Source organism: Theropithecus gelada, chromosome 4 (genome assembly GCF_003255815.1).
Source record: "Theropithecus gelada isolate Dixy chromosome 4, Tgel_1.0, whole genome shotgun sequence".
Lineage (NCBI taxonomy): Eukaryota > Metazoa > Chordata > Mammalia > Primates > Cercopithecidae > Theropithecus > Theropithecus gelada.
In genome coordinates this window covers 69268946-69413124 of record NC_037671.1, presented here as the reverse complement: position 1 = coordinate 69413124, position 144179 = coordinate 69268946, and the positions used below count along the sequence as shown (strand labels likewise).

The 144179-nt window shown below is 38.7% G+C and overlaps 2 protein-coding genes across 3 annotated transcripts in view; one reads left to right on the top strand and one right to left on the bottom strand.

Annotated features, from left to right (window-relative positions):
- Nucleotides 1-47881: 47881 nt before the first annotated feature.
- On the top strand, nt 47882-135673 carry COL9A1 (collagen type IX alpha 1 chain). 2 transcript variants are annotated; one of them, XM_025382405.1, is made up of 38 exons: nt 47882-48053; nt 48918-48991; nt 50506-50583; nt 50720-50852; nt 56370-56766; nt 67044-67127; nt 67946-67966; nt 69416-69490; nt 69821-69856; nt 69987-70049; nt 76495-76548; nt 77501-77536; nt 79443-79466; nt 79838-79891; nt 81178-81231; nt 81891-81923; nt 82696-82752; nt 84755-84808; nt 88269-88322; nt 90827-90880; nt 94704-94757; nt 96133-96186; nt 96319-96372; nt 96506-96559; nt 96993-97046; nt 98090-98134; nt 99190-99243; nt 99332-99385; nt 108961-109014; nt 109639-109710; nt 110221-110256; nt 110943-110987; nt 112371-112403; nt 116626-116772; nt 116973-117027; nt 118841-119029; nt 125613-125690; nt 134601-135673. In XM_025382405.1, the coding sequence occupies exons 1-38, from the start codon at nt 48040-48042 to the stop codon at nt 134783-134785; spliced, it is 2766 nt and encodes a 921-aa protein (XP_025238190.1). In that variant the 5' UTR covers nt 47882-48039; the 3' UTR covers nt 134786-135673. The 2 variants fall into 2 exon arrangements, with proteins under 2 accessions (XP_025238190.1, XP_025238191.1); XM_025382406.1 differs by lacking the exons at nt 47882-48053; nt 48918-48991; nt 50506-50583; ... (2 more) ...; nt 67044-67127; nt 67946-67966 and adding an exon at nt 67658-67883.
- Nucleotides 135674-143283: 7610 nt separating this feature from the next.
- The window catches only part of COL19A1 (collagen type XIX alpha 1 chain), a 330775-nt gene continuing 329879 nt past the window's right edge, over nt 143284-144179 (bottom strand). The window contains exon 51 of the mRNA XM_025382187.1: nt 143284-144179. This exon is cut by the window's right edge and continues 730 nt beyond it. The gene's annotated coding sequence lies outside the window, so the exon portion shown is untranslated.

Below are 144179 nucleotides of genomic sequence, written 5' to 3'. Positions count from 1 at the left end.
GTCTCAAACTCCTGATCCCAGGTGATCTGCCTGCCTTGGCCTCCCAAAGTGCTGGTATTGCAAGCATGAGCCACCATGCCTGGCCTTATATCCCTATTTTGATGTCCGTAACTGTAATCACATTGGCAAAGTCCCTTCCCTTTTACAATCTAAAGTAACTGTTTTTCTGGGAAAAACAGTTAGGACATGGAAGTCTTTGGAGAGGGTGGTGGTGATGGTAATTATTCTGCTTACCACAGTCCACCTTATGCCCTTAAAGATTCATGTCTATTTCATATACAAAATACATTTATTTCATCCCAAGATTGCCAAAGGTCTCGTCCCATTACAGCATCAATTTAAGTTCAAAATCTCGTCTAAATTCTATGGACTCTAAAGTCCCAAATCTAATCACCCAAATAATCTAAATTATATGTAGGTGAGACTCTGGGTATTATGTTCCCTGAAGCACAGTTCCTCTCAATCTTTGGACCTGTGAAACTAAAAAAAAAAAAAAAAAAAAAAAAAAATCTGCTCCAAACATACAACAGTGGGATAAGCATAGGATAACACTTATAGATCTTCATGTTCAAGAAGGAAGAAAGATGGGAGAATAAAAGGAATCACTGGTTCTAAGCAATTTAAAAACCCAGCCAGGCAAACTCCATTGGATTTCAAGGCCTGGAGAAAAAAATTCTCTGTGGTTCTTGGTTCTTCCCTCTGAGTCACACTTTTTTATTTAGGAAAGGCAACACATGTTTGCAACAGAGTAGTTTTGTCAGCCTGTGTCTTAGTCCATTCAGATGCTATAACAAAAAGACCACATTCTGGGTGACTTATAAACAGTAGAAATTTATTTCTGACAGTTCTGAAGGCTGGGAAGTCCAAGATCAAGACACAGATAGGTTTAGTGTCTGCTGAGGGGCTATTGCTTATAGATGGCATCTTTTTGCTGTATCCTCACATGGTGGAAGGGCAAGGCAGGCTCTGTGGTCTCTTATAAGGGCACTAATCCCATTCACTAAGGCTCTGCCTTCATGACCCAATTCCCTCCCCAAAGGTCACACCTCCTAACACTATTGGCTTGGGGATTAGATTTTAACATAAATTTTGAAGGGATACAAATGTTCAGACAATAGCAGTCTGTTTTCTGCAGGTAGAATTGGTATGGACTCATAGTTTTTAGAAACTTTTGTACTCTCTACCTCTTTCAGTCCTAGCTGGCAGAATTTCTGTTGCCCTAATATTCTTAGGAATTTTCTGAGTCTCCCATGTACGTCATGGGATTCACCTTGTACGCAGATCTTTCCTAGATAATCCCATCTTTCTTTATGGCTTCTGTTGAGATGACCAAGGAGATTGATGTGTCACACTTTTGATCTCTTCAAGTAGTCTTTTGTGTAACTAAATATTACAACCTTTTGAGTTTTCTGAGGTGTTACCAAAAGCTTTTACAGACACACCCTGGGCTCTTTTTCTATAACATGACTTCCTGAGAGTGAATCTCTTAATGTTAGTCTGTTTCCATTTAAATAGGTGCAGAATTTATAAAATCATCAAGTCTTGGTTTCTTTTTAATAGGTCCACCCTCAATTTCTCTCTCTCATCTTTCATTTTACTGTAAGCAACAAGAATAACCAGGTCACACCTTCAACATGTTGCTTGCAAATTGCCTCAGCTAAATGACCAGATTTGTCACTTACAAATTCTGTGTTCGGTATAACGGCGGAACACAATATATATAAGCTTTCTGCTTCTATATAACAAGGATTCTCCTTCCTGCAGTCTCCGATACTGGGTTTCTCTTTTTCTTCTCAGAGATCACCAGAGCATCCTTCAAGTCCACATTTCTACTAATAACCTATTCACAGTAATCTAGGCTTTTTTCTATCATGCTCCTGAACATTTTTTTAATATCACCACCCACCGCTTGATTATGAAGCTATTTCCACATGGTTAGGTATTTGTTATAGCAGTAACTCATTCCTGGTAACAGAATCAGTATTCATGGTTTTTTTTCTTTTGTTTTTTCTTTTCTTTTCTTTTCTTTTTTTTTTTTGACAGTCTCGTTCTGTTACCCAGGCTGGAGTGCAGTGGCACAATCTCATCTCATTGCAACCTCTGCCTCCCAGGTTCAAGTGATTCTCCTGCCTCAGCCTCCCAAGTGGCTGGGACTACAGGCGCCAGCCATTACATCCAGCTGATTTTTGTATTTTTAGTAAAGATGGGGTTTTGCCATGTTGGCCAGGCTGGTCTCAAACTCCTGACCTCAGGTGATCTGCCCGTCTCAGCCTCCCAAAGTGCTGGGTTTACAGGTGTGAGTCACCACGCCCAGCCAGTATTTGTTTTTTTATTGCTACTGTAAACAAATTATCACAAACAACACAGATTTATTATGTCACAGTTATGTAGGTAAGAAGTCTGGTAGGCTCAGCTGGTTTATCTTCCCTGGGTGCCACAGGCTGAAATCAATGTTTTGGGTGACCCAGATCTTATCTGGAGGCTCTGGGGGTGGGGGTGGTGGAAGGATTTAGTTCCAGGCTCATTCAAGTTATCGGTAGAATTCAGTCCTGTGTGATTGCATGACAGAAGTTTCTGTTTCCTTACTGTTTGTTGGCCAGAGGTTGTTCTCAGCTTTTAGAGGCTGTCTGCATTCTTTGGCTCTTGTCTCCCACTGTCTGCAAAGCCAGCAACGGTGGGTCAAGCCCTTCTCGGGTTTTGAATCTCTCTGACTCCCCCTTCTGAGGCATCTCTCCTCTGCCTCTTTTGTCTTCTGATGCATCTTTCTGACTGACTACAGCTGGAGAAATTTCTGCTTTTCTGTGCTCATGTGAGCGGGCTGAGCCCACCTTGATGATTCAGGATAACCTCCCTTATTTTAAGATCCAGGCCAGCCAGGCGTGGTGGCTCGCGCCTGCAATCCCAGCACTTTGGGAGGCCAAGACGGGCGGATCATGAGGTCAGGAGATCAAGACCATCCTGGTTAACACGGTGAAACCCCGTCTCTACTAAAAATACAAAAAAATAGCCGGGCGTGGTGGCGGGCGCCTGTAGTCCCAGCTACTTGGGAGGCTGAGGCAGGAGAATGGCGTGAACCCGGGAGGCAGCACTTGCAGTGAGCCGAGATCGTGCCACTGCACTCCAGCCTGGGTGACAGAGCAAGACTCCATCTCAAAGAAAAAAAAAAGAAAAGAAAGATCCATAGCCTTTATCACATTTTCAAAGTCTCTTTTGCCATGAAATAAAACATCCACAGGTTCTGGAGATTAGAGTGTGAAAATGTTTGAGGGATCATTATTCTGTCCACCACAGAATCCCACAAATCTCCCAAGACATGACTGAGAACAGGGAAGGAGGTAGGAACTGAAATAAAAATAGTCCCTAGGAGCCAAAGGAAATTGGGAAGGATTCAGTAGAATTTATGGTCCTCAGTTTCAGAGTAATTCCATAGGCTAGAGGCTGAGAGGACTGAGCAACCTCTCAGCAGCCTAACAAGTCCAGAAAGGCCTTTCTGGTTTGAATAATGAACACAAGGAAGGTAAGTCCAGGCAGCAAAGAAGCTCAAGTGAAAATGAAAAGGCTCTATCTTCAGTCATTATAAACGCATCTGATCAGGAGTTTGACAGAGGAGGGAGATAGGGCAGCCTGCCCTCTAACCCGGCAGCTTGATAGAAGTAGCAGATACCAACATGTAAATCATATTAAGATAGGCTGTGATATCTAAATAGAAGACTTCTGAATCCTGGAAGAGTGTACAGGAATCTATTTAAGGACGCTGCCATTTCCATCTGCTATAATTTAAATTAGTTTGAAGTGTGATATTTAAACTTTTACTAGAAAATTATTCAAAGAACCTCATTCATTTCAGTTTGCTTTTCTGTGGTGTTGGCTCACAAGTACAGAAATGTGATGAGATACCATATTTAGTTTAGCATTTAAGTCAAGGTTACAAGGCTCTTTTAAGTATATATACTGATGTTAGTGTGTTCATCATCATTTTCCTTCCCTGATGGCTTGTTTTCTAAATGGGACTCATTTCAAATCCCTTCCACAGGCAGAAATAAAAGTAATTTAGAATTTAAAACAAGCCAGTATCTAGTAGTTCACACATGTTTAAGCAGGAAGCTAAATCTTAAATTAACAAAATTTATTCCAGTTATCAAGAAATTGGCCCTAGGCCATAGTAATAACTGAAAGGTTTCTTTTGTTTTGTTTTTCATTTTGTTTTTGGTGGTGAAATAAAGATTGTGGTCAGGTAATTTCCTGGTTAATTTCTTACCGCTGTCCCCCTTGTGAAGCTGTGTGTGTGTGTGTGTGTGTGTGTGTGAGAGAGAGAGAGAGAGAGAGAGAGTTTTGGCCTCCCTCTTGGCCAGCCTTCCTTCCTTCCTCCCTTCGTTCTTTCCTTTCTTCCCTCCCTCTTCCTATTTATTTATTTATTTATTTTTGCTCTGTTGTCCAGGCTGGACTGCAGTGGGGCCATCATGACTCACTGTAGCCTTGGCCTTCTCTAGGCTCAGGTGATCCTCTTGCCTCAGCCCCCTGAATAGCTGGGACTACAGGTGTGTGCCACTATGCCTGGCTAATTTTTAAAAAATTTTTGAGGAAACAAGATCTCAGGATGGTCTCAAACTCCTGGGCTCAAGCAAGTCTCCAGCCTCAGCCTCCCCAAGTGCTGGGATTACAGGTGTGAGCCACTGCACCTGGCCAATTTTTCTTATTTATGTTTTTCCTAAAGAGTAGTCCTTAATATTTTTATGTGCTGGTACTTACTTCTTGGTAACAACTGCATCCCAGAACGCCATTTAGTCTTACATGGGACTGACTTTTCTTTATTATGACATGATTACCTGGGACAGTGTAGAAGGAATCAGGGAAGTGGGGAGTGTGTCTATTGGCTTCCCTAAACACATACTGTTTACTTTTCTTATTCCCAAGGGCTGACATACCTACATTTCCTATCATATGCTGAAATGTCTTCCTGGAGTTCACATTATTGCACTACATTTCATCAGGAAAACATTAGTATAGAATCTTTACAGCAGTGCTGTTCCATAAAACTTTCTGTGGCAATAGAAGTGCACTGTAATCTGCCACAAACAACTTGGGCCCAGATTCCATGTTGAAGGCACAGGATTCAGAGATTTAAGACTCTTGGGCACTGGTTAGTGTGCTGTTGGGAAGTCATAAGTGTCATCTGGGGCCACTTGTCATTTGCTTCTCACCCTGTGGCAGGGCCTCTTTTGTCAGTGTCCCCTAGTCACCTCAAGCCTACAGGCCTACCTTGCCTGGTGGCTGGAGCTGCAGATGACTTGAAAGCACAGGAAGGTAATGATAAAATTTTTAAGTTGTTTGTGGAATGTGGTGAGAGGTGACTTTTCCTTATATAGGTACCCCACCACCGAAACTTCAGTCAGTTCTATTAATCGTGAGTGTTCTCTGGGAGTGGACTTTTATTTGGCAGGAAATTGAAAGTTGATAAAAGACTTGGATTTTTTGTTAAAATTGATACCTAGTGAATTAAAGACACACTTGTAGATGTGGAAATCATCAGAGTCCTAGGATGGGTTTTGGACTTGCACAGATTAGGGCAATTTTAGCTAGAACTCAAGGAATAGGGAGACTTCAGTTACCAGCTGGGTTATACATGTTAGCATACTAAGTGTTTAAATGTCACTATCGAAACCTTTACCATCAGACACTGGCGTTAGCTGAAAGTTCAGATGAACAGAATAATTATCCCTTGCAGAAGGACACAGCACAAATGTAATCTGTGCCCTTCTGAGAGACAGCTCCAGAATTTAAAACAAGCCAGTATCTAGTAATCCAATTTGTGAAGATTTGGGAAAACCAGATAGTGATCATCTTCCTGCTGTCTCTAAGTATAATTCCAACCCTCATACCATTTCTCTCCTTTCTTTGACTGCCTTACTCTTACTCCAGTCTGTACTTGAAAATGACGCAAAGCCAAATTACATTTTCTGCCAGAGGTGAACTATTAATTAGAACTAACTGCTCATTAAAGGGAGCCTGCTGATGGAGCAGCCATGGTGGAGTAACTATACTTCGCTATGTCTTTGATATCACATTGGCAATTTAGTACAAAATATTCCAGAAAATTTACACTTCAAACCCTGAAGGTTTTTCTTTTCATGGTCTGCGATCAGGCTTCTGGGAGCAAGGACCTGCTACTTGCTTTTTTTTAGGCAACTACACCAGTGAAAGCAGCTTTAAATATAAAGTGGGTTCTGAGTTTTGAATTTCTCATTGAAATAAAAACGTTTTGCTTCTTCCTCTGACCTACTTAGACTTTACCAAGCAGACGTTGCTGGAAAAACAAGAACTTTCCTTGTCTGCTGTTAAGATGCCAGAAAAATGATGAAAAGAGCACACTAAGTCCATTTATAAAATAAAATCGTTTCAAACCACCACCAACAGCAGTCTAATTCAGACTTTCCAGACTTCATAAATTTCTGTAAATTTGCAGAAACATTTTTACAACATGTTAAAAAATTCTCCAAACTCTTAGATTCTGCATGTTTTTCATTTGGAACCACATTTAAGATATAAATAGAAAAGGAGTTAATATGTATGTAGGAGTTACTAGTTTATTTGAATTTCACATAAAGAAATCATTTGAAATGTGTAAAACTGTGGCTATAAATATGTTGTTTTTAGAGCTGGGTATATCATTGATGGACTCAGCATATCTTGAAATAATTGGAAACAGGATTTCTTTCAGTGATATATTTGTTCTAACTTACTTTCCTGTGCTACCAGGTACCGAAAATAAGAAGAGAGTAAAACCATAATAAGAAAGACAAGGTAAATACATATTCACATAGATTTTTTTTTTGTTAAGGCTTCAGCTGAGAAAAAGAAAAGTTGGCAGACTGTGTTAAGATGAATCTCACGTGTTCTATAAATCTTGGTGGAATCACTCTATGTTTAAAATTTAAAATTTTGCTGTTGAACAAATTTGATTTGACTCAAAATTATTTGCTCACCTTATAAATCGTCGTAACTTCACTATGTTTTCCCAGTATTTCCTGCAAGTTACAAAAATTTATTTGTTGCAACATTGTTTTGATAATTTAATAATAGCATTTAACATGTATTGAGTGCTTCCATATGATGGGCATATACTAAGCAATTTTACACATTAGTTCATTTAATTCTTATAAAAATCCCATACAGTAGTATTATTAGTGGGTGAAATTGATTTTGTGAGATTAGGTAACTTCAGCACGTGGCTGGTAAATTGTGTAACTGGTATATAATAATAATTGCTAAGATTTACTTAACATATAATTTAACACACTGAATCTTGACATCAACCCAACAACAGGAGAAGAATAACAAAATAGTGAAATGTGAAACCAGAGTTTGAACCTCAGCAGTTTGACCCCCAACTCCACGAGTATTCGGCTATTAAGTTGCATTGTTCAAAATGGTAGCTACTAGCCACATGCTACAATTTAAATTTAATAAACATTTTAAATAAATTTAGCTTTTTAGTCACTAGCTACATTCAAGTGCTCAATACCTATATGTAGCTAGTAAGCTCCATATTGAACAGCACAGATTACAGTGCACTTCTATCATCACAGAAAGTTGTATTGAACAGTACTGCTCTCAAGATTCTATATTAATGTTTTCCTGGTGAAATAATGTGAACTCCAGGAAAAAATTTGGGAATGTATTTCCCAAAATAAAAAAGTTTTATTATGTTTATCATAAATTCCAAGAAAGAAACATTTCTGATCCCATTCCTTAGTCTGGGGGATTCTCCTTAGTTTATTTATTTATTATTATTATTATTATTTTAAGACAGAGTTTCGCTCTTGTCACCCAGGCTGGAGTGCAATGGTGTGATCTCGGCTCATCACAACCTCCGCCTCCTGGGTTCAAGAGATTCTCATGCCTCAGACTCCCAAGTAGCTGGGACTGTAGGTGTGCGCCACCATGCCCAGCTAATTTTTGTATTTTTAGTAGAGATGGGGTTTCATCATCTTGGCCAGGCTGGTCACGAACTCCTGACCTTGTGATCCACCTGCCTCGGCCTCCCAAAGTGTTGGGATTACAGGTGTGAGCCACTGTGCCCGGCCTATTATTATTATTGTTATTATTACTGTTGAGACAGCCTCACTCTGTTGCCCAGGTTGGAGTGCAGTGATGCGTTCTCAGTTTACTGCAACCTCTGCCTCCTGGGTCAAGTAATTCTTCTGCCTCAGCCTCTCGAGTATCTGGGACTAGAGGCACACGCCACCATGCCTAGCAAATTTTTGTATTTTTAGTAGAGACGGGGTTTCACTATATTGGCCAGGCTGGTCTTGAACTCCTGACCTCCTGATCTGCCCGCCTTGGCCTCCCAAAGTCCTGGGATTACAGTTGTGAGCCACTGCGCCTGGCCTCTCTTTAGTTTATTATTTATGTATTTACTTTTTTTTTTTTTTTTGAAAAGGAGTCTCACTTTGTTGCCCAAGCTGTAGTGCAGTGACGTGATCTCAGCTCACTGCAACCTCCACCTCTTGGGTTCAAACCATTCTCTGGCCTCAGCCTCCTGAGAAGCTGGAATTACAGGCACCCACCACCACGCCCTGCTAATTTTTTGTATTTTAATAGAAACAGGGTTTCACTATGTTGTTCAGGCTGGTCTCAAACTCCTGACCTCCAGTGATCCACCCACCTAGGCCTCTGGAAGCACTGGGATTACAGGCATAATCTGGGCTACCGCACCCGGCGGGAATCTCCTTATTTTAGACCTGTGACTTCCTTTGCAAGAGCTACATAACTCCTAATAACTTTCCATTCGGAACTACTAAGTGGTTAAAATATTTTCAAGGAGACAAGAGATATAAGAGAGTATTAAAAATCTCTAAAAATTAGAATTTTTTTCGGATACATATATTTACAAGCTTCTCTTCTAAGGAGTATAACACTGTTGAAATGAACCAGTTCCCCCACCTTGCATTGTCACTATTGTGTAGTCATTTGAAAGATAATCTTCTGCACTTCCTGGGAGGACGCTCCAAGCCGGCAAGGCAGGCCGCCATCATGGCTGTATCACAGCCCTGGCTTCTCTTGCCTTCAGGCTCTGGAAAGTGCCTGGTAATTAGGGACTAACATGGACTCCAACACAGTGCAGCCGCCACATGGAAAAGTGGCCGGACTGTTTTCCACATGGGTCCCCAATACCGCTTCTCATCACTGGGCGGGGCCTCCTGACCGGGGACTCCAGCCACCCCCTACCAGGGCTCTAGGACTGGTTCCAGCTCTGTACTTCCCTGGGACAGAGCTCGCAGACAGAGAGGATGGCTGCCATTTTTGCTGTCCCACAGCCCTTGCTGCTTTTGCCTTCAGGTGCTGAAGGATGCATGGTGATGAGGAATGGGCTTGGATCCCCAGCATAGCACAACTGCTTCACAGAAAAGTGTCTGTGTGTCCGGAGTTGGTCCCTCCCAGTGGGTTTGGTTGTGGACTTGCTAACTTCAAGAATGGATCCCCTGACCTTCGCAGTGAGTATTATAGCTCTTAAAGATGGCATGGACCCAAAGAGTGAGCAGCAGCAAGATCTATGGTGAAGAGTGAAAGAACAAAGCTTCCACAGCATGGAAGGGGACTTAACCGGGTTGAGCTGCTGGCCGGGGTGGCCAGCTTGTATTCCCTTATTTGTTCCCACCCATGCCCTGCTGATTGGTCCATTTTACCAAGTGCTGATTGGTCTATTTTACAAACCTCTAGCTAGCTACAGAGCTCTGATTGGTGCATTTTACAATCCTACCTGCAGAGTGCTGTTTGGTGCATTTTACAATCCTCTTGTAAGACAGAAAATTTCTTCAAGTCCCCACTTGACCCAGGAAGTCCAGCTGGCTTCATCTCTCATCTGGACTGTTCTTCACTGGGTCCCTGTCCCTGCTTCTCCTCACTGGGCAGGGCCTCCTGACCTGGGACTCCCGCATAACTACTCTGCAGTGCCTGGGCACTTCAGTCAGAGGCAGCTCTGCATTTCTCTAAGGAGGAAATCCCAGAGTCAACCCACAACCCCTCCACCATTGCACCTGTAGTGGTACTGCCCTAACCACCCTTGGGCTAAGGAAGGAACAAAGGGCTTATTTCCTGTGTTGGCACCTCCCGCACCCTGCAGCCCCCGTACAGAGTACAGTCTGTCGTCTCTGTGAACCCCCACCCTCAACTCTTCACCAGGTAGGGCCCCTGGGTCAGGATCAGTCGCCCCAGCCACAGCTGAGGATGCCCACTGGGAGTGGCTCTGAGTTTCCCAGAGGAGGAGCTCCCAGAGGGAACCAACAGCCCCTCTGCCACAGCAACGGTTCTGCCTCTGCTGCCCTGCATCTGGGGAAGAAACAAAGAGTCTGAGGGCTTCACCTGTGCTTTCAGTGCACCACAGTCACCATCAGAGGAAGAGCCCGGTCTCTCCTCCCTGTGAGCCCTTCATCCCCTCCTCTTCACCAAGTGGAGCCCCCAATTCAGGCCAGCAGTGCAGCCAACCCAACCCCTGGCTGAACACTCTCATTGGCAGTGGTTCTGTTTCTCTGAGGTAGCTTTGCCACTGCCACTGCTGTGGTACTTCCCTTGCTGCCCTCAGACTAAGAAAGGAGCAGAGACCCTGAGTGCTTCAATCACACCTTCAGTAAGCTGAAGTTGCCCTAAGGAGAAGAGGCCAGTCTGTCTCCCTCCAGGACCCACCTGCTCTCCCTGCTCATCACTAGCAGGGCCTCCCCTTGCCCTTGGGTCCAAAGTGCAGTGGACCCATCCTGGGCTGATCACACTGATTGATCGTGGCTCCACCTCAGAAAGAAGTGTGAGCCTCTTGTCAAAAAACAAGTGAAAGACCCTCTGCCACAGCCACTGCTAAGGTCCCTTCATCTGCTGCCTCCAAACTTGAGAGGGAACAGAAAGTTTGAACTCACCCCAGAATTGTAATGTGCAGCCCAGGAGTGCCAAGCCGAGATATGCAGCCAGCACTCAAGTGGGAGAGGAGGCCACCTATTCACAGCGCTGAGAGGGAGCCCAGCTGCAATCCTGAGGAAATACAGAGGAGCTATGTGGCAAAGCAAGAGCCTACCTACCAGCCATTACACTTAAGTGCCACCTACTGGATCACAGCCCAAAACTTCAACACCAATAACACTTAGCTAACATATCCCCTTGTAAAACCAGTGACAAGAATTCAGCTACAAATAAAGATGCTGCACAGAGACTTGGGCCTCTGAAAACATCCAGAAAAGAAGTCTGTTGGCTGTACTCAAGATACATTGCAGTTAAAGGAACACCAGTGCACACAGTTGAGAAAGAACCAGAGTAAGAACTCTGGCAACTCAAAAAGCCAGAGTATCTTCTTTCCTCCAAATGAATGCACTAGTTCTCCAGCAAGCATTCTTAACTGGGCTGAAATGGCTGAAATGATGGAAATAGAATTTAGAATATGAATTGGAGCAAAGATCATTGAGATTCAGGAAAAAGTAAAAACCCAATCTAAGAAATGTAAGGATTACAATAAAATGATACAGGAACTGTATCATTTCACTTGATAGGTGAAATGGCCATTATAAAAAATAACCAAGTTGATCAGATAGAGCTGAAAAACACACGACAAGAATTGCATAATGCAATCACAATTATTAACAGAAGACTAGACCAAGCTGAGAGAAGAATCTCAGTGCTCAAAGACCAGCTCTCTGAAACAACTCAGTCAGACAAAAACAGAGAAAAAAGAATAAAAAAGAATGAACAAAACCTTTGAGTAATATGAGATTATGTAAAGAGACCAAACCTGTGACTCATTGGCATCCCTGAAAGAGATGGGGAGAAAGCACACAACTTGGAGAACATATTTCAGGATATCGTCTAGCTAGGATATCCCAACCTTGTTAGAGAGGCCAACATTCAAATGCAGGAAACACAGAAAACTCCTGTGAGCTACTACATGAGAAGACTATCCCCAAGACACAGATTCTCCAAGGTTGAAATGATAGAAAAAACGTTAAAGGCAATTAGAGAGAAGGAGCAGGTCATCTACCAAAAGGATCCTGTTAGACTAACAGCAGACCTTTCAGCAGAAACCCTACAAGCCAGAAGAGATTGGGGGCCTATATTCAGCATTCTTAAATAAAAGAATTTCCAATCAAGAATTTGATATCCAACCAAACTAAGCTTCATAAGTGAAGGAGAAGTAAGATTATTCTCAGACAAGCAAATGTTGAGGGAATTTGTTGCCACCAGGCCTACTTTATGAGAGGTCCTAAAAGGAGTAATAAATACGGAAAGAAAAGACCGCTACCAGCCACTACAAAAATACACTTAAGTACACAGACCAGTGACATTATAAAGCAACCACACAAGCAAGACTGTGTAATAACTAGCTCACAGCAAAATGACAGGATCAAATTCACATATATCAATAGTGACCTTGAATGTAAATGGGCAAAATGCCTCATTTAAAGGGCACAGAGTGGCAAGCTGGATAAAGAAGCAAGGCCAAATGATATACTGTCTTCAAGAGATCCATTTCACATGCAGACACCTATAGGCTCAAAATAAAAGGATGGAGAAAAATCTTCTAAGCAAATGGAAAACAGAAAAAAGCAGGAGTTGCTATCCTAATTTCAGACAAAACAGACTTTAAACCAACAAAGATAAAAAAAGAAAAGAAGGACATTACATAATGGTAAAAGGTGCAAGAAGACCTAGCTATCCTAAATATATATGCACCCAACACAGGAGCATCCAGATTCATAAAGCAAGTTGTTAGAGACCTATGAAGAGACTTAGATTCACAGACTATCATAGTGGTAGACTCCAATACCCCTCTTACAGTATTAGACAGATCATAAAGGCAGAAAATTAACAAAGATATTCAGGATGTGAACTTGGAACTTGACCAAATAGACCTAATAGACATGTACAGAACTCTCCACCCAAAAGCAACAGACTATACATTCTCACCTGCACATGACACATTCCTAAAATAGACTACTCAATTGGAAAAAAACTATCCTCAGCAAATTAAAAAAAAAAAAACCAAAATCATACCAGCCACACTCTCAGACCATAGTGCAATAAAAATAGAAATCAATACTAAGAAAATCACTCAAAACTGTACAATTACATGGAAATTGAACAACCTGCTCCTCAATGACTTTTGGATAAACAGTGAAATTAGGTCAGACATCAATAAATTTTTTAAATAAATGAGAACAGAGATACAACATACCAGAATCTCTTGGACACAGCTAAGGCAGTGTTAAGAGGGAAGTTTATAACACTAAACACCCACATCAAAAAGTTAGAAAGATCTAAAATTAACAACCTAACATCACAACTAGCGGAACTACAGAAATAAGAGCAAACTAACTCCAAAGCTAGCAAAAGACAAGAAATAACCAAAATCAGAGCTGAATTGAAGGAAATGTGAAAAGCCATACAAAAGAACAATGAATCCAGGAGTTAGTTCTTTGAAAAAATTAATAAGAAAAATAGACTGATATCTAGAATAATAATGAAAAAAAGAGAGATGATCCCAATAAAATTAGAAATGACAAAGGGGATGCTACCACTTATCCCACAGAAATACAAAAACCTTCAGAGACCACTATAAACACCTCTATGCACACAAACTGGAAAATCTAAAAGAATGGACAAATTCCTGGACATAGATAACCTCTGAAGACTGAACCAGGAAGAAATTGAATCCCTGAGCAGACCAGTAATGAGTTCCAAAACTGAAGCAGTAATAAAAAGCCTACCAACAAAAAATGTCCAGGACCAGAAGGATTCACAGCCAAATTCTACCAGATGCATAAAGAAGAGCTGGTACCATTCCTACTGAAACTATTCCAAAAAAGTGAGGATGAAGGACTCCTCCCCAACTCATTCTATGAGATCAGCATCATCCTGATACTAAAACCTGGCAGAGACACAACAAAAAAAGAAAACTTCATGCCAATATTCTTGATGAACATAGATGCAAAAATCCTCAATAAAACACTAGAAAACTGAATCCAGCATCATATCAAAAACCGAATCCACCATTATCAAGTAGGCTTTATCTCTGGGACGCAAGGGTGATTAACATATGCAAATCAGTAAATGTGACTAATCACATAAACAGAACAAAAACCAAAAACCATAGTTATCTCAATATATGCAGAAAAGACTTTTGATAAAATCCAACAGCGCTTCATGTTAAAAACTCTCAATAAACTAGGTGTTGAAGGAACATACTTGAAAATGCTAAGAGCCGTCTATAGCAAACCCCCAACCAACATCATACTGAATGGGCAAAAGCTGGAAGCATTCCTTTTGAAAACTGGAACAAGACAAGGATGTTCTCTCTCACCACTCTTACTCAACATAGTTCTGGAAGTTCTGGCCAGAGCAATTAGTCAGGAAAAAGATATAAAAGGTATCCAAATAGGAATAGAGGAAGTCAAGCTATCTCTGTTTACAGACAATATGATTTTATATCTCGAAAAGCCTCTAGTCTCTACCCAAAAGCTCCTTGGTCTTCAAAACAACCTCAGCACAGTTTCAGGATATAAAATCAATGTACAAAAGTCAGTAGCATTCCCATACACCAATAACATCCAAACCAAGAGCCAAATCAGGAAAGCAATCCCCTTTATAATTGCCACAAAAAGAATAAAATACCTAGTAATACAGCTAACCAGGGAGGTGAAAGATCTTCAAGGGGAGAATTACAAACACTGCTCAAAGAAATAAGAAATGACACAAATGAATGAAAAAACACTCCATGCTCATGGATAGTGATATGGTTTGGCTGTGTCCCCACCCAAAATCTCATCTTGAATAGTAATCCGAAATGTAATCCCTATGTGTCGGGGGAGGGACCCTTATGGGAGGTGATTAGATCATGGATGTGGTTCCCTGATGCTGTTCTCATGATAGTGAGTGAGTTCTCACGAGATCTGATCGTTTTATAAGGGACTTTTCCCCACTTCACTCTGCACTTCTCTCTCCTGCTGCCATGTGAAGAAGGAAGTGTTTGCTTCTCCTTCTGCCATGATTGTAAGTTTCTTGAGGCCTCCCCAGCCACGCAGAATTGTGAGTTAATTAAACCTCTTTCCTTAATAAATTACCCAGTCATAGGGAGTTCTTTATAGCAGCATGAAAATGGACTAATACAGTAAATTGGTAGCTCAGAGAGTGGGGTGCTGCTGTAAAGATAACCCAAAATGTGGAAGCAATTTTGGAACTGGATAACAGGCAGAGATTGGAAAAGTTAGAAGGGCTCAAAAGAAGATAGAAAGATGTAGGAAAGTTTGGATCTTCCTAAAGACTTATTGAATGGTTTTGGCCAAAATGCTGATAGTGATATGGACAATAAAGTTCAGGCTGAGGTGGTCTCAGATGGAGATGAGGAACTTCTTGGGAACTCGAGTAAATGTCACTCTTGATATGCTTTAGCAAAGAGACTGGTGGCATTTTGCCCTTGCCCTAGGGATCTGTGGAACTTTGAACTTGAGGGAAATGATTTAGGGTATGTAGCAGAAGAAACTTCTAAGCAGCAAAGCATTAAAGAGGTGACAGAGCATAAAAGTTTGGAAAATTTGTAGCCTGAGGCTTCAGTAGAAAAGAAAAACCCATTTTTGAGGGGAGAAATTAAATCTGACTGCAGAAATTTGCGTCAGTAACGAGGAGCCAAATATTGATCACCCAAGACAATGGGGAAAATGTCTCCAGGGCATGTCACAGACCTGTACAGCAGCTGGAGGCCTAGAAAGGAAAAATGATTTCATGGGCCAGGTTGAGGGCCCCATTGCTGTGTGCAGCTTTGGGACTTGGTGCCCTGAGTTCCAGCTGCTCCAGCCATGCATAAAAAGGCCAAGGTACAACTCAGGCCATTGCTTCAAAGAGTGCAAACCCAGGCCTTGGTAGCTTCCAAGTGGTGTTGAGCCTGTTGGCACACAGAAGTCAAGAAGTGAGGTTTTGGAATCTTCACCTAGATTTCAGAGGATGTATGGAAACACCTGGGTGTCTAGGCAGAAGTTTGCTGTAGAGGCAGAGTCCTCATGGAGAACCTCTGCTTGGGCAGTGCAGAAAGGAAATGTGGGATCTGAGACCCTACACAGAGTCCCCACTGGGGCACTGCCTAATGTAGCTGTGAGAAGAGGGCCACTGTCTTCCAGATCCCAGGAAGGTAGATCCAACAACTTGCACCATGTGCCTGGAAAAGCTGCAGGCACTCAACACCAGCTCATGAAAGCAGCCAGGAGGCAGGCTGTACTCTGCAAAGCCACAGGGGTGGAGCTACCCAAGGCATGGGAGCCCATCTCTTGCATCAGTGACCTGAATGTGAAGCATGGAGTCAAAGGAGATCATTTTGGAACTTTAAGGTTTAGTGGCTGCCTTATTGGATTTTGGACTTGCATGGGGCCTGTAGCTCCTTATTTTGTCTAATTTCTCCCATTTGGAATGGGTGTATTTAACCAATGCCTGTACCCCCACTGTATCTAGGAAGTAACTAACTTTTGATTTTATATGCCCATAGGTGGAAGGGACTTGACTTGTCTCAGATGAGACTTTGGACTTGGACTTTTGGGCTAATGCTGGAATGAGTTAAGACTTTGGGGAACTATTGGAAAGGCATGATTAGTTTTTGAAATGTGAGGACATGAGATTTGGGAAGGGCCAGGCACAAAATGATATGGTTTGTCTGTGACCCCACTCAAAATCTCATTTTGAACTGCAATCTAAATTGTAATCCCCACATGTTAGGGGAGGGATCTTGTGGGAGGTGACTAGATCATGGGGGAGTGATTCCCCCATGCTGTTCTCATGATAGTGAGTGAGTTCTCGTGAGATCTGACAGTTTTATAATAGGCTTTTTCCCCCTTCACTCTGCACTTCTCTTTCCTGCCACTATGTGAAAAACATGTTTGCTTTCCCTTCCACCATGATTTTAAGTTTCCTAAGGCCTCCCCAGCCATGTGGAACTGTGAGTCAATTAAACCTCTTTCCTTTATAAATTACCCAGTCTCCAGCAGTTCTTTATAGCAGTGTGAGAATAAGCTAATACAGATAGAAAGACTCAATATTGTTAAAATGGCCACACTGCCCAAAGAATTTACAGATTCAATGCTTTCCCTATCAAACTATCAATGACATTCTTCACAGAATTAGAAAAAACTATTTTAAAATTCATATTGAAACAAAAAAGAGCCAAAATAGCCAAGGCAATTCTCTTTTTCTTTTCTTTTCTTTTCTTTTTTTTTTTTGAGACAGAGTCTTACTTTGTCACCCAGGCTGGAGTGCAGTGGTGTGGTCTTGCCTTACTGCAACCTGTGCCTCCCAGGTTAAAATGATACTCCTGCGTCAACCTCCTTAGTAGCTAGGACTACAGGTGTGAGCCACCATGCCTGGCTAATTTTTGTATTTTTAGTAGAGATGGGGTTTCACCATGTTGGTCAGGTTGGTCTTGAACTCCTGACCTCGTGATCCACCTGCATTGGCCTCCCAAAGTGCTGGGATTACAGGCATGAGCCACCACACCCAGCTTAGCCAAGGCAATTCTAAGCAAAAAGAACAAGGCTGAAGGCATCCCATTACCCAACTTCAAACTATACTACAAGGCTACAATAACTAAAACAGCATGGTACTGGTACAAAAACAGTTACATAGACCAATGGAGCAGAATAGAGAGCCCAGAAATGATTCTACACACCTACAACCACCTGATCTTTAACCAAGCTGACAAAAACAAGCAATGGGGAAAGGACTTCCCATCAATATATGATGCTGGGATAACTGACTAGCCATATGCTGAAGACTGAAACTAGACCCCTTCCTTAAACCATAACAAAAATCAACTCAAGATGAATTAAAGACTTAAATGTAAAACCTAAAACTATAAAAACCCTGAAAGATAACCTAAGATATACCATTCTGGACATAGGACCTGGCAAAGATTTCATGCTGAAAACACCAAAAGCAGTTGTTGCAAAAACAATTAACAAGTGGGACCAAATTAAACCAAAGAGCTTCTGCAGAGCAAAAGAAACTATCAACAGAGTAAACAAACAACCTACAGAATGATAGAAAATATTTGCAAAGTATGCATCCAACAAAAGTCTAATATCCAGAATCTATTTGGAATTTATACAAATTTACAAGCAAAAAACAACCCCATTAGAAAGAAAAAACCCCAGTAGAACCTTTTCAAAAGAAGACATACATGCAACAAACAAGCATATGAAAAAAATCTCAACATCACTAATCATTAGAGAAATGGAAATCAAAACCACAATGAGGTACTACCTCATACTAATCAGAGTGGCTATGATTTAAAAAAAAAGCAGATGCTGATGAGATTGCAGAGAAAAGGATACTCTTATACACTGTTGGTGGGAGTGTAAATTAGTTCAGCCATTGTAGAAAGCAATGTGGTGATTCCTCAAAGAACTTAAAACAGAATTACCGTTTGACCCAGCAATCCCATTATTGGGTGAGTACCCAAGGGGATATAAATCCTTCTACCATAAGGACAAATGCATGCATATGTCCATCATAGCACTATTCACAATAGCAAAGACATGGAATCAACCTAAATGCTCATCAACTGTAGACTGGATTTAAAAAATGTGGTACACATACACCATGGAATACTACACAGCCATAAGAAAGGAGATCATGTCCTTTGCAGCAACATGGATGGAGCTGGAGGCCATTATCCTTAGCAAACTAATGCAAGAACAGAAAATCAAATACTGCACATTCTTATTTGTAAGTGGAAGCTAAACAATGAAAACACATGGGCACAAAGGGGGGAACAACATACACCAGGGCCTACTTGAGGGCAAAGGGTGGGAGGAGGGAGAGGATCAGGAAAAAATACCTGTTGAATACTATACTTACTACCTGGGAGACAAAATAATCTGTGCACCAAACCCCTGTGACATGCAGTTTGCCTATATAGCAAACCTGAACACCTAGGTACCCTTGAACCTAAAATAAAGTTAAAAAAATTAAAAAAGGAAACAACCTTGTCTTTTCTAAATGGCGTACATTGCTCTATAATAATGTTGTTTCCAGAATAAAAGAATCAATGAAGAATTTTCCTAGCTTGAGTATCTTTCTATTTCCATGTACAGATGGTCCTTGGCTTACAATGGTTTGACTTAGAATTTTTTTGACTTTATGATGATAGAAAAACAATATACATTCGGCAGAAACTGTACTTTGTGTATCATATAACCATTCTGTTTTTTCACTTTCAGTACAGTATTCAATAAATTACATGAGATATTCAACACTTCATCATAAAATAGGCTTTGTTTTAGATGATTTTGCCCCATGTTAGGCTAATGAAAGTGTTCAGAGCACATTTACAGTAGGCCAGGCTAACCTATGATGTTCAGTAGCTTAAATGTATTAAATGCATTTTCAATTTAATGTATTTTCAACTTATGATGCGTTTATTGGAATGGAACTGTATCACGAGTCAGGGAGCATCTGTGTATCTAAGTTGGATTCTTTGCTGTTGATTTCTTGATTTTAAAATAATTAAATAAAATGAGAAAATGCAGCTCATTACCTAAATGCTGACATTCTGGGTATCTGTTGGATTACTTCTAATTTATGAAGGTTTTCTGAATGATAATTTTAGAATTGATTGGATGTATTTCAGATGGAGAACTGTTTCTATGGCAACATATTGGGTTTATAGACTGAAAGACTCTTCCAAACAGCATTAACTAAAATTGCACATAAACAGAATGAGTCCCCTCCTTCCCCAGAAAACACATTAAAAAACAAAGAGAAAAGCTAGGGCAGGCTGAACCCAAACCCAGTTGCCTGTAGTGATTTTCATCACCTATAGATTGTCCTACCTAGCCATAGAAACTGTCAGTTTCATAGTCACTATGTGCTCTCTGAGGGGAGAGGCCTCCTTACCAGGGCAGTAACAGAGTCCCAGTACTAGTCAGATAAGGCAGTTGTTACTGGTACATTATCTATGGGAGCAACCTGCTGGAGAATATGAGCTAGACACATGAGTCAGAGGTGAATCTAAGATCTGGGGCTACGAGCAAGTAGTTCAGCCACCAGAGCAAAAATAAGAGTGAGGACCGGGCTCAATATGCAGAAACTGCTGGGGAGTGGAAAAAAAAAGAAAAGAAAAAGGGAAATTTGAGATTGGAGTGGAAAACATGAAGTTTTGAGAAGGTTAGAGCTGTGCTAAGCTTCAGATGGAAATCTTTGAAGAAAGAATCATGAACCACATATCTTTGGGTGGAGTTTCACTGGCTGGTTAGTGTTGGGAGACAATTCTCCACGGGTCCTTTAAGTTTCTGCACATCTTGTGCTCAGAGATACTGACTGTTTTTTTTCCAGATTATTTTTTCAAGGATGTCTGTATAGTGAACAGCCTTAGAAGGTAGTGACAGTGTCTTTATCTTGAGCAAAGTAAAATTTGTTTACTCTACACTGTAAACAAACACTGTAAAAGTGCCTCCTTCCAGAGCAAGGCCCAACAGGCTTACTCCCCATTATAAAAGATTTGGATTTGAGGTAGCTGGCAAGATGGCAGAATAAGAACAGCTCCGATCTGCAGCTCCCAGCAAGATCGACACAGAAGGCAGGTGATTTCTGCACTTCCAACTGAGGTACCTGGCTTATCTCATTGAGACTGATTAGACAGTGGTGCAGCCCATGGAGGGCAAGCTGAAGCAGGGTGGGGTGTCACCTCACCTGGGAAGCACAAGGGGTCGGGGAACTCCCTCCCCTAGCTAAGGGAAGCTATGAGGGACTGTGCTGTGAGGGACGGTGCATTCTGGCCCAGATACTATGCTTTTCTCGCAGTCTTCGCAACCTGCAGACCAGGAGATTCCCTCGGGTGTCTACACCACCAGGGCCCTGGGTTTCAACCACAAAACTGGGCAGCCATTTGGGCAGACACTGAACTAGCTGCAGGAGTTTTTCATATCCCAGTGGTACCTGGAATGCCAACGAGACAGAACCATTCACTCCCTCTGAAAGGGGGATGAAGCCAGGGAGCCAAGTGGTCTAGCTCAGTGGATCCCACCCCCATGGAGCCCAGCAAGCTAAGATCCACTGGCTTGAAATTCTCGCTGCCAGCACAGCAGTCTGAAGTTGACCTGGGATGCTAGAGCTTGGTCGGGGGAGAGACGTCTGCCATCACTGAGGCTTGAGTAGGTGGTTTTCCCTTCACAAAGTAAACAAAACCACTGAACTGGGCAGGGCCTACTGCAGCTCAGCAAAGCTACTGTAGCCAAACTGCCTTTCTAGATTACTCCTCTCTGGGCAGGGCATCTCTGAAAGAAAGGCAGCAGCTCCAGTCAGGGGCTTATAGATAAAACTCCCAAATCCTTGGGACACAGCACCTGGGGAAAGGGGTGGCTGTGGGTGCATCTTCAGCAGCTGGGAGACAACTCCCAGCAGGGGTTGACAGGCACCTCATACAGGAGAGCTCTGGCTGGCATCTGGCAGGTACCCCTCTGAGACAAAGCTTCCAGAGAAGAACAAGCTGCAATCTTTGCTGTTCTGCAGCATCTGCTAGTGATACCCAGGCAAACAGGGTCTGGAGTGGACCTCCAGCAAACTCCAGCAGACCTGCAGCAGAGGGACCTGACTGTTAGAAGGAAAACTAACCAACAGAAAGGAATAGCATCAATATCAACAAAAAGGAGGTCCACACAAAAACCCCATCAGAAGGTCACCAACATTAAAGACCAAAGGTAGGTAACTCCATGAAGATGGGGAGAAACCAGCGCAAAAAGGCTGAAAATTCCCAAAACCAGAACACCTCTTCTCTTTCAAAGGATCACAAATCTTCACCAGCAAGAGAACAAAACTGGACAGAGAATGAGTCTGATGCATTGAAAGAAGTAGGCTTCAGAAAGTGGGTAATAACAAACTCCTCCAAGCTGAGGGAGCATGTTCTAACCCAAGGCAAGGAAGCTAAGAACCTTGAAAAAAGGTTAGAGGAATTGCTAACTAGAATAACCAGTTTAGAGAAGAATATAACTGACTCTATGGAGCTGAAAAACACAGCATGAGAACTTCATGAAGCATACACAAGTATCAATAGCTGAATTGATCAAGTGGAAGAAAGAATATCAGAGATTGAAGATCAACTTAATGAAATAAAGTATGAAGACAAGAATAGAGAAAAAAGAATGAAAAGGAGCCAACAAAGCCTCCCAGAATATGAAACTATGTGAAAAGACCAAACCTACATTTGACTGGTGTACCTGAAAGTGACAGGGAGAATGGAACCAAGTTGGAAAACACTCTTCAGGGTATTATCCAGGAGAACATCCCCAACCTAGCAAGACAGGCAACATTCAAATTCAGGAAATACAGAGAACATCACAAAAATACCTCTCGAGAAGAGCAACCCCAAGATACATAGTTGTCAGATTCACCAAGGTTGAAATGAAGGAAAAAATGTTAAGGGTAGCAAGAGAGAAAGGTTAGGTTACCCACAAAGGGAAGGCCATCAGACTAACAGCGGATCTCTCTGCAGAAACCCTACAAGCCAGAAGAGAGTGGGGGCCAACATTCAACGTTCTTAAAGAAAAGAATTTTCAACCCAGAATTTAATATCCAACCAAACTAAGTTTCACAAGTGAAGGAGAAATAAAATCCTTTACTCAGCAAATACTGAGTTTTTGTCACCACCAGGCCTGCCTTACAAGAGCTCCTGGAGGAAGCAATAAATATGGAAAGGAAAAACTGGTACCAGCCACTGCAAAAACGTACCAAATTGTAAAGACTGTCGACACTGTGAAGAAACTGCATCAACTAATGGGCAAAATAACCAACTAGCATCATAATGACAGAATCAAATTCACACATAACAATATTAACCTTGAATGTAAATAGGCTAAATGCCCCAATTAAAAGACACAGATTGGCAAGTTGGATAAAGGGTCAAGCCATCAGTGTGCTGTTTTCAGGAGACCCATCTCATGTGCCAAGACACACATAGGCTCAAAATAAAGGGATGGAGGAATATTTACCAAGCAAATGGAAAGTGAAAAAAAAAAGCAGGAGTTGCAACCCTAGTCTCTGATAAAACAGACTTTAAACCAACAAAGATCAAAAAGACAAGGAAGGGAATTACATAATGGTAAAGGGATCAATGCAACAAGAAGAGCTAACTATCCTGAATATATATGCACCCAATACAGGAACACCCAAATTCATAAAGCAAGTTCTTAGAGACCTACAAAGAGACTTAGACTCTCACACAATAATAGTAGAAGATGTTAACACCCCACTGTAAATATTAGACAGATCAATGAGACAGAAAATTAACAAGGATATTCAGGAGCTGAACTCAGCTCTGGACCAAGCAGACCTAATAGACATCTAAAGAACTCTCCACCCCAAATGAACAGAATATACACTCTTTTCAGCACCACATCACACTTATTCTAAAATGGACAACTTAATTGGAAGTAAAACACTCCTCAGCAGATGCAAAAGAATGGAAATTATAACAGACAGTCTCTCAGACCACAGTACAATCAAATTAGAACTCAGGTTAAGAAACTCACTCAAAACTGCACAACTCATGGAAACTGAACAACCTGCTCCTGAATGACTACTGGGTAAATAACAAAATAAAGGCAGAAATAAATAATTTATTTGAAACCAACGAGAACAAAGACACAACGTACCAGAATCTCCAGGACACAGCTAAAGCAATGTTTAGAGGGAAATTTATAGCACTAAATGCCAACAGGAGAAAGCAGGAAAGATCTAAAATCGACACCCTAACATAACAATTAAAAGAACTAGAGAAGCAAGAGCAAACAAATTCAAAACCTAGCAGAAGACAAGGAATAACTAAGATCAGAACCGAAGGAGATAGAGACACGAAAAACCCTTCAAAAAATCAATGAATCCACGAGCTGGTTTTTTGAAATGATTAACAAAATAGACCACTAGCCAGAATAATAAAGAAGAAAGGAAAGAAGAATACAAGAGACACAATAAAAAATGATAAAGGGGATATCACCACTGATTCCACAGACATACAAACTACCATCGAAGAATACTATAAACACTTCTATGCAAATAAACTAGAAAATCTAGAAGAAATGAATAAATTCCTGGACACATACACCCTCCCAAGTCTAAACCAGGAAGAAGTCGAATCCCTGAATAGACCAATAACAAGGACTGAAATTGAGGCAGTAATTAATAGCCTTCCAACTAAAAAACACCCCAGACCAGACAGATTCACAGCCGAATTCTACCAGAGGTACAAAGAGGAGCTGGTACTATTCCTTGTGAAACTGTTCCAAACAATAGAAAAAGAGGGACTCCTCCCTCACTCATTTTATGAAGCCAGCATCATCTTGATATCAAAACCTGGCAGAGACACAACAAAAAAAGAAAATTTCAGGCCAATATCCCTGATGAACATCGATGCGAAAATCCTCAAAAAAATATTGGCAAACCGAATCCAGCAACACATCAAAAAGCTTATTCACCATAATCAAGTCGGCTTCATCCCTGGGATGCAACGCAGGTTCAACATATGCAAATCAATAAATATAATTCATCAGATAAGTAGAACCAATGACAACTAACCACATGATGATCTCAATAGATGCAGAAAAGGACTTCGATAAAATTCAACACCCCTTCATGCTAAAAACTCTCTATAAACTAGGTTTTGATGGAATGTATCTCAAAATAATAAGAGCTGTTTATGACAAACCCACAGCCAACATCACACTGAATGGTTAAAACCTGGAAGCATTCCCTTTGAAAACCGGCACAAGACAAGGATGCCCTCTTTCACCACTCTTATTCAACCATAGTATTGGAAGTTCTGGCCAGGGCAATCAGGCAAGAGAAAGAAAAAGAAGGTATTCAAATAGGAAGAGAGGAAGTCAAATTTTCTCTGTTCGAAGATGACATGATTGTATATTTAGAAAACCCCATCGTCTCAGCACCAAATCTCCTTAAGCTGATAAGCAACTTCAGCAAAGTCTCAGGAATACAAAATCAATGTGCAAATATCACAAGCATTCCTATACACCAATAAGAGACAAACAGCCAAATCATGAGTGAATTCCCATTCACAATTGCTATGAAGAGAACAAAATACCTAGGGATCCAACTCACAAGGGATGTGAAGGACCTCTTGAAGGAGAGCTGCAAACCATTACTCAAGGAAATAAGAGAGGACACAAACAAATGGGAAAACATTCCATGCTGATGGATAGGAAGAATCGCCATTGTGAAAATGGCCATACTGCCCAGAGTAATTTATAGATTCAATGCTATCCCCATCAAGCTACCGCTGACTTTCTTCACAGAATTAGAAAAAACTACTTTAAATTTCATATAGAACCAAAAAAGAGCCCACATAGCCAAGACAATCCTAAGCAAAAAGAACAAAACTGGAGGCATTATGCTACCTGACTTCAAACTATGCTACAAGGCTACAGTAACCAAAACAGCATGTTACTGGTAACAAAACAGATATATAGACCAATGGAACAGCACAGAGGCCTCGGAAATAATGTCACACATCTACAACCATCTGATCTTCAACAAACCTGACAAAAACAAGCAATGGGGAAAGAATTCCCTATTTAATAAATGGTGTTGGGAAACTGGCTAGCCATATGCAGAAAACTGAAACTGGACCCCTTCCTTACACCTTTTACAAAAATTAACTGAAGATGGATTAAAGACTTAAATGTAAGACCTAAAACCATAAAAACCCTAGAAGAAAACCTAGGCAATACTATTCAGGACATAGGAATGGGTGAAGACTTCATGACTAAAACACAAAAAGCAATTGCAACAAAAGCCAAAATTGACAAATGGCATCTAATTAAACTAAAAAGCTTCTGCACAGCAAAAGAAACTATCATCTAGGTGAACAGGAAACCTACAGAATGGGAGAAAATTTTTGCAATCTATCCATCTGACAAAGGGCTATTATCCAGAAACTATAAGGAACTTAATTAAAATTTACAAGAAAAAATAAACAGCCCCATCAAAAAGTGGGCAAAAGATATGAACATGCAGACACTTCTCAAAAGAAGACATTTATGTGGCCATCAAACATATGACAAAAAGCTCATCATCACTGGTCATCAGAGAAATGCAAATCAAAACCACAATGATATACCATCTCATGCCAGTTAGAATGGCGATCATTAAAAAGTCGGAAAACAACAGATGCTGGAGAGGATGTGGAGAAATAGGAATGCTTTTACACTGTTGGTGGGAATGTAAATTAGCTCAATCATTGTGGAAGACAGTGTGGCGATTCCTCAAGGATCTAGAACGAGAAATACCATTTGACCCAGCAATCCCATTACTGGGTATATACCTAAAGGATTATAAATCATTCTACTATAAAGACACATGCACACCTATGTTTATTGGAGAAATATTTACAATAGCAAAGACTTGGAACCAACCCAAATGCCCATCAGTGATAGATTGGATAAAGAAAATGTGGCACATATACACCATGGAACACTATGGAGCCATGAAAATGATGAGCTCATGCCCTTTGCAGGGACATGGATGAAGCTGAAAACCATCATTGTCAGCAAACTATCACGGGAACAGAAAACCAAACACCACATGTTCTCACTCATAAGTGGGAGTTGGGCAATGAGAACACATGGACACAGGGAGGGGATCATCACATAGGGGGGCCTGTCCATGGTGGGTGAGGGGATAGGGGACCAATAGCGTTAGGAGAAATACCTAATGTCAATGATGGGTTGATGGGTGCAGCAAACCACCATGGCACATGTATATCTATTTAGCAAACTTGCACATTCTGCTAATGATTCCAGAACTTAAAGTATAACAAAAAATAAAAAATAAAAATAAAATAAAATAAAATTGTGTCACTAACCAAAAAAAAAGAAAAAAAAGGTTGGTCTTGCTAAACTTTCCTGTAACATACCCTACTACATGTACAAGTATCACTTGGTCTTTTTGACATCACCCTGTGGGAACTGGGGCTCAGGGGATTGGCAGGAGTGCTTATACTCTGGCTACAGCTATGGGTAATAAACTGTCATTTGCCTCTGACCCAGGAATCTCGTGTCTCCTACAGCCAGTACCTGTAAACCTGTGGTAGGATATCATGTTAGTTTGCAAGTAGGGTAAAATCTCAAATCCTTTACAGTTCTCAACAGTCAGTATAGCTTGGAAATGATCATCTCCCTTTGCTCAAGTATGGAAGTACTTTAAAAGATAGTATTATCACCTAAAGCCCAAATAAAAACTGGACTTCAGGGCCAGGCATAGTGGCGCAATTCTGTAATCCTAGCACTTTGGGAGGCTGAGGTGTGTGTATTACCTGAGGTCAACAGTTTGAGACCAGCCTGGCCAACATGGCGAAACTCCGTTTCTTTCTTTCTTTGTCTCTGTCGCCCAGGCTGGAGTGCAGTGGCGCGATCTCGGCTCACTGCAAGCTCCACCCCCGGGTTCACGCCATTCTCCTGTCTCAGCCTCCGAGTAGCTGGGACTACAGGCGCCCGCCACCACGCCCGGCTAATTTTTCGTATTTTTAGCAGAGACGGGGTTTCACCGTGTTAGCCAGGATGGTCTCGATCTCCTGACCCCGTGATCCGCCCCCCTCAGCCTCCCAAAGTGCTGGAATTATAGGCGTGACCCACCAGGCCCGGCGGCGGATCCCCGTTTCTACTAAAAATACAAAAATTAGCTGGGTGTGGTGGCCTGTGCCTGTGGTCCCAGCTACACAGGAGGCTGAGGTAGGAGAATCGCTGGAAGCAGGGAGAGGGAGGTTGCAGTGAGCCGAGATCGAGCCACTGCACTCCAGCCTGGGTGATAGAGTGAGACTCAGTCTCAAAAAAAAAAAAAAAAAAGCAAAAAAAAAAAAAAGCTAAAAAACTGGACTTCAATTTCCCTAAACTCCCCTCACTGCAGGAGAGGTGTTGGGGTGAGTAGAGCTCTTAATTATTTTGACTAGGTTGCTAGTCCATTATAAAAGATATCTGGTTCCCCTGTTTCCCAATATCTCTCGTTTAAGGAGTAGAGAGATAAAATCTGTAATTATGCATATGTGCTGGCTTGCACTGGATTTTGTATTTAGTAATAGTGCCTAGCTTTACCTTTTTTGCTGTGTTTGTACATTTATGTAAAAGCATTGTATAAGCATTTTGTCAATTTGTTTAGATGGCTTCATCAGTAGGCTATACTCTGTCACATGGATACTGACATCTACTTTGAACTGGATTTGCATTTTTCCACTCTTCCTTAGATTTGGTTGTTGTGAACTGTCATTCAATACATATTATGTAACTTGCTTGGGTGTGATAATGTGTTTTTCAAGCCCCTCCTACAAGATTGTTATGACACATTAATATTCAGGATATGGAGAAGATATTTACATGACAATGGAGAAAGATGAGAATTTTAATTATAAAGTCAAAACTCTCTTATACAACAAGAAAGAAACATTATTAGATTCCAAAATTATTTCTCGTTTTGTTGCCTTGCAGAGGAACAAAATAGATCTGATTCACAATTTGCTGCTAGCAGATATAACATATTTTGAGAATCTTTCAACCTGATTTCAATTTGTTTTGCCATTGGTGAAAATTTCAAAGCACTTGATCCAAGATTCTGCCAGTTTATCCCTCCTCCAACCCCACCCCACCCCACACCATTACAATTTCTAAGTTTCTTAAAAAAAAAAAAAATGCTTGTAACGTTTCTAAAAAATGGAAACTGTAAAAACCAACTTCTCCACTCGGCAACTAGCTGGAGAGTTATTTGTTTTGTTCACTTTCAAGTTCCTGTGTAACAACGTGGCCTTTTAAAAAACACACAAATTAGCAGTTTTAATTTGCAATTTCATTCATACTACAGAAATATGGGAATTCTAATAGCATGGGCAATTATCTTGCCCATCTGTGCCCAGTCTTATCTGGCTAATGTATAATGATTGATGTAGAAAAAGAGCATAGGTAAATAGGAAACATGACCCGTAACTTCTAATTACGCTTGTGTTGGTTTGCACTGAATTTGTATTTAGAAGTAGTGCCTAGTTTTTAACTGTTTGAATTGAGTTTTTGTGCAAAAGAATAGTTTTATTTCAAAGAGTCTTTTATGTTTATATGGCTTAATTTATATCACTATTCAAAGGTTAGTGTGTTTTTCATAAGTTCCCAGAATAAAGTGAAACTTGCAGGTTATTTTTTTTAATTGAGGATGAAGCAAAATACAGCTAAGGAAGGAATACATCCGAATACTTAATGGCCAAATAAATAAATATAATACAGCCAGTAAGATTGTCAGGAGTTTACAGTTACTGCAATGATAAAATTTGGTTTGCTTTTCTTTCAGGTTATTCTTTTCTACTTTTTCCTCTGATAGAGCAGATGAAGCAGTTAAAAGGATTTCTTAAAAAAATCTGACAACACTGCAGATTTATGCTGAATACATACAGTATCTAATTTAAAGTAAAAGGAACTAAACCTTTTTTTCGTCACTTTTGATTCTTAATGTTCTTAATATTCTTCATCAGCTGTTTGAAGAGTTCCTAGCTCTGACTGTTCATGCTCACAAATATGAGTTAAAAATACAGTGAGAGTTCATTTAATTTCCACTTAAAATTCACAGGAAGTCATGCTTGTTACCAGGAAACACTGTACTTCTTTTAGAGAATATCTAATCCAGAGAGGCTAAATTATATCCATTACACTCTATCATGGCTAGTTGGTAAAAGCTGCCAAGGAATACCTTAGCTATTTTTGATAAGTACAACACTTCAGTGGTGTCTCATTTCCATACCGACATAATGGCTAAATGCTAAACAGGCGTTCTTCAGAAAAAGACCTTACAGAAAGCTCTGAAGTGTGCTATGGCTAGATCGTCTTTGAGAAAAAGATATCCTAGAGATGAAGGAAACTTCAGATATCCCAAGACATCTTACTAAACTTTTTTTCAGAAGATTTCAACAGTATTTGGTAAACTGCAATATCAGAAACTTTGGGTATAATTGAGACCCTGACAATTTTAGAGCTGATTATTGATTCTGTCACTTGTAAATCTGGTGGTTTGACCACACCTAACAGTATTCAAAAATTTTTCAAAGTCACTGAACAACCTTAAGATGGGGTGAAGTAGGAGCACACATTAAAAAAAAAAAAAAAAAAAAAAAATTAAAGGTCAGTACCAAAAAGTCTGTCTCTGCTATTCTGCTGAGAGATTCATATGAGATGCCAGTAGCTGTCACCTATTGTCAAGACTCACTCTCACGAACTCTGATGGACATCAATTCCTTTTCTTCATGTGTAGCTACTAGAAGGAAATCTTTGGAATGCATCTTTCCGAGGATCCAGTGAAGGCAGCAGGCAATAGGACGAATGTAGGGAAACATTAGGAGCATACAAGAAAGTCAAGTAAAAAGCAGCAGACATGAGTTTCTTTAGCAATATCCTTGAAGTTATGTTGGTTCAAATATATTTGCTAGTTTAACTCAGATTTTTTTTTTTTTTTTTTTTTTTTGAGACGGTGTCTCGCTCTGTAGCCCAGGCTGGAGTGCAGTGGCCGGATCTCAGCTCACTGCAAGCTCCGCCTCCCAGGTTCACGCCATTCTCCGGCCTCAGCCTCCTGAGTAGCTGGGACTACAGGCGCCCGCCACCTCGCCCGGCTAGTTTTTTTTTTGTATTTCTTAGTAGAGACGGGGTTTCACCGTGTTAGCCAGGATGGTCTCGATCTCCTGACCTCGTGATCCGCCCGTCTCGGCCTCCCAAAGTGCTGGGATTACAGGCTTGAGCCACCGCGCCCGGCCTTAACTCAGATTTAAATGTATGCTGGGACAAATCTGCAGAGTTAGGATTTAAATTATAAATTGAGTTTATTGCATCTTTTAGACAGTTCTTAAATAGCAGCTTTATGATCCTATTTTTCTTTGTGGCATATAGGATAAATTAAAAAATTTATTAACTAATTATATTTACACTAGACATTCTTACATACTCTGAAGAGAAAAAATTAGGAACAAAATATTTGTTACATATGAATAGAAAATTCTTCTTACCTAAGGTGACATTTTATTTGAATACTTGAAAGGATGTTATAAAGAATGTTAGGAATTTGACTTTGGGAAAGTTGTCATCCATCAAATAGCTGCTGGTTTTCTTATTTCTGCTGTATATTTTGTTGAATCCATATAGATTCTGATGTTTTGTTATTTTAATTCTTACTCTATATTTTATTACTTGTTTTTTCTTTAGCTTTTATAAAATCTCCTCCATGTAGGTTTTCTTAAAATTTCTTATGGTTGATAAAATAGAATGAGCACAATCTTTGAAGTCAGACAGAACTAGGTTTGAATTTCAGCTGTCTACTTACTACCAGTGCGGTCTTCAACAGGTCAAAGCCTGTTTCTTTATATTATAATATGGAGACAAAAGCAGTTACCTTACACAATATTGGGAGCATCCTAGATAGCACGTTAAAATCATGGTGAGAGATCTTACATGGTGGCTGGTGGTCTCAGTCTGGCCCACTTTGACACGTATTATTTATTAATATCAGGGAAGAACACCTGGCCTGAAGGAGAGGTCCAACAGGTCAAAGTCAACTCCAGACTGGATTCTGATTCTGGTTGTTTTAGCGTAACCAACCATCCCAGTTTGCCTAGGACAGGGGAAGGGGGGCTGTTCCCAGGATGTAAACTTTCAGTGCTAAAACTAAGAAAGTATTGCGCAAACTGAGATGAATTGGTCACCCTGGATATTTTCTTTATATATTATGAAGGATGAAATGTGAATTTTTGCAAAGATGGTATGTGTGTCTGAGTGTGACATGAATTTAAGCCTGTAAGTTTTAAAGACAAGGAACCACTCAAACTGAGTTTCATGAGATTCATGTTTTACTGACCTCTGTACATTGCAGGTAAAAAGTCCTTTCCCCTAGAGGAAAGGGTCTTAATCTAGTTGCCTAACCTGAAAATGAAACCAACCAGGAGTGAAATGTATCTGCAAACAACACGGAGCAATTGTAGAGATCATTGCTGCAGTTAGCTTGTAACTTAAGACTTTGAAGTGTGATTTATCTTAGTTTGCAAACTCTAAATTGGGGTGTGATTCTCCAGTTTCCACTAGTAATTAAATGGTGAAAAGTTGTGTTATTTTAAATATGAAAAAAATATGAGTTGTTGAAGTACAAGATGCTTGTACAAATTTTGTACTTCAACCTCCTGAACATTGCTCTATTTTGTACTTGGAAACTAAAAATTGAAGCAAGGAATGGTTTGCAATATCCCAAAACTCTCCATATAACCTGGTGTTCAAGGCCAAAATTATGTAACCTCTTTGACTAGATATTGTTAAAGTACTAGGTTTTATCCTAATTGCTTTCAGCAGTAATATGCTTGTTTTACTTTCTTGGCTCAGGGCCTTATTAGCATGTAAAAATAATTTTCCTTCCTAAACTACTTTGCTACCTCATTAGCAAGTTTAACAAGATGTCACATACAGGTGGTATGAAGAAGATAACTAGGTCAGGCTGCTTGGTTAGTCCCTTGAGCAGCCCTGGGAGTGCTGTTTTAGTTTAATGTTTGTGTGCATGTATGTAGAAAAGGAAGAGACAATTTGGTGAATAGCTTTGACTCTGTTTTAACCTCAGAAGCAATCCTTATCTTAAGTAAAAAGAAATGAGGTCTGGAATGTATTCCAAGATCCAAAGATATATAGTCAAACACCCCTAAAGTTTTTAGGTCTTTGGATTGGCGCTATACCAGTGGTTCTCAACCTGGTTACACCTTGGAATCACTAGAAGGATAAAGGAAGGGTGTGGGAGGCAAATACTGATGTCTAGACATCCATCCCAGACCAATTAAATCTGAATCTCTGTGGACAGATCCAGGCATTTACATTTTTAAAAAAGATAAAAAGATTTCTAGGTGATGTTAATATGCTCTTTCTTTCTTTCTTTCTCCTTCCTTCCTTCCTTCCTTCCTTCCTTCCTTCCTTCCTTCCTTCCTTCCTTCCTTCCTTTCTTTCCTTCTTTCTTTCTTTCTTTCTTTCTTTCTTTCTTTCTTTCTTCTTTCTTTTTCTTTCTTTCTTCTCCCTTTTGTTTTTTTCTTTTTTGAGATGAAGTCTTTCTCTGTCACCCAGATGGGATCACAGTGGCGTGATCTCCGCTCACTGCAACCTCTGCCTCCCGTGTCCAAGCCATTCTCCTGCCTCAGCCTCCTGAGTAGCAGGGACTACAGGCACCCGCCAAGACGCCTGGCTAATTTTTTGTATTTCTGGTAGAGACAGGGTTTCACCATGTTGGCCAGGCTGGTCTTGAACTCCTGAACTCAAGTGATCCTCCTGCCTTGGCCTCCAAAAGTGCTGGGATTATAGGCGTGAGCCACTATGCCTGGCCTAATATGCTCTTTCTAACAGCTATAATGACTCTAATGGATTGAAATATTCAAGGGAAAAATAGTTCCAGAATACCAGGCAATGTATAGTGGCTTCAAATAATTATACTGAGATTAGAACCTACATTCGGTTTTAAGGAGGTTCTTGTTTCACTTTCCTGGGAACCCTCTTACCTGCACTTCTAGGGAGAAGTGTGAAGTATATGCACACTTACAACATATTCTTCTTTTGTGAATGTACTAAATGTAGGTCCATACAAGGGCCAGGGTATGAAGACAAGCAAGGTGTTTATCTTTATTCCTCCCCAATGACTTTTCCCAGACAAAACTCTACTAGACCCACATTGGAACCTGAAAGGAAGTACTCATATATGGAAACTGGAAATCTAGGCTGCCTTTCTTGAATTTTTAATGTAGAGTAACCAGGAAGCTAAGAGGAATAGATCTCACAGGAATAAAGAGAAACAGGAACCTTGGGGATGGACTCACTACAAGGGAAGGAGGGGAAAGGGAGGAATAGAAAATATAGAAAACAATAATATAGAAAACAATATAAAAAGCCACTTTTGCTTTCTCCTCCCCTAAATAAACAACATCTACAACAAACAACCAATTTCAACAATCAATAGCTTGAGGGAAAGCTAAATTATTTTAAGATTGAATGTAAAAGACTGCAATTTAATTGTTAACTCGCCTTGGCCTATGAAAATGACAAGGAAACAAAATAGCGGTATGCTCTAATTATTACTTGGCTATCTAGGTCTTATAAATCTCCACTACGGGAAAATAAGAGGCAATAAGAACAAACCTGCTATCTGGATAGCCCCAGAAGGGTTTTCTTTGTTTTTAAGGTCCAAGAATAGTGGTGACAGAATGTGATACAATGAGAGGGGAAGTAGAGGGAAGAAAAAAGAATTAAAAACAGACCCTAAAAAGTACTTAAAGACAGCAATATAGGTAGTTAGTTAAATTTTGAGCAATATTAACAAGGGTTTGGGTTTTGTTGAGTTTAATTTTGTTCCCTTTAAAATATACATACACACACACATATACACAACAGGTGCTAGTTGATGGGGTGGAAGAAGAAATAAGTTACCCTTCCTACCTGCAGGGAGCTAATTTCTTATTAGAAAGCATATTTTAACACAGAAGAAATATAGAATAATTTAAAAACAATATAAACTATATTTAAGTGATCTCTTATTTTTATATTGTTTAGTTTTCTAATTATGAAAGTGATAATGCAGCCCGGGCATGGTGGCTCATGCCTGTAATCCCAGCACTTTGGGAGGCCAAGGTGGGTGGATCACTTGAGGTCAGGCATTTGAAACCAGCCTGGCCAACATGGCAAAACCCTGTCTCTACTAAAAATACAAAAATTAGCTGGGCGTGGTGGCGCATGCCTGTAGTCCCAGCTACTCAGGAGGCTGAGACAGGAGAATCACTTCAACCTGAGAGGCGGAGGTCGTAGTGAGCCAAGATCGTGCCACTGTACTCCAGCCTGGGCGATAGAGTGAGATAGTGCCTATTGTGAAGAAGTTAGGAGTCTAGACTAGTATAGAAAGGAAAATGACAATCACCCCTCATCCCTGAGCTCTTGTTATTTTGAGTTTCAGGGGCATCCTCCCTTTTGTCTTCAATCTCTCTCTGCACTGATCCCTTTTTCTCAGTCTACAAATGTTAGCTTTCCCCATCTCACTCTCACCATCACTACTGAGGGGTAATTGCACCTACAACTTATAGTTGTGCAATAAATGAATTAATATAGGTAATATAGGTAAATAATAGGTAAATGTTTCTAGCAATACCCACATGTAGTAAACAGTACAAGTGTTAGTTATTTTTAAATTTATTATTTTTAAACAAATGAAGAAAAAAAATCTTGTCCTCCTTTAACCACTGTTATCTTTTCCTATCCCTTAGTTCCTTAACCTCTGCTTACACCATACTCTTCTTACCCCCACTGCTATTTGATTTCTGCTGTGGCCTTGCAGAAGTTCCTAACCCACTATTAATATCTTACTTGAGTGTTTTTTCAGGTCAGCTGATTCTCTGCAGTCACCTCCACATCTTCCCAGCATCCACCTGCCTCACAGAACTGATCAATCTGATGTCAGATCTGGTCCTTTTTTATCTTGTTTGGAAGTAAAAACTCAATCTTTAGAAACAGTTGCTAAGCTTTGTTATCGCCGATCAAACTTTACCACTGAACTAGACGAAAACCTTTCTGTGTGTCTATCTTCCCAGACCTAACCAATTCCCAGTATGTATGCACTTACTTTACAGTGTTTATCATTATCTGCCCGATATTATCATAATTGTTGTGTATCTGTCCTTCCTACTGGATAAGTGACAGTGACCCATCGTGTTTGCCTTTGTATCTCAAGAGCCTATTCCATGGATATTTGTCAAATTGACTTGAAGTTCTGGGGATATGGCTTAAAGCACTTACTATTTAACACCCTGTGTTTTAATTATTGAGGTAAATGTTTTCACACCTCTACTATATTTTAAGGTCCATGAGAGTTGGGAATCTGCCTTCTTCAGCTTTGATTACTCTGCAGTGCTCAGAACTATGTCCTGCATATAATGATGCTCCCTAAATATTAAATTCTGAAATAATGATTACCTTTGTAGAGCACTTTACACTTTATCCAGCTCTCCTGCATGGATTAACTGAGCATCACAATGAGCCTCTAAGATAAGTTCCTATTGGGCAAAAAAGGAAACAGGCTCAGTAGTGTTACAAGACTAATGAAAGGAACAAGGGCTCAAGTCTAAGTTTCCTGATTTTAGACGCCCCCTGCTTTCTTTACTGTATCCTTCTGCCTATAAAACAGAATGTAATGTCATTTCATGTAAATAGTTCTTCCTATGATTGAGTGGAACAGAGAACATCTGGCTGGAGGTGCCAGATCAACTTTGTGGAAGAGGTGGGGGCTTGTTTGAGAAGGGCTTGGAAACACTGGGCATGCAGCATGCTAGAGAGAAGATAAGTGAACTTTTGGAACTATAGTACATGGAGAGACAAGTCTTGCATTAAAATTAGTTTCACTATTTCTCATTTGAGAAAACAGTAGTACTTGAGTTTCACATAAACTGTTTATTTTTAAAGGTAACACATGAATTGCAACTGTACAAATTACAGTTGAATTCACAGCCAGCGTAATTCTGGACACGGTAATAGGAATGAACATGGAAGGCTCTTTAGGCAACACAGCAAAGCCTGGAGGCTTTTTGAAATCCCTCAATTGCTTTAAAAAAAGTCTTTTTACGGTTATTTATAATCCAACAAGGGTCAACTAACTTGTTTTTTTTCTTTTCTTTTCAAATAACTACTCACAATAACATACCAACAATCTATCATTTAGCCTCTGGATAAAACATTAAAGTTATTTCTTTCTTGTTTTCTGTGTTTATGGTGTGTGTTTATGGTCAACTTTATTATGGTACAAATCCATAGCCAAATGACATTTCCCAATACTGTACCAAGAGACAGATTTCTACTGATTACTCCTGTGATTCTTGTAATAACATTTTACACGGTCAACAGTGTCCTGTCAGATAGCAAAGCTTAAAAGAACATCTACAGTGATGGAAGCCTTGTGGGGCTGCAGTTTCTCTACATCTGCTTCTGAAACCAGCGCTATGTAGTAGGTTATGCTTGGCGAGGCCAATAATTCTAGGTCATTTATTCTTTTATTGCTTTTTTACTATTTTGTTCTACTTGACTGAAGAGGTTTTTAGGAAATTCACCATGGGCATGCTGATTTCCATTTGAGTTGCTGCAGCTACATTCTGCATTTTTCCCCATCTCCCTTTGGCTCCACTTGAGAGCTCATTTCACTGCTCAGAGCAACTTCAATTTCAAATTTTTCCCTGCACATAACACATCTCCCATTCTTGGCACTGTGCCTTCGTTCTTGCAGCTTGAAACCCTCACTTAGTATGTACACAAGATTCTCCTCGATCTTTATTTTTTTTAAGTAAGGTATACTTTATTTACCCATCAGCTTTCCTCCAAGGAAATGAAAGCATTGCTCTCTGCCTATGCCATTAACCCTTCCTAGCGCCAGACTTCAGCAAGCTCAGTAGCCTGTTACTAGTATTAACAGAAAAAGAGAATTGTAATTTAAGTGATAGCAAATAACTTTTTACATCCTAATAAAGACATCTTGCCTCTTTTCCCTTGACATTGACATCAGGGCACCTGGTGTTCTTTATGTCTTGATGGAATCTCTAAACAGATAATTCACTGTGGGCCAAAATAAGGGTTCTCGTAGAACTGTGTTGTTCTGTAATCAAAATCCGTATTTTCGGATTTTCCAATGTAGCAGATGAATTGTTGATTTAATTTTCAGTAGCAAAATAGTAATATGAAAGGTAGGCTAATATAAGAAAGTCATAAACATTGTTGGCATATTATTTAGTTACTAAATATTGTTTAATAACGTGAGTTTTCTCAACTTCTGGGTTGATGACACACAATATTTTCAAAAAAGCGAAGTTATGTTTGAAATGTAATTAATTACACTCTATGCATTTTCAAGCCTCTGAGCTTTGCTCACATTATTCCAACTGCCTTGTAAAACTTTCTATCTTTTTTCTGCCTATAAAATAGAATTTATTCTTTAGGGTCAAGCTAAGGTTACTTCCTCTGTGAAACGCTTTTGAATCCTTCTGGAGAGTATCAGTCACTTCTGCCTTTCTATCTCTAGAACACTTTGTTTATGGTTCTACTTTCTTTTGGGGAGTCCTTTTAGGCCAAAGTGTGTTCCATAGGTGTGGGGTGTGTGGGTGTCCCACCTACTTCCTTGAGGACAAAGAAGACATTATTTGGCTCTGAAAGTCTCCTTAGTAGCCAGCACTGTGTTTAAATACGATGTTGGTTGAAGTTTGACAGCCTAGGAATATACAAAATGATTGACTGTGGTACGTAATAAATGGAGCGTGGGAGAGATTGTAATCAAGATCCCTAATGTGTAAGAGTTTAGAAGCTGAGACAAATTTACATATGGATAGAACCTCAGGGAAATATAGAAAAAATGCCAGAAATACATAAAAAATTCACTAATGCTCTATAAGTTGAGTCAATAATAAAGAGTTTATATAAAGGCTGGGACACTCAAACAGGAATGATCACTCTCCATGAGATATTTTGTGTGAGAGAACTTTAACACTACTTTTTTGTTGCTTTTAGCAAAGCATTAGCAGGGTAAACCCTTGGACAATTACAGCACCAAGTTGGTGCTTAGTATGAGGGCAAGTCTTCTTAGCAAGTCTTGAAGTTTTCCAGTTTGAGAGTTTATGAAGAAAAGAAAGTAATAGTGAACAACTAGATGCAGAGTGAAGCAGAGACTGTCCTTAAACACGTGTGTGTGTGTGTGTGTGTGTACATGTGCATGTATGTATACTCAGAATATGACAAATTATATGAAGAACATCAGCTTTGATATTAGAGAAACCCAAGTTTGGTTTGGCCTGCCATTTGGAATTTCCCTTAGCAAGTTATTTAACGTCTTTGAACCTTACTTGCCTCACCTGAAAAACAGCAAAAATATTGAGTGATATAGATCACAAAATATATTTTAAAAAGTATGAAGTATAGTTTCTGACATTTCCTCCTTATACTGCACTTCTAGAAAAAGTCCTGAGAGCCCTGGAGAGGCTCTTGGCCAGGACAGGCTGAAATAATATGAATCGTGATTCTGTCCCTCCTCTGTCACCATCCTGGTACTGCCTCTCTGCCTTTCCATCTCTGCTGCTCCACCCTGGACTGACCATTCTCCGGAATCACTGTAAGTATGCTAATGCTAGAGCCTTTCAGTTTGTCGTGGCTCTAAGTTGAGTCTTTAAGAACAAAGGCTCTTTCTTACCTGCCCACATGTCAGTTGCTACTGCTATTTCTGGAGTTAGTCATGGTTTCAGAGGTGTTTGGATTTAAGAAACGGTAGGAGGCAGGACTCTCCTGTGGTTGCCCTTTGGTGCCACTGGAATGTCTACACATGCCTTTGTGGTTTTGTGGTTAGGTGGTTGGCTTCAAGTTTATAGTCCCACATGGCTTTGGGTGAGAAAAAGAATGTCTTTCAAAAACCAAGACCTGCTGGAAGAACCTCTCTCAGTTATTCAGTGTCTCTTTCTCTATAGTTGTTTTCTCTCTCAAGGTACAGCAGTTAGGATTAAAAGCTGTAATTGTGACTTCAAGGCAAATTTCTTACACCTGGGTTTTGCTTTTTGTATGTGTTATGTGATTGCATTTACATTTTGTGAAAGCAAGTGCATGAGTGTTTTAAGTGATGTGCATTTAAGGAAGTTATAAAACTGTGTCGAGTATGACCACAGCTTGTCTGTAGAAAAGGGCCTGGAAGAAAATATCCTAAAATGTTAATAGCGAGTTGTCTCTAGGTGGTGAGACTTTTTTTTTTCTTTCTTCTATTTCTATATTTTCCACTTTTCCACAATGTTCGTATATTACTTCTTTAACGTTTAATTTTTGTGGGTATGTAATAGGTATACATATTTATGGGGTACACGAGATATTTTGATACATGCACACAATAAGTACTAATCATAGGGTAAATGGAGTATCCATAATTTCAAGCACTTATCCATTTGCTACAAACAGTCCAGTTGTACTCTTTTAGTTATTTTAAAATGTGCAATTAAATTATTATTGACTATAGTCATCCTGTTGTATTACCAAATACATATCTTACTTTTAAATATAATGCATGTTACCAAATACATATATTACTTTTCCATATAATACTTTAAAATGAAGAAACCAATTATATACATGTATACACACATTTATGTATATATACACATATGTATACATATGCATATGTGGGGGGTGTGTGTATATATATACGTGTGTGTATACACATATATATACACACACATATATATACGTATATGTATATATACGTGTATATATACACATACACATATGTACCCAAAAGGGGACTAATCAGTAGGCATCAGTCATCCTGTATGCAGTGTTTTGTAAATAGCTGTTTGACTGTTTCACCAGTGATTACTGGAGTTACCTTTTATTTGTATCTGTTCAGGAATCAGTCAGTAGATTTGTCACATATAACTATGAACTCATACAGGTCTGTTCACCTGTTTCTTCACCAGGAAAACAGGAGAGTCACATCTGTCTTGTTGGATTGTTGTGAGGTACGATTATGGTGAAAAATGTTCTTCAAAAACCATACAGTACTATGAGAGGGAAGGTATTATTGATGAGAAGAGCTTGAAGGACTTATCAAGGGCAGTATTACAGGAGGAAGAATCATAAAAGTGTAGCAAACAGACAAAGATGTGCACATGGACGGGAGAAGGAGGCTTTCAATTGATTTACTTTTCTATTTATAATGGGTTGTATATTGTCTAGGATAGTTTTTAGTATCTAGCACAGCCACACTCTTCTAAAATCTAAATGAGCCACCATTTACTGGACGGATTAGGGTTGAGTCTAAGAAGAAAGCAGAGGAGAGTGAGTTATAAGAAAAATTGTAGCTAAAATTTATTGAGTGCCAGGTACTATTTTCAGCTCTAGTTTAATGCTTATAATGTACCTACAAGGAGGGTGCTTTCATTACTAATTTTTACAGATAAATAAGATGAGTCAGAAAGGTTAATTACCTCTCCATGGTCTCCCAGCTAGAAAGTGGTGGAGCTGAGATTTGAACCTAAGCCATTTGGTTCCAGAGTTCACATTCTTAACCTTGGGTCTGGCTCTGTTTGATTATAAGGCCCAAATTGGTGGTGGTTAGTGAGGTCAGAGTGGATGGCTCACCTATGAAGGCAGAGTTAATTTTAATCTTTCATTTTGTGTCTTTCTCCTTCAGTAGGCTTTCATGAACATCAGGGTGCATTGTATTTGCAATTTTTTTTGAGAGGAACCCTAAAAAGAAGTCAACTATAGTATTTTAGTTTATACATATGGAAAATAACCAAGAATGAAATATTTTCTTAAAATCAAAGTTACCTACTTGAAGACTGGAAATCAAATTCACCTTTGATGCCTTAGCTTAGGTTTCAAATTTCAGGATTATACTGCCACCTAGTGCAGAGAAAACATTTTCCCAGCATATGAAAGCTAGTGAATGCATATGAAACTTCATAGATGCAACCTAAAACAAGGTATATTTAAAGTTTATTTCATAAAAGAGAACGAGGTGTTTGAGAATCAATGACCTTTTTACATTTCATTGGTAAAGTTTAACATGCAATTCAGGAACACATTTTTATTATTAGTAGTAGGTTGTTAAATCACAATAGTGCAGAAGAGAAGGCTTAGGTTTCTATACTTCATTCTGCCATGTAAATTTCCTTAATTAATGTCTACTAAGGAAATTAATACAATTCTTTTCATGAGCTCAAAAGTTCTCAGTAGGCGTTATGAGTTCAACTCATAATTATTTTAAAATTTTATTCAGTAAATACTTATACACTTACAGTCTACAAGTCAATGCCAATTATAACAAAGGAGAGGTAGCCTAATGGTGTTGAAAACATGACCTACATGAGCAGCACCTCTCCGTGGATCAGCAGGAGATCAGCATCACCTGGGAGCTTGCTAGAAATGCAAATTCTCAGACCGAACTTCAATATCCTGAACCAGAACCTCTGGGAGTAGTGCCCAGTAGTATGTTTTCAACAAGCCATGAGATTGTGGTAAGAAACGGTCTTGAAAAGCCATAGAGCATAAGAAGGAAGGTATTACTGATGAGACAAGATTGAAGGCTTTACAGTAGGTAAAGAAACATACTGATGGGCCCATATGTGTGTTTTACTGAAGGGGGCAAAAGAGGCTTAGGATATGGATCAGCTGCTGTAGACCTAAGACTCACAAGGCAGCAATTGCAGCAACAGCTCCTGGAAGCACGTGTGCTATGGAGAGGAATTGATTTCTCTCCTCCTTGGGGAGACGGAAATGCTCATACTTTAGAGAGAGCAAAAGTAATATGCTGAAAAGCTTAGGAGTGGGGGAGTTTTACATTAAATAACCTGTTTTTGTATTAATGTTCTACGGTGAGAACACATTTATTTGTGAGTGATTTCAGAGAAAAATGGCCATCACCATGGGGCTGTATTTGCTTGCTATAGACGATTAGGCTACAATTACAAGTATAGGGCCAAAATAAGAAGATTAAAAATAGAGCTTTGATTATGGTGAAATTTCTTTACAGTAAAACTGAACCGAATGTAAAACTGTGGGAGTCCGAGTTTTAGCAGCTCTGATTGTTAATCAGCCTCTCAGCCAGAGATTTCTGTGATAAATTTCAGGCTCTAGCTGTGGCTAATTTGCGGCATCCTCACACAACTGGTAGGTGCCATTAGGCAGCCTGGGTCTTTTATTTTAAAGTAAAGATAGATGGAATAAAGCTTAAAACTAAATACCATTAGGAAGCTAGTTTTAAAAATACTTCTTCTTTAATTTAACCTATGAACTAATTAAATATGGGGGTTGTGGTATGTTTAATTAAAACTCTCATTTTACAGCTACTTTACTTCAAAAGAATGTTTTAAAACATATATAGTCATGTTAAAACTAAGGAACTTGTCCTACTGTTCTATGAGTTTCATGGGGCATCCCATCTGTTGTGTCCATACCAGGAAGCAAGGGGAAAGAGATCTTTTGGCACTTCTAGTGTTTACTCTTTGTTTTTTTTTTGAGATGGAATCTTTGTCGCCCAGGCTGGAGTGCAGTGGCGCAATCTTGGCTCACTGCAACCTCCACCTCTCAGGTTCAAGCGATTCTCCTGCCTCAGCCTCCCAAGTAGCTGAGACTACAGGCGCCCGCCACCAAGCCTGGCAAATTTTTTGTATTTTTTAAGTAGAGACAGGGTTTCACCACGTTAGCCAGGATGGTCTCGATCTCCTGACCTCGTGATCCACCCGCCTCGGCCTCCCAAAGTGCTGGGATTACAGGCGTGAGCCACCGCGTCCGGCCGTGTCTACTCTTTTCTAGTCGAATGTTTTTTTAAGCTGTGAGTTGTAACCCATCAGTTGGTCCTGAAATCTACTCACTGATTCAGTTATCATCACTCAAAAATGAAATATAATAAAACAGAAAATAGAATCTATTACATTTATATGAGTAACTGTTGTTTTCTGAAAGTTTTGTTCTGGTTGTGTATATGTATACATACTGATAAAACCCATTCAATCCATCCTCCAAGCAACAGCAGAACTGTCTTTCTAAAGGCACATCCGAAAAAGTCATTCTTGGCCTCAAACTCTTCTCTCAGTTCCCATAACAGCCAGCCTAATGTCTATGATTTCTTTTGATATCACTGAAGATCCTTTATCCAACTCCTCTCCCATGGTCCTGCTACTTGTGATTTCAGAAAATGACATCACCATCTACTCAGTTGCTCAAGCTCAAAACCAGGTAGTTTTTCTGTCCCCCACCTCTTTTCCAACCTACTCACCAATGTTATCTCTTTGTTCTCATCTGGTCTGAATCAAAATTGATGACTTCAAAGCAGCCTTCCCTAACCCCTCAACCTACACCAGCCTCTAAACCTTCTACAGTCTCTATAACACATTGTCTTCTTTTGTATTTTTCATAATGTTTCCACCTGAAATTATTTTGTCTATTCTTGTAAATGTGTTTAGTACCTCTCCTCCCACCAGTGTGTAAGCTGCATAGGGACAGGGACCTGATCTTTCTCTGGTTGTCTCTCTAGTGTTAAGGTCAGTCGGGGAGCATGTAGAAGAGGCAAAAAAAGATATTTACCAAATGAAAGGATTCTTGAACTAGACTTGTGGCTTCCCAAATGTCCTCTTTTACCTTTTTGTTATAGTATCTTCTGTTTTCTCTGTCTAAAACGTACTGCACCCACTCATTCTCTTGGTAGCCTTAGTATCCTTTAAGATTTTATCTCTTGTATTAAAAATTTCCCGATGCCCTTGGACTGTGCCATAGACTGTGTGTCTATGACCTTAGGACCCAGACCAGAATAGTGTTGTTCTCAGTGACACTACAGCCTTCTTACTCTCTGAATTGTGGTCATTTTCATATTGGTCCTCCCTGCTGGACTATCAGCTTCCTCAGGGCAAGGCCATGTTTATTCACACTTTTTACCTCCTCAACTCCCAGCACATACTTGATACGTATACTACTGTATATAGTTATTCAATACATGACTGAATAAACAAAAGAAAGTGGATGATCAAGAAAGATGATTATTTGTGATGATGTTCCCGATTTAAGCTTTAAGTAAATCATATTCTTGATTTATAAGAAGAAGGAGATTAGTGTGTGTACATTCTGTAAAAAGTATGTAGGGGAGGGATAAGAGGAAGTACAAAGAAAAGTATAATTGTTCTATACAAAACACTTCTATTTATAAAATGGATCATTTTAAATATCAAGCTGTCTTAGTTCATTTACAATCTGATGTGATTGACCACATTTCATTTCTACATGGTTTTTCAGAACCGAACTGTTAGGTAAGATGAGGAAACAATGCTAAGGGTGAAAAAGCTTACGCGTCTATGACCTTAGGGTGCAACTGGCCCAGACCAGAATAGTGTGGCCTTTGCACTGCTGTCTGTGAGATTCTAATGTCATGTTAGGAAACAAAAATAATAGAAAATAGGAGTGGAGGGAAGAAAAAAGTTTCCTTAAATAAGATTGTATATATCTTTTTTTTCTCTGGATCGACTTTCTTTTTTGTTCTTTCTTTTCTCTTTCTTTTTTTTTTTTTTTTGACATAGGGCCTCACTCTGTTGCCTAGGCAGTAGTGCAATCACCGCTCACTACAGCCTCAAGCTCTGTAGGCCCAAGAGATCCTCCTGCCTCAGCCTCCTGAGTAGCTGGGACTGGAGGTATGTGCCACTGTGCCCGGCTAATTTTTGTATTTTTTGTAGAGATGGGGTTTCACCATTTTGCCCAAGCCGGTCTCCAATTCCTGAGTGCAAGCCGTCCGCCTTGTCCTCCCAAAGTGCTGGGACCACAGGCATAAGCCACCTTGCCTGGCCTGGATTTACTTTCTTTCTTTTTATTATTATTATTATTATTTTTGAGATGGAGTCTCACTCTGTCACCCAGGCTGGAGTGCAGTGGCATGATCTCAGCTCACTGCAACTTCTGCCTCCTGGCTTCAAATGATTCTCCTGTCTCAGCCTCCCGAGTAGCTGGGACTACAGGCATGTGCCACCAGGCCTGGCTAATTTTTGTATTTTTAATAGAGATGGGGTTTCACCATGTTGGCCAGGCTGGTCTCGAACTCCTGACCTCAGGTGATCTACTCATCGTGGCCTCCCAAAGTGCTGGGATTATAGGCGTGAGCCACTGCCATCAGCCTACTTTCTTCCTTAAAATAGCTCTTGCTTGCTTCTGCCATCTTAAATAAAACTGCCAAGCTAGAAAAAAGCCAAACCACTTGTAAGCAAAGCTATTTTTCTCTCTATCCTTTCATTTTTAATTAAAAGGCACCCTCACTTGATTTCAAATTCTATTTGAAGAGGATTCATTACAGTGGGAAGGAAAGGGGCAAATGCGGAATTGAGATCTCTAAAGCAATGAAAGGATTTCCCAAACACTTCGTTATAATGAAAAATCCCTCTCTCCTTTCTTACCAGAGTAAGTAATATGAGAGGATCAATCATGCAAATAAATAGCTTTAATGGACAGTCCCTTTGGAAAATGCCTTTTCCCCTGTGAATCTCAGGCTGGCTTACCTCCTGTGACTTCAGGATGTCAGGAAGGTCCCCAGCTGCACAGCTTCTCCTCGGAGGTTAATAGAGCGCTTCTTTCACATGAGCCCTGACTGACTTAAACAAATAAGCTAGGATCTGGTCATTTGTAGTTCTGTCACGGAGCCAGGATGGCTGCACTAGGGAATGGGAATTTTGATAGACAGAAGGCAAATGACAGGGACTTGTAGAAAGCCCTAAATAGCATGAAGACATGGGTGTCCCTCTAGGAAAGAGAGACAGGACTCCAACAGGTGGGCTATGAGTAGAAAATAAAAGGGCAAGAGCATGGATATTAAGTTTGCCTGATTCACAGTTCATCAGTGAGCTGAGGGAGACAGAAGATGAAAGGAGTTTTTTGGAAAAGAAATAAACAAATGAAAAATAAGAAGCAACGCTATTGTTTTGTAATTAAATAAAAATTAAATCAATTAGAAAACTAAATTTAAAAATTTCAAGAAGCCGGGTGCGGTGATGCATGACTATCATCCCAGTTACTCAGGAGGCTGAGGTAGGAGAATCCCCTGAGCCCAGAAGTTCAAGGCTGTAGTGAGCTATGATTATGCTATTACACTCCAGTTTGGGGAACAGAGCAAGACCTGAGACCCTGTCTCTTTAAAAAAAAAAAAAGTTCACCTAAAAATTATTTTGCTTGCATTGTGATTTTTGAGATCGTTGGATCTTCTGACCTTTAGAGTCTTTGGTTTTGGAGTAACTACCCATGTCCCTCAAGACAACGCCAGAGGTGGGCCATGCTGAGTGGGTGGGAAGGTGGGTGATGTGGGGGCTCTTGGGAATTCTCTTGAGATGTTCAGGTTCTGGAGAGAGGGCATGGTATGTGTGATAGCGATGCTGATAACACGTACCTCTCTAGGTTTGTGCTCCTTGTAACTTGCTCTCACCTTGTTAACGGAGGATAATATGTTGCTTCTTTCCAGATACAGTGTCCTCTGCTCAACTCAGGTAATCTCAGAGTTTAAGAAGAAACAACAACGAGGGGGCTTAATATTTCATTTTATCAGGATTTCCAGCCGTGAGGTAGAGAGAGAGAATGCATATTTAGTAATAGGCATGGCACTTTGAAAAAGTTACTTCATTTTCTGGTTCCTCAACTTTCTTATTTGGAGAATAAGGGTAACTTCAGCCTTACTTTATAATGTTGTTGTGAGAATTAAGTGGCATTAGGTCTTAAGCATTTTCAACAGAGGGAGGCACATAATGAAGTGTTAGCTATGAGGACAATGACAAATAATGATTGTTGGGTGTTAGACCCTCTGCCTTTGATACCTCATTTAATTCTCAAAACCATTGTTTTAATGTAAGTATTTTCAATCTGTTTTACAATTAAGGCATCTAGTTACAGAAAGGTGAACTAACTCTCTCAAGGACACACAACTAGTAAACTTCAGAATAAACAGGGATTGAAACCTAGTTTGATTGGGCACTCCGCCTCCCCGTGGGCACATTTTTACTGGAACCTCAGCCCTCTGAAAGCTTCCACTGTATTCCTATAGCAGTTCTGAAAGCTGCCATTGTACTCCTATAGCAGATCTAAGAGCATCTACTGTGTTCCTATAGCACCTTGCCTGGATCCTTCTGGTGAATTTCTCCACATCCTGATTTTATTTTTTTCTTTTCAACAAACTTTCCCCTGTAAATCCCTCCTTCAGTGTAACCTTGTTAGCTTTGAGGACACACCCCTAGGCCTGGGCTTACAGCACTGCTTCTCTCCACCCCTTTCTTTTGCTTCAGTTTAAAGTGTCACGAGATTCCTCTGGTTCTCTCCCTTTGCTTTTAGCCCTCACCAGGGCAGGAGGGACCAAGGCTGGGCCCAGAACTCATAGTCCTAGGGTGACAGTGAAGGGGTAGGGAGGGGACAGTGACTCCCTTCCAACCCCTTCTTCATAGGGACTGTTGGCAAACAAAGAAAATCAACTGGGAAAATGAAGACTTGCTGGTAAGACAATAACCCTGGAAAGAGTGGTGGGGAGACGGGGCTGGGGGTCCTCAGAACCAAGGGTCTGTATTTTTGCAGCAGTGGTAGGATGAGAGTAGGTGAGCCGCAAGGTGAGAGACAGAAAGAGAGACTGATGAGAGAGGAAGACAAGAGAGCAAGCGTGAGAAACCAAAGAGAGACACAAAAAAAGAGAGACAGAGGAAGGGAGAGAAAGTGATAGTCACAGAAAAGGAGAGAAAGGAAATCACAGATGAAAGAAACCAGAGACAAAGAAATAGGTACCAAAACAGTGAGATAGGTAAATATCCAGAAAGTGAGATCAACAAAACAACAGGGACAGTGGGGGCTGGAAACATGAGTTCCTTACATCTCTCAGTAGGGTTTCAAGGTAAAAATGAAGGCCAGGCGCGGTGGCTTACGCCTGTAATCCCAGCACTTTGGGAGGCCGAGATGGGCGAATCACGAGGTCAGGAGTTCAAGACCAGACTGACCACCATGGTGAAACCCTGTCTCTATTAAAAATAGAAAAAGTAGCTGGGCGTGGTGGCACATGCCTGTAATCCCAGTTACTCAGGAGGTTGAAGCAGGAGAATCGCTTGAACCTGGGAGTTGGAGGTTGCAGTGAGCCAAGATTGCGCCGTGGCACTCCAGTGTGGGCGACAGAGTGAGACTCCGTCTCAAAAAAAAAAAAAAAAAAAAAAAAAAAAAAAAAAAAAAAAAAAAAAAGAAAAAGAAAAGAAAAAAATAAACTATACTGGGATTTGATCACCTTATATTAATTAGGTTTACCAGGTTTGAAAATATGGAAGTAGTTCCCATCTGCAGGGACTCCTGTTTGAGTCACTTTTCTTCTCTCTTCTTCAGGAAAATTCCAGTTTTCTTCTTTGTGTGCAGTTTCCTGGAGCCCTGGGCATCTGCAGCTGTCAAGCGTCGCCCCAGTAAGGGCCATAGTTCCTAGACTTTCAAAGATTACTTATTCCCAGAAATGATCAGATAGGGTTGTGGCTGACTGAAGACTGAGTGAGGCATCCATGGTCCTTCACACCCTCACTCTTCAATCCACCTTTGGGGCATGGGGATACCCTACTGGCTGGTTTTCCATGGTCAATGCTGGGTATGGAAAGTAAGTCCTGCCAGTAATCACAGTTGGCAGGAAGGCTAATCTGTGTGCTGCAGTGCCTAGTGCAGTGCCTAGGACAGATGGTGATTGGTAAATGTTGGGTGAATACATGGATGAATAAATAAATAGATTGATGGATGAATGGACCTCAACAATTTGGGGTGAGGACAGTATAAGGAGCATGTTTGATGTACCATGATGGTTAGGCCCATGCTTTTTGCATTTTTATTTTTATTTTTTTGAGATAAAGTCTCACTCTGTCACCTAGGCTGGAATGCAGTGACATGATCTCGGCTCACTGCAACCTCTGCCTCCCAGGTTCAAGTGATTCTTCTACCTCAGCCTCCCGAGTAGCTGGGACTGCAGGCATGTGCCACCATGCCTGGCTAATTTTTTATATTTTTAGTAGAGACGGGCTTTCACCATGTTGGTCAGGCTGGTCTTGAACTTCGGACCTCAGGTGATCCACCTGCCTCAGCCTCCCAAAGTGCTAGGATTACAGGCATGGTGCCAGGCCCATGCGTTGCAAGTGAATAATACTTTTTCTGAAGTCTAGAGCGTCTCTGTTGTCAGATGAATCTTAACAAGGCACTGAGGTTGGATATTTCCAAGAAGCCTTCCGTGGTGGTGAAAAACTCTTCCCTTGACCTTCCATTTGTGTAAGGAGAACACAATTTCTGTTCTATGATTTCTTATCAAATTGAGGATTTAATCCTTCTCATGATTATTTTCTTCTTCTTTTTACTCTTCCCAGTTCTAAGATGTTAGGAGTAATTTAGTAGGGACCTTTATTTGATCTCTTAGAATGAATTTATGAAATCAAATGCATCCTCTATATTTTATTTAGGATTAGTGAATCTCAAGACTTCCCCAGGCCCCTATATCTGACAAAGATTCCTAAGAACTCTACTCTCCAGAAGCCCCTCTGAACTGGACCAAGATTGGCTCTGGAATCTCATTGGAATCCTAAAATTTGTGGTGTTTAAGGAATATTTTCCAGCCCAAACCACCAGAAATTTTCCAAACAGACTTCTGACCCTGTGCCATTCAGGACACCATTCAACTTTGGTTTCAAAAGGAACAAATGCCTAACCTCTCCAAAACGAACATTTTCCAGCACAGATTATTAGAGAAACTTTGTGCCTTGCATCCACTCCTTCCAGGATGAGTTGCAGGTGGATGGATTATAATCATAGATGCATGGAGGTAAAGCCAAACATGCTACCTCTAAGCAAGCTGGTATAATATTGAATTTTAAATAGTTATTATTATTGATGCATCCTGAAATCTTTAGAGTGGATGAAGTAGAATGACATGCTATCTCTTTTGCAGGATTCCCTGCCAATTCCAATTCTAATGGTGAAAATGAACTCTGTCCTAAGATCAGGATTGGCCAAGATGACTTACCAGGTGAGTAGCAATGTAGCCTATTGAAAATGCAGGCTTTCTATAAACCTGATATATATTTTTTTTATTTGGGAAAGTTGCGGAAAGGAATAAAACCAATCTCATTTTAGACTTTTCATTTTGTATTCCCATTCTATAGGGTTTGATCTGATCTCTCAGTTCCAGGTAGATAAAGCAGCATCTAGAAGAGCTATCCAGAGAGTAGTGGGATCAGCTACATTGCAGGTGGCTTACAAGTTGGGAAATAATGTAGACTTCAGGATTCCAACTAGGTAATCTATCAAAAATATTTTAATCTAATTATCTGACTCAAATGCATTAAAATGGATAGCTATCCAATGTTAGGGTTTTCTTATGATCAATGTTTCTTGGATTATAATTGTATTTAAAGATGAAGAAATTTATTTACCTGCCTGTCTTCAGTGCCTGAATACTGCATTTCATGTTTTCAGTATGTAATTTACTTTCCATTCCAGGAAAAAGCATCACTGAGACTATTATACATTGATTCAGGACATGTTCTTATTACCTTGCTTTCTGTTTTTCTATAATTTGTCTGGTTTTGACTGAAAGGACCCTCTGTGAAAAGTGCCAGAGGGTAAGCATAAATTTAACTAGGAGCCACAGAGTGGTTAGAAGACTCACAATGGTGCTGTTCAAGTGTCCTGGTGCTGAAATAGAGCCACACGTCCAGTGCTTGGCTCCTGGCAGACATCAAACCAAAGCAAAACTAAAATAATTATAATAGAAACAATGATAGTAATACTAACAACATCAAATCCTGCACTTCACTGATTTCTTTCTCTGGAACTAAGCCTTTTGCTCTTTATTTATAACTAAGGTACTTTAGTGTATGTGTTGAGTCCTGTCATCATTGTGAATGAATCTCAGCAATTTAGTTTTGATATCACCTAAATACCTTATTTATGATTATGATAATTATTATATGCTTTAGCACAATGTAAAAAAACTAGAATTAAGATTCCTTTAGTAGATAAATAAGACAATTAGGACTTCGATAGAAATTAAGGTGTAAAGGTAAATAATGATTAATTAGATCAATAAAATAATATAGAAACTCAATGTATATAAAAAATTTTGAACAAATTAGAACAATCTGATGTAATAGTACCAGATTACAGCTAGAAATTCATGTTTTGAACATACTATATATTATTGTATAATACAATAATAGTACATTATATGAACCCTTTCTATAAATTTACTAATTAACAATAATCTCATTCTCATCACAATCCTGTGATATAGGGGCATTATTAACCTTTTTTTTCTTAAATCAGGGATCCCCAAAAGTTTAATTTACTTGCATAAAGTGAGTGGGTTGGAACGTGCTGGAAAGACTGAATCCCAGGCAGAATGGTTGCAAAGGTTGTACTTCTAACCACTACTCCATACTGACTCTGGAAAACCATTCACATCTGGAAAGATTAAGGACATGATAACAGTGACACTCACTGCTTTTTTCCTCATAATTTCTTTTCATGTATGGAAGTGCCAGTTGTGTTGCTAAATAAGCTTTAAAAATTCAGTTTTTTCTTTCTCAAATAATTAAGCAAAACATGAGGTCCTCAGTGCTGACCTGATTTTCTCTTCTAAGATTTGAGGTACTGTCATTAAATCTTAAGTTCAGAGATTGATCAATGTGCTGCCACATGGCTTCCTTACCTCCTGCTCAACTTTGTTGTAGCTTTTCTCGAAATGCCTAGAGCTATCACTAAATAGTGTACCCAGGCTGTATCTAATGCCTCACATTTGCTACCCTTGACTCCCTGCTCCCATAAAGACTGAAAAATCTTGTTTTACTGTCAAGCCTTATTACAAGATAAGGAAAGAAGGAGGAAGAAATTAGGAAAAGAAAGTAGAGAATAAAAAGAGAAGGAGGAAAGTTAGAGGACTGAGACATGTGGAATTCCAAGTAAAGTTTATTCTTGGGAAAGTACTTAGACTATCTTTACTTCAGTTCCCTCAATTTAAAATTAGGAATAATAACTATGTCATAAGGTTGCTATGCAGAGTAGGTGTTCATAACTGGAGAGTGCTTGAAGAACCCAGTCCACGCTGGTATTGGGTAAGTGTTTATTATTAGCGGTGTAGAGCACTAGACGTAGAGAATGCATGTATATGAAAGTCTTTCCTCCTTAGAGGATCCTTTCTTTACAATCTGCCCTCCAAGTCCTGCTAATTCAAAAGCCAGGTGACAAGGAGACTAGGGATGGGAATTGCTCTCGGCCATGCAGGGTATAGACAAGTTTCGTATAAAGGGACTTTCTGTGCTGGAGAACATAGGCTCCCTATTAGCAGGATCTTTGTAGGAGGAAAATATTACGGTATATGGAACTGATGGGAAAGAGTCACAATTTATCCTTATTTATCTTTTCTATTTTTTGAAAGACTTAAGAGACACATACTTTTTTTTTTTTTTTTTTTTGCTGCTTTTTATTCCTTATTTTAGGCATAATAGTTTTACACTCTCAACTCCCGCTAACAAACATGTTATGTTTATTTTCCTTAAAAACACAGTCTTTTCTTGGATTAAGGTCACAAATAAATGTTTCAAGGTCCAAAGACTATTTAATCTTTCATTCAAACCCTTATGATTCTTCATTTAAGGTACTCTTTGAAGGCTGTAATATAATGAAATAAATCATTTATAGGTACAGCTTATTTTAAATTATGCATGCTGTCAAGTTTACTTACTGATGTGCATAGCATGTTTGCAAGAACAGAATTTCAGGTATTCCAAGGAAAGACAATGGGACTGACTGTTCCATAAATTAAACTTGTGAGACTTTTAAGTGGTCTTAGGTATACACAAATACATATATGTTTTATTAGTATAAATACCAAAATGAATTTTCTCTTCTTACCATATTGACATACTATACTAGCCTAGTTTAAAAGATCAAAGATCAATAACAAGATAATCTAGATTATTTCTACACATATTCACACACATATATTATCTTCATATATACGGAGAGAAAGAGACAGATACCATTAGTTTAACAACGTAGCTATAAAAATGAGGTATTCATTTAGCCATCTCAAACCTACCCTCCATCATTTTAAATTAATTATTTTCTTTTTTTAGTTTTTGGCATTACATACACCAAGTCAGAGATATATTAAGACATTATGTCCTTTCCTACCTTTAACATAATCTCTTCATTGAGTGGGAAAGATTGAATGAAACACAAATTGGGAGAACTCCCTCAGTTAACCCCAGGATGTATTTTCACAAGAGTCACCTGAACACATTACTGGGACTTCCAGAATTGAAACAAAATAGATTTTTTAAGGGAACTGATTATATTCTACAGTTTTGTTCGGTATATCTATAGACAGATGTATAGATAACACAGATTAGGTTATTTTTGAAGCCTGGAAAAATAATGCTTAAGGAAGAGAAGAAGAAGCATTAGATTTTATTGTCCTTTTAAAAAACCTCATGCTTCAACAATAACTATCTTGGACAAAAATAAGAAAATAAATTATTTAAGCATCTGGTTAAATCCCAATCATTAATTAAAAATAATAATCAAAATAATCTATTTATAATTTAAATGGACACTTGCCCAATTTCACAATTGAGTGAAACTTGAAAACTATCTCCCAGCTCCAAATTTATTGAGGTAAGTTAGGTAAGATGTACAAACTTCCATAAGGTTTTATAATTATACAATACTCAGTGCATTTTTTGTGAATAGTGAATCTTAGCTTCTTTTCTAGAGGTTACTCTGGAATAGATATAATTCTGAAAAATATAAAGTCAAAGAAAATGTGACAAACTGATAGATAAACAGGAAATATATTAAAAACAAATATCTGGAGTGATGTAGTAGACAGTTTCATATGGGGGAAAAAAGTCAGTAAATGGTTCTCGTATAATTTTTTCTTTAGCTCCGTATTGCATATTTTAAAATGTACACTTGATGGTTATAAGACATAGGCAGTAACTGAAAACTTTGCAATATGAATAATACACATCACCAGTGAAAAAAATGTGTATGGATAAAATAATTCATCCTGCACCCTAAATACAAACCAGTCATATTACAAAGTAATGGTTAAAAAAATACTTTTATGATGAAAGAGTATTCAGATGAAAAGTTTAACCTTTTTGTTATCTTTAGAAAACTAACAAAGCAATAAAATTTGTTGAGATAGATGACCCATTTTATTGAAGGCTTATAAAAATACTTGCATAGAAAGAAGTTGAAGATTTGTTTATGTTGTTATAAGACATAATAAAGTTTTATAATTAAAATCATAGTAAAGATAGAAGATCTTAGCAAATTAAAGAGGGCTACATAACAAGAATTTGACTTGAAGGAAGGTTATTTGGGATTCTGGGTCCTGGTCCATAACTGTTCTCAAAAATATAAAATTTTTATTGTTTAGCACAGAAAATTCATTAGCATTTAGTTTGCCTAACATTTCTTCCTTGCTTACGTATTTTTCTATGCTTAGAAGGGGAAATGTAAAAAGACATAATGTTTAAGTCCTTGAAAGACGATGCTTACATTTAACATGCTGATTTTTACAGTTCAGTCTTCAGCTTTTAGCAGCTTGGCTTCAGCAGAAGAATATCCAGGTAGCTGGTGCAGGTCCAGACCACAGTCTCTGTATAGGGTAGAGATGCCTCAGGGATACTACTGGTTTTATTCTGCCATTTAAAGCAGGAAAGGAGTTAGCAATGATACAGACTTAGTTGGCAGATTAAGGAACAACTGGGCCGGATGCAGTGGCTCACACCTGTAATCCCAGCACTTTGGGAGGCTGAGGCAGGCGGATCACCTGAGGTCAAGAGTTTGAGACCAGCCTGACCAACATGGTGAGACTAAAAATACAAAAAATGTCTCTACTAAAAATACAAAAAATAAGCTAGGCATGGTGGTGGGCACCTGTAATCCTAACTAGTTGGGAGGCGGAGGCAGGAGAATCGCTTGAACTTGGAAGGTGGAGGTTGCAGTGAGCTCAGATGGCGCCATTGCACTCCAGCCTGGGCAATAAAGTGAGACTCCATCTAAAAAAAAAAAAAAAAAAAAAAGCAACAATTGAGTTGCAGTAGAGAAGTAAGAATTGGTCACTTTTCCCTTGTCACACATCCAGTGTGACAAACTGCTACTTTAACATCATAATTTGAACTCCCTAAAAAAAGACAAACATGCTCAGTGTGAAGATGCTCCTGAAGTCCTCAGTTACTGATTCTCAAAATACTTATATGGGTCTGGGATATAATTGTGGAGTGAATATCCAAGCAATTATGGAAATAACAAATAATCTTAACATGTTACTTTAAAATAAAAAAAAATTAGAAGCTGCTAGCTGCTTTAATTAAATCGTTTCATAAGCTAGTACTGCTGATTTACATTCCTGATGATCTCCTCTCTCACTTGTGAATGAAATGTTGCCAAGAACTTTGCAAGAATGTATTTTTTGGCTGAGATGAAATTGCTGAACAGTAGCTCTTTGGGTAGTATAAATAGTAATATTGTTGGGATTATGTGGCATTGGGAACCTTCCTTAGCCATGAGGGAGAGTGTTTTTAAAATGTGTATTTTAAGATGGACCATGAATGCACACGAACGATTGAACTTCTGTAAAGGTCTTTATGAACAGTCATGAAAGAACAAACGGTACATAGTTTTTTACACTGCAGCCTTTCGGTAGGTCTGGCATCTAAAATAGCCTCAAAAGGGAATATGGTAAATACATATGGGTACAGGAAACAAGATTCATATTTACTATTTAAAAATTTTACTCAGGAATTTATATCCCAGTGGACTGCCTGAAGAATACTCCTTCTTGACGACGTTTCGAATGACTGGAAGCACACTCAAAAAGAACTGGAACATTTGGCAGATTCAGGATTCCTCTGGGAAGGAACAAGTTGGCATAAAGATTAATGGCCAAACACAATCTGTTGCATTTTCATACAAGGGACTGGATGGAAGTCTCCAAACGGCAGCCTTTTCGAATTTGCCCTCCTTGTTTGATTCCCAGTGGCATAAGATCATGATTGGCGTGGAGAGGAGTAGTGCTACTCTTTTTGTTGACTGCAACAGGATTGAATCTTTACCTATAAAGCCAAGAGGCCCAATTGACACCGATGGCTTTGCTGTGCTGGGAAAACTTGCAGATAATCCTCAAGTTTCTGTTCCAGTAAGTATAAAACCACACACTATGGCAGATTAAAGCAAAACTAGATTGGTAAAAATGAATATCTCAAGCATCTTTGATAATCAGCTGAGTGTAGCCTGTCCTGGATGGAATTTGGAATCAGAGGAATTTAGGTAGATAGCTTCTGGTCTCGAGGAGCTTAAAGCTGGAAAGTGTTACATGCCCACCTAGCACACCCAGAGTCTTTCTGAGGCAACTTAGAAAGAAAGCCATACTAATGTGGCACATATTGTGTACACATAACTAATGAGAATCTTCAAAGTAAGGTTGAGGTGGGCGACAGGTTCAGTTAGTCAAGAATCCTATGCTCCTTGGAAGCAATGAACTTTGAAATGAAAGGATTTGGATTGGCAAAAAGGGAGGAGAAAGTACATTCTAGCTGAGGGAAACACCATTAAGGAAGAAAGAGAATAAGTAGACCACATTCAAAGGCCTAGGGACTCACTGATTTGGATGATATGTATATATGAAAAAGTGTGTGTGTGTGTGTGTGTGTGTGTGAGAGAGAGAGAGAGAGAGAGAGAGAGAGAGGGAGAGAGAGAGAGGAGGGTGAGATACTATCTTCAGAGTGGTGAGAGATGAGGGTAGAAAGCCATAAGATGTCTGGTCAACAAGAATGAAAGTTATATAGATGCATGATATGGATTTATTTAGAAGTAGGTCTTGCATGATGTGTGGTGGAAGTGAAGGATTTTAGAGCTCTGTTCATGATTTTGCTGCAGAGATCCCCAGATATAAATGTAAGGAATTTTATGTTGACACAATAATTGTGCCAACTAGGACCAGATAGTTCTATCATTTTGAATTGTTATACTTTAACTGAGAAATGCTTTAAAAGGATGTTTTATAATATTGTGATAGGAATTTAGAAAATGCATCTTAGAGGACAAGTGTTCTTTTGAAGGAAACAAAGGAATTTAGAGCTCAATACATAAACCATTGATGCCAACCTCTCTTTCTCTCATACTAGCTTGGAGCTGTTAAATTCTAGTCACAAAACCCACATCATGGGGTGTAGCAGGGTGATACAATGATTTCAAATTGTTTCTGTGCACGTCTCCAAAGAATAAAAGGTTATCAGGGATCTCAGTAATGGAATTGTTCAAATAACTTGTTTTCAAGGGAAGAATTGTGATTAGTGTGAAGGGTAGTGTGAAATTTCTATATTCTGTGATGGACAGGAAGCAATTTGTAACTGCCATATTACTTCTCTGGCTTGTAGACTCTTGAGAAAGTATTTCTTCATTTAATGAGTTATCACACCTCAAGTGGCTGGGTTAGAAAGCCGATTGGACTACTGTTGTGCCATCTTGAAATTCTGTGCAGCAAGATCTTTGCAATGACACTGGAAAGGTTCTCAGACAATACTGAATTTCTGCAAGTAGCTGTTCATTTCCGGCATGGGTGAAGGGGAAGATACTTTAGGTTACCTCCTCACTATTACAAACATCAATCAAGTATTTTAAACATTTATTTATTTATTCATGGGATTAAAAAAACTTCAGTCTTTATAACACTAAATTCCGTGAGCTAAGATGCTATTAAATTGTCTTATTGCCAGAGCAGTAAACTGAAGTTTTACTATTACTTCATTATCCTATAGCCTTGCCAATAATGTCAGAGCTGATTGTAGATTTTTCTGCCAACTCTATTTGCTCATCACAATGGAGACAAGTTAGTACCAATTACTTTCTATTTTATTCTACCACATGCAGGAGTGCAACCAGAAACCTGGCAGCTGGCTTTACATTGTGCTTCTGGTCCACCAAGAAGCTTTTCTAAATCAGTATACCATAGCCAATGTTAAAAAATATTTGAAATAGGCATGTACAAGTATCTTCCTTCAGACTGAATTCTGACTCCCTTATCAGGAAACACAAAAAAGACTTGAGCCTAACGCCCATTAACATTCCATACTGGCTGATGATGGCGGAAGTGTGACAGTGACAATGGCAGCTAAACTGGATCAAGGTTATAAGCCAAAACAATCCTGTCCACATTTAACAACTGGAAGTGACAACGTGAAGCTCAAACTTCTCACCAAAATATATTTCTCAAACTTCATTTTATATAAGATAAGGAATTAGAATACTATGTAAGAAAAGCCAACTTACACTTTTTTAAAACATCATCTTAATATGCTTAATATACCAATTCAAGTTTTTGAAATGCTTTTATTCCCATTAACTTATTTGATTCTTGCAACAATCTTGTAAGATAGAAAGTACAGATAGCATTATCTCCATTTCTCAGCTGAGGAAGTGAACTCACACAGATCTATTAACTTGTAAGAAATAGTATTAGGCACAACATTTCTAATCTACCTTATCTTCTGCTATGCCAACTAGCTTTCCTTTGGGATAAAGAAAAATGCATGCAACCACATGTTTTTCCTTATAAAGAATCTCATTATTCTTACTTTGAAAGGCATTTGTGATTTGCCTTTAGAATTTACTTTGCAGGAAAAACCAAATAAATTTTTTAAAAGTGGGAAGTTTGTACAGTATGAAACATGTCCTCAGACATTAATCCAACTTGCTTATTTACCTAGTAAACTTTCATTGAATGTGTAAATATTGGGTATACAAAAAGAAATAAATCACAGACTTTTTCTTCAGTCTATTGAGAATAAGGAGTTGAGACAAGTAAAGGATCATCACAATATAGCATGATAAGTACCATGATAGTGGCTAGTGCTGCGTGCCAAGAAACACACAGAAAAAATATCTCCTCACTCAGATAAAAGCAGGGAGGCATGACAGTGGGGGCCAGGGATGTTTCTTAAGGGATTTGATGTCTGAAAGGAGTCCTGGTGATGAAAACATCATCCAGGAGAAGACAAGGTACAATGCTCCAGACAGACGGGCACTCGTTTGGAAATTCCCACGTGTATCAGTCCTTCCATTTTCAAGCTTCGTTAGTGTTCCCATATTGTTCCTTATTTTTCAAAACTGAAGGTAGTCAAACACTCATAGAAGCCCACAGACAAAGCCTGTGTGTCCATGAGTTGTCCTTAGCCTCTTGTTTTAATTTTATGGCCTATTTTCTTAGACTTCTCACCAATTTGGTTGAAATCTGAAGCTGCTGACAGTTGCTGAAGATGAACAATGACTACCTGTCCCTTGGAGGACTTAGAGAGTGATGGATAGTGGTATGTACATATTCTGAGAGGTAGAAGAACTGTACTGATAGGTCACCATTCTCTCAATTTGGAGATGCAAATATTCAATATTACTGTGTTAGAAATTTTAAATTAAAATGAAATAGCACAAAAATACCATACAAACAATAAGAAAAAGTATAGTTTTACATTTTCCTTTATGGAATTGAATTCATTCTAATCTTTGACACTCTACATTAATTGAAGAATTTTTTCAGAGTCAACCCTTGCTTTTCTTTAGTAAATAAATCAAAAGCAAAATATTCCTTCTAAAGGGATTATCAGATGTCAAAAAGTAGCCCAAGGAACTTCATAATAAAAAATGCAATTGAAAACAACATTTGATAGATCACTGATGCTAAAAGAGTCACTTATATGGTAGTTGTTTGCTATTTTCCACCTGTCTATCCTATCTTTTGTCCCCTTCTTTTGTAAGTTGAAAAAGAAAGCCAATTTCAAAAGGTTTTCATAAGCTTGTGATATAGCTGTTCACGTGGTCTACATCTCAAACATCTTCTCATCATTCATGGTTATTTAGTGGGCTCGGAGCATTTTAAATTTTTTCCCAATGCACTGCTGTAATACATTGTTAGTTTGATTTTAAAACAATAAATCCCATATATTTTATTCTCCTTTGTGCCAATATTTTAGGATGGTGCCATTTATCCCACTGCAAAGCTTGGTTTCCTGGCAGTCTACCATAAAAACGTGTTATTTTATGACAGGTTCTTTATTGTTTGTTGTCAGCATGATAGCCTAGGAGAATTATTTGGTACAGCTCTATTAGAAAACAAAGTTGGCCTTTCTCCCTTTTCAGAGATATATGCTGGGAGTCTGGGCTTGTTTGAGGGAGGATAAAAGTTTATGTGGCTTAACAAACATATGGCTCAAACCATTTTTTTTTACCTGTGCATATTCCAAAGAAGCCAACATGGAACGTGATTAATCAGACAGACTTACTGCTTTAAAAAGTATATTATCAAATGCATGGCTCTGTGTTTATTTTCACTAGATTCAGAGGAGAGCTGGCAAAACTGTTGTTGGAAAAGCTATATATACTTTTCTCCATCCACAGAATTGAATCACACTAACTTCCACATGTAAAAACAATATAAGTTTCATGAATTATAACATGGGAAAAATAAATTGTGAGGTTGTGATTAATATTATTTCTGATATTTGAGAAATACTATTGGAAAGTTGTGTTTTTAGTAATTTAGGAAATGCATGCTATCTATTATGCATAAAACTATTGAGTTTGCTTATTAAGTTGTTTTTGATGAGTACATCTTTTACAAATACTCTTTCAGTTGGAAGTAAAAATTAAATTAAAAAGAAAAAATGGCAATATTTTCTATACATATCGATAGGAAATATTTTTATAAAATTTTGATTTGATTAAAACGTTTTTGAGTGCTGTCAAAACAATTGTTTTTTAGATTTTGGAGATGAAACTCAGCCTGCTGCATTGTAGACCATATTAACAACCTCAGCTCGGTTTTCCACTAGGTGGCAACGAAATGAGGAAGCACAGAACTGAGAGCTGGTGACACAGTAGAAGCCATGATTGGAAGTAGGGGCTGTGGATAGCTAGAATAAAAACTGAATAATGATCAAACTTGCTTTTAACAGAAAACTAAAAACACTGAATATTTTTTATTGACCTCAGCTGTGCCCATAGTGTTGCAATAAAAAAAATCAGTGTGCTATTAGTTTTTTTATTTCTATAAAAAATGTACATGGGCTAAGACCATAAAGAAATCTTTGTTCATGTTAATCTCTGCTTGCTTAATTTCTTTGGTTACAACGTGGTGTCAGTAGAATCATGGGCTTTCAGAGCTGGAGGAAATTTTGCATCTATCTAATCCCAACCTCTCAGTTTATCATAAGAAATTGGAACCCAGACAGGGGAAGGGAACTGCCACAAATCATGATCAAACCAGAAAGGCAAATACTATCAATTGTTTCTTCACTATATTTCTTATCCATCTCTATGTACTCATTCATTAATATTCAGTAACTATTTATTAAACATCTGCTAAGTTATAGGCCTTATTTTCGGTGGTGGTGAAAGCAGATGAAATTAATGCTCCAATGTCGCTTACATTCTGGGGAGAGGAGACAGACACTATAAATACATGAGTATATGTAGAGTATGCCAGGTGGTCACAAATGCTACGGGGAAAAATGAAGCAGGATATTGGAGTGCCTTGAGTGAAGGGCCTCATTGAGAGGAAAAAATTTTGGCAGAAACCTGAAGGAGTTGAGAGAATTAGCATCCAGATATCTGGGGGAGGAGGATTCCAGGAAAAGAGAACAGTGAGTGGAAAAGGGTCTGGTGTAGGTGTGTGATGTCTGAGAACTCCCTGGCAGTCAGTGTGGCTGGAATGAGACTGAGAAAGGAGGTATTGAGGCTGGAGAGGTAACATAATGGAGATGTGGTTGAGAAATTGTGTTAGTACTTTGGCTTTCACACTGTGTGAGATGGGTGGCTACCAGCTGGTTTTGAATAGATAAGCAACATGTTCTCATCTTTTAAAAGGATCTCCTTGGCTGCTAGTTTGATAATATACTGTAGGAGAAGGGAGAGAAGGACATAAGTGTGTAGGAGCAAGGGCTACTTAAGAGCCACTGCAATAATTCAGGCAGAGCCAGCCTTGGTTTAGACCAGGGTGGTAGAGGTGGAAATGATGCAAAGTGATACAAACCTAATATATTTTGAAGTAGAGAAAACAGGATTTGGGGTATGAGAGAAAAAGAGGAATCAAGGATGACACCAATACTTTCGGCATGAGTAATTGGAAGTATAGACGTGCCATTTACTGTCATGAGAAAGGCTGTGAGAAGAGCAGGTATCAGGGAGAATATCAGGAGTCAGTTTGGATATTGGAGTTAGTTTGATCATTACTAGACATCTAGATGAAGTTGGTAAGTAGGCAGATGTGTGCTTTCGAAGTTCAACACATAGGTTCATTTGGGAATAGAACTCTGGGAATTGTCAACATACGTATGGTATTTAAAGTCAGGAAATCACCAAGAGACAAGTGTAACAGAGAAGTCCAAGAACTGAGTCCTGAAATATCTCTAAATGAAAACATTTAGAGATTGATGAGATGAGGGACATTTGTCAAAAGAGATTAAGAAGGAGCAATCAGTAATATACAAGAGGACCAGAAGATTTTGGTGCCCTGAAAGTCAGGGGAAAATAGTATTTCAAAAACGATAGAATAAGAAACTGACTCATATGCTGTAGATAGGTCAAATAGTTGACCATTGGATTTAGAAATCAAAGAGAGTGATCTTGAGAAAAGACCCATTGGAGTGTTGGGAGTGAAAGCCCAATTGGAATGGATTCAAGAGAAAATGAGAAGAATTGGAGACAATAGTTATAGACATCTCTTTTGAATTTTGCATAAAGAGGAACTGAGGATGGCAGCTGAAGGGGTATGTAAAATGTGGGGAGGATTTTTTTTTTTTTTATCTGACAGATAACTCAGGATGCCTCATCATAGCTCAGAGTGTAACACTTCTTGTTGCTTTATTGCAGTAGCCTCCTTCTGCCTCAAAGGATTAGGCATTGATGACCAAATGAATTTCCTCAAAACACCCTTCTAAATCAAGAAAGCTCTCCCTATCCCTATCTTTTGCACAAAAAATGTTTTAATGACAATTTAATAATAATCTACCAAATAATATTTAAATTCCTTAGCCCTGAAGTCAAGGTGAAAAAAAATCTGATGTCTACTCTACCCCAGCAAATTTGGTCTCTTCTCTATATACCACTTCCTACCCTTGGGACTTGTTGTAACCCCTCTATGTAAACCCTGATCTTTACCCTCCGTGTTTCTGCTTGTAATAACAGAAGTAGGGCTTCAGGGCCCCACTCATGTATGTGCATGCACATATATGCACATGTTATATGATCCCTTCATTGATGACCTGAGCCAGAAAAATACTTCTGTCATCTCCACTGCTATAGTATTTATCATCAAAACATTTTATGCTTAGCTACTGCCTTACATGCTAGACATTTTTGTGTCTTTCATGGTGTCTATCACAAAGCACATGAATGTGTTATATGAAAATATGTTGAATAAATAAATAAGCATGCCTCAGGTCTGCTAACTCCAAGTCTACTGCTTTCTCCTTTCACGATTCTGCTGTAGTCTTTGGTATGATCCAGTGTTGAGTTAAATATGAGTGCTGCCTACATCCCTAGCACTATGTCTGGAACAGCATGGTTTAGTCTACATAGAATTAGGAAATTTTCTAATTTTGAGGCAGCTGAGAGCCTCCTGCTCAGTAATCAGGAAGCTTCACTTGGAGGAGGTCTTTTATGATGGTATTAACAAACATTTGGTCATAAACTGAAAGGAAAGATGAGATCTGAGAATACAAGTGTTCCTTTAAATCTTTGTTGTCACCGAAGACAAAAGCTTAATGAAACATCTGTCCTAATAAAGAGCTAGTTTTTTTGGTGTTTTATAGTTGTAAAATTTAATCATAATTCAGTTTGCAAAAATCAAACCTTGTGCCAATCTCATTAACATTGAGCCAAGTTTCATAGTCATTAACATTTTCTCTCAGGAGGAAAAGATAGTTGTCTGCAGTTAGTTTTTGTTTAGTTCTTATGAAGGGCTTAAATACCTTATTAATCTTTCTTAACAACCTGGCAAAATAAGTAGAAATCATTAACCTTGGTAAAAGAACAGAGAGTTGGGGCCAAAATTCCTTGCTTAAATGTGTTGTCAGCTGACCATTATTGTAACCTTGAGGATTGAATTATACCTTTACATTGTCCTATAGAAAATAATTGAATAGGCCAGATGTGGTGGCTCACACCTATAATCCCAGCACTTTGGGAGGCCACGGCGGGTGGATCAAGATGTCAAGAGATCGAGTCCATCCTGGCCAACATGGTGAAATCCTGTCTCTACTAAAAATACAAAAATTAGCTGGATGTGGTGGCACGCGCCTGTAGTCCCAGCTACTCAGGAGACTGAGGCAGAAGAATCGCCTGAACCCAGCAGGTGGAGGTTGTGGTGAGTGAAGATTGCGCCACTGCACTCCAACCTGGTAACAGAGCAAAACTTTGTCTTAAAAAAAAAAAAGAAAAGAAAATAATTGAATAACATTTTACGTTGAGAAGGATGGCTTTTGCTAGGGCATTTTATGTTCTGTTTAGTAGATTTAAAACCAACTTATTTATTTATTTACTTATATTTTTCTTGTCTTGCAAATTATAAACCCACTGTGGAGAGGGGAATATATTTGGTTTCACTAGAATGTTTCCTTGGTGTTTGACTTCTATTGGGACATCACAAATGTTGACTAAAGGACTAAATTAGTTGTAAACACCACTGCACTCACACCAGCCAAAAGGACTAAATTATTTTTCACATATATTTTGTCAGTGAGTGTTCAAAGAGAAGAATGATTCCAGGTACGAAAATGAGAAATGTGTGAAAATCAGCATTTTACATGTATAACGAAAGTGACTTTTACCAAGGCACTCTGCCAATCTTCCTTCAAAATAATTAGCATGCAAATTGGAATTCATATTTCATGCCAAAAAATGGTTGTTGTATAGACGAGTATTAGTGCGTAGGTGGTGTTTATGTGGATGCGCAGATGTGTTCAGAAACTCTTGGTCTATGTGGCACTCTGAACAACCCAGCCTGTATGCACAGATGAATTACATTTCATTTCCTCATTATCCTGTGCCACAATTGCAACTCGCATATTTAAACAGGTATACCAGTTTATCCAGAGAGAATTACAAATTTGAGAAAACAGTTTAATGAATTACTTCACATTTGCAATAAGTAGCTTTAATGAACTATCTAAACAAAAGATATAGGTTTTCTGGTTAGCCAAAACTTCCTTTTGTTAATCTTTCCCTTCCTCTGTTGATAGGAAGGAAAGACTTCATTCTTCATTGTCTCTCCAATTTTGATCTTCTGTCCAGTGATCTCAACTCTGGATTCCAAAACAGTGAACAAAAAACACGTAATTTCACTCTAGATTTAGGAGCTCTAGAATCCATTTGGCAGGTGGGGTGACATGGAAATCTCTATTGCACGAAAGAAAAGAAGTAATGCTTAGATCTAGGACCTGGACGGTTACATTTGATAACATCAATGACAAAGAAATATGGATCCAATTTGAAATGCCTAGCCAGAAAGCTCCTTAATTAAGAGATACCAGCATGGTGCATGGCTATAGGCTTCCTATGGGATATGACATTTTAATTTTTTTGCCTTGTTACCTGAGGATCTTTTCAGATTCAGACCTGGCAACACTTTCCTAGCTCTGTTTCCTGTTACCCTCTTTTTTATCCTGTAACACCTGCTAACAATGTAAGAAGTTGTCAGGACACATTTGGATTTCAAGTGTCTAGAAAGTTACGTCTATTCAACCAATGAATAAGATTATATAAAATTAAATATTTTAAATCTTTTTCTCCTGAGTCTTATATTTCCTTCTCACTACCTTCATCTTCAGTCCTTAAATTTCCATTTTAAGCTGTGGCCACTCCATGGAGAATATCTTCTCCAGTGTGCAAATTTTTTCCAAGACTAGATCTTTTTTCTTCTACTTGTCCTTCTGATTGCCACTTTTTTTTTTCTGTCTGTCTCTAAGCTCCTGTCTAAAATCTTAGAGCATATATTCCCTGTAGAGTTCAATAGCCCTGGGTTTCAACCCAGACTCTGACATTTATTGGTTTGTGACTTGAACAGTTTCTGTTCTCTCAGAATCACATTTTAATAGGATCTACTTCTTGAGATTGTCATCAGAACAGAAATAGAAAGTCAGTGCTGGTGGTTTATTTCCAGGCTAGGGGTATGCTGAAATAATTCAAAGCTAAAGACATCTATACCTAATAATCAGAGAAACTTGTGAAAGGCTTCCAACCCATTTTCATTAGAAAACTCGTATTCAAGGAAAAGCAAGAGTCCTGGTCCAGTGTGCTCAACCAGTTCCAGTTGATTTCCAATTATTTAACAATTAGACCACAGGTATAAACTTATCTCTCTCTTGAATGGCCAGCTTCAGTCGTCCAGAAAACCTTACCTGACTGTCTACTACCTTTCTCCAGTTTGAACTTCAATGGATGCTGATCCATTGTGACCCCCTGCGGCCCAGGAGAGAAACTTGCCATGAGCTGCCAGCCAGAATAACGGTGAGTCCCCTGACTACCTGCAAAGGCCACGTCTACCCAGCTCAACCCTCTGCACCTCACCACTTTCCCATCTTGCCACCTCCCCAGCACCCCTCCTCCCCACTCTCTTTCCCTAAGAGAGCCTGTGCTTTGCTGTACTGACTAGAGAAATATTGGGGAAGCACAGGTCATACTTTCGACCTGGTGAATAGAAACCACCTGCAGCCTGGCAGGTAGAAACCACCTGCGGGTGTGTGGTTCTCCCTTTGGCGGCTTACGGACCCTCCTCCCTCACTCTCAAACATATCCAAGACCACTTGAGGTCTACTGGCCAACACTGGCATAGGCCACCCGGGAAGGCTCCGAGGACAGCCAGAAGCTGCACTGGGGTGGATGGGATGGAGGTAGAGCTGCGTGTTCAGGCCTTGCCTGTGCGGCGGCAGGGAAGGGGTTAAGGGCGACTGTTGTCATTCTATCCGTCCTCCCCTGCCCCCTAGCTCTCCTCCAATCCCAGGACCCTCTTCGGGGCCATTCATAAACAGGGGGAACGTGCGCCTCCCGGGCCTGGACACCTAGGCAACCGCTACTCCCGGGGGTGCTTTTTCTGCAGAGACGAAGTGCCACCTATGCTAGTGGCGGGTCTGGAAGCCTAGAGGGGAAGCAGGCTGCAGAGCCGGGCCAAGGGATTAGCCGAGGGCGGCGGGCATGGCCAGGACTGCGCGGGACCGCGGGGCCCTGGGGCTGCTGCTGTCAGGGCTCTGCTTGTGCGCGGCTCAAGTAAGTTGCGAGCGAGTTTGAGGGGTGCTTTTCTCACTTTCTCCCCATCTTTTCTTCTCCAGCCCAGCCAGACCACCGACGAGGTAAGCTGGGGACAGGAAGTGTTTGCATTTTTCAAGCGCACACGAGGACAGGTAGGGGCGCAGCGGTCGGGGGAGCTATGAGGAAGGCGCGGAGCATCCTCAGGGCTCTTAGACCCGCGCTTCCTCCAGCCTTGAGCACCTGCTGGAGTCCTATCGAAGTCCAGAGCCCTAGATGACCCCTGGTCTAGGAAGGGGGCTCCTCCCCCACCTGGATCCTTCCCTCTGCAGGTTCTGGCGCTGAAGGTAATAGGTGACCCGAGACCGAGGTTTAATTCTTAGCCTGTTATTGCTTCTTACTTCCCCCACCTCACCGCCCCCCCCCCACCCCGCCCCACCTCCTGGTCACTGTCAAGAGCAGGCCTTGCTGGAAAAGGCGGGAATCCAGGCAGGCTCCCTCTCCCGCTCCTCCAGCCCATGGTAGCTGCGCTAAACCCCGAGTCCTGCTAGCGGTGCAGGCGGCTCCAGCATGGAACCGGGTGGCCCTGGCTCCCACCAGCATTTCAGCAGTTTCCAAAAGCCTGCAGCGCCTCCCGCCTCCTGCGCGAGGGAGGACCCGGCGGGGGCGCATAAGCCCAGCTGAGGTTTGAGGTTTCACTTACAAAGACTCCATTGTAACCTGTTTGGTCGTTGGAGTTTAGAAAAACAAAGTTTTCCTTGATGAAAGAGTCTTTCTTCTTTTTCTTTTTTTAATTCAGAAGGGTTAAAAAAAAAAAAAAAGCCGCACATTCCCTAAGCAACACGTTTATGCTATTTCAGACGTCAGTATACCTTCTAGCACCATCGAAACGTAGCTGTTTGCAAGCGATAAAAGGGGTCACGTCCTAGAGTCAGTCTGAAATTTGGTGTAATTTTGAAGCGAGATGCAAAGACCTAATTCAAGGAACTGACGGGGTGTCACTGCAGGTAAAACTGAAATGAGACCAGGCACTGGTGTCAAGGCTGCCTGCCCTAATCCTCCCAAATCTTTTCCTCAAGCATACCCCCCACCTCCCCATTCTACTGGACAAAGATCCTGGTGTGGAGTCTCTATTCTTGGCTGCTCCATTCTGGCCAAAACACTGACCTGCAATGACTGATAAATCGAGGTATCGAATGAGCCCCATTTTCATTTTTGAATCCTTTTGAGGATAAAAAGGCGTTAGACCCTCCCTTTTCCACAACTCCTCCTGGGTTTCATGCACTCTGCAGAGGTGAGATCCAGTGAAGCCTCCCCCAACCTTGAGGGCGTCAATCCTGCTCTAGCTCCACAGTTTAGCTCATTAGAGTATGGCGGAGACCAAAGCTGCGCTTGCTTGGAGGTCTGAGACATTTTTGTGTTGGGTTTCAAAAACCCGGCCTCCTCTGGAAGGTGTCTTTTACCCGACGGAGGCGGGGGCTTCAGGGCACCGCGCTCAGTTGCTCCCTGTTGCCCGATGTGCTCCACTAACCTATGTCTGCTATTTTTGCCAGAGAGGTCCCCCGGGCGAGCAGGGTCCTCCAGGGCCTCCGGGCCCCCCTGGAGTTCCGGGCATAGACGGCATCGACGTAAGTTTCTATCTCCAGGCCACCTCTGTTCCCTGGTCCTGCCCTTTCCTATTCTTTTCCCAGGGCTCCTGTGGGTTTTTAGAGAGGGCCAGGGTCTCCCTTCCTGCCACCCCACTTAAAGGCAGGATCGGACATGGGCGACAGTTGGGGGTTGAATCCTTGGAGCCCGGGGATTTTTGGAGGGAGAGGTGTCCCTGTTGGTCATGAACCTCCACATTTGACCCTTACACCATCCCCATCCGTGTAGTGAGCTCTCCTGGGATTGTCCCAGTGGGGTCCCCAGCCTATCCCGCTCATAGACAGCTCTCTCTTTTTCTCTTACCCCTCCAGGGTGACCGAGGTCCTAAGGGTCCCCCGGGTCCCCCGGTAAGTTGATTGGAGCAAATGGCGCTCCACTTCCTTCCTTTAGACGTGTTTTGCAGCCTCCTGTGTCTGAAGGGTCTCAACTTTGCACCTTTTTTCTCTCCTGCCCCCGCACCCCTCTCCCCCTGCTCAGGGTCCTGCAGGTGAACCGGGAAAGCCAGGAGCTCCAGGCAAGCCTGGCACACCTGGCGCTGATGTGAGTAGGCGAGTGCTGGGAGGGCGCCCAGCCTGGGATGTGTGGTGGGTATGCATGTGTGTGTGTGTGTGTGTGTGTGTGTGTGTGTGTGAGAGAGAGAGAGAGAGAGAGAGCGAGAGAAAGAGAGAGAGAATGCGCTGTGGCTCTAAACTTGGCCTCCTGCTAGCGCCTGACTGATGGAGAAACTGGCAGCTTTTGCAAAAGCACTTGTGAAGGTGAGGATACCTCTCTCTAGGAGGCGTTGGCATTTCCTCATCTTAGAAAACAGCAGTGGATACTGGCTTCCTGTCTCTAACCGTGACCTCACAGTGCACATTGTGAACTCTCAGCCCCACTGCGGGCAGAGCTGTACCATGGCAGTAGATTGTACTGGCGTCGGCTTACCTGCTGTGAGTCCACTGGCAGGCTCCTGGAAGCTAGCCTTCGCCCTTGCTCTTTCATTGGCACTCCCTGCATTAATTTAGGAAAAGAGCCTGCAGGTAGGCAAAGGGCCAGAGCACCCCTCAATCCCAAGGAATGTGAAAGAGAAAGACGCACTTGAAGTGAGTGGGGATGTGCCGGGGGATGGGGCGGGCAAGAAAACACGTATCATCAGATAAGAAACTAAAAAAAAAAAAACAACTAGTTTTGAATTTCTAAATTCAAAACTAGCTTTTCGTCTTTCCATGGAGTTTTCCTGGCTGGCATTACTGGCAGGAATGAGCTGGCTAGGATTGCATGGAACTAGCAAGCTTTCTCCAGTTTACTCACATCTCCATCAAATGCTGAGTTATACGGTAAACCTAACACTAAATAATACTTCTTCACAGTCAAATGACTTCAGGATTCTCAGCCTCTTTCCATGCATTCTAACGATGTGTAATGAGGACCCACTACAGACCAGTCCTTGACTTTGTCCCTGGAATACAAAGTGAAGTAAGAAATGGCGTCTGTTCTTAGAGAGCACCATGGTGCATCACTCAAGTTATTCTCCAAGTTACCACTTTATGTGTTTTCCAAAAACTAAAGACTTTTCCAAATGAAAGAAAGCACCTGAAAACCTATAATTATGATTTCCAAGAATTTTTGACTACAGTTTAAGACAGATCCTTCATTTTGAAAGAAAAATAAATAATCGGATTTTTACTGTTATTAAGATGTGTTTTCTTTGTCAGGATTCCCATAATGAAGGTGTCTGTTTATACTGTGTCTATACTATTTAGTGTTTTTTTTGTGTGTGTGTGTGTGTGTTTTTTTTTTTTTTTTTTTTTTGAGACGAAGTTTTGCTCTTGTCGCCCAAGCTGGAGTGCAATGGCGCGATCTCGACTCACTGCAACCTCTGCCTCCCGGGTTCAAGCGATTCTCCTGCCTTAGCCTCCAGCCTCCTGAGTAGCTGGGATTACAAGTGCCCTCCACCATGCCCAGCTAATTTTTGTATTTTTAGTAGAGACAGGGTTTCACCACGTAGTATTTTAGGAAATGGATCTTGGTTTACATTTCAAAGCCCCTAGTTTGAACTTTCTGTGTATGCAAATTAGCAGTACAGGAGGCACCCAAGGACTAATATTTGGATAGTAAAACCTAAATCTCAAAAGAGTGTTTGTATAATGTAATATGAACTGAAATAATATAACTTGTTGGCAGTCAAACTCTTTAGAACATTGATAATAACTTGAAATTGTCATACCATAATAAAAAGAGTCTGATAAGTGCAAGGCTACTGAACAAGCTGGTAGTCTAATATAGCTTGAATTTATTTCTATATTCCTTCGAAATTTCAATCAGCCTTTAGTCTTGGATGAAAAGAAAATTTCTGACTAAATTAAAAATATTATTTTGGTAAATAAAATATTTATTTTGTATTTCAAAAATTTATTTTGGTAATTGAAGTGTAAACGGGTCATCTGAATGCTTGTCTTGCTATTAAGCTGCAATATAATGTCAGACAGAAAGTTAGACTTATCTGTCCCCCAATTCAGTCATGGTTTTGTAGCTTGCTCAACAAATTCTTCTCTTTACCTTATACCATGGTGTCATAAAGACAATCCTTGGTTTTGCTTATAAAGTAATTTCCTCACTCTAACAGAAATTTTGGATAAACAAATGAAAGTGCTGTGAAATTTTTAGAAGTGCAACATAGAAAACAATTTCAAGTAACTTTTTCTTTGTCTGTATTTGCAGACCCACAGTGCAGCATAAACTAGATTTCAAATATTAAAAGACATAAAAGAATAAGCTGTCTTAAATTATTGAACTTTGACCTCAGGGAGAAAATGATGAGCCCATTTAGTCTGCTGAGACAGGAGAGGAAAGCAAAAGAGAAAGAGAGGAAAAGGGAGGAAAAAGGAAATCCATGTATGTGCCAGTATTTTAGTCATTTTCTAGATCTCAGGGAAAAATTAACTATACTATTTTCATTTACATAGAACTTTTTCCTCAAGCACTGCCACAAATATTTCTCTTAACCCACAATAACCTGGAAAGTAGATTGGTCTAATATTACTTTCCATAGATAAGGAAACTGAATAATTATGAAAACAAGTGGCTTCCTCAGAGAACTAGAGTTATTTAGTAGCTAAGATAGCAAAATAGTCCAGATGTCTTGATTTTTAGACTCCTCAGGCAATTCTGCCTCATGCAAATAGATGAGAGAAAATAGCAAGAATAGAGAGAAAAAGTGATAGTGAATTTTTAGTACCTAAGTCACCAATCAAGAAGAATGATATGGATAATAACAGCCATTTGTAATTGATATTTTATAATTATTTATAAATATTAGCATGTTTTATATTCCCTGACTTTTGAATTGAAGCCACATGAGACATCTGGAAGTGAAAAGTTTTCTTATTCCACTCTTTGACTCATTTGACATTAAAAATATATTTTATTCTAAATTGAGAATGGACATCTTTGAGAGCAATGAAACTCAGTAATTTGATCAGAATTTGCTATTTGTTTTTCCTTGGCCATAGGGGAGCTAAGTAAGTAGGAGACCTTCAACAGTCCTTTCTTGGTAAATGAACCTGAGTGTGCTGGTAGGACTTTAAACCTCGAATCATTTCGTCTTCTGCTCTTTGGGTCATTACAAGGCTTATTTTTTGATAATGTTAAAAAATGGTTAATTGGATGATGGTTGAAAGGATCAGAAAGGAACCCTATTCAGTGTTCATTATCCTATGTTGAATGGATTTTTGGCAGAAAATGTAAATGAGTCATAGCAGTCATGCTTGTAGAAGTATGCCTTGAGTCCTACCAGCTGAGCTGTCAGAATGCTGGAAGGAAATCTCCATTGAGGACTGGTATTCTCTGCCAAACAGTAACATGAAGTTCAGAACACAGTCAGCTTCAATATTATCATATATAGAAGTTTGTCTGTATGAACATTCATATGAAGGCACTTTTTTCCGCTACTGGTAATGTTTTCTTCTTTTATTTCTTTGAAATAAGAATTAGGAGGTTTTATTGCAAACTGGATTTTGAAAATTATGTATGTGTTATGTGTATGGTCTGTGTATTTCAACTCAAATCTGCCCTTTTTTCAGGTTAAGTTGATTTTTTTTGGGGGGGGGCTTATGGACAGATAAAATTAGATAAGACAGAACTTGGTTCTAACCTTAGGACAACTGTGCTGTTGTAAGCAATTATATTAATAGAGATTTGATTGATTGATTGATTGATTGATTGAGATGGAGTCTCGCTCTGTCGCCCAGGCTGGAGTGCAGTGGCGCGATCTCGGCTCACTGCAACTTCCGCCTCCCAGATTCACGCCATTCTCCTGCCTCAGCCTCCCAAGTAGCTGGGACTACAGGTGCCAGCCACCACGCCCAGCTAATTTTTTTTGTTCGTATTTTTAGTAGAGACGGGATTTCCCCGTGTTAGCCAGGACGGTCTCCATCTCCTGACCTCATTTGGCCTCCCAAAGTGCAGAGATTACAGGCATGAGCCACCACGCCCGGCCAAATAGAGATATTTTTATATGTACTATTTGTTGTGACATGCTCAGAGAGACCTTTAAGAACAGTATTTTATTCTTTCTTATACCATCTATTTGAGATAAGCAGAAGAGGAATTAGAATAAAGTATAAGAATTATAGCTAAACCATGATAATTTTTACAGGCAGAGGTTACGGGTCTTTTGTATTCTCTGAATGTATGCAACTATTATCTGTGGCAAATACTTTATAACTAGAATTGTGAGTTATTAAGAAATTATTCTGAAAGATCAGTGTAGGTGCAAATATTCAGTTATTGAAGAAATGTGATGAGGACAAGAAATACAGTGCTGTGGTTAATACCTAGATTTTGGTTTGTTTGTTTGTAGGACCTTTTCTCCATGAGGAACAGCATCTAGAACACTGTGCAGTTAGGGACCTTGCCCATGATCCCACAGCTGCCAAGTGGTAGGATCAGGATTTGAGCTGAATACAAAGATGATGTGGAGGAACAAGTGTAATATCCTTCCACTTGGAAGGCCTCCTTAAACTTATTGTATGCAGTAATCATGTCGTGAGTGGTTAGACGCCAGGGCAACATGTTAGAACTGTAATGGACGTGTGATTCTTGTCCTCATGGAGCTTATGGTTTTCTGCATAGTTATTTCATAACATGTGTCACTGTAACATCTGACACCAGAATCCATTTTCAACTTAGTTCAGAGAACTTTCCAGTGATTGACATAGTTTAGCATGTCTTATGGAGGATGTTTTTAATATGAAATAACCTGAAGACAGCTTCCAGGTTATCCCACTATTTACTTGGTTCTGCTTTATAGTAACTGTCCTCCAATCTTGTCAGTTATTCCAGTCACAGGTTGAAGAGTGTTAGTTGATTGTGTGTATGAAAGTTGACCAGAATTAGTCTTTGGAGGGTTTAATGCAGTAACTGAGAGTCAGAGGTTCAATTCGTTAAATATGCCCAGAGGTTTATAAAATTTACATGACATATGTGCGTCCAGAGAGTGCTCCTGGATGTATGGTTTGTTTGTGAAATGCCAAAGCAAACATTTCATTACCATAGGTGCTTAGCAATTAATAATGTTGAGGTTTGTTCCCAAATTACAGTGTTGTAATTAGACTAGGGCTATTGAAAATCAAAGGCAGTCTGTCAGAAGTTCTTTTGTGTGTGTTTAATATTTTTCTTCTTTGGTAAATTTCCAGTAATTAACATTTTCAACTCATTTTTTTCTACTTGCTTTGATTCACTCTGTGACATTGTTAGGAAAATTAATTAATGTAGAGAAATGTAAAAATGGTAGCCAGTGAACTAGTTTTCTATATGAATTATGTGAAGAAATTTTATGGATGTTTATTCGGACCATGACAGACTAACTATGAATTTTGGTCATCCATTTTTAAGTACGACTTTCATATTTTTCAAGAGATCCCTCTCTCAATTAATATTGTTTGGGTCTTCTTCAAAATCTTGATAATAGAAAGGGTTTATAAGATACTTATATAGGCATGTATGTATATGTACACACATATATATCATGTTTATCTTTAGGAAGGTATAATTTCAAGATTACATTGTAAATGACAGCATCCAAAAGTGTCAAAGAGCAAAGAAAAAAATTAAAAGTAGAAATGTATCTTTACCAAATGTGGAAATTCTTGTATACACGTGATATTATCATTCTTTAATACATGTTTTATGTTGAGGATGATGATAAAGTAAGTACTAGTAGGGAAAATGAGAATATTTAGAATATGTATTTAATAACTGCTTTAGTATTAAATATGGTAATTATAAATGTGATTTATAATAATAGGCTTAAATTTTACATACCGAGTGGCATACATGAACGTATATACTTAATTATAGCTATTTTTACTAAGAAAAATAATGTAGAAACATGTATGCTTTCAAATGTTTCTACTTTAAGAATTAATATTCTTTGATAAGCAATTGTCATTGCTAGAAGATGGCTAGGGGCCTGTTAGTGGCTATAAGGCAATAATGAAATTGTTTCTGTTTAATTCCTATTGAGGAAATATTTTATTGACTTCCAAGACATTGTCATAATGTAGACACAGATTTTTGTCCTGTAGAGAGATACATAGTATTTTTGTTTCATAAATGAAGTAAAGGAGGTAGATAAACCTGAGTAAATAACAGAACCAAGACCTACCAGTCTTAGCTGTTACAGCATTGTAATTGCTATGTTGCATTTTTTTTTCAAAGCAGAGACAAAAAACACTAAATTATTGAACCCTGTGATAAACAATGCAATTAGCAAGAAGTTAGGAATATGATACAACTTATCAATAAGAAATAACCACAACACGTAGACCTTGTGTTAATCTTTACTTTTGAGTAAGACTATAGTAAGGTTATTTTGTTATAAATATTTGCATCATACATATGTAACCATCCTGTAGATGATTAATAAATAAAATGAAAGTTTTCTACTTAGTGGTTTGCCTAAGGATGTTATGATAATTCTAACATCATTGTCTTGCTCTGTTAGGGATTAACAGGACCTGATGGATCCCCTGGCTCCGTTGGGCCAAAGGGACAAAAAGTAAGTTAGCCATCTGGTATTAATTGCTAGTACGAAAATGCGGAAGTATATTTTTATTGTAGTGTTTGCAAGCCAACTAACATTAAGTGATGAAGCATCTAAAATGCACTTGTTCAACTAAAATTGCATTTAAAAACACTATGATGTGGAATACTATGCAGCCATAAAAAGGAATAAGATCATGTCCTTTGCAGGGACATGGATGGAGCTAGAAGCCATTATTTTCAGCAAACTAATGCAGAACAGAAAACCAAATACTGCATGTTCTCACTTATAAGGGGGAACTGAATAAAAAGAACACGTGGGCCGGGCGCGGTGGCTCAAGCCTGTAATCCCAGCACTTTGGGAGGCCGAGATGGGCGGATCACGAGGTCAGGAGATCGAGACCATGCTGGCTAACACGGTGAAACCCCGTCTCTACTAAAAAATACAAAAAATTAGCCGGGCGAGGTGGCGGGCGTCTGTGGTCCCAGCTACTCGGGAGGCTGAGGCGGGAGAATGGCGTGAACCCGGGAGGCGGAGCTTGCAGTGAGCTGAGATCCGGCCACTGCACTCCAGCCTGGGCGGCAGAGCGAGACTCCGTCTCAAAAAAAAAAAAAAAAAAAAAAAAAAAGAACACGTGGACACATGGAGGGGAACAACACACACAAGGACCTGTCAGAAAATAGAGGGTGGGTGGAGGGAGAGCATCAGGAAGACTAGCCAATGGATGCTAGGCTTAATACCTGGGCGATGGGGTTGATCTGTGCAGCAAACCACCATGGTACCTGTTTACCTATGTAACAAACCTGCATATCCTGTACATGTACCCCTGAACATAAAAGTTGGAAATTAAAAAAAAAATAAAAACACCATAATGGGGTGTTTTAATGCTTTCACTATTTATGCAGTTTTCATGATTACATATTCATGTTATGAAAGGTCAGTACAATGAAACTATTTTTATTTTTAGGGAGAACCTGGTGTGCCTGGATCTCGTGGATTTCCAGTAAGTAAAAGTAAAGCTACAGAATTGAAAATGTCTTATCTTTAGGTAAAATTCTGCCATTGTGAAATCTTTAGGTGTAGTTTTCTGCATAATATACATGACAAATAAGTTGATGACATCTGGTATGGTAAGCATTCCTACTGTGAGTGGAAAAATTTTAGAGAAGTTTGAATGTACAGTAGAAAATATCTATTCTATTTGTAGGTGGTATTTTCCAGTAGACAATTTCCTCTTTACCTGCAATGATAGAAAACACTTCTTGCATAACAAGAGCAAATCTAAGTATTCAATGTTTAGACCATGGTATCACACCACATTCTTCACAGCTGGTTTTATCTCTAAGGAAATATCAACTAAACAGATATTATCACTTGCCTGATTCTTTGACTAGTCTTTTTCTATATTTGCACAGTGTGGCAGGTTTGTGTTATTGGTACATATAAGAGGACTAGGTTCTTAGGCTGCTTTTCCTATCTACTGTGCTCTTTGTTCCACTTTTACTCTTGTCATTAATCTGTATTTTTTCTTCTGTTTTCCTATTTGTGCTATTTTCTTTACCATATTTCAGCATGTCATCTTTTCTGTTATAAGCCTATTTTCAGAAGTGAACAGCTTGTTGGCCTTTCGCCCATATTTTTCAACTCAGCTCTTAATCTCAACATCTTACAGAGATGCCTTTTTTGTTTAGTGAAATTTGTTGAACATCTAGGTTTCTGATAATGAAATAACTTATTGATGACTTTGGTGTTTTCAAGCATAACACTTATTTCCTGAATTGGCCTACGTATTAAAATGTTCAAACTGGAGTCATTTTTCCAGCAATGCCTTTTAAAATCCCACCGATTATTAAAACATACTGGCCATGTGAAGTTCTTGCTTGTTTTGCCTGCCCAACTAATTAGAAATAATAATATCATTATCAGTGCATTGATTCCATGGGATGCTTGGTATACGCATATTTTAGAAAAGCAAGTCTGGAATGAAAAGCTAACATGAATATCATATCACAGACAGCTGTGAATAAAAGCTATTCTAGCCAAAGTAGGAGAGAAAAGAATAATGAGAAATCCCAAGGGGAAAAAATTGAACTTGGAAATTAAAGAGAGAGAATAGAGATCTAGGCGGCTGATATTCAGTTTTAATTTCAACAAGCATATTATTAGATTTTGTTATATGCTAGGCCCTGTGCTAGGAGTTGGGGCTAGGAAGATGAATAAGATGTGGTTTAGTCCTTGGTTGTATAAAGTTTGGTGTTGCTAAAGAGATATAAATGTGAATAATAAAATAGAATGACTAGCTTAAAAATCAGATATAACATATTAAATTAGCGTCCCATTGTAGGTTACTTCAGGAGTGACACCATTTTATTTTCAATATCTACTGGATTTAGTGTCTGAAAATATAGCCTAACCTTTCGAAAGGGAGGTGTGTTTCTGACCCTTTTTTGTCCCTGCCTCTCTGTGCTGAAAGTTTGTTTGGGGAACTTCTAAACATAATTTCTTGTAGATTGTAGAACTAGAATGCTTTTAATGTAGGTTTCCTATAAAACGCTACGAATGAATAAAATCTGTAAACTCTCCCGTTGTGATGCACCTCTTTGTGAGTTACGGTAAGTTCTCCTGAGGGCAGGCATGGAAGGCTTCTTTACTTTGATTTCCTTAAAAAAAAAATTTGGAAAAATCCCAGTTAGCGTAGACATCAAAGGAATGTTTGAGGAGCTGAAATAAGCTTCTGCTTCCTTTAGAAGCAGAGCCGTGTTTGCTTTTCTTTATTCAGTACTTTCTTTAGAATGAGCATCATTTTTAGTAATAGAGTTTATGGTTTATTTTAGCTGAGTTATGTCTACATTCATATTTATACTAAGTATAAACATCATGCTGTAAACATTTTTATTGTACTCTTTTAGGGCCGTGGTATTCCTGGACCCCCTGTAAGTATCACTTCATCATTTATTTTTACTATAAAAAAGCAGCCTAAGTCTATAAAAATGTCCTATTTCTCAAATCCCCACCTTATTCTCCTACTAACAGTCTACTCAGTGGTGTTTATAGTGTTCTACCTACAAGATCTTGGGTGGTTACTAAGGATAACACTCTTATTCTGCTAAACAAAACGCTTATTAATTTAGGAAATTTCTGCTTTGTCTTAAATAATTGAAGTTTGGTCAAATGAGTGATTGTGTCACTGGAAACCAAAGCTAATACAGAAATGTAATTCTATTATTTATCATATTTGATATCACGTATGATAGATTGTAAAAATATTCATAAATGACCATTTGCTTTGATTTGTTGCCTTCAGGGTCCTCCTGGGACAGCAGGACTCCCTGGAGAGCTTGGCCGTGTGGGACCTGTTGTGAGTACCACAGTGCACTTTGATAGACCTTTGCTGATTTAATAGAAGATGTTACCTGGGAAAGCAAATTACCCTAACTGTACATTTCCACTTGCGAACCAAAACATGGCAGATGAATTTCATTCCAGTTTATAATATTGGTGTGGACCAGGAATAATAATATTTTTTGCAGAGTGATTTTAATTTTTTCCTAAATTTTTCAGCTAAACTCTTCTTCCCAACTTCCAGATTGTCAAGTAAGAGAGTGTCGTCCTCATTTTACAGACTCTCAGCCAGGACTGGAGTCTAGAGGCTTTTGTATTAGGCTCTCTGCATGAAATAAAAGTGAATAGCCTAAAATTATTACCATGTATATTTATGTTAGGATCATTAAGTTATAATTCAGCCAACAAAATTTAACTTTTAACATTAAAGAGCTGGACTTCATAAAAAATGTCTCATATAAAATGCTTCATATTGATATTAAGTAAACATTTCAAAAACGTTGACATAGTGATGTTATGTGAAGGTGGGTAATTGTAAACTCACTGTGGGAAGGGGCCATGTATCATATACCTTGTTTGTTCCTCTACATGTGCTCACTGTTTGCAAATTTATTTAGTGAAGAAATGAATGAATATGAAATGATTGTAAAGTTAAAATAATTGTGAGGTACTTCCGACTTTTTATGGCAGAACATCAAGAAGGAAAATGTGCCAAGAGTAAACATTGGATGTTAAGAGTAATTGGAACCCATTTTCATCTGAACAGTTTACTTCGATGTAGCTTTCTTTGATTTTTTGACCCATTGCAAGAGGTGCAGTGACGGACCAAGTGATAGATTGTGGGTGAACAGCACTAGCAAGAGTCAGGCACTGCAGCGATTAACTTCCATTTCGCAGCTTCAGACTGAGTGCAAGCCTTCTTTTGCACTGGTTAGCAGGATGGCACTAGCCGTATAGGTTGCTCTGGGTCCTCTGTAAATCAACTAGAAAAATAAGTAGTGTTTCCAATTTGTTTTCAGAGTAGATAAAATGTTCGTCCTATAGAGAAGAATTGGCTTTGCTTTTTCCCCTAGCCTCTCTCTGACTTGCTTTATTACCTCGGTGAGACTGGAATGCCTTTATTATTCTCATTTTGTAGTACTAATTGGATTATGGGCCACCCATCGATTTTGGTGGCAGGTCTACGCATGGCTGAGCTTGGTGGGGGTTTCCAGTAATACCATTCTCTCATGCCTCACTGTTTTTATGTACTGTGTTTTGACACATGTATAACCACTGTGTCACAATTTTCAAATAACTTAGGGTGACCCTGGGAGAAGAGGACGACCTGGCCCGCCTGGCCCCCCAGGACCCAGTGTAAGTTATTTGCAACTTGAATTTCTCTTTGTGTCTGAGAGTCAGGGTTGGAAAAAAAATCTAAGAACCCAAAATGGAAGTTCCTATTAATTGAGTCGTTGCCCCAAATTTCCAAAATGGCTATCAAATTTTTCCTGCACTCAGGGCATGGTTCTTTTTAGGGCAAGAAGTAGAGGAATCACAATAATTTAAAAGGTGGTTTTTACAGGGCATATCTTACTCATTACTTTTGAAGTCTTTTGACAGTTGTGACGTCTCAAATGCTCAAAACTTAGATACATAAAGGAAGCATTTTCAAATGAACTAGTTTTTAAAAAGGTTTTCATAGTAAGAAAAATATAAAGAATAGGAGTTTAAATAGAAGATAATTCATATTTTTATTTGTAATTCAGAGTTCCCCACATTTTCTATTTTGCCTCTTATTTCATTTCCCTTCAATGCCTTCCCAAAAATAATCTACTGCAATTCATGACTCTCCAAAGAGAACATGCCCATGAGTCAGGATTTTAGAATATTAGCAAATTATCTGCTCCTATTTGTTTCTTGTATTTTATTAAACAAATATATTTTATATTCTTGCCTGATGAGCTTTGTATTATTAGTATGTTTGAATTCATTATTTAATTGTATTCTGAACCTTAATATTTTATTTACTTTAGGGAACAATTGGCTTTCATGATGGAGATCCATTGGTAAGATGCTTTCCTTTGAACAAAATATAGTTTTAATTCAAAGGCCATATAGTCTGCAGATGAGTTTTCTTTAAAAGATCTCCCTGGAATATACTATGTGTCCGTGTTTTCCTTTCACTCAGATGGCAGAGCAGTCTGTAACACTAGTGGACCACTGGCTTGCATCTATTCAGACTAAAAATTTTTCATTATAGATGTATCTCTGTTCTTCTATAATCTTTTTACTTTATGACTAAGACATGCTTTTCACTAGAGCATCCAGGTTTTAAAGAGATAGAATTCAAATAACTTCCTCTAGGATTTGTTTTGCTCATAGAGTAACAGTCCAATGATGGTGGTAATGTGCACTACATGCAATGTTGGCCTCTTTGATGGGAGACGTGAACCTCAGGATGTGGCTAGTCTAGTGGAATGGGAAGGGGAAATGAATCCTGTCATGGTACAATAGGTTATCTGTAAACATATTTTCTTTAATAAATTAGATTTGAAATAAATATTGCAAAATATTAACATTTATTAAATCTGGATGATAGATTCATGGGGGAGGGTATTATATTCTTTACACTTTTCTGTTAGTTAGAAATATTTCTGGCTTTAAATGTGAAATAATAATAAGAAGAAGGAAAGGGGTGTTAAAATTATTTAATGAATATTATTGCAATGGAGTTCTGTAACTGGAATCCCTTAAAAAAAGACTTTGTCACAAAGCGGGAGTCCTAGTTTATGCACTCTACCTGTCTTTCTTTCTCTTTGTTCTCTCTCTCCCTGGCAGTGTCCCAATGCCTGTCCACCAGGTCGCTCAGGATATCCAGGCCTACCAGGCATGAGGGTAAGAGAAAAACTTCCAGTATTTTAACAGTATTATCCACAGATAAAATGGAGCCTTTACTTTAAGCATTAACCTTCCTGGTGCAGAGACCTCACTTGGATGGATCAGGCAAGTAGTGCTTATTCAATCCTAGCAATTCCAGCTGCTCTTGACATGTATTCCTACCAAGACATGGATGTTTAGTCATAGGATGGCTTTCTAGTTCAGGGAGAAATACCAATAAAATGCACTGGACTGAGAGACTTTAGAACACCAAATTAAGATTCAGACATTTGCTTCCTGGCTGAGTGTAGTGGCTCATGCCTGTAGTCCTAGAACTTTGGGAGGCCAAGGTGGGAGGATTGCTTAAACCCGGGAGTTTGAGACCAGCCGGGACAACAGCGGGAGACTCCTGTCTCTACAGAAAATAAAAAATTAGCTAGGCATGGTGGCGTGCACTTGTGGTCCTGGCTACTCAGGAGGCTGAGGTGGGAGGATCACTTGAGCTCGAGAAGTCAAGGTTGCAATGAGCTGTGATTGTGCCACTGCACTCCAGCCTGGGTGGTGGAATGAGACCTTGTCTCAAAAAAAAAAAAAAAGTGCTTCCTATTAAGGGAGATAGTGAGTGGTGGGGCAGTTGGAGGGGATTGTGTACATAATGTATTTGAAAACTTTTAGTTAAAAAAAATTTGAAAACCTGCCCAAAATAGTCAGGAAAAGAGACTTTCCAAAAGCATTTTTCTCTGTCTGCCATCGTAATTACTTGAAAATTTTCCATACAAACAAATACATGCCACATTCTGGGGATAAATGGCTTTCTCTCTCTCTAGTCTCTGAGTCTAACGTGATTTTGAGACATTCCAGACCAATGGAGCTCTGCTGTGAACTGAAAGGCCCCAAGGCACTGATTTTCCATTCGGGTTTTTCTAAGGGTAGTTTTGGTGGGTTCCCTCAACTGCAGAAGATTCAGGCCTGGACAGGTGTCCTATTTTGCAAAAAGACTTCTTTGAGGGGTGAAAGTTCCGACAGTTTTCATTTTGGGATGCTTGTCTCACAGTTTTGTCTCCTGTTACTACCCAAAGCACACACATGCTTAGGACAGGTGGCCTGACAAGAAAAGACAGGGATCTTCTTTTCATGCAATGCAGCTTTCACCCACTGCCCTTTATTGCTTTCCCTTTGCACTTAAACATTGTACACAGTAGGCTGGGCGCGGTGGCTCACGCCTGTAATCCCAGCACTTTAGGAGGCTGAGGCGGGTGGATCACCTGAGGTTGGGAGTTCAAGGCCAGCCTGACCAACATGGAGAAACCCTGTCTCTACTAAAAATACAAAATTAGCCAGGCATAGGGGCACACACCTGTAATCCAACTACTGGGGGGGCTGAGGCAGGAGAATTGCTTGAACCCAGGAGGAGAGGTTGCAGTGAGCAGAGGTCATGCCATTGCACTCCAGCCTGGGCAAAAAGAGCGAAGCTCCATATCAAACAAACAAACAAACAAACAAACAAACAAAAAGTACACAGAAAGAGGCAGAAGGTTGTGCATCAGAGAAAGTCCACTTATACCAGCCCTTCCTCCACCACCAGGAAGGGGGTGGGAATGGAGGAGGCTGAAAGGTTTTCAGAGCAGCCTTCAGAGGGCAGGGGATAGCCAGCTGAGCTTGGTCAAGGCTGTCACTTCTGAAAGGTTAAGTTCCCGGAACTAGAGAAGACTTAATGCTCCTAACCTGTGTGAGGAAGTTGGAGAAACAGGGACTAGGAAATAACAGGCAGGTATCAATGAACTAGGTAATGAAGAGTCTGTTATTCTAGAGCAGTGTTTTTCTATTAAGTAAAACTGATATTAATTATATACGGCAGTCATGGTGTTGTTAAGGTCAGTCAAGGCACTGATTTTCTTTGTGACATAACCATTTCTTAGTAATACATTGGCACTGATTTAGGGAAGCAGGATCACTTTATGAGCCTTCTGATCACTTTCTGTACCAAACTCAGGACAATTATTTATTTTGCATTTGTTAGGGTCATAAAGGGGCTAAAGGAGAAATTGGTGAACCAGGAAGACAAGGACACAAGGTAAGGAGAATGGGTATTTAGTGGATAAATTGTGATTAGGAGTTATTGGTCACTTTCATTATAAGAAATTAGGAATTATAGGAAATAATGAACCATGATATTTTGCCCTTCTTTTTCAAATAATGGTTGATAAGTTCTAAGCAGATGCATCAATATTTGACTAAACATCATATTCTAAAGTTGTTTATTTACAAAAAACACTTACAAATAAGGCACCAGACATTTTCATTTTTTTCCTGTGTCACTACCTTTTCTTTTCTTTTCAAATCAATCACACTCAGCTTTTTTCCTTGATGCTATGATAGTCCAACATTATTCAGATAGTTGTTCCACTTCACCAGACAAAATTTTATGACATTTGTAAAATTTTATGACAAGTGTTGCTGAGACTAGCAAACAGAGAAGTTGGTAATTGGCTTATAGCTTCTCATCTCAAGTTCTGAAACAATTTATCTATTTATTTCTGACCTCATTTCAATATAACCTAGATTTTGAGTAAGTGGGAGGTTAGTAATAACTTATGTTATTATCTGGATAGAAATAGAATCCACAGCACAATTTGCATTGCAGCTGGCATGCCCTGCAGAAAAACCAAGGCTGGGATTTAAAGCAAGGTCACCTATTTGCCCTTTTTTTCAACTACTAGTGTAAGTCATCTTTAAGTATCTAAGAATTTGACTTCCTGCATAGTACGTTTTGTCTCGGTAAATTTGATAATATTTTACAAAGTCAAGTAGTTCTTATTAATGCAGGTCCTCTTGACTTTGTTGACGATGTCCTTCTACCCGTTTATTGGGTAGTGACAGAAGACTAGTCTTTTCTTTGGAAGTCAAGAACTGAAGGGGCAATTTATCAATGTCTTCAGGCATTAATATGCTTGAACTTCTTAGCTAAAAATCAGTCTGTTAAATAGCCTCAAATAATCAGGATAAATAGACCAATTTTCTGTACCCTATTACAGTTTGGACATTTATTTTTAAAGTCTTTTATTACATAGGCTGTGATAGTTAAGGCATTTTATTTATCTGAAATATAACAGCTGGGTTCCCAATATCAAATTGGAGAAAATAGGAAAAAAACCTGAATGCTTTGGAAATTTCTCTGTGTGATCATTCTTCCACTAAATCTTGAAAATTGTCATTAAAAGTTTTAACAAATATAAAGTACCTGCTATGTACTATGGTTATTCTGAGCACTGGTGGCACGGAAACCAAAAAAAAAAAAAAAAAGAAAGTCCAAGCACAGGGGACTAAATTAAATATGTCATAGCCATATAATATAATAATAGAGTATTGGTTAACTACAAAAAACAAGTGTGTACAAATATTAAATTACATCAAAAGATATTCATGAGGTATTCTATGCAGTAAAGCTGATGTAGTAGACTTCTGTTATTTTTGATGTTTGTATCCTTTTCTCCTTCTTTTGGTGATGCTTTCCTTTGGAGAACTTTCACTCCCCATCCCACAGGATTTGGAGATGGAGCTGTTAATCCAGATGCCTTTCCACTTTTCACATGAAACTGGTCTTTTAAATATTTAAACAGGTTAATTATCTAGATTCTCAAATTTGGTTTGGTGTTCAGTGGAAAACCTACAATTTTTTTTGGCATGTCAAGTAATTGGCCAAAATTTACTTAGAAAGTTGTTGAAAATTTCTTTATTTTACATTTTAGTGTCACTTGAAAGTGTAAGTGATGTCTTTGAAAATCAATAGGATGGCCATAGCTCATTGCAGAATGAACCTTGAAAGGGTGAGCAGATAGACTGAACTGAAACTGAAAACAGAATGGTAAGAGCTTGGAGGCCTGAAGTTTGGATTCAAATTCACAAATTTGTCTTGAATTTTACCCTACAAATTAGTTAATGAAGATCTTAAAAACTGTTTATGAATATAGGAATGAATAGTAAAATTTCAATAATTAAAATGTGGTATTAGTAACATTATACAGCAGGTCAATACTTATGCAAAAATCATAGTGAAATGATAATAAATTGCTACTCCTAAATTTGTCATTTAACTTCCAGATTATGGATTAGTTGTGTGGTTTTCACTTGTAGGTGAAATAATTCAAATATATGACTCCAAAGTTTATGGAGAATCTATGGAAAATATCCTGTACCTAGTTATGGAAAAATTGCAGTGGACATATCAATCACTGCTGTTTTGTATCTAGTTTTATATTTTTGTAGGGAAATAGAAGTAGCATTTAATTAGGCACATGTGATGATTATCCATGCCAAGAACTAGCTAATTCTCTGGCTTTCCCATTGGGACTGCCTCTTCCCACTGTCAGTTATAGATTCTAGTGAAATATAATCTGAATATAATTATGAGGCTAAAACCAATATGTATGACTCTCATAATTTGTTTAAAAAATTAAGATAAATGATTTCAATATTGTCAAGATTTTAACTCTTGCCATATTACTCTATTAATTTAATGCAGTCCTAGTACAAAGCAAGTAGACTCTGTAAAGATCTGCCCAATGATTCTAAAGTTGATTTGGAAGAGTAAACATTTAGGAAATCTAAAAAATAAGAGTAACTATAAATGAAAAATACAGATAAGGGAATTCTCCTTACCTAAGATTAAAATGTATTATAGAATTTCAGTAATTAACATGTTGTGGTATTGGCAATGTCATATAATAGATCGGCAGAGCAGAATCAAAGTCTAAAGCCAATAACAATATAGCATATGTTAAGGATGAATTTTGAAACCTGTGTGGAGAGAATCTATTATTAGAAGAGTGGCCAGTAAGTAAGAGAAAAAAGAAAAGATGTCTATGTTTTGTTTTACATCAAAACAAATTACTGATAATTAGAGATGTCTACGTAAGAAGTTACAACATTACTAGAGCAAAAATATAAATAAACGTGTATTTTTGGAGTGGAAAAGGCTTTTCTATGAGTGACATTAAAGGTATAACCCACAAAAGAAATGGCTGATTTGCATTAAAATATTGTATATAGTGCAAAAATTATAATAAGAAAAGCTAAAATAAAAATCATGATGAAAAAATATTGTAGTTTATGAAAAAGTTTTCATAGTATAATTACATTTTTCTAATAATACATCCCCCCCATTTGACACACACTTGGAACATAAATGAGTAACTTTTCTCTCTCTCTCTCTCTCTGTCTTTTTCTTGGTATCTTTGTCTCTCTTCCTCCTTCCCCACTTTAGAAAAACTTTGAAAGGATAACATCTAAATGTTACTGGTATTTATAGTTAAATGGTTGTATTCAGGTGACTTTTTATATGTATACTTCTCCGTATTTTCTGAATGTTCTACAATTAATTTGGACTGCCCATATAAAATAATTTAAGAAAGTAGAATAATTCAGGAGTCACCAAGTGAACTTAAAACATACTGAGTTAGGCCAAGCCTATTTCTATGTTCATTTGCTAGAATAACCTTTGATGTGCTTTTCTTTGCTTTTTTTTTTTTTTTAAGGGTGAAGAAGGTGACCAGGGAGAACTGGGAGAAGTTGGAGCTCAAGGACCTCCAGTAAAGTATTTTTTAAAAAATATTTAACTAGGATATGTAAATATTCTTTTTTTTTTCCATGACTGTTGGAATATTTTCTATTTAGCAGTTGGATGAATAGCATTACATGAACTTGGTGTCCTCTATTTTTCTACTATGCCAGCATTGGGGGATAAGTAATTTTTCAAAATAGGAGAGGGTCTTCATTATATATTGTAGCACTTTTTTAACAGAAAAATTCTACCTATAATTGCATACATTCATTTACCAGATTTCAGGTCCAAGTAATTGAAAAGCAAATACTAAGCACAAGAGGATGATACATATCTTTTATGTTCTATTGTATTATCACAAGATATAATGAGAAAATTTTGTGTTATCTAAATATGCAGTAGGTATATCATTTATTGGATTAATGTAGCTTATTCCAGTATGTAATCATTATAATTAATTAAAACATTCTTAATTGCTCATATCATGTCTTTTAATAAAAAGTTGGTCCCTTGTGCTTTAGCAGATTTCCGCAATAATATTCACAGTAAGGCGACTTGGGGCATCATCAAACTTCAGTTTCAGATGTTGTTAAATCAGAATTTGCATCACTTTTGTATTACATTAAAAAGGAGTTGTTATACCTTTTTCTTGTTAAAATGAGTAATGACAATTTTGGAAATAATAATTGAAGACTATTAATTTAACATTGCAGCTAGCCAGGGCATAGACTATGTAAAAGACTAGCTCAGGTACTATTCTTAGAAACTGAAGAGTTGAAGACAAACACAGGAACACCCTTTGCCTGCTCTGCTCTTCTCCACAGGACTGGCTGTTTAAAAAGGGTTCAGGGAGCTGCACAGATTAGTGTTTAAGGACATTTAAAGTGTAAGGGAAATTAAGCTAAAGGAAGTAAGTCAGAGGATCTGGAAGAAATGGTCTCTGCTTTTAAGCCACATGAGAACTTTCAGGGAATCTGTGGTGTCCAGCGTGTTTGTTTCAGAAGTTTGCCCTCCCCTGAGTGTTTGCCATTTGAGACACTAAGAGCTGGACGGTGTTTCGCAGGTGGGCGATAGGGATACATGTTGTAAGTGACATATGCTTTTTTTTAATCTGATGAAAATTTGGTAGGGATTTAAATTTTTTTTTTTATAAAAGCCATTCCCAAAGATTCTCAAAACAGGATTTTGCAAACAACATTCTAAAACAGTGTTTACAGGGATTAAGGATCTATGTTGGGTGTTGCGTGGCTCAAGTGGTCCATTGGGAGATATCTGTTAGTGCTTGATGACCTTCTGCTCTTTGGGAATAGGTATGCCAAATTTTCAAAAGCATGTACTTTTTAAATGTACGTGCACAAATATAAAGTAATGCACAACTTTAAAAAATATGCTTCTTGGAATATTTAGAGAAAGCTCTGTTCTTCAAACTAGACACCTCAAGAGACAATATGTGGTATTCTTGTGTCGTTGCTATTGACCCAAATATTCTTTTTATAGAAATAACTTTAGAGCTAGGAAATGAGCTATACAAGAAAGAGCAGCTTTCATCTGATATGGCCACATCTCACTCGATATTCTAAATGGATATCCTAAACTGGATCATCTTGCATATTTGAATTGGAGGTCATTCCTGACAGATCTACATAGGATTTGTGACTGGTCTGAATGAAGAGTTGGTCATGGACTTGCCCCCTTTTCTCCAAGTGAGAAGAAGAGAGAAATGGCTGGCCTAGAGCTCCTTTATCTTAAGCCAATGGGGACAGTTAGCAGGTTGTCCAGAAGTAGCTACCCCCACTTTCCTAGTGGAACATCCACCCTCCTCTGCTTCCAATGGTATTCCCAGGTTCACTCCTTCCAGGATCGATTTTTGGATCCCTCCTACTATGGGGCCAGAGAGTCCAGAATGGTAACATTTCAGTATTGAAAGAGATCTAGAAATCACACTCAGCCCCTCGTTTTTAGGATTATACACTCTTATGCCTAAGATGGGTTCCTATTGCCCCAAGTTGGAATTCAGAATGCCTTTCCTCATAAGAATGGTATCATGAATAGTGACTACAGGGGTTGATGGAGGCTCCACCTCCTTTCTAGGTTATAGGCTTTCGTGGGCTAGCCTGGGAAACTACTACTTTTGATGGTGTCCACTGGTGGGAAAAAATTATTTCAAGGTTTAAAATAATGTTACATGTCACCAAGCTACATGCCATGAAGGAAGTGGGAATAATAGTATCAGTTCTATATATGAGTTAAAAGGTAAGTCAAACATATTATTACAATTTCTCTTATGCTGGTATTTACTTTTTTGTCAACTCCAGTTTTGTGTAAGACTTCAGAATTTTATAAAAAGGTTTACCATCTGAAGAATTCTCCCTGGACTTTCTAAACTAGAAATGTTTGTCTATATATTGTCACTATTTCTTAGTATTACCTTTGGTTATGATAATCTCCATTTTCTAGATCAGCTTTTGTGATGAGATTTTAAAAAGCTTTGCTTCAACTAAAATAATTCGCTTCTCTTTTTTACATTTCCAGGGAGCCCAGGGTTTGCGAGGCATCACCGGCATAGTTGGAGACAAAGGGGAAAAAGTAAGATGGTGATGACAATAATATAATATCAAAATGTGTTAAATATTTAAAATTCTGGCTATTTAAACAAAGCTTTTTATTCAACAACTTTTTTTTTTCTTTTTTCTTTTTTTTTTTTTTTTGAGAAGGAGTTTCACTCTTGTTGCCCAGGCTGGAGTGCAATGGCACAATCTCGGCTCACTGCAACCTCCACCTCCCGGGTTCAAGCAACTCTCCTGTCTCAGCCTCCCGAGTAGAGTAGCTGGGATTACAGGTGCCTGCCACCACACCCAGCTAATTTTTGTATTTTTTAGTAGGGATGGGGTTTCACCATTTGGTGAGGTTCGTCCCGAACTCCTGACCTCAGGTAATCCACCCAGCTTGGCCTTCCAAAGTGCTGGGATTACAGGCATGAGCCACCACACCCGGTCTAACAACATGACATTTTATGATGCTTTGTAGATGTGTGATGAGGTTTTTGCAATTATGTTGTAAGCACAGATAATAGGAATGAGCAGTATGCATAATATTTGCCATGTATTAATCTATTTTAAATTATATTGAGTAAATCAGAGTAAACAAGGTTTTCACATTTTACCTCATTGTCATGATCAGCAGTTAGCATTGATACCACTGGCACAGTGCCTGGAGTGCTTCTGGTCAGGCAAGACAAAGACAGGGAGGATGGAAAATGAGAGGTAAGCCAAGGCAGGACATCCCCAAAGACACTGGGGCCTCCAGTGACCCACCTGCAAGCTGATCCATGAGCCCTGCCCTTAGCATGGGTTATACACTTATGGCTGGAGGACACTAGCCTGCCCTTAGACCTGCCTCAGAAACCAGATTCTCCAAGCACTTCCATACCAAGGCACTCTGCAAGCTGCTGGAGAGATTCCAAGGGGAATAAGACCTTTATCAAGTCGGTTATTTATTGGGCGAGACAAATAAGTAGATAGTTAACTACAATGTAAGCAAAAGAGACATGAATCTGAGGGCCAGTGGTATGATGGAGTGCAGCAGAAGCAGGGCTAATCTTAATAGGAAAACTGAGAGGGTCCATGAAGGAGATGGCATTAGAAGGATGAGGTATTGCCATTGGTGGAGGATGAAGGACAGGCAGTGCTTAGCTCAGTGATTATCATCACAGAATCATCATGATGCATTCAGAAGTGTTTTCCTTGGCATGTGTGTAGGGATGTGGTTAGCCTCTCTATCAGATTTTGAGAAAGTGGTTACCACTTCTTGGAAAGAATGTTAGGAAAGTTAATTTATAGGCTTCAGAAAATACGAAAAGCATCTTTGCCCACCACCACTTCTGACCCTGACCTCATTCTCTTTATAACCTCTATGGCTAATTGGTGTCAGTTCCACCACCAGCACAGAGCCTTTTATTAACAGTTAAGGAATAATACATTGTACATTGTACATGCTCAATAAATGAAATTAAATTTTTCTTTTTAAAAAAGAGATGCACAGCTTGGTGAATGAAGGATCAGGCTTATTTATCATTTTTTTTTTTTTTTTTTGTCAATTTAATGTTTTCTTTCCAGGCTCTTTGTCACTTCTAGGTATTTTCATTCTGCCTGCTTTCCTTATCTATCTTTTCGATCAATATTTCTTTTCTGAAAACTTTGTATTTGTAAAACATATTAGTTGCATTCATATTTCTGTATTTATATTACCTTAAGTAACATTCAGTGTGTATCTTTTCTTTTATTAGATAATAGATCCCATTTATTTCCGAGCTGCTGATACCTTCATTTTTTCTGGATTTAAATCATTCCCTAGAATATGTAACCCCTCACTTTGAAACCAGTTACTGTTCTTGATATGGTCTTCATTTGAGATATTTTTCTGTTTGGTATTTTTCAAACTTCTCGTTTCCTCTGAGTTCTGTCAAATTGCTTTAAAAAAGAAAGAAAGAAAGAAAAAGCTCTTCTTGTGAACTCAGACCCATAGAGTTGTTACCTAGTAACAGCAGTTTGAGTCTAAGCTCATGCTGAACAGCAGTAAGAGAGAGAGAGAGAGTGCATCAAAGCCATTTCTATAATGCAAAGGTTGGGTTCTGCTCTTGTAATGCAAGGTGAATGATAAATTCAAGGTCTTTTTCAGGTCTTCAAAATCTCTTCTTCTCTGGTGAATGTAGAATGCCTTTTGCTCTGTCCTACTTTTCAGGGATCAAAGAATTTCAGGGCTCTCTGGTACCTCTGCTTCAGTTGAGTGCTTTGATTCTATCTATGTCTGAAGCTTCTATCATGGATTTTCTAATTTTTAATTCTTACTACACATGCTGTCCACCTAGTTTCCTTGATTTGACACTTGATTCAAATTTGACACTTGATTTCTTGGCCTGACATCTATCCAGTACTCTTGATTGTTTTTCATTTATTTTATCATCTTCACATCTCAACCTGGTTCATTAGAAGGCTGCCTCATTATGCCTTTTTATTCACTTAGTAGATAAGAAAAAGAAAGAGCATACATACATGCAGATAGCACTAAAAACACTTTTTAAGATCTTAAGATCACATTTTGATTCTCATGATGAAAATAAAGAGGTGATAGTGTACAATACGTTAGCCACATCAGAGATTATTTCAAGATAATTAGATTTATAAAGCTCTGAGTCATTCTTATGTCATCACTTGGTAAAGTGGATCTGTTCTTGAGAAAATAGGTTGGTTACTTTATGCGAATTGAACCTAATATCTGTCTAGGATGGGAGAGGGTATACTAAGGTCCTTCCCGTAATTCCTTCCATGAATCACATGGCTGGACTTCTTATTCCAGATCTTGGTGGGAGATCCAGAATCCCAGAAATCCCTTTCACAGTGTGGCAGCACCAGAGTATAGCAGTTGTTCTTAGAGTGGCTCCATGGCCTTCACCGTTAATAAATTTTTTGTGTGTGCTTTTGAGACAGGGTCCCACTCTGTCTCCCAGGCTGGAGTGCAGTGGTGCTCCCTCCACTCAGTGCAATCTCCTCCTCTGGGAGGAGTGATTCTCTTGCCTTAGCCTCCTCAGTAGCTGGGATTACAGGCATGTGCCAACAGACCCGGCTAATTTTTGTATTTTTATAGAGACTGGGTTTTGCTATGTTGGTCAGGCTGTCTTGAACTCCTGGTCTCATGTGATCCGCCCGCCTGGCGGTTAATGAATTTCTGTAGAAATGTTAAGAACCCTGAGAGTAGCTACCAAACTTCTTCTAATAGATTTACCGATCTATTAATAAGCACCTGTGTGTTTAGCTCATGTCAGCAACTGAGAATTGGTGCAGCGTTAACTTAAAACACACAGAGTTGCCCGGGTGCAGTGGCTCACGCCTGTAATCACAGCACTGTTTTGGAGGCCAAGGCAGGCAGATCATGAGGTCAAGAGATCGAGACCATCCTGGCCAACATGGTGAAATCCTGTCTCTACTAAAAATACAAAAATAAGCTGGGGCATGATGGCATGTGCCTGTAGTCCCAGCTACTCAGGATGCTAAAGCAGGAGAATTGCTTGAACCTGAGAGGTGGAGGTTACAGTGAGCCGAGATCACACCACTGCACTCCAGCATGGACAACAAGAGCGAAACTCTGTCTCAAAAAACAACAACAACAACAACAACAAAAAAACAGGGTGGCATCAAAGATTGTGTTTAAGTACAGTTGGTATGCTGAGTAGATGTAAACAAGTGTTTTTTTACCTGAGGTGCCTGAGTAATTACTCCTCAGGGATCACTGTTTGTATTACAGGCATAAAACCTCCTTTTCATCTGGCTACTAAATGTCTTTAGAAAGATGGATGCTTCCTTTAACATACATGACTGATCTCAGTTTTTTCCACTGTCTTGTTTTTTTGCAGGGTGCTCGGGGCTTAGATGGCGAACCTGGGCCTCAGGGTCTTCCTGGTGCACCTGTAAGTGATTTTCCTTCCACAAAGCCCAATGATAGACTTTTTTTTGTTGCTATGTATGCATATGTGTGCAGTATTCTTTACATGTGAATAACTAAAGTGGAAAAATGGACAATTTTTATGTATATGTTTAAATTTAAATTTAATTAAGACAAGTATCTTTCTTGGGTACATAGAAATGTTCTTCTGACGTGATATGATTTTTTTTCTTCACAGATTAAGCCAAATTATTAAGTATTTATGTTTGCTGTGTTTTCCTTTTCTTTGGTTGTCAGGATGCGTTGAGTCTCAGTAACTATCTCATTTCTAGTTTCTTGCCCATTTGATATTTTTCATTTTCTATGGTTTCTGACTTCATTATTCCACATTTTGATTGCCATATGTCCATGTGTCATTATTTTAGATTTCCTCAAGCCTGTTTTTTGAGGGAAATAGACAAAGAAGCCATCCATTGATAACTGAATATGCCACATAAAAAGTAGAAAAGATATAAGAAAGAGAGAATTTCCAACTGTCAAAGAGAATTTCCAACTGTGTTCCAATGGGAAAGACAGAAAGTAACTCAATGATAAACTATACAAGATTAAATGCTAAAGCATAGGATAGATGTCATCTATGTAAGAGGACCTGAGGGGGAGGTTGGTTTGAAAGCCTGTGGGCAGGAAAGGCAGCAAAGTACAGGGGTGGCACCGTTGGTGGTGATGGGATATGTGTGCTGTCATAGAGGCTGTCACTGCCTGGAGTTGAAAGTTTGGTTGAAAAGATGAGATTGGATGGATAAGGTAGAACTAAATCATGGAGAATGTTTAATGCCAACCTGAGCCATTTGAACAGATCCAGTAGCAATAGGGAGCCATTTGAGGTTTTAGAGTTAAGCAACTCAACAAAAACTGTATTTTAGGAAGACACAGCCTCATATCTATTACCATCTGTAGCATGTATCAACATTAGCTAGATCACTTCAGCAGAAATCACTAATATTGACTATGGGATTAAATAATATGAGGGAAAGATTGGCAACTAATCCAAACCTCAAACCTCTATAACAGTCAATGAAGTTAGCTGATATGTACATGCAGTTACTGATGTCGAAATCCACTGCATGGAGCCATTATATGTTACACGCAAGAACACAGAGGCATAATGCATTTAAGGGGAAAACAAAAGACAGTCAGGTCTTAGTTATCTCTATGGTAATATCCATTTTTGAGACAATGCCATTTTTATAGAAAGATTTGTTCATCTAGACTTCCTTGATAGAGCAAAGCCACTGTGGTGGAAGACCAATAGTTGGGTGACATGGATGATGCTTTCTAATTTTTAAAAGTTGATTGATAAGTAACTTTTGCTTATATTAACAAATTTTATTTTCATACAGGGTGATCAAGGACAGCGAGGACCTCCAGGAGAAGCAGGTCCCAAAGGAGAGAGAGTGAGTTTAAATTCGTCACTCTAAGCCTCCTGCTTTTCAGTGTCATCTGCTGATTATGCTGATCTCTTTGACATGTCTAAGTATTATGATAACTGAACATGTTTTATCTATTCTTTCTCTTCCGCCCTGCAGGGGGCTCAAGGTGCTAGAGGAATTCCTGGTCTCCCTGGGCCCAAAGGAGACACGGTATGTCCTGAGCTGTAGTCATCAAGCACATTTTTCAGTGATCATTGACTTGCAATAAAACTTTAGAAAATAATGAAGGGAAAAAGAATGTGACTGTATGTAAGAGACAGTATGTTGCTTTGTGTGTGTTTAGGGTTTGCCAGGTGTGGATGGCCGTGATGGGATCCCTGGAATGCCTGGAACAAAGGTAGGCTGTGTAATTTAGTCCAAGAGTGAGTGGGACTGCCTCTGCCCTGGCCAACTGAGCGCAACATTTCCATTACTAAATCACCAAAATATTTATTTAGCTAGCTTTGGCTTTTTCCCTTCCTTTAATTTTTGAATCAAGTGTCAAGTATGAAATATTTGTTGGAATAGTATAATTATTTGCTTGGTTTCAGGAACTCAGTAAAATTACCCTGTTAATGAAAGTAGGTTGAGAGAGACTGTGCGTTTTGGTTGAATTATGTCCTATTTCCCACCCTACTCCCTCACCCTAAATTAAGTCACTTTATAAAAGTGCATGTAAAGTCAGCTGTTGGGACAATCCTTTTACTTAAAACGTCTGTGCTCCTCCCTTTCTTAAAAGTGATACAGCAGTTCATACAGGTTCAATCATGTGATAAAAGCTTGTTTTGCAGGGTGAACCAGGAAAACCTGGGCCTCCTGGTGATGCAGGATTGCAGGGGTTACCAGTAAGTATTTGATTCTTTACATGTTAATTGGTTTATATACATGTTTTCAAGATATACATTTTGGGGAGAGACATGCTACCTAATTTGATAAGTTCTGGGGAAGATACGATGTTTTACCTTTACATTTTTACAATTTACATTTGTATTTTATATACTTGTTCTCTGAATAGCTATTTGTGTAATAATAGGCTTTAATTTTATGGTTTGGATTCCTTTTCTCTCTTTAGTTTACTCAGTCTTTTTAATATATTTTTTAACTAACCCTAAGCTGTAGGGTTATGTATATTTCATTCCACTTTAAACCAGTTCTAAAGTTCTTCTTAGTAGGGTTAAGCTACAAGAGTGCTGAGAGTGTGATCAGTTGACCCCTTGGATTATGTACTATTTTTAGTCATTCAAATTGGTGTTTCCTTGCATTAATGTGTCTGGAAGTTCATGTGGATTGTACCACGTGTATTCTTGGCTCTTTGGAGGCAAATCTTTCTAATTAATAAAGAATACTTGGTAATATCAAAGCCTGGCCCCCTATCTTTTATGACACCTAATGCTTTTTAAATAATCAGATAAATTAGCACTCCCAATAATATCAAATCTGAGTTAGACCCAGCATCTTCCTACCATTTCGTTTTTCTACTACAAAGCGCAACATTTTTGAGAGGTCTTATTTTATTACTCCGTACATGAAACCATGTCACAAGCCTGTAGTCTCTGTCCTGCCTATTAGAGCTCCTCTTGACCTGAAAATGGTACTGGATTCTAATTTGGGAAGTTTGTCCTTGAAAAGTAACTTTAGTTTAAAGACAAGATTTGCTTTAAGGGCATTTAGCTTTAACAAGCCAGATATAGTAAAGTCATGCCCTCTAAACTGTGGGTAGTTCTATAAATGACTGTGCAGGGTTTGGGAACTAGGAAGCATCTTCCTCACATTAAAGCTTTGAGGTTGCCATGATTCCCTCAGCCTCCCTGCAGTGTGCAGTGGGCTTGGCATCTCATGGATTCTCAGAGGAAGTGATTAAACTCGCATTGTGTATGTATTCTTTTAGGGTGTACCTGGAATTCCTGGTGCAAAGGGTGTTGCTGGTGAAAAGGTAAAATATTTTAAAATTTAAATTAATATTTTTCTTAATTTCTTTATTATTTACTAACATATTTATAATTTTTAATACTTTCAGCATGTCTTTTATTTTATATTTGGCCCTAGGGAGAGATACAAAAGTAAAAGTGTTAAGGCTTCAAATACTAATCTTTTTCCTAACTACAGAAAGCATACTTTGATAAAATGCTGCTAATTAGATTTCCTTAATGAAAATGTCATCCTTTGCCAGTATAAAACAGAAAATTTTATTGTTCCTTACTACCTAAAATAAGGAAGATATTGCTAAGCCGCAGAACTTGTGTCACAGACTATTATTAGGATGATTCAGCTAAACTAAAGAGATACTAGGCATTTTTTTCACATTCTGATTGACCTACATAAAACAAAAATGTAAGCAGTTAAAAACAATAGGTGGAAAAAATTTTAAGGGATAAAATATAGCTTTGCTTGAGAAGAAAAGAGATAAAAGGTGAATAATGTAGAGATTGGTCGCTATTAGAGTACCAGGCTGCAACCCTCCAATCACAGTGGTCTGCAGCATCTTGAGCTGCACAAGAGATTGATGGTGGAGAGGGCGTCTCCAGACATGTGCTTTCCCTAGAGCTTGCTGGTGGGGCTTTCTCAGCAGCACATCCTATTTCCCCATGTTGGTTGGATTCTTAATAATTTCAATAGTTTAATGTAAGATAAAAAGAGTCAAAGAATTATATTGGAGGTAGAAATGGTAAAGGAAAGACATATATTATTATTATTGTGAAGAAAGAAAAATCCTATAATTGAAGAGGATCCCCTTAAATGAAGGCTAAAACCGCTGATTGTTTGACATTGGACCTGTAATATATTTCTTAGACTCACAGACAATATCCTGAATCTAAAGAATTTTGATGTATCTAACAGGAAAGAGATTCTGTACATTCCCAGGTTCTCAGTGTGAAAGCAGGGAATTAATGCTATTCAAATGCAAGAGATACCGAGTCTGGGTAAGGCAGATTGATGATTATGCTTACTTCAGCATGAGTTACTTTGAATGTTGCATTTTACCCTTAGGGTAGTACAGGTGCTCCAGGGAAGCCTGGTCCGATGGGAAATTCAGGCAAACCGGTAAGACACCATTTTACCTCTCCCCAAGTTCTAACCTGTTGTAATCAGTATGCGTTAACTTTTTTTCTACCTTCCTTCCTCATTACAGGGCCAACAGGGGCCTCCAGGAGAGGTGGGACCCCGAGGACCCAGGGGGCTTCCTGTGAGTATTCCTTCCTTGCTGTGCTGTCCCAAAGCACCTTCTCAGGACTTTGTTGGATGTTCTTCCATTCATTCATTCATTCATTCATCCATCCATGAATGCTGTCTGATGTTTGAGCCCATGCTAGTCCAAGACAAAGAGATGAAGTGCTATTTAGATGCACAGCATGCCTTTTCAGAAAATGGAAACAAAAATAAAATGCCTCAAAAACCATGGTGACCCTTTCTGCTCTCATCCCATGTTGAAGGAAATATTTTAGTGTGATTTAAAAACACCCAACGTTGAGATACAATTCACATACTACATAATTCACCCATCTTTATTGATTTTTAGCATATTGATGGAATTGTGCAAACTTCACCCCAATCAAGTTTAGAATATTTCCATCACCTAAAAAAAGAAATCTTATACCCACCTCCCACCTGTAGTCATCCATCATTTCCTCTTAATTCGTTCGGTTTTAGACAACCACTAATCCACTTTATGTTTCTATAGATTTGCCAGTTCTGGAATTTTCATGTAAATGGAATCATACAATATGTTAGCTTTTTGTTTTTTAAAAAATAAATAATTAATTAATTTTTTAAGAGATACGGTCTCTCTCACTCAATCACCCAGGTTGGGGCGCAGTGGCGCAATCATAGCTCACAGCAACCTTGAACTCCTGGGCTCATGAGGTCCTCCCGCCTCAGCCTCCCGAGTGACTGGGACTAAAGGGGTGCACCACCACACCTGGCTAATTTTTAGTTTTGTTTTGTAGAGATGGTGTCTTGCTATGTTGACCAGGCTGGTCTTGAACTCCTGGCTTCAAGTGATCCTTCTGCCTCAGCTTCCCAAAATGTTGGGATTACAGGCATGAGCTACCATGCCCGGCTATATTTTATTTTTTTTCCTAATGATTGGCTTCTGTCACTTAGCATAATGTTTCAAGGTTTATCTATGCTGTAGCATGTATCAGTGCTTCATTCCTTTTTATTCTTGAATAATATTTAATTGTGGGGATTAATTATGTGGATATATCACATTTTATTGATCCATGCATTGGGTGATAGACATTTGGATTATTTCCATTTTTTTGGCCATTATCAAACGTGCTGCTATGAACATTTGTATACAGGTTTTTGTGTGGACTTATGTTTTAATTTTTCTTGAGGGCCTACCTAGGAGTGGAATTACTGGGTCATAGGGTAGCTCTGCTTTGGAGAAACCACCAGACTTCTCTTAGTGTGAGTTTGTAAACTTGTCTGTTTTACAGCAGCCATAGCAATGACTATTTTCTCACTATATACAGTTTAACCCTAGAGAGAAATTGATTAGGAAATTAAATATTATACACTTAAATTTGACTTTAAAACATTCTCTCTGGCCTTCAGTTTCAGTTCTTATTTTCAAAGGCTGCTCAATAGCCAAAAGAACTCCAGGTGGGAACACAGAAACATTTCCAAATATCATTATTACTTCTTTTGAAGCATTTCTTGGGCATGTGGAATGAAGATTTTCATACTTGAGAAAAGTGAAGTATTCCAGGTGTCTTGTGGCATGAGAATGGAATTTCTTCGCTTCTCACAGATATTTGTCAGCCAACTTCCACCAGGTGGTTTCCTGAGATTTCTGTAGCCAAAGCAACCAGCTCATCATGCCCCCCACTCACTTGCTCTGTGCTTCTTTTATGCTTTTCTTTTGCTTGAGGCTTATGAATTTCTAATTAAAATACTTTCCATAAGTTAACTGTTGAAGCAATGATGTTATAGCCAGATCACATTTCTAAAACAATGAAGATGCTATATGACGAGCCCAGGAAGATTGAGCAGTGTGGGGCCATTAAAGCTTTGTGAGTGTTTACTATTACATCTCTTATTCATCTTATTTTATTTTATTTTATTTTATTTTATTTTATTTTATTTTATTTTATTTTAAACAGACTCTTGCTCTGTTGCCCAGGCTGGAGTGCAGTGGTAAGATCATGGCTCACTGCAATCTCCACCTCCTGGGTTTAAGTGATCCTCCCACATTAGCCTCCAGAATAGCCGGAACTACAGGCGCACACCACTGCGCCCAGCTAATTGTATTTTTTGTACAGACAGGGTTTTGTCCTGTTGCCCAGGCTGGTTTCAATTTCCTGAGCTCAGGTGATTCACCCTTTTTGGCCTCCCAAAGTGCTGGGATTGCAGGTGTGAGCCACCTCGCCCGGCTGTATTAGACACTTTAAAGAGCAGAAATCTCCTTATAGTTAAAGGAACATTGACTGAGCACTTGTTGTGGGCCAGGACCATGCGTGAATACAAAACATGACATGGAGTAGGGAGAGCTGCTTGGCATGGGCTGCATAAAGCAATGAAGAACCAGAGGCAGCACCTCAGGAGAGGATGGGGTAGGGGGTTGATTCTCCTATGTGAGGAAGGGCAAATCATAGGAGGTTATGCTGATGCAGGGTTTTGGATCTGATTTTTTAGATTTTGATTTTTGAATTTCTGTAAGAGTCCAAATTCTTGCGATTGCTCCTGTCCCTGAGGCTCAAAACCTCGGCATTTTCCTCCATCACATTTCCTATCACAAATAGGACCCGTTGGTTCTGTCCTCTTTTCAAGATCTCTTACATTTGACTCTTCATTTCCATTCTCACTACTACCACCCTGGCTCAGGTGATCACCCGCTGCTTGGATTACTGCAATTGTCTCACTGGCTGCAGTCTTTCCTTTCTCTACCAGTGTCTCCCAAAGGGTATTGCTGCAATTTGGGCTGGGCTAGTTCTTTGTTTTCCAGAACTCTTGCACAGGGCAGGGTGTCTCACATCCATGACCTCCACCCTGCATGAACATCAGTAGTGTCTCCACAGTCACTGGGACAAACAAAAATGCCAAACACAATTCCAAAGGCCCTGGGGAATGATAGTTGCCTGAGTCTACACACACCACCATATTGGTATTTCCAAAGTACAGCGTCCATACTCACTTCTCCCCATTTAAAAATCTTCAATGGATTTCCACGGACAGTGAGAGGAAGTCTAAAATCTTAACTTCCCAGTTTTACTTCTCATTTCGGCTTTACTCAGATCTTGTGTTCAAGTCAGGTTGGACTCCATGCTAATTCTCAAATGCTCTCCGTACCTCTTTCCTGTAGGCCAGACCCTGCATTTAAATGGCTCTTTTCTTCATTTCTCTGACTCAACATTCCATAAGCCATCTCAGATGTAATTGGAATGTTAATTGCATCATGAAAACATTTCCAATTATGCCCTGTCCCCCAGAGATAAGTGATCTTTCCTTATTCTGAACTCTTGTCTCCTTTGTACCCCATGCCGTGGTAACTGCAGAAGATGCTAGTCATGTCTGTTTCACCGCTGTATTTCCCACCTCGCTTTCCTCAGGGCCTGCCATAAGGTAGCGCTCAATCAATACTTCTTGAAACAAACTGAATTGGAGGCATAATAAATCCTGCCATGCTGTTTTTGTTGTTAATAACTGACTTCTCACCTGCTATAAAATTTTCTGAAAAATGTCATGATAGGTTATAAATATTATAGTTCTGGAGCAGAGTTTTAACACCACATCCACTTACTGAAAGACACGTTTGTTCTTTCACTTTACATCATTAAATTCAGTTTTGTAGATAAGTTCATACATTTTTAACAATGCCTCACATGTTTGATCAATTTTTCCTGCAAATCTAAAACAAGCTAAAAAGAAGAAATGAGCTACTGAGGCATGCGGGTTGGAGATGAAGACATGAACACACATTTCTAATGTGTCCTAGAAGCATGTTTTTGAAATTAAATGGTATTTCCTTTAATGTTTGCCAATATTACTGCAAAAATATAGTCCGTTCGTTTTGGTGCCTCCAGTGATTTCGTATGGGTGCCTGCCTTTATGACGTGGGCTATGCTTCTGTATTTCTCTATGGCACTCCCCTTGGTTTTCACCTGGTCTGGGTGGCTCCTGGTTTTGCACAGGCGCATGACCTGGGCTTTTCATTTGGTCCTACCATGTGGTAGCTCTTGGTCCACTTCTGTCTTCCTGGCTTCTGAGAACTTGCCAGGGCTTTTGCTGAGTGGGTTGTGTTCATTCTGCTCTCATGGCTCTGACTGGGATGAGTTTCATGCTGCTCTATCTCAGTGTTCCGAAGATGATACGTTCCTTGTGTACAAAAGCCTGTCTACTTTCTCTTGTGGCCCTTTACCACCCCTCCAACACCAACAGAGGTCCACAAATGTTGTATTGTGAATGATCTAAGCCACCCTCCCGCTCCATCTAGGCACTGGCATGTTTCCTCTGTCAACAATTTGTGAAGCTGATGTGTGTGATGGTTAGGGTTTGGACAGATTTTTTTTCTGCCTCTGTATGAGGGCATATATCAACCTACACAAGAGAAATATGCAAACTATATGATGTAAAATTGAATAGATTTTAAAAATATCTTTGTGACAAATGTAAATGTTACCATTCTAGTAGGACTAATATGATCTTTCGATGTTAACATGAAAACGGGTTTATAAAAGCAGCCATCTATAGAAATCATAATTGATCTCCTGGGTTAATCAGCACTCTTTTGGCCAGAGAGAGGCACTTAATATATAGTACATGCTAAGTATAGTGATTTATAATTTCCAACTTGTGAATTGGAAAGGTACTGAAGATAGTGTTCATTTTTCAGTTAGCATTTTGGGTAGTTGGACAAAGACAATAGCCATTACAAGCTAGAGCATGATGGAATAAAATCCATTTATTGGGAAAATAATTTTGGCAATATAAGTATAATTTAAATTAAATCTGATATTTTCTGTGATCTTTTAAAAGTCTAACAGTTCCATTTTAAAAGGAAAACCTCCAACTTGAATTATTTAGCTGTAAGTATTTTTGGAAATAATTTTTACAAAATAGCACCCAGTATTTGTTTATAAAGAAGTTGCCTGCTCGATGATCAGTGGTGTTGACAGAAACTGGAGACATGAGGACTAAATAGTTATTTTTTTCCAAGCACAACTTGTGCTTTTAAAGAGACTTGGGGGATTTGAAAAGCAAAGAACACTTAATTTAACATTCGGTTAAAAATTTTTTTGACTGATTTCTTTAGTAATTACCTCAGATCAATATAACTAACACTTCGACTATGCTTACTATGAGACAGGCATAATTCTAAGTGATTTATGTCTTTTAACTTATTCAATCCTCAGAAAAGCCCTATGAGATAAGTACTATTTTTATTCCCACTTTATAGATGAGGAAACAGGCACGGAGAGGTTAAGTTGCTTGCCTGAAGTTACCAGATGCATGGCAAAATCAGCTTCAGACCAGGCCACTGAGCTTAGCGTTCATGTCTTCAGATCCACCCTTGCATGCCTTAGTAGCTCAAATCATAGCTCCACAGGATGTTTTTCGGTTGAAGTTTGCTTGCTGAATGCTGATGTTACAAGACATATTGAGCAATTATTTAAAATGTATGGAACTTTGGTGGTGGGTATTTAACAAAAGTCTGAGTAAAGCTGGTAAAGGCAAACAAATATAACATAAACGCATACAGATTCCTGGATCTTACCCCAGACCTGCAGACTTACAATCAGAGGGCAAGGGGCTAAATAAAGATAGGGAATGGGGAGATGGTGCTGGGGGGAGGATATCTAGTGCAATGTATTTCTAAAGAACTCAGGGGATTCCTTTCTCTACCAGTGTCTCCCAGAAGGGTATTGCTGCAATTTGGGCTGGGCTAGTTCTTTGTTTTCCAGAACTCTTGCACATGGCAGGGTGTCTCACATCTATGACCTCCATCCTGCATGAACATCAGTAGTCTCTCCACAGTCACTGGGACTGCACCATGGGAATGCATCACTGGGAATGCATCATGCATAGCTGAGAGTCAGTGATAGAAGGTCAGCATCTTTTTTGAAAGCCCAGATTGGCTCCTTCTTCTTCTTTGTTTTTGTTTGTTTGAGACAGAGTCACACTCTGTTGCCCAGGCTGGAGTGCAATGGCAATCTCAGGTCACTGCAATCTCCACCTCCTGGTTTCAAGAAATTCTCCCGCCTCAGCCTCCCGAGTAGCTGGGATTACAGGTGCCCACCATGATACCTGGCTAATTTTTGTAGAGACGGGGTTTGACCATGTTGGCCAGGCTGGTCTTGAACTCCTGACCTCAGGTGATCTGCCCACATCAGCCTCTTAAAGTGCTGGGATTGCAGGCATGAGCCCCTGCACCCAGCCCTGATTGGCTTCTTAAAAAGAGATGAGTTGGCAGATGTGACTGAATTTGTTGGGGAATGTATGTGGCAGCACAGAGCATCCAAGATAAATGTACAGCCTTTGGTTGTTTCATCGTATTTTTTTTTTTGAGATGGAGTCTAACTTTATCGCCTAGGCTGGAGTGCAGTGGCGCGATCTTGGCTCACTGCAACCTCCACCTCCCAGGTTCAAGTGATTCTCCTGCCTCAGCCTCCTGAGTAGCTGGGATTACAGGTACCTGCCACCATGCCAAGCTAATTTTTGTGTGTTTAGTAGAGACGGGGTTTCACCATGTTGGTCAGGCTGGTCTCGAACTCCTGATCTCAAGTGATCCGCCCGCCTCGGCCTCCCAAAGTGCTGGGATTACAGGTGTGAGCCACCGTGCCCAGCCAATTCATCATTTTTAATGGTAGGATTTTCCCTCTATTCCAGTTTCTTCTGATTCTTTTATTATAAATTGGAACTCTTGTTGTCATGGGGTTTATAAATATTAGCAACTGGGAAGAATGGCCTTTTCCTACCACCCTCTTTGCCCATATCTGAGAATACAGTTATCACCATGGCTGTTGAAGACTAAGAGTTTTAGCATTTATTTAGCACACTTGTCGTTACCAGTGCCATGGGTAACCCATTTACACCTGAGGTTGCAACTTTTTGAATTTTTACAATCAGAGCTTGGCGATGACCTTGAGCAGTAGGATATAAATAACTCCCACATGTGTAATTACTCCCTGAGGAATGTGTTTAGTCTGTGTTTTCAGAGATAACTGTTTATATCTTGATTATTTATGTTCATTTTAGCTTAGTAGATGAAACTCCAGAACTTAGAGAAAGAGTATGCATGTTCTTAGAAGACAAAGAAATCACATGAATGGGTATCAGAAAATCTTGCCCTAACACTTTGTTTGTAACTGTTTGGTCACTCTTGGGAAAATAAACATTATCGTTTTTCACAGTAAGGTGATTTCTGTAAAATCACCTGCATTTAGAATGGCCAAGGATGTATAAGATAGAAGTGAAATAAAAATGAGGAACCACATGCTGTCCATTTGTGCAGTAACAGGGGAGTAAATGCTCACAATTTTACTGATTCTTCCCTCTGTGCTACGTATGCTGGGCTCTTATGGGTACACAAGTTCAGCAGAGCAGGCTGTGTATGTGGGTCTCTGAGCTGTTCATTCATATATATTACCAAGGGTCTGCCACTGATTGGAAAGCACTTATAAGCTATAATAAGAACTTAGAAAAGACAGAGAAAATAAGAGTCCAGCAGAGAAAATCTTTGTTTTTCACTGGAAAGATAATTAATCCTCCCCCAAATAAATAAAAGATTATACAGTCTCTTATTTTAATTTAGCCCTTTGGTTTGTGGAAGAGAAAAAAATGTACAATAATCATCTTTATTTTGGATAAGATAGCATAACGGTTCATTTATTTAGAAATGAATACTTGAGAATGTGCCAAGAACTGAGCTTTCCCCTTCTGATATTAACTTTTCCCCACCAATTACTGTTAATTGTTCTGTGAATTAAAGTCACATGAGCCCAGTGATATTTATGATGTCAATCATGATGCACTTGAGAAATTATTTCAAAATGCCAACAGAGCAGATATGATGAAGAAAATCTATCTGGAACTTTGAAGTTGCAAAGATGGGGTAGAACCCAATTTTTATATTTATAGATGGAAAGAGGAATCTATCACAGGGGCTAGTTCTCATCTAGACTCACATTCTCCCAGCATCCACCCTCATGGGGCACTGCCTCTGGCTTGCAAACTGGTCATGAGGTTAAGGACCAATGCATCATCCCAAAGTCATATACCAGACACAGGTTATTTATACAAAGTTGCTGAAAAATGTTTAAGAGCATTTAGTTTAAATCACTTGTAAGTCATATGAAATGACTACCATGAAATTATTGCTAATACTAATTGCTAGATTGTTGTAAATTGGCAAATAGTTCTTAATCCTTTAGAGAAATTCAAAATTCAGAAGGTTTATGGATCTTGACACTTTGTTAAACTTAACTATGAATAAATAGCATGAGTCAGAAGAATCTTATCAGAAGCATTTATAAATAGTAAACATTAATATGGAGTTGTCATTTTACAGAAAAATTAACTTGAAGGACTCCTTTGAGTTTTGTATATACCTTCCAGGAAATGTGATTATTTATCCAATAATGTCAGTGTTCAGCTTAGTTGAACATGCGTTAGAAATAAAATGAGCTAGTCGGGCGCAGTGGCTCATGCCTGTAATCCCAGCACGTTGGGAGACTGAGGTGGGCGGATCAGCTGAGATAAGGAATTCAAGACCAGCCTGGCCAACATGGCAAAACCCCATCTCTACTAAAAATACAAAAATTAATGGGGAGTGGTGGCATGTGCCTGTACTCTCAGCTACTCAGGAGGCTGAGGCAGGAGACTTGCTTGAACCTGGGAGATGGAGGTTGCAGTGAGCCAAGATTGCACCACTGCACTCCAGCCTGGGCAACAGAGCGAGACTCTGTCTCAAACAAATAAACAAACAAAAAATTAAGAAATAAAATGAGCTTTTGTCAGATTGTCAGATTGCATAAAATTGTATGAAGTTCTCAGGGAAAAAAGTTGAAAAGTTCATGTGTTTCTTTTTCTCAATAGATCAAAAAAGTTTAGTGTTTCAAATAAAAATCTGAAAGCTTAGAGTTTCAAATGAAAAATTGAAGTGGGTTCACAAAATAAAATTACTTTTGGTGTATCTTCGTTATAAATTCTACTTTCGGAAGTCTGTTTAATCTTTTAAGATATGTTTAGAACAAAAATGAGTAGAAGAAAAAAAGTTTTACTTCAGAAACTTTACAAATTTTTACCATCTGTGTCTTTTTGAAGCTGCAGTAGTAATTTAAAGGCAAACATATCTATTCTGTGTTTCTTTTTTCACTCTGTTGAGGTTTAAGATCATTTGCCAGATGTTGCTTTGAAATGTTCTGTAGACCTGAAAATGTATTCTGTGTTCTAGGCACTGTGCAGAATTCCAAATTAATATATAGCAATCCCTCAAGAACACATAATCTAAGTGAGGGCTTAAAACATGGGCACAAATAACCATAATACAAGTTAGGATGTGATTTAGATGTTGAAAGCGACTAATTGCCATTTCATATACATGTATCAGCTGTCATTTCTAAACATCTGTAATCACAGTAAAGAGCATTGGAATCATTCAATGCAAGATGAACACAGGATGCTGTAGGCACTATGTATGATGGCCTGTGCCTTCAGCTGAAGGGAAAAAACCTAGGTAGGATGTTATTTTATTTACATAGTAACTAAGCATTTGAATTTTGGCAAAACATCCAGTTGACAATGTTTGTGTTTTTACAGGGCAGTAGAGGAGAATTAGGACCAGTGGGATCCCCAGGCCTACCAGGTAGACTGGTAAGTAAAAAAGTTTCCTTTATTTGCCTTCTACGAAACACAATACATTTTTAAAAATAAGCAAAAGGAGAAAACAATTTACAATTGAATTACCTGTACTTGCTTTCTCTTGTTATATGAATATGTGGACAATGTAAAGCGGAAATTTCAAATTACAGGTAGGATACCCTCAGAGGGTGTTTTAATCCGTGTGGTTTGTAGCATCCATTTTTAAACCTGGAGAGATGTGAAGTGCTACATTTGGCCTCTTGTTGTTCTTGGAATGGCAGAAAACAGAGTGAATGGTGTCTTTTACTTCTTGTGCAGTGCTTGTTTACACAGCGAGAGGAGCAGCTGCGCCATTGCAGGCAGTGGGGGTGGCGGGGGCTTGACTGAAAGAGTCCACTGTTGCCAAGGAGTGCAAGGGGAACTGAGGACCTCAGGGTGGAGTGAAGGCTGGGAGAGCATTGGCCCCTCCCTCTTCTCCTGAGAATATGAAAGAGAGGCAAACCCAAGAAGCAGAGTTCAACCCACTGCAGCACGTTTATTTTAGACACAAGTCAACACACCCAAGGTTGTTTCTGCCTTCCGTGCTTTCAGTGTTGCAGTGACAGTAACACCGGGGACTTTGTGTTTGTTTTCCAGGGTTCTCTGGGTAGCCCCGGCCTCCCTGGCTTGCCTGGGCCCCCTGGACTTCCTGGAATGAAAGGTGACAGGGTAAGAGCTCCAGCGCTCCAGAAAGTTCTTTATTTGGAAGAGTGATTTCTACCATGTTGAGAAACAAAGCTTGCTTTTGGCCCCGTGGAGAATTTTCTAGAATTTATCATAAAGAGCTATCAAGAAAGGTATTTTAAATTACTCAGAGTTGAGATTAAGAAGCAAAAAGTCTATTAATATAATTTAACAGAAGGAAAAAAAAAAGCTGAGAAAAGTAAAAATTTCCATTGTACACACTTTCTATTTAGCCCTCGATTTACATTTCTACTAGTCAAATTTTATGAGGATGTGATCAGAGAATGCCCCAAGTTCCAGAGACTCTTGGAAAATTGTGACCTAAGGTGGAAACTTATGTTTTGGTCCTGATTCTTGTTGGGTGGTAAGGAGTGGGAACGTCCTCTCCCATCACATTATCCGTACTTGTGCTTATCCGCCCACCCAATAAGGTTCACTTGAAATTATATAAACAGTTGAAAATACTGAAAAAGTATTATATTTTATTTATTACAGGGTGTAGTCGGTGAACCAGGTCCAAAGGGTGAACAGGTCAGTCCTATTATTTAATTGGTATAAAATGCAATGTTTGATATGCACCATTTCACAAGCAAGGGGGAATGGCTGGTTTATGGGTGTTAATAAAACCATGGAGGCTAACAGTTTTTCTCAATGTGTTCATAGTGAGTGAAACCTGGTGTTGAGTTTGGTCCGCGGCAATTGTTTACTATTTTAACAAGCTGGAGCTAATTATGGCTCTGCCTCCAGGACTGCACACTGTCTTTCCTTTGAGGAGGGTGGCTCTGTCTCTGGCTCACGGAACTGGTTTATTCATGTCTGATGGAGCCTTCCACAACCACATTAGAATGTTTTAGGTTTTTCTTGATCAAGACCTCAGCAAATAAACTGTTTGTATGAATTAGACTCAGTCCTTTCTCTGGGTTCTTCTTCTACTGTGAAAGCCCTATTTCAAGGGCTAATGATAAAATTGTTGAATATGGTCATTTATCCTTCATTCTAGCTGAAACTCAGCCTCACCTTCTGGCTTTCCCCTAGGCTATTTTCTGATTGGGACTAGCCACTGACAGCTAGATTGGAAAGCCGCTGAGAGCATTTTGTATTTCTGCATGATTCTGGGAACACTGTGGGCACTTATGAATGCTTATCAATGTTGACTGGTTAAAATTGGGCAATGGGACTAAGAATTTTAAAATGTAACCTTTTATCTTAATTTTTAGGGTGCCTCTGGTGAAGAAGGTGAAACAGGAGAAAGAGGGGAACTTGTAAGATTTTTTTTTCTGGTTAATGATGAAGCCTTACTAATTTTGAACTGTGTTAGAAGTGTGTGTATATATATATAAATTCTTATTTTCTGGACACTGTTACCCTCACTGCCTTCTTTAAAGGTTATGATGTTTCTCCTATCAGTTAACAAAAGTCTCCCAAGACTGCAGCCAAGATCAAGTAAAGCAGAGAGGAAACACTGCCAAATTGATAGATCTGGCTTTAAACTTTTGGAGAATAAAAGTGTTCCCTTACAGATGGTGAATCCTCTGTGGCTTTATGTCTAGACATTCAAGGTGATTCTTACATGACTATAGAAAGTCTATGAATAATAGTGCTCTATCATGAAAACAATATTCAAGTTTTATTGTGGTTAGAAAGCTGTGACTCACAAATCTGACCAAAGGTAATCTCTTTAGTCTAAAACCCTCCGAAGAAGTGACCTCCATCTCCAGAGGAGGCCGCTGCCTAATCTCTAGGAAAGGAATACAAATGAGAACAAGTTCTCTCCACTGCTGGAGCTGCTTGGTTTGCAGGCTCATCATTATGGTTTTGACACAGACTAATGTGACTTAATGTAGAAGCTTATGTTTTGGTCTTTTGGGGTAGTGTAACAGATTTTACAGAAAACAGTTTCAGAGACCTTGTAGGGCAGGAAAAAAATTCTAGTAATGTTGTTTTATTCTTATTTTCAGGATTTAGAGCTAATATAAATGTAACATCTAAATTAGTCAAAGCTTCCCAACTATTAAGTAAATTCATAAGAGGATTATTCCAGTTTCATCTTCTGTTAAAATTGTTCATTTTATAGGGTCACGTGATGTTTTAAATCATTGTTTTGTAGTGGAGGTAAGCTGATATGCCAACACAAGCTGAATTTATCTCTAGCATTAGTGGTAGGAAATTTTCAAGGTTTTCTTTTAAAAGCATAAAATCATGCATATTTGGTTTAGTAGACTTTTGGGGATGACTTTTAAATATTGTTTGAATTACAAAAATGAAGTCGTCAGGTCCAAATGTCTGTTGTGTTTTATAAGAGAATGCTATTTTGATATCTTTTGCCTTCCATATTTTTAATTCTCGACACCTAGCATTTGAGATCTGGATGAAACCCTGGAAAGCTCTGATTCAACCCTTTTATTTAACAGATAAATTAGCCAAAGGCTGGGAGGTTACATAGCTTACATAGCTTACAGAGAGTCACAGAGTTAAGCAGTAGAGCTGAGATCAGAATCCAAAATTGGAGTCTAATTTTTTTTTGCAGTGCCAGAGTTAATCTGTTCATGGTTTTCTATGTTTTAGTAGCACAGTAACTTTTAATTTTTTTCAGGAATTTATCAAATGCGAACACGTTCTAACATAAATTTCTTTTATTGATTTAGGGAGATATAGGATTACCTGGCCCAAAGGGATCTGTAAGTATGGTGAACAGTAATGGTCTAAAAAATTAAAACTATTAATAAAGCTGTAGAATATATAATGCTCAGCTTTATGAAATCATTACATAACATTCAATTTTTTTTTTTTTTTTTGAGACGGAGTCTCGCTCTGTCGCCCAGGCTGGAGTGCAATGGTGTGATCTAGGCTCACTGCAACCTCCACCTCCCAGGTTCAAGCGATTCTCCTGCCTTAGCCTCCCAAGTAGCTGGGATTACAGGCATGCACCACCATGCCTGGCTAATTTTTGTATTTTTAGTAGAGATGAGGTTTCACCATGTTGGTCAGACTGGTCTTGAATTCCTTACCTCAGGTGATCCACCCACTTCAACCTCCCAAAGTGCTGGGATTACAGGTGTGAGCCACTGCATCCAGCCAACATTCAACTCTTAAAGGACTTACTTTCATGGAAATAAATGTCTAAATTTGTACCTTACGTAATGGATTAATCCAATAGAAAAATACCTCACAACTGTGTAAATGGATTTACCTTTTGAACTAACTACTCGAAAGGAAGTGTTTTTTTTTTCCCATATTGTAAATGACTCAATAAGTGTTACATGGTAATACTCTAATGTCCTCTCCAAATGGGTCATTTTTAAAGAACTGACTTGTGCTTTTTGGTGTCAACAGTATAACTAAATTTCATTGGCAGTTATACCATTGAAAAATATTTCAGTAATTGTCTTAATCTCTGATGTGTTCTAGATGGGGAAGTAAGATAGAGGAATAATGCATAAGAAAATATAATAGAGAATTATTAGAAGTAGAAAATGATCTTGTTCATTTTTGTCATTTTATAGAAACTAAACTGGTGTCCTTAGAGATTAGATGTATTCAGAATTATAGAATCACTTAGTAGGAAACCTGAGATGACTTACTAATTGGAAATGAATTCACATCTAAAACCATTAGGAATTTAAGAAAGTATGAGGAGAAAAGATGAAGCTCAGATCTCAATCTCAAATGCCACTACCGCCAGCTTCCATCAGTTTCCAAGTCCTTCCTGTTTCTGGAATCTCCTCAACCCTTCTCTGTCCCTGTCCAACGTATTATCCTCATGACAGCCAATGTCATCTAGATTTTTAAAAAAGATAAAACCTCATCTCCTACATACCTAGAACTTCATCCATTTACAGTCCTTTTTACATGCTGTTTAACACCTTGTTCTGGTCTCCTCTTCCTCTTAGCTACCTCCTACTTAAGCATTTAGATCTATCCTCAGCTTCACTTTCTCCAGGAGGACCCAATCAGACTTGGCCACAATGCCTAGCCTTGGGCTGTTTGCAAACCGCAGAGATGAATATTATTACTTTGTATTAACTTACCTGCCTCTAAAAACCATGTCTCAAGTTTCAAGTAACATTTTTATGCCTAAGAATTTTTAATAGAAATGGTTGAAGGTTGAGAAAAATTTAGAGTAAACCTTGATTGAGTTTGGTAATAGAAATCCTACTTCACTATCTAGAAATAGTAATATTCAATAGAAAGAATTCAAGCTGTAACAAAAGAAAAGTTAATGAACCGTGCAGTGACAAGAATAAATTAATTGCATTCAAATTTGCATATAATATTAGGAATTAGCCCTTGATTCATCTCCTTCCCCACCTGTGTCTTACCTGACACTGCCCAGGTAATATGAGTGAAATTGAAGTCTACCGTCCCAGAAGCAGGGGAAATTGTTACTAACACAAAGACTTTCACTTTCTTCATTGATTTCAGCATAAACAAAGTTGTGAAGTAGGCGATGTCTGTAACCTGATTTCTGGTTCAGTATACCGTAACTCCTCAGTTGAGGAATTCTTTCCCAAAGACCCAGGGTCCTGGCCATATTGGCCCTTAATCTCTTCATTAGGAAGTTCCCATCTCTTATTGTAGCAGTATTTCAGTCACTACCAGCAGGATTATACACTCCATCGTGGTCTCCTTTGTTTTCTGTCAGTTCTTCAGTATATTTCTGAGTTCATTTTGTCGTCTCTTCCGGGTTCTTTTAGAAGTTGTTGGCCACGCACGGTGGCTGATGCCTGTAATCCCAGCACTTTGGGAGGCCGAGATGGGTGGATCATCCAAGGTCAGGAGTTTGAGACCAGCCTGGCCAACACGGAGAAACCTCATCTCTACTAAAAATACAAAAAATTAGCCAGGTGTGGTGGCACACACCTGTAATCCTAGCTACTTGGGAGGCTGAGGCAGGAGAATTGCTTGAACCTGGGAGGTGGAGGTTGCAGTGAGCCAAGATCGCGCTATTGCACTCCAGCCTGGGCAACAAGAGCAAAACTCCATCTCAAATAAAAAAGAAAAAAAAAAAGAAGTTGTTACAGTTTTGCACCCTAGGCACCTGACAATGTTGCAGACTTCTATATAGGATACCTTTTCCTTGTCCTGCTGACAGTCTTTCAGGAAGTCTTTTAAACCATAATTTCTTCATAGAAACTATTTTGGCAAGTTGACTTAGATGAATATCAATTTCTTTTGCATAAAGAGAAATTGGAAAAGTACATTTGCTGAGCTTTCTTTGGATGTGTCTAGTAAAAGCATTGCTTCATCACCTTCTTCAGTTTAAAGTATTTGTTTGAAAGAGCCAGGTTTTCTAGATAAACGATGCATATGAAAAAGAAGCAGGATTAAATTGCTTTACAAACATTCATATCTTGAACACTAGCATTCCCTTGCTACCTTGTGTTCTTTTATCTTCTCATTCTTATTCTGAACAGCAGCAGTACATTAGAGCTATTCTGCCACAAATTCTACCAAAAGAATTTAACAAATTTTTAGTTTAACAAAAAGTGAATTAATTTGGTCTCTTTTAAAACATTTATCTTAGATGATTCTTTTGAATGCTTTTAGTGGTCTGCTTTCAGCTGAAAAAAAAAATCTAACTTGTATTTGCTTTTATGCTAAGGAAACACATGGTTTACTTTTAACTTCTTTAATATTTAGATTTTTTTAACTTCCTTGATACTTAGATAAGTTGTAACTTTCTTTGGTCAAGATTTTTTTTTTTTTTTTTGAGATGGAGTCTTGCTCTGTCACCCAGGCTGGAGTGCAGTGGCATGATCTGGGCTCACTGCAAACTCCGCCTCCCAGGTTCACATCATTCTCCTGCCTCAGCCTCCCGAGTAGCTGGGACTACAGGCACCCACCACTACGCCCTGCTAATTTTTTGTATTTTTAGTAGAGACGGGGTTTCACCATGTTAGCCAGGATGGTCTGGATATCCTGACCTCGTGATCTGCCCGCCTCGGCCTCCCAAAGTGCTGGGATTACAGGCATGAGCCACCGCGCCCGGCCTGGTCAAGTATTTTAAATGCAGCATTTTAAATGCGGTATTTTAAATGCATTGATTTAGTTTAGTAATTCCTGGATATACATGGCATCTTCACATTCTCTAAAAAAAAAGTTATAAGGGCTAAATAACTTATGTTCTTGGAAATATCTTTATTTTATGCTTGCTGCATTATTGATATGCAAAGTAACGTATTTTGTAGGAATGCAGGGGCTTTTGTGTAGCCAGAAAATGTTAACAAGCTTATTGAAAACTAAGTTACTCTTAGAGAGTGACTTAAAGTATGAAGTGACTTAAAGTATGTAGTTTTTTAAAAAAAGTAGTATTCCAATAAACATTTTGCAAGAATAACTATCCCCAAAAGAAAGATGATGATGATGATGATGATTATTATTATTATTTTGAGACAGAGTCTCACTAGGTCGCCCGGGCTGGAGTGCAGTGGCGCAATCTCTGCTCCCTGCAACCTCCATCTCCTGGGTTGAAGCGATTCTCCTGCCTCAGCTTCCCAAGTAGGTGGGACAACAGTTGTGCCCCACCATGCCCGGCTAATTTTTGTATTTTTAGTAGAGATGGGGTTTCACCATATTGGCTTGCCTGGTTTCAAACTCCTGACCTTGTGATCCGCCCGCGTCGGCCTCCCACAAGTGCTGGGATTATAAGTGTAAGCCACCGCACCCAGCCAAAAGAAAGATATTTTGAAAGTTAACTTGAACTAGATTTCTAAAGATATGTAAGTTGTGTGGCATTATGTGTCTTCACCTTGCGGTGAAGGTTTTGTAACCTCTGAAAGTACACCTGTTAGGATGCAGAATGCAGGAAGCCCCAAATTTCATGTAAGTGTTTGTATGAGTATGAAGCAGGCACATTCTTTATGCTTAGCCCTCATTTGATAGTGTGCAATTGTGTTCCAGGCAGGTAATCCTGGGGAGCCTGGCTTGAGAGGGCCTGAGGGAAGTCAGGGGCTTCCTGGAGTGGAAGGACCAAGAGGACCACCTGGACCCCGGGGCGTGCAGGGAGAACAGGGTGCCACCGGCCTGCCTGGTGTCCAGGGCCCTCCGGTGAGTGGTGGGCAGCTTCTGTGGTTTCCCTTTGGAGGCTCCATCCCACTGCAGCAGGGCTGTTCTAGGCATCAGCTTCTCAGCAAGTTCTCTTGTAAATCCAGCCACCTGGCTCCTTGCAGAGTCTGTCAGTTTACAACTTAACAATGTTCTCTTTATGGTTTCGTGCATAATCTGCCTTTTTTTCTTTTCTGTCACAGGGTAGAGCACCGACAGATCAGCACATTAAGCAGGTTTGCATGAGAGTCATACAAGGTAAATAAATCACAATGGTTTGACTTTTTCCACCGTCAACTCTTGTTTCTTAAGATTTTATTCTTGTAGATATGCAAGGGTAAACAAGGGTGACTTTTGGTATGCCTTAAATACAGGATATTTAGGGTAATATTAATGCCAATTCTGTTTTATCCAACTATTGGCATCCACAATAGTATATAGTCCATAGCCTCAATGTAAAATATTACCTTTCTGGTTATCCTGACTTTTTTTTGTTTTTTTTTGCCATGGGGGTTAATTTATAACAAAGTGCACACACACACATGCATGCACACACACACACACACACGCTTTTTTCCTTTGGAACACAAATTCTTAGTTGTCTCTCCCCTCCTTAAGACCCTACCACTTAGTGTGTACTAACCTAGTACTAGTGTGTACTAACCACTTAGTGTGCACTGACCTAGGCTTTCTCTACATTTTGTGAGAAGTACATGACAGACTCCATGCCCATAAGAAGCATAAGGACATTATCTCCATTCATGTACACATATGTAAAAAAAAAAATCAATAACCAGCATTTACCAAAATTATGACACATTTTCATACTTGTTAACCCTTGTCAAAATGTATCTGTAGCTATGGCAATTGTTATTTGTTTCAGAATTGGTCTAGTTACAAAAACACACAGAAAATGAAGATGTGCAAAAGCACCCTATCGCTGAGGAGTTCTGTCACATTGAAGCCTACAGTTCGTGATAGTACTCTGGTGTAGCTAACTTTGTCATGAAGAGATACTCTTTTGTATGCTCACTGGACAGTCTAGTTTGTCTAGGAGACTTGAGAAGTTTTCCAGAACCAAATGGGAACGAAACGTTCACTTCTATATTTGAAAAGCAATATAGGTCTCTTCATTGCAGACATTTTGTCCTGAACGTCTATTTTAGTTTTAAACATGACATATCTAAAAAATTATGATTCGATGCAAACTCTTCTTATACAAGCAAATTTAGAATACTCACATTTAAACAATTTAAAAATGTTGGGTAGAAATTTGTTTCCATTTCATTTTCTCCTTTACCCTCTAAGTTTAAAAAACATTACATGAGAATATTTCCCTTAGAATGTTTTCATGGGGAGATTTTCTTGTAGGCCATGGCTTTCGTGGGTGATTCAGAATCTATTTAATGGTTCCTGGAAAAGCCCACACAGTTATTAATTTTTAAGACTAACTCTGACCATTCCCAAGAAACAAGTTATTTTTAATGTTTGCTGTCTATTTCAAGCATGGAAAAAACTTCTGAGAAGGAGGATTTATAAGAAGCTGTGACTCCTGGGGATATTTCAGTTTATATAATATCTTCAAACTAAGAACATGAGGCGAGGTCTCAAATGGTGTCTGAATATTAGTTCTGGACGATGTCTTTGGCTTTTAAAAACTGTCTGGATATCTGCTTCCACCTATGTTAAGAAACTCATTTGTCTTCCCATCCTGGGTTTTCAGATACCCAGCTGGTATTCAGACGACATCCTTCCAGAACACCATTCACCCCAAAGCCTTAGTTGAAGATTTTTGTAAATCCCAGTCCCTGCTACCTCCATTCCTGCACCCTGACTCTGTCTCAGAACAACAGGACCAAATATATCCAGGGAGAGCTGCATCAAACAGCACCAGCAAAGCTTCCTGGCAGAAAGCCCACAGAGAAATTATCCAACTTTATTCATGTCTTACCACCAGTTTTGAAGATCTGGTGACACATTTAGAAAAAAGGCATCTGGAATACTTCTCTTTTCATTAGAATAACTTTTATGTTTCTGGCACTTCTGGGTTGTTTTGTTTATTCTCTTTCAGAGCATTTTGCTGAGATGGCTGCTAGTCTTAAGCGTCCAGACTCGGGTGCCTCTGGGCTCCCTGGAAGACCTGGTCCTCCTGGTCCCCCTGGCCCTCCTGGAGAGAATGGGTTCCCAGGCCAGATGGGAATGCGTGGCCTTCCGGGCATTAAAGGGCCCCCTGGTGCCCTTGGTTTGAGGGGACCTAAAGGTAAGTCATCTTGCCCACATAGAACCAAAGAATACAACCTTTTTCAGATGTATAATCTGTATCAAGCTCAAGGAATTTATGTTTTACCAATTTCTGAATATCCAGTGAGATAAGATGTATTATTCTCTTTTACAACAGGGATGGTGAAGATTAAAAAACTGTTATATATAATATTCTCTTGTCCCTGCTATACCACAACAGTAGACCAAATACTGGAATTAAAGTCCTGTGTCTTTTAGTACTGATCTTTTTCGATTACACTCTACCTCAATCATGGTTCAAAACAAAGATTATGGGATCTGGTAAACGATCATTCAGCTTTTTTTTTTTTTTTTTTTTTTAAGACCCTGAAGTCATTGTCGAGCTCCTCTAACATGGCAACCATCCTTAGGATGTTTGTATTTGTTATTTAAACTAACAAAATGTGTTAATAGGACATAAGAAAAACATGAATTGGAGCTTCCTCTTTTAAAATATCACATTGGATATTTAGTTTTGATGGGATTTTTTTCAGCTCTGAAATACAATCTAATGTAATTTCTTCTTTAGTATGTAAGATAGTTTGTTCCTTCCATTTTTATTCAAAGCAAGTTAAGCCCTTGCATCCAGTATTTTGCAGAAGAACGGGGCTATGAGTATGTTAGGTACTCAGCAGGACTGGTGGAAGAACTGGCTGCCTCATTTGGAGTCTCCTAGTTGAGGGGAGTAAGTCATCAGCTTGGAGTGTATATGCCCTAGATAATTTACAGAGAGGACTAAATAAAGTGAGTAGTTTCTATGTCGTGATGAGTGACTGACATCTTTCTGGGGAACTTCAGAAAGACATGGCATCAGAAACAAGAGAGGGATTTTTGTTTTCTTTTTTTAAGTACTGCGGTGCTCCAATTAGGGATAAATATTATGGTATGAATGGTCAGAGGGCAAGCAAGCTGCCTTTTTGGATCTATAAATGAATTGCTGATGCAGTTGGCTAACTAGACCTTCAGCTGGAACAATTTATTTAATTACATTTTTTTTTGGTGTGTTCAGAGCTTCATGTTAAAAAAAAAATGGGGTCTAACTGAGACCTCTTATAAGGCTGACATGATTTCAAAGCTTTGGGAGGCTAGACAAAATCAAATAGAGTGCAGACTGAGGGTAGAGTTTTTCTTAAAGAGAACTGAGCACTTTCTTTGAAAGAGTCATGTACCTATTCATGTTTGTCCTGCTTTACTAGTTCAGGAGCTCATGCCTTAGGTGCTCTCTCTATGGTTAGTCTCAATTCACTCTGTAAATAATTTCTAAGAAACGCTACAGCCTTAGGTAGATTGTTGACTTTGTTGGATCTGTTGTGCTGAAGTGGCTGGATCATGATGACTCAGCCTTTCCTGAGTTCACTTTAGGGTAGTGGTTCTGAAAGAGCTGTCCCCGGAGCAGTGGTGTCACCAGGGACCTTGTTAGGAATGCAGATTCTCTGGTCCATGCTGGGTCCACTGAATCAGAAACTCTGGGCTTGAGGTCTAGCTGTCTAGTTTAACAGACCCTCCTGGGGGTTCTGCGGCACCTGGTGTGGAGCAATTGCCCATTTTCCTACTGAAAGGGAATGCGTTATAGGGCCTACAGACATCACAGCCCTATTTTCTTTGGTTAACAGGAAGTCTCCTTGGGGCAGAGCTTAACTGTGTTTGAGCCAGTCACAGAACTCTTCTTTAAAAAATGAAAATGCCAATGTCACTAGCTAAGCTAGGACAGTCTAAAGCTGCCTTTGTCAGCCTTGCCTACACACTGGAATTGCCTGAGGAGCTTAAAACCACTGATGTCTGGATCCCGTTCCCAGAGATTCTGATTTTGTTGGCCTGGGCATTGGGATTTGAAAATATTCTCCAGGTGATTTGACTGTGCAGCCAGGGTTGAGAACTACTGGAAACAATGGTGAATTGTTTGGGGAAGATTTAGCAACAGTGACTTCTGGCTAGGTTGGGTTGGGTTGGCTCTAGCAGATGAACCTCAGTTTGAAAGAAAGAAAACTAAATTTCTATATTTGGAACCTGGAAAATGTCTCTAGCACTAAGTTCATTCGTCAAGCATAGCTTGATCACATGAGGTATTTCCGCTTAATTTTTCTTCAGTATTCATGGCATAATCTATAACATGAAGTGATATAATTCTTTTCTCTTTTCCAAAGGATTTTTTTTCTCCCTACCCTCCTCCATCCCTTTCTCGTTATCAGATTCCTTTAAAGCAGTGTCTTCTCTCAGTTTAACTTTGGAGAATTTGGGGTGGAGGCAGGGAGGGGTAATTAAATTTTTAAAATCAATTAACACTGTCATACTTTTGGAAATGTATGATTTTAGGCAGCTGGATTCGATTCTTCTTGTCCCACTACATACATTAATAGTAGTATTTATTAGAAAACATATAGCTTTGTAATATCCAAAGGGTTACAGCTGAAATTTCCCTGAGAATAAACATTCCACCATTTTGAAACCTAAATTTTCAGTCAGTTAGAGGAGAGATGTATTTCAGTATTGCTTGTTGGCTTTTTTCCCCATCCCTGGTAAAGAAGGGATGGTACGAATCTTGCTCTACCATCTAGCCACTTTGAGAGCCTTTTTCCAGAGAAACTGCTACATAAATAACAAACAAGTTTTATTATGAATGCTTGAACAGTTCAGCCTATGTCTTAGTCACTGTTTTTCTCCTAGAAAATACTCTGAAGAACACAGTAGAACATTTTCAATAGGAGCTAGTAGAAATATGCCTCAAATCATAGTCAAAGCTTAGGTTATGTCTATAATTTTTCTGTTTTTCACTGACATGCTTTATACAATACTATACAAAAATGTTAGGGCCCAGGCTCAAAACCTGAGAGATATCTAACTGGCCTTATGTTCACTTTGCTTGGTATTACATTGGTCTTTTGTGTCATAAATATTAGTTTAAAATATTCACAGTTTTGATTAATTTTAAGTCCCTTTGAGTAAGGCTGTATATTTTTAGATATTTTAGTGTGAATCAAACAGACACTGCAATATGTAAATGAAAGTCTGAGAAAACACACGTGTCATGATTATGACTAACACCTTTCTCAGTGATAATCTGTTTACATGGAGATAGAGCATCAATGATAGCTCGTGAATAAATGAAATAAATAGCAACTATAGAGCAATGAGAATTTCCACTCATTTATAATGAGCTGTTTTTCTGCTCAAGCTGTGTATTTTTCTCTATACATTATCTAAAGCTTATTTTACAAGCTCTTTATGCATATTTTTTGACTGAGGAGGATAACACAGCTGGACCTTTAGTTCGCTGAGCTGGTTTTTGTACATCTCAAAAGAAGACATGACCAGGGTTTGAAGTAGTAGATTAACCTTGTCGATGGAACCAACCTGTATGCCGAGTTTGCTGTGGCGTGGCAGTTTGCCAAATGGGCTCTGTTTTGGAGCTCATCTTAAAACTTGTTTTTCTCTGACTGATAACCAAAGACATAATCACAAGAAAGACACTGGTCTTATTCCTTGAAGCAACATTAAAAGTTGGTGTGGCTTTGTGCTAAAATGTACAAACAAGTTTAGCTTTTACTATCAGTGTAAAAGCCACACTTTAATTTATAATGTTCATCTCATATCTTCAGAAAATGTGGCACATTTAGAGAGTCTGTTCTCATTTCCAGCCTCCAAAATTCTAGTGATACGACACTCGAATTACCAAGTTAACAAGAATGCTTATGCCATTAGTTTATAAGATGTTAATTGTCATATCTTCCTAATATTCCATATTGATGATGAGTGTTAAAAAAAACTAGCTTATATAAATATGAGTTCAACCTGAGTTCAATCCTTCATAGTATTTATATAAATTTAAATTGTTTTGAAATGTGGTGAAATGTAGTTGATCATAAAAACATTCACGTAAAGACATTCACAGCTAAAATCAAAGTATGGTGACTAAATATTCACTTCAGAATTAGAGATCTTTGACTATCTGAGTGCAGACGGTTATACAGATATTTTTTCTATTTTTGTTGTGTACATGACTTTGTTTTTAAAATTAGAACAAATTTGACTTAATGTTGAGTGAGGCTAAGTTGATACAAATGTTTGGGAAAAAATGGTCTGGATAGAATTTATTGCAAGGTGCCATTGCATTTTCTAACAGCATAGTAGAATAATGATATACTACTGTACTACCGGAATAATGGGATAATGCCTTCAGCAAAGAGCAGCAGACACCATTTAGGACCAGTTAACTAAGGCAACAACGCATTTTGTTAATGAGCCAAGTTGCTGGGTTTGGTATCTTTAGGGGCTGGGATAATTAATGCGACTTTGTTCCGTCCCCGCTAAATCCCCAATTTCAATCAACTGTCTTGTAAATGTCTTGCAAATTCACATGGTTCATTGCAATCCAAAGTATGTTCCCCATAAACAATGAGTCAGTAGTGAAATGTAGACACTGTGACAACACACTTTATGTTTTTAAGATTGATTAATTTATATTTCATAATACTAAATTTATACAGTTCCAAAAATTAACAACGTGTAAAAACAGTATTTAGTGAAGTTTCTCTCCCATCCCTGCCTCCTATCTGCCTAATTTCCTTTCTCCTTCCCACTAGGGAATCAATACTATTCTTTTCTTACATATCCTTATAAGCAATTCTATATAAGGATACATGAATATGTATTTTTTCTACATCCTTTTAAAAATGAATCATATTGTTCTTTAGCAAGTGTTCTGGAACTTGCCTTTTTCACTGAACAGTATGACATGGAGACCATTCCAAAGAGCTTCCTGGCTATTTCTTCACAGCTGCATAGTGTTCTATTGTGTGGAAGTTCTGTAATGTATTTAACCTTTTCATGGACAGAGATTGTTTCCAACCTTCTGCTATTATAGCAGGGCCACAGTGAACACCATTGTAGGTATTTCATTTTTGTATAAAATAGCAGCATACATTCCATCTCTATCTCTATGATAAATTCCTAGAAGTAGAACTGCTGGGTAAAAAATTTTGATAGCTATTGTCAAATTACCCTCCAATGGGATTGTCCAAATTTATACTCTTATCAGCAATTCATGACAGTGCATTTTCCACAGACTTGCTAGTATATGTTTAATTGAACTTTGGAATTTTTGCCGATCTTATAGGTTAAAATAGCATCCTTTTTTTTTTTTTTAACAATTTGCATTTATTTTGTTATGAGAGTGAAGTCAGGGAATTTTTCATATTTTTAAGAGCCATTTTTACTTCCTTTTAGTGACATGCCTGCTCATGTATTTTGGTTATTTATTTATTTATTTATTTTGCTGTTATGTTGTTGGCCTTTTTGTATTGATTTTAGGAACTTTACGTATTTTGCATCTTAATAAAAAGGCCAATCTGAGGTCATAATTCTCCCTTGTTATCTTTTGATTCTTAACTTACACTTAAATACTTGATCCATTTGTATTTTATCCTGGAATAGGGTGTGAGGTATAGATCTAACTTTTCTTTACTCACTTCTTCCAGTTCCATTTACTGAATTGTTCAACTTTTTCCCACTTTAAGACACCACCTTCATTATAAACCCAAATCCTGTATGTATTTGGGCCTACTTTTTGGGCTTTCTATTCTGTTTCACTGGTCTGTGTATTCAGAGACCAACACCACACATTTTAGTTGATTTAATATCTGGTCAAATTAATTCCCTTCATGTTGCTTTTCTTTATGGAGTTTTTGTGGCTTACTCTGGCTTATGTGTTTTCTATACAAACTTCAGGATCTTCTTTTCTGATAAAAAATGGGTTTGTATTTTTATTAAGATCATGATGAAAATTCAGCTTGGGGAGAACTGGCAACATTTTATGATGATGTCATTTCTATTTAAGAATGATTTTCAAGTCTTCTGGTGTCCTTTAGAAATGTTAAACCTTTTGTCATGTTGGACTTGCCTATTTCTGATTAGTTTTATTCATCGTTGTTTAATATTTTAATTGTTATTATAAATGGTGTCTTTTCTACTATGTCTTATTACTGGTTGTGTTAATATATATAAAGTTATAATTTCCATATATTAATTTTGTACCCTGCTAGTTGACTGAATGCTACTGTTTGTAGTAGTTTTTGAGTTATTAACTTTCTAAAGTTTTAAGATATATATTCATATCTCCTGAAAATAGAGATAGTTGTAATTCCTCAAACCAAATGTTATATAATAGTGATAAAGTAGGTGTCTTTATATTGTTCTGATTGTAGTGGAACTAATTCTTGTGTTTTCCATTATGCATTATGCTAACTTTTGGGTTAAGATAGATTTATTTTTCATGTTTAGGAAGTGGTCATTGGTTCTTATTTTATTGAATGTTTTATCAAGAATGTGTGTTCAATTAAGTCAAATGTCATTCCAGTATCTGTGAATATAATAATTTGATTTTCCCCCCTTAGATCTATTAATAGGATGAACTTGATGTTTGCCTTGCTGCATACTCACTACAATCTAGTTTATGGCAATTTCATGACCTTTTGGTTTCTGAATTTTAGATTTGCTTAAAGTTTAAAGATACGGAAGTTTATTTTTATAGATATGCAGAAAAATAACATTTCTTTAATGTAATGCAGGTGACTTGGGAGAAAAGGGGGAGCGTGGCCCTCCAGGAAGAGGTCCCAAAGGTTTGCCTGGAGCTGTAGGTCTCCCAGGTAAGTGTGCTGTATAGCTGAGAAGAGGAGGTAGCCAAATTGGTAGCAAGTCGACGGCCTGAATTGAATAAACTTTCAAAATAATTGTTATTTGATCACTTAAGCATATTAGTTATTCAGAATGGCTAGCATAGATTTTTCAAGACCAGCTTTAGTAAAGAATGATCTGTAAATCATATCTGTATTCTTTGTCAGAAAATAGGTATCAGGACTTGAAATACTAATTTCCTTAAATGCTTCAAGAAAAATAGTGTCAAGGTCCAGGCACAATGCACTTGTTATAAAATTCTAAATACATTGGATCCTATCTATTTCTAAAGCAGGTGATAGTTTCCTTTTTTTTTTTTTAATCTAAAATGCCAGAGCAGTAGGAAAATTAACCAGTTTTTAATCTCTTGCACAAAAAGTAACCGAAATTTTATTTTAAAAGCTCCCCTTACAAACACCCTCCAAAACCCCACATCCACAAAAAAAAAAAAAGAAAGAAAGAAAGAAAATACAAAACTGAACATTCCTACTCATAACCACTAAGAGCCACACGCAAGCCACACATCACAGCTGCGTCAACTGAGGTGACAGGGTAGCCCCTGTGTGAAGGGCCCAGAGTCTGTCACTGGGCCTTCTGTTCTCTTTATACACTGGCTACCCTGTCACCAGAGTCCAGGCTGGAACACACTCATCCCTTGAGAAATGACTTACAAGTCCAAGCACAGAGGCAGCATAGCAGGGCCAAAAGCCAGTTCAGTTTAAGGGCATGAATGGTGCTCAACTTTCCAGCAAACGCTCTCTTATTGTGTGGAGGCAGTGGCTTAGGAAGGGCCCCAAAGCCCTAGGGGTCTGTTGCTGAGGAGAATTGAGATGATATTTGCTTCCACAATGGTTTGGGAAAACTTGGTTTAGGGAAGTTTAGGAAAAGAAATTACAATTTTCAAATTCTGCCAGAGGCTGATGTATTTAATCGCAGCTATAATTGTAGCCAAAAACATCATTGCTTTCCAATTATCCATTTCATTGCTTCTGGGGATTGCGTTCTCATTAAAATATTTTTTTAAAAAACATGAATGTGTGGAGATAACTCAAACACTGCCTTTCTAAAACTGATTCATGGGCTCTTCAAAATGTTTTCACAAATTGATAAATTTTTATAATTGGAAATGGAAGATTTATGATTAGAAATGAAGGGAAAATCTGGCTTAAATGGGATTTAGAGAAGATTTTAATATGTGGTAAAGCTTGGATTCATTGATTGGTGTTTAGAGGAGAGGAAAAGGAAATAGAATTTACTAAAGGTGTTTGTCTCTGTCACCAGTGGTAGGAATAGGAAGTTTTGAGGCTGATAACATATTATCATCACAATTTACTTAACTATCTATATATTTATGAGATAGCCTAATAACTTCTTTTCTCATTTTATTGACAAATCACTTAACAGTTCTTGAACCAGTGACTTGCACTATTGGCAACATTTTCCTTTATTGAAAAAGTATTCTGGTTTCTAGGGATTCTTACTTTGAAAAAAATCTATTGGTAAGCCACATTTTCAATGAAAAGATGAGAAGATGGAGGAAGATCAGCTCCATGTGTGCTGTGTCCCAGACTGTCAGGAGCACATTATCTCCCACCTGCAGTAAACCATTTTCAGGAGCCGAGTTGATGGGGGTGCAAACGGGGTGCCCAGCCGGAGGGGCTTCCCTGATTGCTTTTTAGAACAGCAGACCATCCACGTGTAAGCAAATTGTGAGGTAGGACAAGATCATCATCTGCAGACCTCCCTGGGATCACTTATAAACAAAATGATTAATTTCAGCTGATCTTGGATTTGATCTTAAATCTGAATTGTTAAAACATTTTGTGCACTCCCTTTTCCAGGGGACTCTTAATACCTGTCCTTTCTGTTTTCCTTTTCCTTTCTTCCTTTGGTCGGTCCTTGCCCCTCTTTTCCTAGGATCACCTCCAAAATCGTCGCCCTCCTCTGATCTCTCCCCATCAGCTCTGATTGTCTCTCATCCTTCTCACCTCCCAGCTTACTCTTCTTTCTTGATTTCCTTGTTATGGTTACTCATGTCTCAACCTCGGTAGCCTTCCTTTTTTAGACTTTTGCTACCTTTTAATTGAGAGGATATCTGACATTGTTTAGTGAAAAATCTGAGTTCCAGATTATTTTTCAGGAATATAGGCTAACTTTCAAAAGCACAGATGCCAGAGAAGAGGGGTCTGCTGCTGGGTCGTTTTCTGCGCTTTGGCGCAGTGTCCTCGTGTAGCTCGCAGGTGAAAGCACCAGCTGAGGGCTTGCGTTTCAAGGTCGGCCCATGTTCTCTTGTTGACACCGTGCGTATGCTCAAGTCAGTCAAGTTCCTGACAAGAGCTTTTTGGGTCATTCCTCCCTTAAAGCTAGTACCCGAAAGTGGGCTGTTTGAAGAGTGGCTTCTACAATTCAGACATCCCAGGTTCACATTTTGACTCTGCCACTAACTAACTTTATGACATTGGGCATGTTACTTAATTTCTCTGCACCTCAGTTCTCCCATTTGTAAAACAGTGATAACAAGGACACCTCTCTGATAGTGTATTTCTGAGAAATAAAGAAATTCAATCCATGTAAATTGCTTAAGACAGTTCCTGGCTACAGTAGGCGCTCAAGAAATGTTGGCTGTTGGTACTATTATTAATAAAGCAAGCCCACTTTTTGCTTTTTAAGGTGGATCAAGGAGAGCTGAGGGCAAAGCTGGGCCCCAGTTCAGCCCTTGCAGCTTTTTTCTCTTGCTCTTGATCAGCAGTAATATATTACTCTTCTCTAAATCAGCACCGCCCCGATGCCTCAGACTTTCTCTCCATGAAAGTCTACTTCAACTCCAAATCACAAATGCAAAGTACTGGGTAGCAGTACATCATTTCACTGGTTAATTGTCCACTGAGGCTAGACTGCTTTTTATTTCCTGGTAGAGCTTGAATGTGTCTAGGAATGTGATTTCTGATCTCTCACAAACATATTATTAATTCGACTTTAAGGCCTGAGGGACCTTCAACCAGATTCTGTGCAGGGATTTGTCTGGAACCTTCTAGATAAATACACATCTTACCTAAAAGAAAGAGCCTAAAAAAAAAAAGAAAGAACCTGCAGAACAGCATATTCTGCAACCTTCTTTGTTGTTTCTATTGTTGGATTTGGGGCTCAAATCCTCCTGAATAAAAAAAAGATAGTTGGATCATTCTTTGTGCTAAGGCATTTAACATATTTTTTTATGATGTAACTAATATCATCATTTTCTATCAGTTGTTAGAGTTCCTGTATTCTTTCTGGACAGTTTTAATTCCCTGTCTCCCCTCTCCAATGCTCTATCTCTGTTTGTTCAGTGTTAAGTATTACATGCCCTGTAGAGACATAATGCTACATTGCTTGTTATGGAACACAGGTTATTATTATAACCATTACATTGATGATTATTTTGGCTACAGTGCTTTGTTGTTTAAAAAGTACACATACACAATCTAGTTTGTTTCTCACAGCCAGGAGTAGGCTGGGCAAATATTTAAGAAGTGCAGACACGGAGCCAGGCTGCCAGGGGCTTATGCACTATTCTTTTACCTCGAAGTGCTTCAGTTTCCTCTTCTGTGAATGGAAATCACCATGCCTACCTTGTATTTAGAGCATATATGTACATGTTAATACATGTAAAGCTCTTGGAACATGTAAAGCCTGGCATATGGCAAACAGACACTCTGCAAATTTGACTATTATTATTGTTGCTTCCTTTTTCATAATATATTTGAGAAAATACAGACTCTTAAATTCATGTCCTGACAAAAGTCTCTCAGGTAATAACAAGACATATTCATGCTTCCTGAGTCTGTGTTCACAAAGTGGACAGAATAATTGGCTGTCTGTCCAATCATACGATTAGTTTTTCTTTGCAACCTAGACATGTGAATTGGGCATGTCCCATAACTGCTGGGTGTCTTGCTTCTTTCTCTGCCTCTCTTGCAGAGCTACATGGATCACATTAGCAATCCCTGGAACTTTAGTCTCCCCCACCTTCAGTTTTGTGCCACAGGTCAGCCAGTGTTATTGCTTGGTTCGTTGTCTTATAGGTCTCTCTCTGTCTGCTGCAACCAAACTTGCCCATTTGGGACTAGTTCCTTGTCACTCTGAGGATTTTAAAGGAACATGTTTATTAATAATAATGAGTCCTGATCCTCTTTGTGCACTCACTGGGGCAAAACGTAAATTAAATGACAAATCATTTGAATGTGAACACCAGGAAGGTGACTTGTGAGCTGAAATGCTTTTTGCCTCTTGGACATGGAAGTTATAGCTGGCTTTGTGCTGGGCTATACTAGATTGTAAGAATATTTGTTTTTCTTGTGCAAAGTCTGCAGAAAGGTGAGCTTTGCTTGAGACTATTGAGTGGAAAAATACACACGCACACATTCAGTTCTGGGCTAAGTTTTTCAGTACCTAATTATTCAATTTCCATTGCTGCAGCTGTTTTATTTGGTTGCTGGGCCTTATATAAACCAATTTACAATTCCTTAAATATATACTGCTTTGTCAAATACCACAACATTAAGCTCAAGAAATATAAGAAAGTCCTGGTACATACAAAAAGTCTACATAACCAGTAGATTAATTATGAAATACCCTATTTAATATGAAAATTATTCACTTTATTTTGTTTTATTTTATTTTTTTACTGTATACACAGTCCCTTTTATTCCATAGCATGTATTAGGTAAGGGGCTGCCTCCAGAATGAGCCAGCCAGGATTGGCTTCCGTCAGTGTAACTTGACTACCCTCTAGTGGTTTTATAGAGAATGATATAGATACTCATTTCTTAAATAAATAATAATAATTTTTTTAAAAACCATGAAATGTTTGGCAATAACATTTCTAAATATTTTATTTTAATTGACATATAATAGTTACACATATTTATGGGATACATAGTGATGTTTCAATGGAAATATTATATAATGACCAGATTAGGGTAATTAGTCTATCCATCATCTAAAAAATTTATCATTTCTTTGTATTGGGAACATTCAACATTTTTATAGGTCCTTGACATTTCAGAAAACCATGTAATCATGAGGCAGTTAGTGTAAGTATCACACACATGAGGCAGGCAGAGCAGAATAACACTTTAGATCCACGCTTTCTCTTTCTAAAGAGTTACAAAGCAGTTGGTAGATACTCATTAATGCAGCTGCTGGACTAACCATTTATGCCCATTTTGTGAACAGTTATGAGTCAGCTTCACTTTTTGAGTGATGTGGACTGTGGACATAGTGTCACCCAACTGAGGCTCCCACATAGTTCAGAACATCCATGAGAGCAAAGGCCCTGATTCAGGACTCTCCAGAGCCTGACAATCTGCTATGTTAAGGCGGTTTTTTCTCTGGTATTTCTACAGGGCAAAACCTCAGAAAAATATCTTAGTTTCTTATGATCATTAGAGCTCTGCAAAAATCAATACTGCTCTTTGTTTTTGTGCCTCTGTCTACTTCCTGATCAACTCAGGCCTAAGGAATTAAAAACAAACAAACACACACAAAACAATGACAACACACACACACACACCCTGCCACACACCTCCACACCCTTCCACAGAGTTAAAAAATCAATAGGTGGGAAAATGCAGTTAGATTAGTGCAGTGGCTAAGGGTCTTCATTTCTAGCTATATGACTATGGACAATTATTTGATCTTCCTAACTCTCAGTTTATACATGAGAAAAATGGGCTCAGTAATGAGCATAGTGTATGGCACATGGAAACGAGAAAGCATTCTCATTAAGCGTTGGTGATGATGATGATGACATCATCCAAAGCTCCAAAGTGGTAAATTGCTGCATTTGGCAAAGGCAGAATTGGATGAGATGCACGTTTCATAAAATAAATCAAGGGTAGACAGGATGGCTTCATCAACCCTTCCCTCAGAGGATAAGCAGAAATTTGGAATAAACTCAGCAAGGTTAAAAAGAAAAAGAAAAACTTCTCCTGGAGTGTGTTGATGGGGAACCAAATGTGAAAATCTAAAAAGCTATCCTTCTGCTTTTTAATATTGTTTGTGTATTAGAGAATGAATTCTCTTAAACTTAAGGTTTTTGGTTGGCTCTACAAATGTTGAAAAAAAATTGAATTGGTTGCTAACATTTAAACATTGGGAGATATTTATTTAAAAACTCAGCTTCCTGGCTTCTCTTGAAAATTATCAGAAGTTCTGGCAACACTGGCCTGTATTTGCCGATGGCAGCTGTTAGCTGGAGAAGAGCTGCTGCCTGCATCCACTTTCCAGCTCACCACAGGCGTCACTCCTCCCTTTGGTCTCCCCAACACTTATGTGGAATATTAGTGGCCAAATTTCATTGCATTTGTCCTTTACGTTTCCATCTCATAAAAACAGTGGGGGAATTTCTTAATCCAGGCTCATTTCTATCAGCAAAGTTTATTTGTGAAGGATCAGATTATTTGGCTATGGGCACCATATTGCAGCTACTCAACTCTGCCCTGGTATGCCAAAGCAGCCACAGACAATATGTAAACAAATGGCCATGGTTGTGTTCTAATAAAACTATTTACAAAACCAGGATTTAGCTCATGAGCTGAAGTTTGCCCACCCCTGGTCTAAGTGACCATCCCAGCCCCTGTGCTCATTTGGTTTTCTACCCCTTCTCTGGGCATTTCCTTCTCCTAAACTTGATTTGATTTTAAGGTACACCTGGTGTGTCTCAGTGGGGACATTCCTACTGATAAGGTGCATGAAAATCAGATTTAGATCTGGCTCATCGTTTAAACCTTAAAAAAAAACCCAACTTCACCTTTAACTGCATCTGGTGTTAAGGATCTTAACAGGTGCTGCTGAAGGCATCGTTCTGCTACAGCTTTATCTACAGATGCTGGGGATTAGGGAGACGCTTTCTCAGGGGCCTCATCATTAAAAGAAAACACATAATGGTTTGCTTCATACTAACTAGGTATAGTTGAATGAAAGTGTATGGGGTAAATTAGGGAAAATGACTTACATCTCTGTTTATCTATAGCTTCGAGATGGATAATTATTCAAAGATAATTATTCCCCCTTAAAACTTATTAATATATTGCCCTGTGACATTGCTTTGTGTGGATCGAAGTGTATGCAGCAGAGGAAGAATGAGATGTTACGTAAAACGAGATCTCTGACCTACCTTCTTTCTAAAAGTATGTGAGATATATGTAATAAGACCACTGAATAAGACCATATTACTATAGTAAGACCAACAAAAGACATGTAATAAGACTACTCAAATAGAAAAAGAAAAGTAAAAACCACAGAGAAAGAAGGAAAGTAACCAAATATAAGCAAATATGTAGTCGAACATGTGGATTTGGCTTCCAGCTTTTTGGCTGAAAGACCAAGTTAAGATGGCTGAGATGGAATGAAGATCCCTATATTATTTTGGCATACACAATTTGTTTTACACGATTTCTTATCACCACTTTTGCAATGATTGTGTGAAAGTGCTGCTGGTGCATTGGGGTAAACATTCAGCAGACATTCCTCTTTGTTATGAGGTGCTGTGCCTCAGAGAGTGTGCCCCATCGAGGGCAACGTACAACCCTTAAACACGACAAAAGGAAGACAAGCAAGAAATGTCCCCCAAAGAACCTGCTATGGCAAAGTTCATGTTGGGGTCACCCTTCATGAGAAAAATATCATGACATTTTGTAGGGCACATGGCACAGCCTTCTAAAAGATATTAATCAATAATATCTCAATAATTATAATAATAGCCCCTACTTATCAGGTGCTTTCAATTGTAGAATTTAATTGTTATCATTATTATTTTTATTTTTAAGATGAAGTCTTGTTCTGTCGCCCAGGCTGGAGTGCAGTGGTGTGATCTCGGCTCACTGCAATCTCTGCCTCCCGGGTGCAAGTAATTCTCCTGCCTCAGCCTCCCAAGTAGGTAGGACTACAGGCATACACCACCATGCCTGGCTAATTTTTTCATATTTTTAGTAGAGATGAGGTTTCACCATTTTGGCCAGGCTGGTCTCGAACTCCTGACCTCAGGTGATCCGCCCACCTTGGCCTCCCAAAGTGCTGGGATTATAGGCGTGAGCCACTGCACCTGGCCTGAATTTAATTATTAAGAAGACATTATAGCATCTTGTAGATGAAGAAACTGAGAGATTAGTGACTTGCTAATGTCGCATTATTCATAAATGATAGGGCTAGAATGTAAAGCTATTTGTCTCTAAAACCTGTGTTTTTAACCACTAAACTATACTTCTCCCTGCCCAGATGTTGCTCAACTATTAGAAGTAAGGAATACTGCTACTTGCATTCAAAAGAAATACAATGTGAGCCACAAATGTGAGTTGCATGTATGATTTTAAATCAAGTGGCCACATGAAAAAGGTAAAAATAATCAGGTGACATTAGTTTTAACAATATAGTTTACTTAACCCACTGTGTGCAAAAGATCATTTCATCATGTAATAGGCACAAAACTTTTTAATGAACTATTTTCCATTTTTTTTCATATGAAGTCTTTAAAATCCAGGTGTGTTTGATACTTAGTTCATCTCCATTTGGCCTCATCACATTTCAGCGCTCAACAGACACCTATGGCTGGAGGCTACCATGGTGCACAGTGCCGCTCTACTGATGGAAATGTGGGTTAGAGACACTAAGGTCTCTTTCTACTTTTTATTTCCAAGAAAACCCAAGTCCAAGGAAGGGATCTTATTATCATCATCATCATCATCTTCATCACCAATCATCACCAGTCATCATCCATCGTTTCCAAAAGCGTTTGTTAAGCCCCTTATCTGAGCACTGCTGAGCTGTGAGGGTCCAGTGCCCTCTGCCAGTTTGCATTGATGAGGATTCTCCTGCTCACATGTGCAATCTTCTGTGTGTTTCAGGTGACCCAGGCCCTGCCAGCTATGGGAGAAATGGCCGAGACGGTGAACGAGGCCCCCCCGGGGTGGCAGGAATTCCTGGCGTGCCTGGACCCCCGGGACCTCCTGGGCTTCCCGGTTTCTGTGAGCCAGCCTCCTGCACCATGCAGGCTGGTCAGCGAGCATTTATCAAAGGGCCTGACCCGTGAAAGGCCTTGTGCTGCATGACTCTCTGCATGAACCACGCCTGGTGAAGGAGCTTGGGGGAGAAACACCACCCAAAGCTGGGGCAAAGATGATTACCTTCAGCATGATTACAATGTATTACCTTCAGCATGATTACAATGTATTACCTTCAGCATGATTACGGAAGTCCTACTTGACAATCACATTTAGAAGAACGGTGCTATTCAGTAAGTTCTCTTTCCTTTCCCTTGGAAGGAAGACAGCAGAGTCATCAGTTAAAAAAAAAGAAAAAGAAAAAAGAAAACCAAACACCTCCCTTGAGTAAATTTATACTCCTGTTCCCAGGATCTTGAGCTTTAGTGTGCTATACCTATGTGTCTTATCGTGGGCCGCTGTGCCAATAAACAAAAACAACTGTTTGGTTTACCTCAGTTGCAGTAGTTATTTTCATTTAGATGTTGTTCTCAGATTATTGTTTCAGTTATATAGAGGATTACTAGACTAGTTATGAAAAAAACCCCACTACATTCAATAGAATTGGTGCTTAAAATCCCATCCATGTGCTGTCTCTGGAGTAAGAAAGGGCTACATTGCCCAAAATGATTTCCTTATGTCACGTATTGGTTTTCTTCTTCAGCCTGAACTTTTGTTGAACTGTATGTACTGTACCCCAAACCTGTTAATATTTTGACTGCTTCTATGTGAAAGCAAAGAAATAATTTTAATACTCTGGCATTCGTAAATTTTATTGATGAGATTATTTATTTTAAAGGTTTGAGGTAACATCTCTGGTTGTACCAAAGAAGAAATAAATATGGTTTCTTAATCTCTTGCATGTTTTCTTATAAATAATCATGTTCAATGAAAAGAAGTTACTGAGCTTATTTAGATACATTAAACATTACTTTACTGGTTCTATAGGTGTGTTTATAATATTAGTGTTTTTTCCACATAGCGTAATTAAAAAAGCTGTTCCACAGAGGGTGTTACCCTGTGAGAGATGTGTGTGTGTGTGTGTGTCTGTGTGTGTGTTTTAGTGTGTATGGGGAGAGCTCCATGGACCTTTTTGAAATGTTAATTCCCTAGCAAGATGTGCAGCTGCATATGCATCTATATTTTTGTATAGTAGTTCAGAGATTTCGTGGACTCTTTTAAGTCTAGCTTTGCTTTATTTCTAGGTTAAGAATCACTGTGTTCATTCCAATGGTTTGTTAGCTCCCTCCTACTCAGAACTTTATTGCAAACATGATTTATGTTTCACCATTTCTTGTAAATTTTACAAAGGTAGCTCAGCTAAAGCACTGTATTCTTAACAAGTATTTCCTGACCACTTAAGCACTTTATTATTATTTATGTAATCATATTGGCTTGCTGTTTCATTAACATCTACTTAACTATCCAACAGACTTAATATATTCATTTTATATCACAAAGCCTATGAGTAACCTGTGCTGGGACATAGAACAATAGCTTAACATAGTATCTTTAGTTTATGGAACTAAATTCTGTCAAGTCAAAGGAGAGTGAGCCCTAATATAATACTTATATTTTTTTCTCATGTGTATTTTATACATTTAAAAATTCTAGACCTAGTTGTTTGGTTAAATCAATCATTATGTAATCTGTATTTGGATTTCTTTAAAACTGCTTACAGCATCTAGTTTTATGCTTCTAGCATGAATTTTGCTTAAGAAGATTCTTTGCCATATAGATCAGTGCTATTTACATAGACTGAAAGAATGTTCTTTCCCTTTTTTCGAACATTATTTTTGAAAATAAAGGTCTCTGTTATAGCTCCCTAAAACAATACAAAAAAAGGCAAACTTTTTCAGGAGCTGTGACACATAATGAAATAAATGCATAGCAATTATCCTTTCACCAAAGTGCTTTTATTTTAAAGAGAGTGACATAATCAAATACAATAAAAGAAAAATTAGATAATCAAACGTTTCTAAGTTTTATACTATTCATAAGACAATTAAAAAAATAAAATGTCAAAGAACAGTTCACTCAGCTGTTCTACAAACCTGGTTATGTAAAGGTTGTACAACAAGCTCCACAGATACAGTCAGCAACATTGGAAACAACCACTTAGAAACAGATGATGCAAAACTACCACATTCCGAATGGCAGGAATGATTCGTTATAAATTTCAGTTAAGTGAAGTAGTTTACAGAAGCAGAAGATACTTGACTTAGAAATTGTAAGGAAAAGCCCCCAGCAAATTCTCTCCATGAAAGAGAGTTGATAAATGTTGAATCTGACCAAGTATGTCTCTCTAGCAAAATAGAAATCTCAAATCCTCTCTGAGATATTTTTGAAAGTTGGACGAAGTGGCAACTAGAGCATTCACTGAGAGAGGAGAGTGTAAATAAATAAAGTTGGTTCGAACCTGGCATGTTCATTAAGGGCAAATGATTCCTGATTTATTTCTAGCCAGTGCTTCTATGGCAGTATGATATGATTTTCAACCCAAATATCTGACATGTTGGTTAAGAACTATGCAAATCACTTCCTAGGCTGATTGAGCACATAAATTCACTGGCATGGTTTTGGGTAATTGGCTTCTGCACAGCAGAAGAGTATGAATGAGTAGTCATATCAGGATAGGTGATTGATTTGATTATTTAGATACTTTATATTTCAAGCTGACTGAACCAAGATTGTTGTTCTTAAACATCATTAGTAAAATCTGATTTGCCACCTGAAATAAGCTTAATATAAATTCTTGCTTTAGAAGATCACCTGTATTGTATTTTTTAAATTTTTTGGTGATTATAGTGTTTCTGAGATATAGTCTCTGAGTTTAAAAGTAAACCAAGGCCGGGCGTGGTGGCTCACACCTGTAATCCCAACACTTTGAAAGGCCAAGGTGGGAGGATAGCTTGAACCCAGGAGTTCCAGACCAGCCTGGGCAAGATGGTGAGTCTCCTATCTCTACAAAAATAAAAACAAATTAAAACATTAGCCAGGCATGGTAGTGAGCGCCTGAAGTCCCAGCTACTTGGGAGGCTGAGGTTGGAGGATCGCTTGAGACCAGGAGTTTGAAGCCATGGTTAGCTATGATCACGCCACTGCACTCTAGCCTGGACGACAGAACAAGACTCTGTCTCTAAAAAAACTAAGTAAATCAACATAGGTGGAAAACCAATAGAAATACTGATTTCCAAATATCAAGAAAATTGCTTTAAAATATTTGCTGGTAGCCTGACAAAAGAAGTGAAAACTCAGTATTAAGGAAAAAATACTAGCAAACTTGCAATCTTGCTGTTTATAGAGGGGTGACTGACATAAATGATTTTAATTATCTTTTTTAAAAAGAATACTTGTGTTCAATAAACATAGGTCAAGTCATTTTGTACAAAGTAAAATAAATACTTTTCAATTGTGCAGTCTTCTTTAGTGAGTTGTGATCCAGGGCATGACAGTATAAAGTACCTATGACTGAGGAACTATTAAATCAAAATGGGCTGACTGTAGTAATGCCTGTCTGTAAATACACATGCTCAAGTGCTCTTTGAATGATCAACGAGAGGAAGTGTAACATATTTGATTGATCTGGCTATCAGGAAGAGGATGCTGCTAACTGAAAATTACTTTTAGTTTTAATAAATGGTAATTCATGCTAATTCTCTGCTTAACATGCCTTCACAAATTACTCTTGACTCCAACTTATCAAAACATAGCTGGAGAGAGAACAAGTGAGGGAAACTGTCTCCAACAAACTACCTCTCTTTCTGAGATATATTTGAAATTCCATTTTGTCTCTAAGTTGAAAATATGTGTGTGAAAAGACAACAATATTCTTTAGAGCACCTAGTTAATTTATCCAAAGGGGGCCTGAAGATAGGAATAGTTAAGAACTATGTAAGTTATTACCCGGTATAAGTAAACATATAAATCCTCTGGCACGTTTTGATGTAATTAATTTCTGTTAAGAAAACCTGCTATGTATTTAACTACTTATTGCCTATTGCCTTATCACTCATGGTGTAAAAGCTTCTATGGATGAGAAAAGTTAATTGTGTTATTTCTTATCTCCCTCAGGGACCTCTATAGCAAAAAGTCTCATATGATTTTAGTGAGATGATCACTCTGGGGGTCAAAAGTCCCAAAGGACTGCCTGTTTTCTGGCTTTTGTTTCTGTTTATAATTCTCATCTGAAATAATTAGACTAGGGTTTTTATGAACTAGGCTTTTATAAACCCAGGGAGATGGGTGACAAACTTGATTATTTCAAGCTGAACTTGAAAGCTTATTCATGTGACAAAGAAAACTATAATGATGGTATAAACATGAACCCTGCAATAGACCAATTAAGGTTCCTTGGACACCTGTGGGGCTCATGGTTAGCCAAGAGTGCTTCTGGAGCATCCCCATGGTTGACACGAAACAGAACGGACTGAAGTGTGGAGCTTCAGCCATGGCAAGTGATGAAGAGTAGATATGGCCTTAATAATTGCACCTTAGATTTCCTTGACGTAGGGTCAGATCCTTTATTGCTGAGACAGGTGACAAGCTCATTATGCATAATGAACACGTAGGAATCAAGGCCTCAAAGCGTTACGCCCATGTGGGATTTTGAATAAAACTAGTGCCATTGCACTTAACATGAGTATATTCAATTAAACCTTAAAGAGTTTGATGAGGTAAGATAGAGAGCAAACAAAATGGGGGAAAACACACCCTAAATGTTATTTAAAAATAAATAGTTGTAAAATATGCCCAATACAACCTGAATTTAAAGACATTAATGCGCTGAGAAACATTTAACCCCAAAATGTACTTTACCTAACACAATAAGATAAAAAGTTGTAAAATAGCCAGCATCTTTACTTACACCCAGAAGCTTAGTATGGTCACACAATACACACACTTCTGATGAACTTAAGTCTTGTTTACCCTCTCATTTAGTGAAGCCTCCCACTTTATTAGTATTCACTTTTGACAAATTCATGAAGCAAATAACTAACTCCTCCAGTTGTACCACAGCACTCACTACTGGATCTGAACTTGCAGGTTTTTTTTCCACTTAGATTTTCTCAGACTTAGCTTTGGTCTTATAAGCTTGTCTTATCTTTCAGGCAAAGTTTTGCTGTGCTGGGTCTACTTGTCTGGATGAGTCTTCTCTGTGTTCACTTGGTTCTTCATCCAATTTAACCAAATTGATCAGTTACTCTAGCATGATTTTGTTGAGTAAAACGTTTGAATTTTAGCTCCAGGTATGCCACACAATAAAAATGATGACACTCATTTGTCCTATTGCCTGAGACTTTTAGTAGTTGAACAAATTTAACATAATTAATGCAACCTTTACCAGCCAACTAATAAATCAACACTATTCAACGTTCTAAGACACTTTGAATTATGTAGGCATACAAGATACAAATTCAATTCTCTTCTGCATCTCCTCCTCTTCAAAGCCTGCATAATCTATGTGAGCAGAGATGGTACAAAAGGGGGATGGTACAAAAATGCGTCAACACTCAAATATTAAGAAACAACGCTGGGAAACTGTGACAGTAAACACTTGTGTGTCTTCAGAAGGTGGATACAGACAAATGTGAAAAATAAGAACAAAAGCAGGCCGGGCGCGGTGGCTCACGCCTGTAATCCCAGCACTTTGGGAGGCCGAGGCGGGCGGATCACGAGGTCAGGACATCGAGACCATCCTGGCTAACACGGTGAAACCCCGTCTCTACTAAAGAATACAAAAAATTAGCCGGGCGTAGTGGCAAGCGCTTATAGTCCCAGCTGCTCGGGAGGCTGAGGCAGGAGAATGGCGTGAACCCAGGAGGTGGAGGTTGCAGTGAGCCGAGATTGTGCCACTGCACCCCAGCCTGGGCGACAGACCAAGACTCCGTCTCTAAAAAAAAAAAAAAAAAAAAAACAAAAGCAATGGACAAATCTGCAAAACTCTTCTGAGTATCCATTAAAACAACTTCAGCAAAACACTTAACTGAGAAATTCCCAATCCCAGTGTATTATTAGTCTTAGGAAAATAAAAATGGTACTTTAGAAAAAAAAAAAAAGGTATTCCTAATCGTACTTTTGTAAATAGTGATGTATTCTAGAAAAATATAAACATTATACAAATCTAATTGTAAAATGTTAAGTACACTGAACAATATAGAGTTTAGACATTGTGTAGTTTTATAAATTGTCTACTTCTTGTGATAAGCTAAATCTTTTTTCTTGTCTGTTGAAAGAGTATCTGTCCTGTCTAAAAGGTAGGATAATTATTTAGCTGTCTTCATATTGATCACTAAAATATGAAAGTGGTGTATAAACAGTTATGAATAGTTAATCTGCATGTTAACTAAGTGTTTAAGTACATATATATCCACTAAAGAAATAAAATCAAAACAGTCAACAAACCAAAGGGTACTGTGCCTGTTTCATAAAGATGCTTAATATGAGGAAAAACATAAATTAACAAAACAAATTAACAAAAATTACCTACAAAAATTATATTTTAAAAAAAAAGTGCAAAGGCAAGAGTCTGATTTAGTTGTCCACTAAACTGTTCGTAGCCTTGTATTTCTGTTAGTTTGTTCAGTTCTTCTGAACAAATTGCTTTAAACACCATCTTGTGGACAAATGGAGGTATATCACAGGTTCCCAACAGATGAGAGAGACTGCAGAAAGGCTAAATCTTACCTAACTCATAAAACAGATTCATAAAAATTACTTTATAAGCCAAATATCAAGTGATAATTTTCACAGACAACATATTTTAATATAATTGCTTAAGTTCTTTAAGTGACTAAAATTTTAAAGTTTAAACAATATCACGAAATAGGGAAATAAACTTACGGGGTTACTTTGATCGCAAAGTGAAAAGTTTAAAAGGTTAAAACTTGCTGTGTTTGTGTTATGGTTAGAAGTAATGGTTAATGTCTTCAGTTGGAAAGAACAATGAACAAATTCATGAATTATTCTTCTGTTTTTCTTTGGATTCCAAAGGCCATAAATATTAATTGAAGTCATACTTTAATCTTGGCATAGAAAGACTTCTATCTGGAAGTGTTTTGAGCTTGGTATAAAATGTAAGATTGGAATTCAAACATACTTGTATATGGAAATCACAGTTTTAATATTAATCGTCGTCATGAGCCATAATTATTTTGTATTTAAACACGTATGTTGTTTTCTGGAGTGCAAATGAGATAATTCATGAAATTGAATAATTCTTCTCCCCTGCTTTGAACATCATTAACATCTATGTGGAAATAAACACGTTTTGGAATGGAATAAAATGGTACAAGGGATTTGGCAACCATTAAGTCATTTAGAGGAAAATTTCCCACCCTACTTTGGAGCCCAAATAATTTACTTTTTTTTTATTAAAGGAATTGGGCAATTGCCAAATCTCAACTTCATTTGGTGTTAAATTAGGTGGATCCAGCACTTCTTGCTGCCCTTTGTTGCATATCATGTGTACAGAGCTGAGGCAGGAAAAAGTATCTGAAGGTAAATAATAGAGTAGGGTGAGAAAGGCTTGTACCATGTACCATGACATAACTAGAGAAACAGGACATAGCCCTGTTTCTCTAGTTATGTCAAATTTAGTCATATTTCCCAGTTACAAAAAAATGAGTTTGTGTCATTGTGACAAGTCCACTTTGTAATATGCATCACCCATCCCATCAAATTACCTGAATAAATCCAAATCCTTGAAATAAGAATTAATGAGTCAAGCATTAATGTATTTAGAAAGATTTCTAAATATACAATTTGTAAGAAAGAATGCATGACATATTTCGTAGAATAAAAATGAACAGTTAATAAAACAAGAAAATGAATTGTCTTTTTATGTCTATGAAAGGAACAACTCAAAAACCAAAAAACAAAAAAAGTTGATTACCATCAGCAAAAAAGTCCATGAAAACATTAAAATGATAAAATAAATATTTTTAAATTAGCATAGAGGCAAAAAGATAAACAACCTATTAATTAATATGAAAAAATAATCTTTGAAAACATATACAATGTTTAGCTTTATGACAAATTCAAGTAAATTAATATGAGTGGCAGATAAGTTGTAAGCGTTTAGAAATTCAACAAATTAAAAGCTCAAGATATACACATAGCACCGAATTTTAGATCTATGTACACTTTTTCGGGATAAATTACCATTTTACTAAGAAAACACATATGTATGTTCCAATTGTGTAAGTTTAAAACACAGCACCATTGTAGGTATTGCACAAGAAAGAAAATGAAAAAAAAATGTCAAAACGCTTACAATAAATAAAATAACCTTGGAAAATAAAATAAACTTGGAATTGAAATATACAGTATAATTCAATATGAAATACCTAAAATGTTGTAGGTATGCACAGCCATTGTAGACAGTACCTGACCAGCAGTTCATTAATCTATAATGAAAAACCGGTTCAAATCACGGATGCATTGGAACAAACCCTGCCTTAAATTAGGCATGTTCCTCAGACACAACTCTGTTCACAGCTTTTTCCAACTTCAGTGGGCTAGCCTTTCTAAACTCATTTTTCAGTAAACAGACAAAAGCAATCATCCCATCCTGTTTTAGCCAAATTGAAATCTGCACTGCTCCCTGAAGAGGAGTGAGTCCTGATTGCTGTGGCCGGCAGGCTCTCGCGGCATGTTCTCACATCTGTGGGACCCACTGTCTAACTTCTGCAACATCCTCATGCCCAGTTATTCTGGAGAATCAGTGCCTGCCAACCAACAGTTCCTCAATGAATGTACAGCTAATCAATAGAAAGACTGTTTAGTCATTTGATGATCACTGTATTTTTGCTTCTTTTCAGAGGACACGGTTTTGGAGTGGGTGTGAACTCTTTGGTCTGAGCACTAGTTGCATATGCGGTCCTATGGTTTTCCTTTGTTGAGCTGTACCTCTTGCTGCAGCTTCTGGAGAAATATAATTCTCCTTAAGAGCTTTTGGGTTTCACCTTCTTAATATGCATTTGCTGACACTACACATCCATCTTCTAGGACAAGTGAGTCCATTCGTTACGTATCCCATCCTTTGTTCTGATGGTGGCTTCTTGTCTTAAAGTCTGAGGGTGATGAGGTCATAAGGATGATGGATACAAGGGCCCAAAGATCTTGCTAGGCCATTGAAGCTTTAAGAGTACCGAAGACAGCTTGGTGGCTTCACCACCAAGCACCTTGTAGGGAAAACAGCTTTCTGTTTACCAAAATGAGAAACTGAGTGAGGGGACCACCGAGTATTAGGCTTTCTTTGCAGAACTCATACACAACTGGAATTTGATACTCCCTTTTCATGCACCACTTATTCATGCCAGTGCTGATTGCTTTGAATTGAGATCATTATACAGAATTAACAAAATCATCTCAGTAGTTGGCTATGCTGGGTGTTTGGGCTCCCTGATAAAACAGTTTCCTGTGGTTTTTCTTTTTTTTTTT

Bases quoted from the DNA above. Each gene is read 5' to 3' on its own strand.
- COL9A1 (XM_025382405.1), top strand. The intron at 96,373-96,505 runs GTATGTCCTGAG...GTGTGTGTTTAG, and splicing joins CTGGGCCCAAAGGAGACACG to GGTTTGCCAGGTGTGGATGG. The intron at 117,028-118,840 runs GTAAATAAATCA...ATTCTCTTTCAG, and splicing joins TTGCATGAGAGTCATACAAG to AGCATTTTGCTGAGATGGCT.